The 144,179-nt window shown below is 42.3% G+C and overlaps 1 protein-coding gene across 1 annotated transcript; it reads right to left on the bottom strand.

The window, feature by feature from the left end:
• Nucleotides 1-3,322: 3,322 nt before the first annotated feature.
• LOC120927021 (bile acid receptor-like) lies at nt 3,323-108,087 on the bottom strand. Its single transcript, XM_040337419.1, has 11 exons — nt 107,774-108,087; nt 48,576-48,705; nt 39,574-39,936; nt 32,487-32,627; nt 30,304-30,443; nt 27,761-27,865; nt 22,321-22,420; nt 12,906-13,034; nt 9,967-10,083; nt 7,841-7,954; nt 3,323-3,698 (listed from the first exon to the last, which is right to left on the bottom strand). The coding sequence occupies exons 2-11, from the start codon at nt 48,667-48,669 to the stop codon at nt 3,460-3,462; spliced, it is 1,542 nt and encodes a 513-aa protein (XP_040193353.1). The 5' UTR covers nt 48,670-48,705; nt 107,774-108,087; the 3' UTR covers nt 3,323-3,459.
• Between the last annotated feature and the right edge of the window lie 36,092 nt (nt 108,088-144,179).

Consider the following 144,179-nt stretch of genomic DNA (forward strand, 5'->3'; position numbering starts at 1 on the left):
AACCACTATCACTGAAATATGCTCCTATACAAGAAGCACCGCAGGCATAAGTAATAAGAAAAATAAGCTGCTATGATTTAGAGATTTAAGTAAACATTATAAATAGAAACAGCAATATTAGGCATTAACGCAAAGTAATAAGATACATTATTTTTACAATAATCTGAACACATTCACATACTGTATGCAAGTAAAAAATGAAAATAAAAATACAAACAATGGATCCCTATAAGGGTTTTTTTCCACTGAGTTTTGACAAAAACTGCATTTTTTATCACTGCTATGATACTATCTTTTCTTCACTGGGAACAGTCTATTTCAATAGTCATATACTACATAGATGGGTTTTATCTCTACTTTAATTGCAATATCTTTTTTTTTGCTTCTTTTTCAAATCTCTTAACATCATATTTTGCAGTCTATAAACATTAACAATGATGCAAGTAAGATGTAATGGCTATAATTGTATGCCTTTTCTTTTAGGAATACTGCCTTCCTAAATACTTAGGGCTCATGCACACATGAAATGTTTATAGCTGCTGTTAGGGGCATTTGATGTAACGAAAAATTGCAAAAGGCGTTTTTACATTATAGAGAGTGTTTTCAATAAAAAAATACCCAAAAACGCTAGCGTGGGTAAACGTTAATGTAAAAACGTGGCTAAACGCAAAAAAAAAACAGTTTTTAGCGATCCTGTAGCGCTGTTTTTTTTTAAATGTCCTGTGTGCATGAGCCCATATTGATATGCACTGTAACTATATGCAAATGGTTGTTTACCAGTTTACCATAACCAGGGCTGCTGTTAGAAATCATGGGGCCCCGTACAGACTACCTGACGGGGCCCCCTTTAATCCCGCCCTCAACCCCACCCCAGGCCCCTCCCCCCACCTCTGCAGATTTCTCACCGTTTACATATGCACACACAATCATTATGGCTTATCAGTACAGGGGGACAGAGACGGTTTAATTTTTTTTTTTTCAATTTTATTTTATTAACAAAAAATGTTTTCACTGTGTCTTTCATTTTTTTTTGTATCTCTTTTATTGCTATCAGAAGTAATGAACAACATCTCTAGTTATAGCATGGGGCAGTGATAGGTCCCCTTTATGGAGAGATCTGGCGTCTATTAGACCCCATATCTATCCTCTGGCCTCCAAAGCATCTGATCAAACCCAGATCGGTTTGATCAGTTGCTTGTTCAAGTCGGTAATTGCTCCTGGTTTCTGACAGCACACAGTGGGCCAGATTCAGGAACATCAGCGGATCTTTGGTCCGGCGCAGTGCATCTTTTTTACACTGCGCCGGAGCAGCGCAGAGAGGCATGCTAGTGATTCAGGAAACTTTTTTCCTGTCTCTTGCCCCGGCGTGGCGGATTTTACACGGCGTAAGGCGGCGTAGCTCGGCGTAAGGCGGGGTAGAATAAAATGGGTGGCTCCCTATGCTAATGAAGCGGGGAGCGTGGCGCAGGGGTCACGCCGGGGCGCATCTTAGACCGCACATGCTCAGTGACATCCAGGGGTAAATGCCCCAATCTGCACATGCTCAGAACTGCGCCCCGGCGTGATCCCTGAGCTCCGCCGACCTACTACCAAAGCCCAGTCCATGAATCAGCCCAGACTTCCGCCCTGCAGGTGCAAATGTACTGAAGCTTTTTTTTCCAAGCTAGGTGGTTTGCATTGTGGTGGGGCAGTTATGGCTGATGAGGAATCCTCAGGTGGGCGGATGACCAATTTCAGCCCAGAGGAGAGGGCTGTAATTATTGAGGGCCTCTCCCAACATGGGGACCGCCTCTATGTGTTGTCCAGCAAGTGTTGTTGCTCAGGTCGTTTGTAACGCTGCTGCTTTAGCTGCTCTCCAGCTGACCTCTGCAAGTTTGGTGTAAAGTTACCCCTGCTTTATAAAGGGTAACTTTCCCCTGCAAACCAGAGTTACACGCACCGGGAGTAGCCTGCGCCGGCAATTCGTAATTTGCTGAATCGGACCAACTCCCTCATTTGCATATTTAAAATAGAAAAACCAGGGCCGCGCTAGTTCAGACCAGCGTAAATGGGCGCCCACGCCGCACCGGCGTGGAAAGGTCCAAACGAAAAAAAAAAATCTACGTTACGGCGTAATATTGTTTGCTGAATACGGCGCGGAGATACGCCGGCGCACATTGGCATTTACGCCGCGCATCTCAGTCTACACCGGCGGAAATTGTTCCTGAATCTACCCCACTGTGTCCCAGGAACTTGATGCTGCTGCTCACAGGACCCGATTGCATTGGAGAGCCCAGCAAAGGTGGTGGCGTGATGGTGGTGGAACCCCCTTCCACTGACTATAAAAGTAATCTAAGGGGCTTTTTAACCACTAAGATTACTTTTTACTTTGTGCAGAATCGCTGGGGCTAAAAAATTATATCTTGATCATCGCTGTAGCGATGATCAAGATATCACCCTTACAATCCAGCAATGTACCAGTACGTCGCTGGACAGGAAGTGGTTAAAGGGGGGTGGTTGGGGGGCACATGTTTACTGCCCCCCCCCCCCAAATGCAAGTGTAAAGCAACATCTTCACCAGCATTATGAAAATCACACAGGCAGCACAGTCAGCATGTGTTCTGTCATGGATCTGTCAGTGTCAAATGGCTTTTGGGTTCTGACTTTGGCTGTACTGTGGGTTACAAACATTAACCCAGTACAGCCATAACAAAGTAAGCACCCAACAGCAATCTGACACTGTGACAGATCCATTACAGAGCACATGCTGACTATGCTGCCTGTGTATCATAATTCTAAATAAACATACTGTAACATGCCATGCTGTGTGTAAGCCATACACAGTGAGGAGTCTATCCTCTGTGCTCCACTCACTGTGTGCTCTGCAGCCATGGTGCCCAGGTTCTTGCTCCCTTGTCAGCCTCATCTCAGTCTCGGCACTCTGCAGTGCTCTGCACATGAGGAGTTGAGGACAGGAGGCGGAGTGCAGCATCGTATCACTCCACCAGGGAAGGCAGTGAGCAGCAGTGGCCGGGACTAATTAAAAAGCAGAGTAATGTGCGGTACAGTGTTATGTACATCCGCCCGAAAAACAAGAAATAGTCCCACCACTGCGCTCACATCCTGGGCCCCTCTGATGACCTGATGGGGCCCAAGAATATGTAATTACAGCCCCTTCCCTTAGCAAGTAGTAGCGGGGGAAGGAGGTGAAGTTTAGAAAGCTGTATTCTTTTTAAGACAGAAATTAACTGTAAAGTTGTCCGGGCCCCCCTGTGGAGCTGCTGGGGTCCGGGCCCAGTACAACAGGGCTGCCTGTACTGCCCTATCAGCGGCCCTGACCATAACCCATTTATCTTAAAAAATGTCACATCATTTTTCAAAAACATATTTGCCTTAAAATGCCCAACGGTTTAACAAATAGATTTACATAAATTAACAACAATATGTACTAAGTCTAATAGTAAATTTTGAATTTGGAGTTCATTGTAGGTCCCAGCCTCCATTAATTAGTGAGGTAAGTTTATTGTCTCTCATTTTCCATGAAATCAGCACTTCTGAGTGGTTGTGATTAAGGGTCCTTAGTTCAGTTAGACGGCCAGTCAAGCGTGCAAAATGCTGAGGATCTTCAGGATGATACATTTTGGAATACTTGTGTAAAATTGCTAGTAGGGGCTCTTGCAGTTTATCAACACAAATTTTGTTTTTTAGGAATGGACGATCTATAAAAAAAAGTAATAGTGATGACAGGAAATTGTGATTGTAAAATATTGATGACAGGAAAAATTCAGCCATTTAAAATAAATGATAAGTGAATAAGCAGAGTTGAATCTTTGTCAGGTTGCTGTTGTACCACATCACTAGTATATGCAGGATTAGACAACAACCTTCCCATTTCATACACAAGCAGCAAGAAAGACACCTGAAAGAGGAAGTAAACCTGTTTTTGTTTTTCTTGCAAAAAAAAAACCTGCAAGAGAAAGGCATAATGAGCTACTATGCATAGCATTCTAGCGCATTATGTGGCACTTATCTGAGAACAAAGCCCCCAAAACACTCCTCGTTCCCCTCTGCCGCCATGTTGCCTACGAGTCTCTTCCGTGTATCGCGCATCCGGCCAGTCACAGCGCCGGAGCGGCGATACACGGAAGAGACTCGTAGGCAACATGCATGCTCGCGGGACCAGCACGATCCCGTGCAGGACCGGCATAATCCTGGCACTATCCCATTCAAGACCCGGCCCACTCAGAGCGCCTGCGCCGTTGTCTACGGCGCGCATGCGCCATAGACATCGGTGCAGTCTTTTCTGCAAATATCTCCCTAACCGTGTAGGTTAAGGAGATATTTCTTGCACCTACAGGTAAGCCTTAATCTAGACTTACCTGTAGGTGCAAATTGTCAGAGTGGGTTTACAACCACTTTAATTTTAGGGGAGTCATAACATCTGTCAGGTATTTATTGAGGACTGGCATAATTTTAATCAGGTTGGTAAAGCAGTAAGTGTTTTAGGAGTTAATCCTATAGTCTAAGGCAGACCATAGATGATGCAATTCTTGAAGGAAATAAAATTGCTCGATTCACCCATCAGTGAAGTCAGTGTTGATAGGGGAATCAGTCCTGCAGAGGTATATTATTCTCCTGGTGGGGGGCGCAGGGAGCCATCACTGCCGGGAGAACACAGTAATAATTGCTAGCAGCTATAGCCATTGGCAATAATCGCAAGTTAAAATTTGATGAATCGACTTGGGTACAATCAACCTGCCTATAGCTGCTTCGAATCTCGGCTTAAAGTGATACTAAAGTCTTGTTTGTTTTGTTTAAAAATAACTTACCTGCCTTGTGCAGTGGTTTTGCACAGAGCAGCCCAGATCCTCCTCTTCTCGGGTCCCTTGCCAGCGCTCGTGGCCCCTCCCTCCTGCCAAGTGCCCCCACAGAAGCTGCTATGGAGGCACTCGAGCCACTGCTCTGTATTTCTATTCAGACATGGAGCCGTAGTTTAGCCCCACCCCTTCTCTCTCCTCATTGGCTCACTGATTTTGATTGTCAGCCAATGGCGCCCGTTGTGTGTCTCAGTCAATCAGGAGCGAGGGTGCAACATCGCTGGATTGAGATGGGGCTCAGGTAAGAATTAGTAGGGCTGAGGGGGGCTGCTGCACACAGAAGGTTTTTTGACCTTGAATTACAATCAATGTAAAGTGCCCTTTGTGCTGACTGGCTGCAGTTTTAGTTTAACTCCTCTGTCCTCTGATCCCCTGCAGCCATAATCTTCCTTGTCAAGAGTGCTGATTATTGCTGCCTATTTTGCCCCCCCCCCCCCCCCCACATTCATAGAATGTGTACTATAGCTTCCACGAATAAAAAGCACTCAATAAAATAAGGACAAGCAGATGAATGAAAGGTCCTCCTCCTCCGTTCATAGATTGTTTTTCATTCATTAGCTACAGGACAGCATTTATAAATGGAGAGGTGGAAAAGGTTGACAAAGTCAGAACTTTTGATGAGTGCAAATGGGGGGTGGCCAGAGGACTGAAGATTTTAAGTCAAACCAAAGTGAGAGATATTTTGCACCGATAATTTAAAACGCATGCACTGTGCTAATTAAAGAAAAATAAAGAGGGAATTTACTAAAACTGGAGCTGAAAAAACCTGGAGCAGCTGGACATAGTAACCTTTTAGCACCAGTCTGTTCCATTGGTATTAAACCCAAAAGCAAACATTTATTATATTGCAGCTTACCAATTCTTAGATGTGATAGCTACATTTGTTTTCTTTATTTTATTTTCACCTGGTGATCCTGCCAGTAAGTCTGTTGTTCTTCACAAGTTCTCTTGCAAATGTAGCAGTTTCGAGTGTTGAAACAATTAAGCAGGAGTGCTTACAATGATCAACTTTTGTTTTATTCATGTATCCCAAAAGAAAAAAAAACATTTGCTGTAACTGCTTGTGTAAATGCAGTGTAAGCTGGAGTTTGGCTTCAGCTTGTTAGTCTAAATCTGCTAGTACATTTAAGACTCCCCTCCCCCCAGACTGACAATGCTGCTGTCCAAATGTGCCCCTTCATCCAGAGTGGGGGCACTCTAATACAGGAGGTGTTACTAGTCAGATCACCAGGTGAAAACACAGGGGGGAAAAGCCTAAAAATGCAAATGTAGCCACCAAACCTAAGGATTGGTAAGCTGCAATATATTACATTTTAGGTTTAATACCACTTTATGCTTTGAAAAATGAATGTTATAAGTGAATTTGTTGCCATGCACAACTGCTCCAGATTCTGGCTGCTCTAGTCTTAATAAATTGATCTGCTAGGCTTTAATATTTAGCAGTGATAGTATACAGTGCCTTGAAAAATTATTTATACCCCTTGAAATTTTCCACATTTTGTCATGTTACAACGAAAAATTCAAATGTATTTTATTGAGATTTTATGTGATCAATTTTTTTTTTGTAAATATCTGAAAAGTGTGGCGTGCATTTGTATTCAGCCCCTTTTACTCTGATACCCCTAACTAAAATCTAGTTGAACCAATTGTCTTTGTAAGTCACCTAATTACACCTTTTTTTTAAAGAACATTAGTGAACAAACAGCATTATGAAGGCCAAGAAACACACCAGACAGGTCAGGGATAAAGTTGTGGAGATGTTTAAAGCAGGGATAGGTTGTAAAACAATATCCAAAGCTTTGAACATAGCACTGATTAATCCATCATCTGAAAATGGAAAGAGTATGCAACAACTGCAAACCTACCAAGATATGGCCATCCACCTAAACTGACAGGTGGGGCAAAGAGAGAGTTAATGAAAGAAGCAGCCAAAAGGCCCATGGTAACTCTGGAGGAGCTGCAAAGATCCACAACTCAGGTGGGAGAATCGGTCCACAGGACAACTATTACACCATAAATCTGCCCTTTATGGAAGAGTGGCAAGAAGAAAGCCTTTGTTGAAAGAAAGTCATAAGAAGTCCCATTTGCACTGTGTGAGAAGCCATGTGGGGGACACAGCAAATGTGGAAGAAAGTGCTGTGATCAGATGAGACCAAAATTGAACTTTTTGGCCTAAAAGCAAAAGGCTATTTGTGGCAGAAAACTAACACCGCACATCACCCTGAACACACCATCCCCACCGTGAAACATGGTGGTGGCAGCATCATGTTGTGGGGATTCTTTTCTTTAGCAGGGACAGGGAAGCTGGTCAGAATTGATGGGAAGATGGATGGATCCAAATACAGGGCAAACTTAGAACCAAAAGTCTGCAAACGACTTGAGACTGGGGCAGAGCTTCACCTTCCAGCAGGACAACGACCCTAAGCATACAGTCAGAACTACAATGAAATGGTTTGGATCAAAACATATTTATGTTTTAGAATGGCCCAGTCACAGTGCAGACCTAAATCCAATTGAGAATCTGTGGCAAGACTTGAAAATTGGTGTTCAAAGACGCTCTCCATCCAAACTGACAGAGCTTGAGCTATTTTGCAAAGAAGAATGGACAAAAATGTCGCTCTCTAGATGTGCAAAGCTGGTAGAGACATCCCCAAAAAGTCTTGCAGCTGTAATTGTAGTAAAAGGGGGTTCTACAAAGTATTGACTCAGGAGGGCTGAAGACAAATGCACCCCACACTTTTCACATATTTATTTGTAAAAAAAAAATTAAAAACATTTGAAAAACATTCCTTCCACTTCACAATTATGGGCCACTTTGTGTTGGTCTTAAAATCCCAATAAAATACATTTATGTTTTTGGCTTTAACATGACAAAATGTGGACAATTTTAAGGGGTATGAACACTTTTTCTAGGCACTGTACACACACATACACAATTATTATTTTTTTTGCTCATTATAAAATAAGGATTTTTTTTTGTGTACCTGAAAAGAACACTGTTATTGCAAAAAGTAAAGCATATTCCGTTTCAGTCACGTTAAGAGAGCCCATGCTTCTGAAAAAATTAAACAATGGGGTAATAAATTCATCTGTAATATCTGGAAAAAATAAAAAAAACAATATGACACATAGATTAACACATTTTAGCTAAGAAAAAAATCTTTACATACAGTATAAATGTGTTACAATTTTAATTTTACTTGTATTACCTATCTTCCTTATTTTCCTCTGGAAGCAGTTTTTTGTTTTTTTTTGCTAATGTGAAATTCCCTCTCCATTTGGTTAGCGCAATACTGATACACCGTGATTGAACATGAAACAAAAACTTCTAACAATTAAATGTAGTTTTTCGGGTTGTAAAAAATGATCGTGTGTGGGCTAAAACGATGTTAAAAACCTGCGCATGCTCAGAAGGAAGTTATGAGACGGGAGCGCTCATTCTGGTAAAACTACCGTTCATAATGGAGTAAGCACATTCATCACGCTGTAACAGACAAAAAAGCGCGAATCGTCTTTTACTAACACAGAATCAGCTAAAGCAGCCCAAAGGCGAATGGAACTTCACCTTTATAGTGCCGTCGTACGCGTTGTACGTCACCACGCTTTGCTAGAGCATTTTTTAAAAACGATGGTGTGTGGGCAACGTCGTTTTAATGATGAAGTTGGAAAAACTTATTTTTTTCACATGCTGAAAAACAATGTTTTTTTTTTTCATGCTGAAAAATGATCGTGTGTACGCGGCATAAGTTTGAAAGGAATTGCTGGTACATTTAAAAGCTAGGTTTGAACTGAAAAATTGGACTGTGCTGCATCTGAGGTCTGATTTTTTTTTTTTTTTTACTATCTAAAACTGAACTGAACACCAGGTGTGATCTTTTTTGTATATTGTTTCATCTTGGACCAATGTAAGCAGCGGCGGTCAATCGTTCCCCGCACTTACCCCATCTAGGTTGCGGCGGGCCTCTGCATCTCCTCCTTCCTTGGCATCACAGCAGCTTGGCTTATAGCGAATATTAATTCGCTATTGTCATACAATTGGATGGGCTCCGGGGGCAGTGCCCTGAGCCCACCCTTTTTTGAAGCCAATTAGAGCTTCAGGCTCTAATCACGTGCTTCTAGAAAAAAAAACTCCCATTGGAATCCATGCGTCCGGCTCCTTGCATGTAAATTAGGGCCCAGGCGCATTGATTAGGGGGGCAATGCCCCATATGGACGGGCCGCCGCTGAAAGTTAGTATGCATATCTTATACCTGAGGGGCCGCTGGGAAAGCTGGCAATCATTGTAGTAGTTGGCGCTACCACAGTGATAGTTGCTATCTTCTGGGACCTGTGACGGTTAGATTCTCCTCTGCACACTGACCACAAGGGTTTGCTTGCTCAGCACTGTAGCCATTCACAGAATGCCTTTAATTTAGTTTTAAGAATCCAAAGCATTCTTAGAGTGGATGAGAACACCTTGTAATCATTAAAAAATACAAGATGTTCTATGAATAATGGCATTACCAGACAAGTGACCCCTTGACCCAGAAGGCTGCAACTATCACTGCAGTTGCACCGACTACTACAGTAATTGCCAGCTTCCCCAAAGGACACTCGGGTATGAGATATGCATACTTACGCATAACTCCCAACTGTTCCTGACTTGGAGCAATGTCCCTCTGTCCCTCTTTCCCCCTCTTTGTCCTGCACTTTGATCTGATCTATATAGTTGTATATAAAATGCACGTTTTATCTTTCAAAAAGTGTTTCCCAGTGCTAAACCTTTCTTGCAAATTCTAAATTGCTGCATTTGTACATTTTAAAAGCCAATATAAAGGAATAGTAATGGTAAAAAAAAGCCCCCCTTAATTCTCCTTTAAGGGGGTGTGGCAGGGGGGCATGCCACATGCCTACATAAGTTTTGGTAGGTGTCCCTCATTCCCATCTCAAAATGTTGGGAGGTATGCTTACATTGGTACACATTGGACCTATATAAATTTGCAATAAATATCATACCCTGAGTTCAGTCTTAAAGAGTGGGAGAGGGGAACCCACATAGAGTTTTATGTCTTAAGGTAGACCTGCACGAACACACGCATTAAATTAAATAGTAAAATAACAAATATCATACCTGGGTTATACTGTGGAATATTTTGGTGAGGAGGTGTTTCTATAGAATACAGGGGACATCTGTCAAAATCCTGAATATGGTAATATTCGGTTGAATGGCTTTGGTATCTGAGAAGACCTGGAAGAAAAGTTGTACTTATAATTAGTCTCTCATATGGGTCTAATGTGTTAAATTCTTTAGAACCTTTTTTTTGTGAAAGATAACATGTATTATACTGTATTCATATTTTATTAATAAACATGGTTTGGTATTCTATTGAATTAAATGGTTTTGATTAAGCCGTTGACACAGAAAGTTAGGTCAGGCCCTTTAAAGAAATACTCATAGCACAAGTATTCGTTCCGGGGTAGGCTACTGTTCAGTAGTGGGAACAGCTGCAGTCATTGAACTCTCTTCATGATGACAATTTTAAATGCATTGAAACAAACTATAGTTTTTATATTTAAAACACCCATGCATATAACCACATTCCTTGACAAGGTAGCTAATCTAGCCCGTGGGCCTACTTTGGACATGGTTAATAAACTAGACGTATGTATTTAGCACAACACTTTGATGCTAAACCACAAGAGATTAACCACTTACCAACCGCTGCACGCCGATATACGTCGGCAGAATGACACGGGCAGGCAAATGAGCGTACCTGTACTTCCCTTTAAATTTGCCGCCCAGCGGGAACAAGCGTGCCCGCCACGAGCCTCGTGAGTGTGCCTGCGGATCCCGGGAACTCGATGTGCCACGGGCACCCGCGATTGTTGGATGACAAAGGCAGAACAGGGAGATGCCTTTGTAAACAAGGCAGTGCCCTGTTCTGCTTAGTGAACTGTCAGGGATTTACTGTTCCCTGTGATCGGGAACATTGATCGCTGATGTTTCACTGATAGCTCCTCCCCCTAACAGCTAGAATCACTCACTAGAACACCCTTAACCCCTTCAGCGCTACCTAGTGGTTAACCTCTTCATTGCCAGTGTAATTTTTACAGTAATCGGTGCATTTTTGTAGCACTGTTCGCTGTATGAATGACAATGGTCCCAAAAATGTGTCAAAAGTGTCCGATGTGTCAGTCACGGTAAAAATCGCAAATCGCTGCCATTACTAGTAAAAAAATAATAATAATAAAAATGCCATAAAACTACCCCCTATTTTGTAGACGCTGTAACTTTTGCGCAAACCAATCAATATACGCTTATTGCGATTTTTTTTTTTTTTTTACCAAAAATATGTAGAACAATACATATCGGCCTAAACTAAGAAAAAAAATGTTTTTAGAAAAAAAAAAAAACTGGGAATATTTATTATAGCAAAAAGTACAAAATATTGCTTTTTTTTTTTAATTGTCGCTCTATTTTTGTTTATAGCGCAAAAATAAAAACCGCAAGGGTTGATCTAACTCCATAAAAAAAAACATTTGTGACAAGTGATAAATGCCAAAAATGTCCATTGACTAAATAAGTCCTTCAAATGTAATGCTGCGTACACACGATCAGAATTTCCAACAACAAATGTTCGATGTGAGTGGAAAACCCAACTGTGTGTATGCTCCATCGGACATTTGCTGTCGGAATTTCCAACAACAAATGTTTCAGAGCTGGTTCTCAAACTTTTTCCGACAACAAGGTTGTTGTCGGAAATTCCGATCGTTTTGTAGCCAATTCCGATGCACAAAATTCCACACATGCTCTGAATGAAGTACGAGACAGAAGCGCTCGGTCTGGTAAAACTAGCGTTCGTAAAAATAGCATTCGTCACGCTGTTACGGACTGAAAAGCACGAGGCTGAAAAGCGTGAATCGTCTCTCACCAAACTTCTACTAACACGACTGGTATTGAACTTCCCTTTAATAGTACGTCTTCTACGTCACCGCGTTCTTGCCGTTTGGAAATTCCGACAACATTTGTGCAATCGTGTGTATACAAGACAAGTTTGAGACAACATCTGTCAAAAAGATCCACGGTTTTGTTGTCGGAATTTCTGATCGTCTGTACGCGGCATAACAGTGAGGAATCAATGAAGATTCAAAACAAGTTGAGAGCAGACCTACCCGTATATACTCAAGTATAAGCCAACCCGAATATAAGCCGAGGCACCTAATTTTACCACAAAAAACTGGGAAAACGTATTGACTCGAGTATAAGCCTAGGGTATCCATCTGCATGCCTCATTGTGCCTTACTGTGTCCATGCCTCACTGTGTCCATGCCTCACTATGCCCATGACTAGACTGATGTTTAACATGGGAGTCTATGGAAGGGGTGCCCGGCTTTGAAAAATCGGCGCAGTGGGGCTACATGTGTGCCAAGTTTAGGGTCCAGGAGACCCCAAAGTCCGGGAGATCAGGAGCAAGAAGGTGACTCGAGTATAAGCCGAGGGGGGCATTTTCAGCACAAAAAAATGTGCTGAAAATCTCGGCTTATACTCCCAGTATATACAGTAATTTAGTTTATCCACCACACCACGTGCAAACAGTGACTTCACTCCCCTCTGGCTATCCACTCAACAAATTAAGTTGCCTTGCACTTTCATGCTCGGCAAATGAGCATCAACCCACACAGGGTTAAATCATCCATTGAGCTCCCATTTATAATGTTGATCCCATGGAAAGATACACATATAAAGAAACAAATGCTCCGATATACACAAATACCTCAAATCTGAGTTAATACAGCAGGATAATAGAGATAACTGGCGTGGTGCTAATATTTAAAGGGGTTGTACACCCTTATGTTTTTTTACCTTAATGCATCCTATGCATTAAGATGAAAAACCTTCTGCCATGCAGCAGCCTCCCAGAACCCCATTTTACTTAGCTGGACCTGTTCTTTCAACTAGCATGCTATTTAATCCAACTTGGCTGATTTTTTTTGTCCACTGCTCTGTTAGAATAAAAGGAAGAATTCAGTGGTATAAAACACCTGTTTTAGATTTTCCTTCCTACTTACCATCATTATTTTGTAGTAAACCTCCTGCAATTTGCAGGTTATATATTTGTGCTGAACGTAAAAAAGTTGCTTCAACTGTGGAGCCTTTCAGAAGAGCAATCTGATCATCATGATCCAGTAACTCAAAACCTGCAAGAAACAAATATATAGATATATCAGACTGGCAGACTTACTTAAAGGATCACTAAAGTTAAAAAAAAATGTTTTAAATAACAAACATGTTATACTTACCTCCACTGTGCAGCTCGTTTTGCACAGAGTGGCCCCGAACCTGGTCTTCTGGGTTCCCTCGGCGGCTGTCTCGGCTCCCCCCCCGCAAGGACTTAACACCTTCATGCGAGCGAACTTGCATGGTGTTGAGTTCTTGCAGGTGCGCTCCTGTGATACAGCCGGCGGCCATAGCTGCCGACTGTATCACTCGGCCCCACCCCCCCGGCGCTCCGCGTCATTGGATGTGATTGACAGCAGCGCGAGCCAATGGCTGCGCTGCTTTCTATGGACCAATAAACGAGCCGGGAAGAGGGCCGAGAAGCCTGCGCAATCACGGTGTGGGACTTTCGGGCGGTCAGGTAAGTGAAGGGGGGTTCGGGGGGGCCTCTAATCTAAGATGTTTTTTCACCTTAATGCATAGAATGCATGAAAAAACTTTTACCTTTACAACCCCTTTAAAATGGTTGTAAACTCAGAAAAAAAAACCCTGCAAGACAAAGACATAATGAGCTAGTATGCATCGCATGCTAGCTCATTTTTAAATACTTACCTTAGATCAACGCTGTTGAAGCGGTCCCCGTACACGGCTATGGCCGGCGACATGTCTCCCGGAGTTATTTTTGGGTTGAATGAATGCAGGAGCTGCCAGTCACGGCACGGGTAATGAAAAAACGTCACGACGGGCTGTTTCTTCTGTGCACATGCACTGATGACATTGGCGCAAACATATACCGTGAATGTCTCCTAAACTCTGCAAGTTTAGGAGATATTCAAGGTGCATATGGGCTTACCTGTAGGTAAAAGTGGTGTAACTAGGTCATGGAGCTGGAGGAGGAAATCAATGGACTATGAGACTATGACTATGGACTATGAGTGTGGTGATGTAATCTCACGTGTGCTTCATTGAGAACTACAAGTCTCTCTGACTCTCGGATCTGTGAATGGATGACTGTGTATGTCACCCATCCTATATTAAAAAAATACAGATTACTGCAGGTGAATAACCCTGTGATTTAGGTAAGGGGGTAGGGGGGTAACTATGTGTGTGTAATTACATACATATGGCCAGATTCAGGTACAAATGCGGCGGCGTAACGTATCGTCTTTACGTTACACCGCCGCAAGTTTTCCTCGTAAGTGCTTGATTCACAAAGCACTTGAGTATAAACTTGCGGCGGAGTAACGTAAAGACGTCAGGCGAAAGCCTGCCTAATTCAAATGGGGCGTGTACCATTTAAATTAGGCGCGCTCCCGCACCGAACGTTCTGCGCATGCTACGTTAGTAAATTTCCCGACGTGCTTTACGCAAAATTACGGTTCCCCAGATGTGCTTGTGAATGGCGACGTGCGTAACGTACTTACGCCGTACTTAAGCCAAAAAAAATGAAAATTCGACGCGGGAACGACGGCCATACTTTAACATGGCTGGTGTAAAGTTAAGCCATGAAAAAAATAGCTTAACTTTGCAACGGGAAAAAACGACGTAACGCACGCGAGTAGCTTTGTGGATTGCCGTAAAAGCTAATTTGCATACCCGACGCTGGAAAACAACGCGAACTCCACCCAGCGGCGGCCGAAGTATTGCAGCCTAAGATCCGAAGGCGTACGAAGCCGTAAGCTTGTCGGATCTTAGCCATAAGCCGTCGTATCTTGTTTGTGAATCACAAATTAAGATACGACGCGGCAAATTTTAAAATACGCCGGAGTATCAGTAGATACTCCGGCGTATCTCTTTTGTGAATCTGGCCCTTTGTTACATAGTTAGGCTGAAAAAAGACACAAGTCCATACAGTTCAACCAAGGGAAAAAAACAAAACAAAAAACATACAATCCCATATACACAATCCTTCACCCACAGTTGGTCCAACGGAAGAAAAAAAATCCCTGCAAAGCATGATCCAATTTAATCCAGCAGGGGAAAAACTTTCTGATCCCCCGAGAAGCAATCAGCAATAGTCCCTGGATCAACTTTTACCTAATGATATATTTATATGTACATTTAGGAAATATATAGGCCTTTTTTAAAGAAAGCTACTGAGCTAGCCAGAACCAGCTCTTGAGGGAGTCTAGTCTAATAATATTCTGCTGCTTAAGCCCAGGGGACATTCAGTACATGCATACAAAGCATAGACAAACTGTGGCTGTTTTAGGTGAAGTGTACCATAGCAATGATGATCATACCTGAATAGACCCTATCCATAAATTAAATACATTGCAGCCATATGCCCCTGGGCCTCTACTACTGATTTGCAGCAACATATAACAGTGGGATATGAAATGGCCGTTATTGAGTAAAAACCTTTCTAAAATTTTTATCTGCAGTGTGTGGCAGGGAACAGTAGAGGAGAAATTTCTGTATCTCAACATCTGTGTTTGGTACTCCCATTTTCTGGATGTTCTCCAAAATGTGTTCTCCTCATCAGAAACATATACTTTCTTTCATGCTGTGAACAAGGCTGTATGCCGAAACGCGTCAGTTGTTTTTAATCTTGACCTTCATTTAGCAAATAAAGATTTTTATGGGATTCTGGAGTTGCTGGCTACATCTTTCTTGGATATACATTCTCTGTACAGATGGATCTTAACTTATCATGTCTACCACACCAGGACCCCAGAGGGAACTGACATGAAAGCAGGTTAAAAACCTATGTCAATTGTTATAATTTTCCATAAATGGTGACTGCTAATCCTTCCTCCCCATTCCCATAGCAGAAAAAAAGGATCTCAGTTGGGCCAAGCATTGTGTTCCCAGTGCTCAATTGCTGTTTGTGAGGCACACCTAGAGGTACATTGCAAGTCTTTAGTGGCAAAGCATAATACCTATTAAAAGAATATGTAAAACCAAGGCACCCATTGAATGGGCCATGTTATCTGGAACACTGAGATTTATTTGCCAACAGTACAGAAAACACTATATATAGTAACTAAAGATCAAATTACAATTTAAGAAGGTGACAAATAGGAATGAGCTTCGTGTTCGAGTCAAACCCATGTTCGACTCGAACATCGTATGTTCGATCGTTCGTCTAATAACGAAGGTTATGGGCCGTTCGTGCCAAATTCAAGTGGTGTGTCATGGCCCATAATTCACTGCGGCATCGCAGTGCATTGCTGGCTGATAATTGGCCAAGCATGCACTATGACCCGCATGCTTGGCCAATCGCAGCTTGCAAAAACGGAGAGCCATAATTGGCCAAAGCCAGGGTGGCTTTGGCCAATTATGGCTCAGGGGGTTTAGTACACGCCCCACACTATAAAAGGCCGCCAGCAGGTCGGCCTTGTGTAGTGTGGTGCGGAGGTTAAGAGAGAGAGTGTAATCTTCCCTTTGCTCAATGGCATCAGTCACTCCTTCCCTAGCCCCACCATGTCCTCCTGAGGAGTCCCCCGAACTGTTTAACCACAGTGTTGGGTACATGCTGCATGAGGATGCACAGCGTTTTGAAGGCTCCGATGATGGTACACAGCTAGAGGAAGGCAGTAACGTGAGCCCAGAGAGAGGGGGTGCCCAAGAAGGACAGCAATCTGGCAGTCATGTTCCCCCAGCTGCAACATACTGCCATGTTTTCTACAGTGATGAGGAGGGAGGGGATGACTCTACGTGGGTGCCTGATAGGAGGGAGGAGGAGGCACAGGCACATCTCCAACGAGGCAGGATGCCCTCCAGGGGCCAGCTTAAGGGCAGCACACACCGACTGCATCACAACGCAGAGCTACGCATGTGCAGGGCGCTGCTGTCTCTCAGCGTTATTCCAAAAGTTCTTTGGTGTGGGCCTTTTTTGAGACGAGTGCATCAGATTGCACTGCTGCTATTTGTAACATATTTCTCAAGCGTATCTCGCGTGGCCAAAACATCACCCGCTTGGGCACCACATGCTTGACCAGACATATGTCGACCTGCCATGCAGTTCGTTGGCAAGCGTACCTCAAAGACCCACACCAAAGAACAAAGCGGACCTCCCCTTGCTCCTCATCAGCTGGGATCTCCAACCCCACTATACCCTTAGTCCTCTCTGAAGCCTGCACTGATAGGACTGAAGGTGTAGAATTAGGTGTGTCACAGCCAAGTACTTGCGGGCAATCTACTATCGGTACACCGATGGCAGATTGTACCAGGCAAATTTCCCTGCCCCAGCTGCTGCAGCGCGGAAAGAAATGCTCTCCCAGCCATCCACATGCCCATCGGTTGAATGCTAGCTTGGCTAAATTGCTAGCACTTCAACTGCTGCCTTTTCAGTTGGTAGATTCTGCCCCCTTCCGTGAGTTCGTGGAATGTGTATTTTACCGCTGACTCATGGTCCAGCAGGCATGGACACTGACGTTACCTATCTTTCACGGCACATTGGGTGACTCTGCTGGCAACTGGGAAGGACGCATGACAAGGTACAGTAGTGTTGGAGGTTGTTCCGCCACCACGCCTCCAAAATGCTACTACTGGTTGTGACACACCTCTCTCCTCCACCCCCTCCTCTTCTTCTTCCTCTGTGGCCTCTTCCTGTGCTGATGTGTCCTCGGAACCAGCGGTGCTCCGAAGGCGTTCAAGGGGCTACGCAGGAATGCAGGCAAAGCGATGCCATGCGGTGCTTGGGGGACAGGAGCCACGCTGGGCCAGAGGTTCTGTCAGCTCTGCAGGGGCAGGCTCAGAGGTGGTTGACGCCACGCCAGCTTAAGCCAGGAATGGTGGTTTGCGACAATGGCACCAACCTCCTCTCTGCCCTGCAACAGGGACAACTGACACATGTGCCCTGTTTTGCTCATGTCCTTAACTTGGTGGTGCAGCGGTTCTTGGGCAGGTACCCGGGCTTACAGGATGTCCTGAAGCAGGCCAGGAAACTCTGTGTGCATTTCCAACGGTCATATAATGCCAGTGCTCGGCTGGCAGACCTCCAAAAGGAATACAACCTGCCCAAGAACCGCCTAATCTGTGTCATGCCTACCAGGTGGAACTCTACGTTGGCCATGCTGCAGCGGCTGCACACGCAGCAGATGGACATCAATGAGTATCTGTGCCAATATGGCAGCAGGACAGGGTCAGGGGAGCTTTTTTTTTTTTCCACGCCAGTAGGCCATGATAAGGGATGCATGCACTGTCCTGTCACCATTTGAGGAGGCCACTAGGATGGTGAGCAGTGGCAGTGCATGCATCAGTGAGACTGTCCCTCTTATTCACCTGTTGGAGCACACGCTGCGTGGAATAATGGGCAGGGCCCTTGAGGCAGAACAGAGGGAGGAAGAGGAGGACTTCCTTACCTCTCAAGGCCCCCTTTATCCAGACAGTGTTCCTGCTTGCCCGCCTATCACACAGGAAGAGGAGCAGGAGGATTGTGTCACCATGGAGGTGGAGCCTAGCACTCAGCATCAGCAGCAGTCTTCAAGGGATCAATTACAGTCCCAAGGAACCCATGGACTTGTACGTGGCTGGGACGAGGTGGCTGCGGATCATGTCGTCCTCAGTGACCCAGAGGACTCCGCACCGAATGCCTCAGCAAACCTACGTTGTATGGCCTCCCTGATCCTGCAAAGCCTGCGTAAGGATCCTCATATTCGTGCTATCAAGGAGAGGGATCATTACTGGCTGGCAACCCTCCTTGATCCACGTTACAAGAGTAAGGTTGCGGACCTTATCTTGCCGGCACAAAGGGAGCAGAAGATGAACCATTTTCGGGAGGCCTTGCAGAAAGGTCTGTGCAATGCGTTCCCAGATACTGGAAGGTTACAAAATCCTGGTCCTGGACAACTTGTTGCTGAGGCTTCGGTCAGTCACAGAAGGAGCGGTGGAGAAGGTGGCCGTCTGAGCGATGCCTCCAGACAATTTTTTAGTCCGCAGCCCCAAGGTATGATCGGTTCCAGCAACCATCGCCAGTGTCTGTTTTACATGGTGCCGGACTACCTAGGGGCAAGATCAGACTTGGACACCTTTCCCACCGAAAATCCTCTGGCTTACTGGGTCTTGAGGATGGATCACTGGCCAGAGCTTGCACAGTACGCAATTGAGCTACTGGCTTGTCCTGCATCCATCGTTCTCTCAAAACGCACATTCAGTGCTGCTGGAGGCTTTGTGACCGATCACAGGGTGCGCCTCTCCTTCGACTCGGTCGATCGACTGACCTTCATAAAAATGAACCAGGCTTGGATCACCACCAGCTACCAAGCACCTGATGCTGATGTAACTGAATACATTTTTTTGAAATGTCAGATCCCTTCAAGACTGCCTATGCTGATGCTGAGTGACTATCCTGTTATGCTGAGTGACTATCCTTTTCCTCCTCAATGACCATGCTGATAGCTTGTAAGAACATTTTTGGTTCTGGGCACCAGCACCAGTGCCTAAGGCCCCGTGCACACGGACGGACAATCCGCTGAAAACGGTCCGCCGGACCGTTTTCAGCGGACATGTCCGCCCGGAGATTTCTGTCTGATGGTTGTACACACCATCAGACAGAAATCCGCGCGTAAACAATACGCGGGGCGTGGCCGCGCCGTCGCGGCGACGTGGGCAGCCTTGAGGTTCAAAGCTTCCACCCATGCGTCGAATCAGTACGACGCATGCGAGGGATGGCGGTCGGTCGGACGTTTCCGGTGAGTCTGTACAGACGACCCAACACGTCCGACGGACAGGTTTCCAGCAGACAGATTTCTTAGCATGCTAAGAAATTTTTGTCCGCTGGAAACTGTCCGATCCGCCGGACAATTGTCCAGTCGGGCCTACACACGACCGGATCTGTCCGCTGAAACTGTCCGTCGGACAAATATCAGAGGACAGATCCGGTCGTGTGTACGGGGCCTCAGGCCCAATTTTTCTGCCCCTGTTTAACAGGGGTGTGTAATTACAATTTTTGATGCAATACTTTGCAGTGGGCTCATTCCTGTGCTCCAACTAGAGTATCTGTGAGGGGTTGCAGTGTTGTGGCACCAGCACCAGTGCCTAAGGCCCAATTTTTCTGCCCCTGTTTAACAGGGGTGTGTAATTACAATTTTTGATGCAATACTTTGCAGCGGGCTCATTCCTGCGCTCCAACTAGAGTATCTGTGAGGGGTTGCAGTGTTGTGGCACCAGCACCACCACCACCACCAACAGAGACCCAATTTTTTTGCCCCTGTTCAACAGGGGCATGTGATTACAATTCTTGGTCTAATATTTCACAGCAGGGCCCATTCCTGTGCCCACCAAGAGTAATTGTGAGGGCTTACAGAGTTGTGGCACCAGCACCACCACCACCACCACCAACAAAGGCCCAATTGTTTTTCCCCTGTTCAACAATGGCATGTAATTACAGTTCTTGATATAATAGTTCACACGACTAACTGACAAGACTAACTGTGAGGGCTTACAGTGTTGTGGCAACACCAACACCTAGGGCCCAAATTTATGCAGAGTATATACGGCAGGCCCCTACTTTCAAACATCCAACTAAGGCCCCGTACACACGACCAAACATGTATGCTGAAACTGGTCCGCGGGCCAGTTTCAGCAGACATGTTTGGTCGTGTGTGGGCGCGAGCGGGCCGAATTCCAGCAAACATTTGCCCGCCGGGCCTTTTCCCAGTGGACAAATATTCCTGGACGTGTTTTAAAACCGTCCGCTGGAATCCTGCCCGCTCGGACATGTACGGTCGTCAGTACAGACCTACCGTACATGTCCAGGCGCCCGCCGTCCCTCGCATGCGTCGAATGACTTCGACGCATGCGTGGAAGCCTTTAAATGGCAGGCCCGCCCACGTCTCCGCGTCATCGTCGCGGCGACGACGCGGACACGCCCCGCGTATTGTTTACGCGCGGACTTCTGTATGATGGTGTGTACAACCATCGTACAGAAGCCTTCTGGCAGACATGTACGGTGAAAACGGTCTGACGGACCGCTTTCACCGTACATGTTTGTTCGTGAGTACCCGTCCTTACAAACGACTCCTACTTGCAAACGGAAGGAGACAACAGGAAGTGAGAGGAAATATACCCCTAGGAAGGGAAATTATCTTCTATAAGAGGTGTCTCCTGTCCACTGATGCTTTATCACCAATCCTTGTTTCACTAAAAAACCCACATTTTCGGAAAAAAAAACATTTGTCATTGGGACAGAAAGTGAATTGCAATCTTCTGAACAGATGCACACAGACAGCAAAACAGATGTTAAAGGGGTGATAACCCTTCTCTATGTTCTCAGAAAAGCTTAAAATTTTTTTTATGGCTGGAGCTATACTTTAAAAAAGTACCAGTTCACAATTACAAACAGATTCTACTTAACAACAAACCTACAGTCCCTGTCTTGTTTTTACCGCCTATATACTGCTGTTCGAAGTATATAGGGCCAAAGGGGCTTGTTATGACCTGGGGGGAGTTGGGGAAAACCCATGCTATTTTTCTCAATGATTTTCATCCATATTGCAGGGACCAGACATTACATTTAAGTCGCAAGCAGTTTTAAATTACTTTTTTCTTATAGTAATCTCATTTTGTGCAGGGACAGTTCTAAACACGTGCCACTTCACAGACATACTATAGACACCCAGCAGGTATGATATTTAAAGGAATTTTTTATTTATTTTTTTCACTTTAAGCATCATTAAAATCACTGCTCCAGAAAACAGGACCGTTTTTAAAACTTTTTTTTCCATTGATACATGTTCCCTGGGGCAAGACCTGGGTTCTCAAACCCGTTTTCCGACAATAACTTGCATATTAGGCTTTAAAATGAGCACTTTTGAATTCGAACGTTCCAGTCTCATAGACGTCAATGGGGTTCTAAATGTTCGCGTGAACGTTTGGTCCGTTCGAAGGTTCTGGTGCGAACCGAACGGGGGGTGTTCGGCTCATCCCTAGTGACAAACAGTGTGATCCTCCCTCAATCAGTTGCCTCAATGCAATAATTAGTTTAGGACGTTAGGTTATCCCCAATTAACTAGCATTTATAACATTGAAAGAGCTTGTTATCTCTCATGGAGATTTTCATGCTTGTTATAAAATATCCCCTGACATGGCTGATATTTCACTGGCATTCATAACATAGAGTACAATTGAAAAAAAATGGCAAAGATCTTGCTTTTGGCTTTAGATAAAATGCAAAAAATATTGAAATTGACAAAAATTAATTTAAAAAGCAATCTTTAGATAACAGATGCATATAGAGCATGGTGGTATTAGTGACCAATGCCATATACATTACAAAAAATGTGTCAACCAATTGCAACTGTGTTCCATAAATTAACACACCTGGTAATTTTTTCGTAAATTCCACAAGCATTTGTACATGCATCACCGCTGCTTCTGATATGTGGTAAAATATCTCTTCTGGGTTTGCTGATTCTTCTAGCTGAGCCAAAACCAACAAAAAGACAAACAAAAGTAGATGTCAGAATTGTTTAAGTACATTTAAAATGAACAAACAAAATGATAATTCCGACTACTACCAAAAAGAAAAATTGCGTAGGGTAATTGTGTTTGATGCCTGCTTCCCCCATTATTCTCTGTGGCTCCTCCACCAACCTCATCACTACAGCATATAGTGTGTGTAGGTAGTAGTTGTATGAGGACAGCAGTCAGTCACTAGTTTATGAATGTTTATCTGACTTTAGACAATCCCTGGTGGGGGAGGCCCAAAATGGTATGGCTAAGGTTCCATGTACACGGGACGCTTTTACAACTGCTCCTAAATTAGCATGAAACATGACAGATAGTAACCCACGTTTTAAACGTCCGTTTTACCGTGTTTACATGCCGCGTTTTGCTGCGTTTGCATTTAGAAGCGTTTCAATACAAAAATATATATATATTTTTTTCAATAGCCAAAAATGAAAAATGCATATAAGCGAAATGCTGCTAAACGTGGGTTACCACGTTTAGCTTCGTTTAGTCGCGTTTGGCATCTGAAACGTGGAAATCTTTTGCGTCTGAACCCATTTTTTGCTTTCAAAGAAACGCTGTTAAACGCAACTGCCTAAAAACAGCAATAAACGAGACTGTGTACATGGTCACATAGAAAAACATTGAATGAGTTCAGGGGCAGTTGAAAAAAGCATCCAACTGCCTCTGAACGTTTAGCAGCATCCCTTGTACATGGGGCCTAAGGAGAAGATAGATTGTAAATGTTTAAGAGGGTCTGATCAGAGCTCTTCTGTATTGGGATCCCTCGAGTATCAGGGTTGGAAACCACTGAACAGGTTAAGGTAACCTGTATATTTCCAGCAGGGTTATCACTATACTTTATTAAAACTTTGGCCAGTATTGACCAACAGCAGAAGCAAATACAAAGAATATTTTGCACTGTAGGCAGTAACAGTTTAAAGGAGCTTCTTGGCTTTTTTGGCTGTACTTATGGATCACAGGAGTACAGGAGCCCACTGTTGGCTGATGTGACAGAGCTGGTAAGGCTCTGAAAATATTCACTCAGATGCCTGGACCGGTAGCTGGCTCAGCCTCTCAGCAAGCCGCTGGGAAACTAAGCCAATCACTCCTGCCCCTTCCCCAGCCCAGCACTCCAGGGGCAGAGCAGAGAGTCAGTAAAAGACAGTGACCAGCTCTCTGCACCCCGAAGACCGAAAACTAAGCAAAGCGATCTGCTGGGTTTGATTGCTTAGTTCTCTTAGAGCCACCATGGGACAGATGCAGCATCGGATTGATGCTGCATCCACGTAGGAGAGTATATATATATATATATAATATATATATATATATATATATATATATATATATATATATATATATAATATATATATATATTTTTTTTACTTAAACCCATACTTCTTTTTTAAGTGCACTGAAAATTAACTTTCAAACAGTAACCATTATGGTATTTGGTGCTTTTTCTTTTTAATTTAAATGTTTGCATACATTTTTAACAGTTTTCTGTCTGTCTTTACCAAAATACACACATATACAGTATATATATATATGTGTGTGTGTGTGTGTGTGTGTGTAGATGTACAGTATGTGTGTGTATACACTGTCTTGCAATCCTTTGAGACAATGAACCACATAAGCTAGCTTTGAATCTCCTGCTTTTAGGCAGGTGCAGTCTACTTTCTCCACTGCAGATGGTGCTCTTCTGCAGTGACACTGCAATTGAAGAGGACATGAAGGGAAACACAGTTCCTCTAAGGTTTCCTGTGTCGCTGGGGAAGCACCCGATTGGATGCTGATGCCCCATGTGACTCCAGCAGCCATCTTGGGTCAGGCAGAGCCTACTTAGTGCCCTGGCTCCCAGGTGCTTTTTGGGAGTTGGTAGAGTAGGAACAGGTACCCCATCTGTTAGGGACAGTTCTAGCGAAAGGTAAAGGTTCCTGATGAGGAGAGAAAGTGTAGGGTGGGAACTCCTTTGGACATCTACCCGTTTGGGCCACTGGACAGCCAGTCCGCAATCTGCTGTCTTAACAAAGGCTGTCCACACAGTTGATACCTGTCATCTTCGCATAGTTGGCGGCATCCCCCTGGGTTGTTGTGAACTGTTGTTGCTTTAATTTAATACAACGTTTCCATTGCACCTGTCTGTGTGAGTTACTGCCACCACACTGTGTCCATTACTTTGAATTGTACTACCTACTTTGGGCCATTCGTTTTTAACAAACCACAAAAATGGTCCTGCCTAACACCTGCTACATGTATGTGTGGCAACAGTAATGTTACCAAACCTGACTCACTACTAGAAATAACTAGAAGTTGCTCAGACTCGCCCTCTAATACTTTATCTACATACTGTTCTGCTCTCAGCTTTTTCTAATCTCATTACATGGTGTATTTGACATCTTCTGTGCGACATGCTTGTTTAATACTGCATTTGTTGTTAGAATATGTGTTTCAAAATCTGTCCTAGGTTTTATGCTCCTGTGACATACTGTGCTCCAGTAATGATCTGTTCTGTTGCATTACTACAAAACCCTTGTGCAATACAGTGCCTTGAAAAAAGTATTAATACCTCTTGAAATTTGGAATAAACAGTGCTCTGTGAGATGTTCAAAGCTTGGAATATTTTTTTTATAACCTAACCCTGCTTTAAACTTCTCCACAACTATGTCCCTGACCTGTCTGGTGTGTTCTTTGGACTTCATGAAGCTGTTTGTTCACTAAGATTCTCTAACAAACCTCTGGAGGCTTCTCAGAACAGCTGTATTTATACTGAGATTAAATTACACACAGGTGGACTCTATTTACTCTATTTACGTGACTTCTAGGGGCAATTGGTTCCACTAGATTTTAGTTAGGCGTATCAGAGTAAAAGGGGCTGAATACAAATGCACGCCACACTTTTCACATATTTATTTGTAAAAAAAAATGAATATCATTTATCATTTTCCCTCCACCTCAAACTGATGTGCCACTTTGTGTTGGTCTATCACATAAAATCCCAATAAAATACAATTACGTTTTTGGTTGTAACATGACAAAATGTGGAAAATTTCAAGGGGTATAAATAATTTTCAAGGCACTGGATATTTTCTGTACCATAACTCTTACTGATTTGTATGTGATGTGGAATGCTTTTTTATGAATGTGATTTATAATGTGGAACAGAGGATTGATATTTGGATCCCTGGTAGATTTATAACCAGCGACTAACTATTTATTGTGAAGCAATCTATTGTTCTTTTGAAGAAGTGAACAGTGTTTCTAGAAGAGCATCAGAACAGCATTTTCATTGTTTGAATACACACGTGTAATTTTAATGCATTTGTGAACATATGCAGTACATATGCAGTATGTAAAATGTTTTACTGCTAGGTTGACATACTGTTCTTAGTAATGTCTTGCCTCTGTATTAACTATGTTAATTGGAGTAACAGGAAGTAATGTATAATTCAGAATAAATTGTGTGTTTATACTGTATGTACTTTTTAATGACTAAAAAATATGTTTTCATTTAAACTCAAGGCCAATACATAATGGTTTTACCTGTTAAAAGATTTTTAATTCTTATCAACCAGTCTTGTAATGCAAGCACCCCTCTATACACTATCTTGTATACTACTAGGGGTCGACCGCTATTGTTTTTTCAGGGCCGATACTTTTTTTTGGCTGCCTTTCAGGTCGATAGATGATATCAGGTGCCAATATTTTGTACATCACTGTCACCTGCCACCAGATGCAGCATGTCACTTGCCACTCAGATGCAGCATGTCACTTGCCACTGTCACCTGCCACCCAGATGCAGCGTGTCACCTGCCACCCATATACAGCTTGTCGCTACTTACACTACTTCTGGCAGCCTCTCCCGTCTGAGCGGTTAAACTTCCACATGTGAGTGGGTGGTGATATATGATGTAACTATCTCTCTGCTCGCCCATGGCTGCAGCTCTGTCAAGCGCAGCCTTCGCGGCCCTGCTGTAGGGGCGGAACAGCAGTAATGCGAGGCGGGCAGTGAGAGATGATGTCATCTCTCTTCTGCCCGCCACACCACTGACAGAGGTTGGCAGAGACTGCAGTGAGTACCGGGGGGGTGGGATAGTGGGAGGAGGTCCGACCAATATCTGCAATATCGGTATGTTTCTGACCGATACTGATAATTTTAAAAAATTTGAATATCAGCCCTCGATAATCAGTTGACCCCTATATACTACTATATACTATTCTGCAATTGAGTAAAACTTCCTGGCCTTGGCTTTGCCCTTTGATTGGACAGTGAAGAAACAGCAGTACACTAATGATTTAATCATTCTCCGTTTTGTATAGCATTGCTCTCCCTATTCTGAGCTCCTAATTGTAGGCAATTACAGAAGGCTGATATCAAAGGAGGATAAGGTATGTTTGCTGAGTGGTTTAAGTGATAGCTTTCCATATCTACCCAGAGCTCAACTATTCATTATAAGAATATATTTACAAATGTCAGGGGCAATGTTAAAGTAGTTATAAACTCTTACATATACCCAGTGAAGTGACTGACCCAAGGTAATACCCAAAGAGGAAACAAGTACAAGTACATAAGGTGTACCTCTTTATCTGCAGTTTTCTCTTCTCTACCGCCATACAGTACAAAGTCCAGAATGTTAAAGCATGTCTGAGCTTTCAAAAATCAGGTGGCATGAGGCTGAAGTTACATTCTGCAGATTTCAGTGAAGAGAGCTGAGAGCTGATTGGAGGGAAGGAGCATACCTCCCCTGCACACAGCACACAGAAACAAAGCTGAGGCTGTTAATCACAGGCTGTGTGTTGGAGCTCCCTCCTCATCACCTTTTTTACCTCTTTGTTTCAGGAAAACTTGTCAGAAGTGACTCATATAGATAGAAGAGGAACAAGGCAGCAGACAGAAATTACACTTATGCCCTGTACACACAAGCAGAATTTCCGTCAGTAAAAGTTGGATGCTCTCAAACTTTTGCTGGCAGAAATTCCGACAGCAAAAATATGATGGAGCATACACACGGTCAGAATTTCTGATGAAAAGCTCACATCAGACTTTTGCTGGCAGAAATTACGCTCGTGTGTATGGGGCATTAGTGCTCTGAACTGAGAATAGTACACACTATAGAAGGATATGCTTTGTTTATATTATATTTTAAAGGTTTACAACCACTTTAGGAAATTAAGCCAGCATTAAATCTGAACCCCTAAATTGAAATAACTAAGTACTATTATAGGTAAAAGGTATAGATTAGCAATTGTATAGATGACCTTTGAGGTTGCATGTACTTTTTGACTTTGTAATATCACAACAAATACTTACAAATAACTTGTGATCATCCAGCGGGATTCCACATTTTTGGTATGCGGCTACTATATGATCAATCAGCTTACAGTCCTCAGCAGTCAGTTCCAAACGAGGTATAACCTGTTGAATGTACAATATTTGTAAATATCTGTGCATGCCCAGTGAAAATTAACCTTTATAGACAGTATAAGCCCTCATTCACACGAGGCAGACTCTGTCGCTACGGAGTCCGCCAGCTCAGCGGGAGATCTCTCCGCTGATCTCCGCTGAGCCGGCGGATGACAGGTCCCTCTCTGCTTACTGAGCAGGGAGGGGCTTGTCCAGGACTGTTGTCTTCTATGGAGATCCGATCTGCCATGGATAGATGGCGACGTATTGCCATACGTCTGATTTTCTCGGATCAGGTCAGATGTCAGCGGACATGTCACCACTGACATCCGACGCCCCACAGGCTTGCATGGAGCGACCGTTCAGGTCCGTTAGCAAAACTAACAGTCCAACCGTGTAAAAGGGGCCTTAGAGCTTGTAAATACTTTTTTATTTCAGAAATATTCCCGAATTGACAAACTTAAAGCTCAGCACTACTAACATTAATCCCATTTTCCATACACAGTATTCTGTAGATGCTATCTGTATTATGTCTTGACCCTGTAAAATTAATTCTTAATCTGCATACAGTATTTTCCGGCATATAAGACGACCTTTTGGATGCAAAAAAATGCATCCAAAGTCGGGGGTCGTCTTATACGCCGATGACAGTCTCCGTGACTCCGTCAGGCTGCGGGCATCCATGATTCAAAAGCCACGCCTCCTCCTGAGACTGTTCCGTGATAGGCGTAACACAAATTTTCCCAGCAGGGCCTCTGTTCCGCCTATCACGGATACCTTCTCATCCTCGGACGAGAGGACATCCGTGATAGGCGGAACACTGAACAGAGTCCCTGCTGGGAAAATTTGTGTTCCGCCTATCACGGAACAGTCTGAGGAGAAGGCGCGGCTTTTGAATCATGGATGCCCGCAGCCTGGAAGCCAGAATCTGCAAAAAAATAGGATAGGGAGATCGTCTTGGCCGGCACAGTGGGGGCAAGTGATGGCACAGTGGAGGCAAGTGATGGCACAGTGGGTGCAAGTGATGGCACAGTGGAGGCATGTAATGTAATGGCACAGTGGAGGCATGTAATGTAATGTAATGGCACAGTGAGGCATGTAATGTAATGTAATGGCACAGTGAGGCATGTAATGGCACAGTGAGATTTGAAAACAGCCTGTTTCTGTCAGCGGTTGTATTTGTCAGTGGTTGTTCCGGCTACCCCTCAGCTTCCAGAAAGACTAGTAGGAAGGGGGTAGTCTTATATGGCGAGTATATCCCAAAACCAACATTTTTCCTGGAAAATTAGGGGGGTCGTCTTATACGCCAGCAAATACGGTACTTTACTTTCATACCAATACATTTTTCTTTGTTAAAGGAAAGAATTGCAGTGGAACCCCTTGCACTACAAGGGTTAAATGCTTGTTATTTCTATGGGCATAAGCAGCTATACTGACCTTATCCCTTTCTCCTGCAATTTTCTTTTGTGCTGTACGATCAGTCCCCCAAATCCACTTCTCTCCACTACACGCCAGTCACAGGCATTTTGTAGTAATTAATTTCAATGCAGGATTAGCAGTCCTACATTGTACATGAGGACATTGAGGGCCCACCCACACCAAGGAGCCGAGTGCTAGTTGATGGGGAGAGAAATATGGTAAACTGTGACTGTCTATCCCTCTACCCCTAGACAAAATGAGCATGTAACCATTGCAGAGCAGGGGAGCCCCACTGCTTAAAGTTTAGTTTTAAGAAGAATACTGTACATTGACACATGTTCTTTTGTAGTGTAAAGCCTCTCTCCATCCTTGAAAGATCATTAGAATGGATAATCTGTGTCTTATTCTAAATTTAGCTTTCTGTATGCATACTTTATTTTGACCATAACTATTTATTTATTTATTACAGTTGCTTATATAGCGCTGTCAATTTATGCAGCGTTTTACATATATATATTGTACATTCACATTAGTCCCTACCCTACAAGCTAAGGTCCCTTACTCATATTCATGCATACAGAAATAAGGGCCAATTTAGAAAAGAGCCAATTAAGTACCCCAAGGAAACCCGCGCAGGCACAAGGAGAACATGCAAACTCCAGGCAGGTAGTGCCATGGATGGGATTTGAAACGACTATAAATAATGTTTTAAACATTTTTATTTTTTTAGTCATGTTGATAGGGAAATTGGATATTTCATTTTGCGCACTGAAGAAACGTCTCACTCTTGACATTTCTTCAGTAGCTGTGCTGTGACCGGCGGCCGGACCAGTGTACGGGGACCACTGCAACAGCTTTGATCTAAGGTAAGTATTTCATAATGAATGTATGCAATGCATACTAGCTCATTATGCCTTTGTCTGGCAGGTTGTTGTTTTTTTGAGAGTTAACAACCACTTTAAAGTTGATAAAAGGCCTATGGTGCAGTGGTGCATATCCTCTGGATCTGTCAACATGAAACTGGCTCTTACTTTTGCTGGTTTTGTAGTTGATGTTACTTGTCTGTTATCACATCCATCATCTTCCACTTTCACATTACGAAAAACTGAATTGTTTTGTTTACAGTTTTTTCGTAACCTTTTTGATTTGCATTGCACTTCGGTCAACAAACCTATCATAAAACACAAAGACATATCAGGTATAATTAATTATATTTATTAAGTTAAAAATACAGAGTGTCAAATATAATTCCATTATTTTCTTGTAAATGACATACAGTAGTTCTATGGTGCAGAATTGTTTTGTGATGGTATGCATTATAGACAGTTTTTTGGGGGGTTTGGGGAATGTATGGTACACCAAATGAGCAAACAAACTACAAATGTTGTATGAAAAAAAACAAAAAAAAGCAAGTGGCTTAACCACTTCCTTGTCATTATATTTAAAAAAAAAACAGATGAGGAGCCGGACATCATATATTTATGGAGTGAAATTTATAAACGTTACTCCAAAAATAGCCCTTGGATGGCTGTTTCATCTTTTAATGAAGGTGTATCAAGCCGTCTGGTTGGCTCAGTTCAAAAGCACAGTATACATGGCTGCTCCAAATAGCTCTGCACCCTCTGATAGCTGTAATTGTTAATAGAAGAGATCAATCGCTGTGAACACAGCAGTAAGAATCATTTTTTAACTGTTTCACCCCCCTTCTGTCCTGCTTTTGTAAACTTCAGCTTGCCTTTCTATGTGACAAAAACGTATATATGATTAATGTGGTCACATACTTACATGAACAAGCTTTCTGCTCTATACTGGACCACTTGATTTTTAATAAATAAATTCTGTGGATTATGTATGGACTCCAGCGTTGACTTTTTCAAGTACAAAGTTGCTTGAACGAGTTTTTGTCAGATAAGCTGTGGTCATCAACCCTGTCCTCAGGGCCCACTAACAGGCCAGGTTTGCAAGATAACTGAAATGCATCACAGGTGATATAATTTGCTGCTCAGTGATTGCAGTATTCTAGTCTGCATCTCCCCAAGGTAATACATAAAACCTGGCCTGTTAGTGGGCCCTGCGGACAGGGTTGATGACCCTTTTTTTGTGATACAGCACTGCTTTGCTTTAACTGACAATTGCGCGTTTGTGCGACACTACCAAATAAAATGTATATTTTTTCACACAAATAGAGCTTTCTATTGGTGGCATTTGATCACCTCTGCGGTTTTCATTTTTTTGCACCTCAAACAAAAAAAGACAGACAATATATATATTTTTTACTTTCAGCTAAAACATGCCCAATTAAAAAAGAATGTAAAAAAAAAACGAATTTCTTAGGCCAATATGTATTCTGCTACATCATTTTGGTAAAAAAAATCCCAATAAGCGTATATTCACTGGTTTGCGCAAAAGTTATAGTGTCTACAAACTATGGGATTTGTTTAATGGAATGTTTATTTTTTTTAACTAGTTATGGCGGTGATCAGTGATTTTTGGCAGGACTGCGACATTGCGGCAGACAAATCAGACACCTAACTGACACTTTTTGTGGACCAGTGACATTATTGCAGTGATCAGTGCTTAAAAAAAAAACACTGTTACTGTACTAATGACACTGGCAGGGAAGGAGGTAAAATCAAGGGCAATCAAAGGGTTAAGTGTGTCCCTAGGGGGTGCTTTCTAACTGTGGGGGGAGTGCTTCAACTGGGGAAAAACAGAGATCCGTGCTTAGCAGGAACACAAGATCTCAATTTTTATTTAATGTGACAAAAGTTGTAGAGGAGGAGGGGATGAGGCAGAAAAACAGATGTAGCGCCTGGTTACTTTTCAGAACTGGTGCTATTAAAATTTAGAGGGAGGTCAAAGAGTTAAGTGACTCTGACCATTGTTAATTAGTTCAAATTTGGAGCTTATGTCCCAGCTTGGCTGTGCTGTGGGTTCATGCTGTTGTTCCTGGGGTGCAGAAGTGGAGTCAAGGACTGGATACTTTTCCCCAGCAGCCTATCAGGAGGAGGCTTCCTCGCTGTGGATGCTGGGGAGGGGTATTTATGGGGCAGACGCCATCTTCCTGGGTCTTCTCCTCGTGTGGCGCCCACCTTCAGGGTAGCCATTCCACTTCGCCCCGGCAAATGGCTGCTGTTTTTCTGCCTACCTTTGTATTAGCAGAATTAATATTAGCATAGATACATTTAATGCGTTAATGTTATGTTTAACTTACATTCTGCGAGCATACCAACTGCCTTGCACTTCTTCAATCGACACTCTTGACATTTTCTCCTCATGTACATGTCCATTTCACAATGTCCACCATTCTTACATCGGTATACAGCATTTTTGGTAATGCTACGACGGAAAAAACCTAAAATAGTTAAATATTTTATTAGTGTTCAAAAAATACCAAAATTGTGTTTTCACAATGCAAAATGTAAGAGTATATATAAAGCAAACATAGACAAAACACCCCTATGATGTACAGAAAGGAAGATGTGTATTTAAGTTCAACTTGGTTTCCTCTGGGCCTTTACAGCCTTCTTTTATCAATGCCACCAATAAGAACTATATTGATGAATACACTTCATAATTTGTTGGTTCTATGTAGTTCAGTCTGAAATGAATTTGATTTATTTTGGTCAACATACTAAAACAAACTGCAAGTGGAATAGCAAAGTCACTGGCGTTCAGTTTGAACATCTATTCTTCATATTTGATTTAATAGATTTATTTTATCAAAATTTCAATATTATTTTAAATGTATTTTTCCTAATTAGGGGGCACCTTTAAAAAGACATTCACTGCACATTCAAGAGAGACATTTGGGTTGATTAACTAAAACTGGAGAGTGCAAAACCCGGTGCAGCTGTGCATGACAGCCAATCAGCTTCTATATTCAACTATTTAAATTAAAGCGGTGCTCCGGTCATAATTTTTTATTTATTTTTGGCAATCTGAACATCATTACACAGGCTATTCTTACAAACAGATACATTTTTGAAGATTGTTTCATAAATGTGTGGAAAAACTTACTGTATATCTCCTTTGCGCTCTTATGGCCATTTCCATGTTCACTGTGGGCAGGTGATGCCCACTTCACTTTTTTTCCTGTTTTTCCCAAGAGAGGTGCATGCTGGTCAACCAGCATGCACCTCTCAATCTCGCGCATGCGCAGTCTAATGGCGCTCCTGATAATATAAAGTTTATTTTTAGGGTGGACCTCCGCTTTAAGCTTTGACAATAAAACCTGGAAGCTGATTGGTTTCTCCTTGCAGAGCTGCAACAAATTTTGCAATCTCCAGTTTTAGTAAATCAAATGCTTTGTTCCCAAGTATAGAGCACACTAGAGCACATTACCTAGTCAAATATGCATAAACGTTTGTCTGGTTAGGTAAAATTTGCCAACAGAAAGACGCTTACTGTAACATATGCCTTATTCGTAATCCAGCAAACATCACATTTCATTGTACATTTACCACACATTAACTAGAGATTTTATTTTGCACTTACACCAGGCTGAGGTAGTGGACCTTTGCCAAAAGGTGATACCCTGTGAAGACCCTGCATCTATAGTACATACTGCATGCCTTTACAGCTTTGGTGCTTGAAAGGTTAACTTATTTAATTCATGTTTTAGTTTAATGTTTCTCCCCCTTAGTGATGCTACCAGCTCAGCACATAAAGAATGAGAACTGGTATTCCTATTCCCATGCTAATGTATTTTGTATGTTATCAAATATCAGCTAACGACAGCAATATTACAGGAAACCCCAGGAACACACATCTCTTGAGTTCCCTGTTGCCTTTTTTTCCAGCTAGAACCCCCTTCTCCAGTTCTAGCTGAGGTGTTTGGAAGGTGAAGATCTTGCCTATACATTAAAGATTCTGGTCATGAGAGCACTGAAGAACAGAATTACCAAGCCCACATGCCTGGTTGGTCTGGTTCATGCTTAACCTGTGTAACACCACAGGTTTGGCACTCAAGAAACCAATAGCCAGAACCTAAAGGTAAACAATTCCATTGCCAGTAAAAAATATGCAAATCTATTCATATAATTAAACATTAAGCAGTCATAAAAGTAACATCTGACTAGTTGGCCCTTATTGTTTGTCTAGTCTATGCTTCTTCATAGGTTACCAAAGAGATAAAGGAGCTCAAGGACTCAAGGGAAGTCATATGAGGGCCATTATATTAATGGCATAGGTAATGGCACTTGGTTCAACTAGAGCGAACAGTGTAGTGAATCGTGAGCTGTGGTAGCTGAAACACATTGACCAGCACTTACTGTAGGAGCTTTTTGAATTCCCTAGCTTATGCAGGAGGTCATGTATAAGAAATGTTGAAAAACCCTGTAATCTATTGTATGTCTGCCATTGTTGGACCAGCTCATTACATTCAATCTGGGTGGGACAAATTTCCGTTTTTCACCTGTAGGCCGGGTACACACGATCGGTCCATCCGATGAGAATGGTCTGATGGACCGTTTTCATCGGTCCAAACTGATCGTGTGTGGGCCCCATCTGTTAGTTAACCTTCGGTCAAAAAAATAGAAACTTTCTTTAAAATTGAACCGATGGACGCCTAACCGATAGGTCAAAACCGATCGTTAGTATGCAAAAGCATTGGTTAAAAACCCGCGCATGCTCAGAATAAAGTTGACGCATGCTTGGAAGCATTGAACTTCGTTTTTTTCAGCACGTCGTTGTGTTTTACGTCACCGCGTTCTGACACGATCGGTTAATTAATCGATGGTGTGTAGGCGCGATGGACCATCAGTCAGCTTTATCGGTTAACCGATGACAACGGTCCTTCGGACCGTTCTCATCGGATGGACTGATCGTGTACACGAGGCCTAACAGTAAAACAAAAATTGCAAATGTTGTTTAAAAGTCTATCTTCTCAAAACCGTTTAGTTCCCATGGGTTTTGAATGTTTCCTCATGCTCTACGAAAGGTTTGTCATATTGAAATATTTTATTAAAAACTATATTCAAACAGAATTTTGTGTCCAAAATGTTTTAACAGCATAATCGACATCATTGCTTCAGGTAATTGTAAAGCTACGAGTGGCACGTGCCCTATTTTGTTAATGCAGAAGGACTCAAGAGGTAAGGACAATGCTCATGCAGAATTTGTTATATAAAAAATATATTTCAAATTGTATTAACAGAGCAGAGTCCCTCCAGTATCATAGTTTTATTACAAGTTGGTTCTGCTTGTAGGTTTGTTTCCTCCAAAGTGATATTAACTTTTGAAATGAAATCACCCTATGGACAGAGTAGTCTTAAATTGGCATATCGTTTTAAATTGACTTTAAAGTGGTTGTAAACTGCTGGACATTTTTTTTATTTTTACCCTGCAAGGTAAAGCTGTAATGTGCCCGTATGCATTGCATAAGAGCATATTATGTTAAACTTACCTTAAAATTAAGCCCTCCTGCACCGAGATATCAGAGCTGGAGGCCACTTACATCTTCATCCGTCTTACTTCTGGGTTCAAGGATTCCAACTCTGTGACTGTCCGGAGCCCCAATGACGTCACTCCCGTGCATGCATGCAGGAGCCACTGTTTACAGCACAGGGCTCTGAAGGAATGGTACTGGTGGCCGTTCCCTCAGAGCGTATGCGCCAGTGATGTCACTGGCTGCATGTACAGTAAATATCTACTAAATATCTACTAAATATCTACTAAACAGCACACGTTTAGGAGATATTTACACTACCTATAAGTAAGCCTTATTATAGGCTTACCTATAGGTAAGAGTCAGTGATGGAAGTTAACTTTCACTTTAAGTAAGAGACAAAATTAAATTCCAAATTTAGCTAATATTTTTAAGCAATTAAAGCATTTTTATTTTCATTTGGATAAAAGGAATAAATAAATGCTTATCTTTGTAATAATATTGAGGGGGAAGAGGAGCGAAAAATTGACTTTGTAGGCACTTTTGGGTGGTGCCTCTGTCTATAGCGCTCCTCATTTGAACAAAATACCATTCTATGTGTTCCAAGCTCCCGATGAAGCGGATAAGCTCCGCAAAACTAGTAGAGCCAATTGTGGAACATTGTACATGGTTAAAGGGTTGAACCAAGAGTGGACCAGTGCGAACCGAAGTTCTTCAGTGATCCATACCAACAGATTCACTCTGCACGGCCCACTGCCTTTGGTTCTAATTATCCGACACATGTTTTATCAATCAAATTTATTTATTATTTTGTCAATACTGTCAATGTGATTATCAATTAAAATTTTGTATTTTTATATAAAAAGTGCCTACAAATCAATTTTTTCGCTCCTCTTCCCCCTCAATATATTTTCAGGATGCGGCACTATGTTACTTAAAGCGGTGGTTCCCCCTTAAAAACAACTTTTTTTTATTCCACTGGCCCCCCACATTACAATCGAATTAAGGCTCTTATTTTTTTTTTGCTGCTGTACATACCTTGATACAGCATCTTCACCCGTGCATCCGGGTTGCGAGTCCCGCGGGAGTGGGCGTTCCTCGCTGGTGATTGACGTTTTGCCCAAAAACGAGCTCTCCCCCCGTCGCGTAAGCCGCGTCACGATTGGCGAAAGGAGCCAAACGGCGATGCGCATGCGCAGTATAGCGCCGACTCGCCGTTCGGCTCCTTTCGCCAACCGTGACGTGGCTTACGCGACAGGGGGAGCTCGTTTTTGGGCAAAACGTCAATCACCAGCGTGTGAGGAACGCCCACTCCCGCGGGACTCGCAACCCGGATGCACGGGTGAAGATGCTGTATCAAGGTATGTACAGCAGCAAAAAAAAAATAAGAGCCTTAATTCGATTGTAATGTGGGGGGCCAGTGGAATAAAAAAAAGTTGTTTTTAAGGGGGAACCACCGCTTTAAGGATGACTGATTGCCATCCAAGGGCAAAGCAATCAAACCTTTACATATCTTTGTAATAACATCAACAGTGTAATATGGTTTGGCCTGTTACAGGAAGAGATAAAATAACAGAACTACTGCCAGGCTCAATGGGTAATAAAACTCTGATATTGGTTGAACTCTTAAAAAAAATGTTGTGTTATTGCTGGTGATAGACTACATCATATACAGGTGATACTCGAAAAAATAGAATATCGTGCAAAAGTTCATTTATTTCACTAATGCAACTTAAAAGGTGAAACTAATATATGAGATAGACTCATTACATGCAAAGCAAGATAGTTCAAGCCGTTATTTGTCATAATTGTGATGATTATGGCTTACAGCTCATGAAAACCCCAAATCCACAATCTCAGAAAATTTGAATATTACATGCAATCAATAAAACAAGGATTGTACATAGAACAATATCAGACCTCTGAAAAGTATAAGCATGCATATGTACTCAGTGCTTGGTTTGGGCCCCTTTTGCAGCAATTACTATCTCAATGCGACATGGCATGGAATCTATCAGCCTGTGGCACTGCTGAGGTGTTATGAAAGACCAGGATGCTTCAATAGCGGCCTTCAGCTCTTCTGCATTGTTCGGTCTCATGTCTCTCATCTTTCTCTAGGCAATGCCCCATAGATTCTCTATGGGGTTCATTTCAGGCGAGTTTGCTGGCCAATCAAGCACAGTAACCCCATGGTCATTGGACCACGTTTTGGTGCTTTTGGCAGTGTGGGCAGGTGCCAAGTCCTGCTGGAAAATGAAGTCAGTATCCCCATAGAGCTCGTCTGCGGAAGGAAGCATGAAGTGCTCCAAAACCTCCTGGTAGACGACTGCGTTGACCCCGGACCTAATGAAGCACAGTGGACCAACACCAGTAGATGACATGGATCCCCAAATGAACACAGACTGTGGAAACTTCACACTGGACTTCAAGCATCTTGCAGTGTGTGCCTCTCCATTCTTCCTCCATAATCTGGGTCCTTGGTTTCCAAATGAGATGCAAAATTTGCTCTTATCAGAAAAGAGGACTTTGGACCACTGGGCACCAGACCAGGTCTGTTTTTCTTTAGCCCAGGTAAGACGCTTCTGACGTTGTTTGTTGTTCAGGAGTGGCTTGACAAGAGGAATACGACATTTGAAGCCCATGTCCAGGATCCGTCTGTGGGTGGTGGCCCTTGATGCACTGATTCCAGCCTCAGTCCACTCCTTGTGAAAGGCCCAAACACTTTTGAATGGTCTTTTCCTGACAATCGTCTCCAGGCTGCGGTCATTCCTGCTGCTTGTGCACCTTTTTCTTCCACATAACTTTCTATTAATGTGCTTTTGATACAGCACTTTGGGAACATCCAACTTCTTATGCAGGGTGTCAATGATGGTTTTCTGCACAACTACCAGCTCAGCAGTCTTTCCCATGATTGTGATTCCTACTGAACCAGACTTAGAGACAATTTAAAGGCTCAGGAACCCTTTGCAGGTGTTATGGCTTAATTAGCTGATTAGAGTGGGACACGTTGAGCCTAGAATATTGCACCTTTTCACAATATTCAAATTTTTTGAGATTGTGGATTTGGGGTTTTCATGAGCTGTAAGCCATAATCAGTACAATTATGACAAATCACGGCTTGAAATATCTTGCTTTGCATGTAATGATGCAGAGAAAAGTGTAACCATAGGCCTCCAGTACACCACTCAGCGCCAAAAAGGGACGTAAATGGTTAAATTGCAGCACCAAAAAATGGGGACCCTGCGGTCTTCCAAAAAGAAAGTAGATAAAAACAACACAGTTCTTTATAGCTCTAACAGCCACAAAGAAGGATAATGATACAGCAGCTGTTTAAAACAAACAAAATATGGAACAATAGTCGAAATGACAAAAAATCAGATACATCTGTCTCAGTCAGAGATTATAAACAGCGTTAATGTTGAGTGACAGTATTAGGTGACCAACACCACCATAAAAGTTTTTGACAGAAAAACCACGCAGAGTGTTTCAGATAGTGTCCAAATGGAGATCCTGAAGTAATAGCAGTGTGCACCTCCCACCGAAATCCTTAGATCCACCACAAGTGAACACACTCCCCATAGGGGTTCAAACTCACTAAAACAAATAAATAAAAGGCCTTTCAGCAAAGCAGTATTCGTCAAGGATGAAACAATGCAGGCTGCATCAGTCAAGGGGATGAATGCTAGTGATGGGCCTCAGATAAAATAAACAAACAGAGAAGAGCGCTCATAGCGTAATCTTGTTTATTAAAAAGAAGAAACCCCAAATGTATTTGCATGTAATGAGTCTATCTCATATATTAGTTTCACTTTTTGCACGATATTCAAATTTTTTCGAGTATCACCTGTATGTCATTTTTATTCCCAATTAATTTATTACATTTTTACTTCCTAAAAATCAACCATTTGCTTACCTTTACATCCTTCACAGGTAAGTGCGTTGTAGTGATAACCCGATGCCTTATCTCCACATACCACGCAAAGTTCTTCATGCCCTTTCATCCGGATAGTAGAATGGCTAATCCTGGGCCTCTTCATTGTAGAGTACATATCTTCTACGCTATGAGTCATGTTGGATGGAGGTTTACTATAATCACAGGTGCTCAGGACATACTGGCCTTCCCCATATGTATTTTCCAGGCTGTATGTACTGTAATGGCACTGGGAAGATGGGGATTGCAACACAGGTGAATAAGGCATGTTTGTATACTGACAATATGGAGTCGCCTGGTAGTCTGAATCCGGGAGTTGATAATTAATGTGCTCTGGCAGAACATCTGTAAAAAAATAAACATAGAGAAGCTTGACAATGCAATACTTTTGTTGCTGATCAGCCTCAGCATAGCTTAAATGAAATTCCAATGTACAACTTTCTGTCATTCACTTCAAGGGAAATGGATGTTTGTCTTCAAGCTTTCACTTTTAGCCAGTATTGGTTCATCTATCCATGATGGTTTATTAGCACTATAAGTAAAATTAGTGAGAATAAAAGCTATGATGGTCTTGACCATTTTCTCAACTCCAGTCCTCAAGGCACCCCAACAGGCCATGTTTTCAGGATTTCCATTATTTTGCACAGGTGATTTGATCAGTTTAACTGCCTTAGGCCCTGTACACACGGGCAAGAATCTTGTCAGGAAAAAAACATTGTTTTCCCTGACGAGATTCTTGGCAAGAATCTCTTGCCGCCCGAGTGTACACACTGAACTTTCAAAAGAACCGCGGTTCTCTTGAAAGGAAAGAACACAGTGACATCATCACGTACGACAAGCATGCGCTCGTCACATTCGATGCCGTCGCTGCCATCTTGCTTCACCCTACCTATGCCGTGGAAGCTACCGCGCATGCGTCAAAGTCATTTTGAGCATGCACGACAGGTAAGTATACACACTCTCGGGTTTCTCGTCGGGAAACAGGCCATCAAGAATCTCAACGAGAAAAAAGAGAACCGGTTCTCTTTTTTTCTCGTCGAGATTTTGGACAGATTTCCTGGCGAAAAACCTGAATGCCTCCTACACACGAACGGTTATCTTGGCAAGAAGCAGTTTTCTTGCTGGTTTTTGCCGAGAAAACTGGTCGTGTGTACAAGGCTTTAGTAATTACCACAGCCGTCTCATCTGAGGGAAATCCTAAAAACATGACCTGTTGGGGCGCCTTGAGGACTGGAGTTGAGAAAAACTGGTCTAGACCAATGTTTCTCAACCTTTTTTCAGCCATGGCACCCTTTCAAAATTCTGCACAATCTCAAAGAACCTCATTCTAAAACATAAAAAAAACTAAACTACTAGTTTTACATAACACAGCAACAAATACACATGTAGGACACTCAACATAAGAGGTGATTTATTCTTACAAAACAAACACACCTTTGCACACTGATACTGACTAGTATTCTAATGTTTCTCTTCTTCCTCAATTTCTTTCCCTCACTCAGCTAATGTGACCCTAGTGCTTACGGAGAGGGGCGTGGAGGGAAAAAAAGAATGCTATACAGGTACTCAAAGTCCTTTTTATCAACAGGTGATGTCATTGGTTTTTAGGACACTGGTGGTTAGAAGGTTGTAATGATGCACAATGGAAACCTGTGGCTTTGCATAACTAAAAGGCAGGCATGATTTACCCATTGGCTTTTATACAGTTTTTGGACAATTGTTAGGCATTTTGCCAAGGCACCCCCAAAGAAACCTGAAGGCACCTTGGTGTCCTGGGTTTTTACCCAGGACACATGGACTCTTTAACTGGACTCATTTTAATTTTGAATTTTGAATCCTTTGCCATGGTTTGAATGATTTTAATACATCCTTTATATGGTCCAAGGATTGACTCACCCTTAGCAATATCACCGCCTACATTTGGGAGTGCCTTGGCGCGACAAATAATATTGTTGTTTTACCCTGGTTGAAAAAGGCTGCTCTAGTCTTTAACCACTTCCATACAGGGCACTTATACACCTTCCCGCCCAGACCAATTTTTAGCTTTCAGCGCTGTTGCACTTTGAATGACAATTGCGCGGTCATGCTACACTGTACCCAAACTAAATTTTTATAATTTTGTTCCCACAAATGGAGCTTTCTTTTGGTGGTATTTGATCACCTCTGAGATTTTTATTTTCTGCAAAAAAAAAAAAATGACAGTAAATTTTGAAAAAAAAAATATTTTTTTGTTTTAGTTATAAAACATTGTAAATAAGTAAGTTTTTTCCTTCACGGATGGGCACTGATGGTACTGCACTGAAGGGCACTGATAAGGCAGCACTGATGGGCACCGATGAGGTGGCACTGATGTGGTGGAATTGATGGGCACTGATAATGGACACTAATATGCGGCACTGATAGGCGGCACGGATGGGCACTGATAGGCGACACGGATGGGCACGGATAGGCGGCATGGATGGGCACGGATAGGCGACACAGATGGGCACAGATAGGCGGCATGGATGGGCACTGATAGGCAGCATGGATGGGCACTGATAGGTGGCACGGATGGGCATAGATGGGCATTGATAGGTGGCACTAACCTACTAATGTATGTGTTGTACTAATGGATGCCAATCAGTGCCAAACAATAATGCCTACCAATCAGTGATGCCCATTGTGGGCACTGATTGGCATCTATTGTGGGCACTGATTGGCATCCATTATTTGTGATTGTCATCCCTGGTGGTCCAGGGTGGCATACCTGTGGTGGGCATCCCTGGTGGTCTAGTGGCATCCCTGGTGGTTCAGTGTGGGCATCCTCGGGGGGGCTGTGCTGATAATTGATCCCCCCCTGTCAGAGGAGCAGCCGATCGTCTCTCCTCTACTCGCGTCTGACAGACGCAAGTGAGGAAAAGCCGATTACCGGCTTTTTCTGTTTACATCGTGATCAGCCGTGATTGGACACGGCTGATCATGTGGTAAAGTGTCTTTACCTAGATCGGTGTTCCGGGTTGCCAGACTGACACCCTGCAACAACGATCGCTGCAATGCGTGCCTCCGGGGGCACGCAGCGGCTCAATATCCTGAGGACGTCATATGACGTCTACTCAGGATATTGAAACCACTTTGCCGATGTCTTTTTGCATAAGGCGGGCGGCAAGTGGTTAAACATTCCTAAAGATCCTCCAAACTAACACAACGATCTATTCTTGTCAATATACACAAATAAAACCATGTAATTTTCTCTTTTCATTGGTTTGATGAAAAGAGAAATATCTGATTAAAAACCCCCAGAAAAGGCTGAACTCTAGTCAAACAACTAAATAGGTTGATGAAATACATGATAGCTGATTTGTATTTCTTTCCATGAAGTCCTCCATCAAGGTTAAAGATCGTGTACCCCAATCCATTTTCTGTATTAAAGTAATACTAAAGTCTTGTTTTTTGTGCTTAAAAATAACAAACATTTTATACTTACCTGTTCTGTGCAGTGGTTTTGCACAGAACGGCCCTGATCCTGCTCTTTTCAGGTCCCTCTTTGATGCTCCTGGCCCCTCCCTCCTCCCGAACCACTGCCGTGGTTTAGCCCCGCCCCCTCTCTCCTCATTGGCTCACTGACTTTGGTTGACAATCCCTCCCTCCTCAGCCAATGAAGAGGGAGAGTCCCAGACAGCTGAGTCTCTCCTGCAACATTGCTGGATGGAGATGGGCTTATGTAAGTATTGGGGGGGCTGGGGGAGCTGCTGCACACAGAAGTTTTATTATCCTAATGCATAGAATGCATTAGGATTAAAAAAAACTTCTGCCTTTAGAACCCCCTTTAACCACTTCAATACAGGACATTTTCACCCCCTTCCTGCCCAGGCCAATTTTTAGTTTTCAGCAATGTCGCACTTTGAATGACAATTGCACAGTCATGCAAAACTGTACTCAAACAAAAAAAGAGCGCCATTTTTTACTTTTTGCTATAATAAATATCCCAATTTAAAAAAATAAATTTCCTCAGTTTAGGCCGATATGTATTCTTCTACATATTTTTGGTAAAAAAAATCGCAATATGCGTATATTGATTGGTTTGCTTGCGCAAAATTTATATCGTCTACAAAATAGGGTAAAGATTTATGTCATTTTTATTATTTTATTTTATTTTTTATTTTAATAGTAATGGCGGCCATCTGCGATTTTTATCGTGACTGTGGCGGACAGATCGGACACTTTTGACACTATTTTGGGACCATTCACATTTATACAGCAATCAGTGCTATACAAATGCACTGATTACTGTATAAATGTGACTGGCAGGGAAGGGGTTAACACTAGGGGACGATCAAGGGGTTAAGTGTGTTACCTAGGGAGTGATTCTAACTGTGGGAGAAGGGGACTCACAAGGGGAGGAGACCGATCGGTGTTCCTCTGTAGTGGGAACACACCATCAGTCTCCTCTCACCTGATAGGACGTGGATCTGTGTGTTTACACACACCGATCCATGTACCTGGCTCTGTTAATGGTAATCGCGGGTGCCCGGCAGACATCACGGCGGCTTGGCTCCCGGGCAACATGCCGCCTGCGCATCCCCTAGGCGGCCGGGAAGCCTAGGACGTCATATGACACCCACCCAGGATGGGAGATCCCTCCCGCGGACGTCATATGACTATACGTGGGTAGAGAAGTGGTTAAGGTAAAACTACTATCCGTCCTAGCCCCCCTGTCCCTAAACAATTGCCTGGCTCCTGTCGAACACCAGCCATGTCCCCAGCTCCAGCACCATTCCCTTCACTTCAGGAGAAACTGAATGGTTTAACAGCACTGTGGCCCAGATTCTCAAAAGAGATACGACGGCGCATCTCCAGATACGCCGTTGTATCTCTGCCTAGCGCCGTTGTATCTATGCGACTGATTCTTAGAATCAGTTATGCATAGATATCCCTTAGATCCGACAGGTGTAAGTCTATTACGCTGTCGGATCTTAACTGCAATTTTTTTTTTTTGCCCGCTAGGTACCGCTTCCGTCGATTTCTCAGTCGAGTATGCAAATTAGCTAGATACGCGAATTCCCGAACGTACGCGCGGCCGACGCAGTAAAGTTACAACGTTTACGTTAGGCTTTTCCCGGCGTAAAGTTGCCCCTGGGTCTATGAGGCGCAGTCAATGTTAAGTATGGCCATCGTTCCCGCGTCGAAAATTTAAAAATTTACGCTGTTTGCGTAAGTCGTCCGTGAATGGTGCTGGACGTAATTTACGTCCACGTCATAACCAATGACAATCCTTGCGACGTCATTTAGAGCAATGCACGCCGGGATATTTTAGGGACGGCGCATGCGCAGTTCGTTCGGCGCGGGGATGCGCTTCATTTAAATGAAACACGCCCCCTACCCGCTGAATTTGAATTCCGCCAGGTGTTTTACGCTACACCGCCGCAACTTTACAGGCAAGTGCTTTGTGAATAAAGCACTTGCCTGAAAAACTTGCGGTGGCGTAACGTAAAACAGATACGTTACGCCCGCCCAAATTTACACCCATCTACGTGAATCTGCCCCTGTGTGTGCACAGAAATCACCCTATTCTGTCAGATGCATAAGAGGGTGCTTTCTGTGCAGTATCATTTAAAAAACATTAGACTGTAGTATCACCAAATCACGTACCTGTGCGTCATTTGGCTTTATGTGGTTGTACCAGAGTGATGACCGGTACCGTTTTTTAGAGCAGACAGTCGATTACAAGCAGCGGTAGGGGATGCCCCCCTCTTGCTGCCTTCCGCCACTCACTCTGGCTTTCACTTCTGGTTTACTCGGGAACCAACGGCGCTAGTTTTCAAAATTGGAAAGTATTCAAAAATGCTGATCTTGGTGTTTTGAGTGCTTTCAAGTGCAGAGGGGGGAATTGAGGTCTTATGGACCCCGATTCTCTTCCTAAAGAGTACCTGTCCTGTTGTCACAGGGATGTTTACCTTCATTGTGACAGCAATAAAAGTGATCAAAAATAAATATATTAAAGGGACAGTGTAAAAATAAAAATAAATTATAAATAAGAAAAACAATATGTAATGCGCCCTATCCCTCCGTGCTTGTGTGCAGAATCGCAGTGGTGCACTTTTTTGTAAACAGTGTTCAAACAACACATGTGAGGTATCGCCATGATCATTAGAGAGACAGAGCAATAATTATATTGCATGACCTCCCCTGTAACCCCAATTAAAACATTGCCTAAGGAGAGTTTTAAGTACCATAGTTGGTTGCCATTTCACAAGCGAGCACAATTTTAAAGCATGAGATGTTAGTTATCTATTTACCCGGCGTAACATCATGTTTTACATTATACAAAAACATTGGGCTAACTTTACTGCTTTGTTTTTTCCTGATTGGCCGGGAGGAGAAACAGGAGGACATTAGCGAATATTTGCAAATGTCACACAACTGGGCTGGCTCGGAGCACAGTGCACTGCACCCAGAGCCCACCCTTTTTGAAGCCGTCGTCTCTAATCGCATGCTTCTAATAAAAAGAAATTGGAATCCATGTGGCCAGCGCCCTACATGTAGATTAGGGGCCAGACACATGGATTAGGGGGGCAGTGCCCCTGCGCTCCTAATGGATGGGCTGCCACTGGCCGCTGCTCTAGGGCACAGTGCTGGATCAAGACCAGGCCTAGGTAAGTATTTGGGGGGGAGCTGCACATAAAAGGTTGTTATACTTTTATGTAGAGAATGCAGGTAAAAAAAAAAGAACCTTTAAAAACCACTTTAATTATTATCCTCTGTGGGCAGAGACCTGCCCTGTTGAACATTTACAATATATCCATTGTGAACAGAATAAAGAAAACATTTAGTAAATAAAGCATGTAGCGGTTTCTATCTGAAAATGATGGTGCTTCGGTGGCTTCAATTGTTTAAGTTATTGGCCCAAAACAAAGATGGAAGTCAGGAGATCTAACCCGACTCTGACTGATCATGCTCTGGGTCAGTCAGTGAGAAAGTAATAAATCCATAGGTGGCCAGGCACCTAACTTTTTGGGTCAGTAAGTGTAACCCCCATATTTCTGTTAATACAGGTTTCCTTAACTGCATAGCTCAAATGTGCAGTCCCATATGTGTATATATTTGTTACCAAAGATCCCAAACTGTAACTACAAAGTTGAACAAGATGTGTGCAGGCTGCATCTCAGCAGATTTTGGCTATGTGTGCAATAGATTATGACATGCATAACTATTTTATCTATTTCAGTTTAAAAATGTATTTGAGCTCATCAAATATAAACAGCTATATTGAAGTTTGAGCTAATAAATGTTACTATATGGTATACAAAATGTATTTGTATATTACTGTATGTGATTAATTTTAATTATGGCAACTTTTTTGTTATTTTGAGTCACAGGCAGCCATGTTGCCATATAATTTCAAGGAAATATTTCTCATGAAACCGTAATGCTTTTTTACTTCAACATGAACTTTATACATGGAACATGATTTCTTCCAGACCGCAGAAGCATGTTTTTTTTTTAATCTGTCTTAAAAATGCATTTTCAGTTTGACATGGATAACGCATGAATACTCACATTCCAAAGCAAGAAGCAAATGCTCCAAAATGTAAGCAGTTTGAAATGAAGCTTGTTACATTAAACACACTTAGGCTTTCCTTCATTCATTCTCCTTTTTGGATAAAAGTTTTTTATAAAATGAATAAAATCTGCCCATAGTAAGCACCCCTGTCTGTGTTTAATGGTTTATCTCAACCAGTTCTTTAAAGCAGAATTAAACCCACCAATGTATCTGTTTCTATTATTATTATTATTATTATACACGATTTATATAGCGCCAACAGTTTACGCAACGCTTTACAATGTATAGGGGGACAGCACAATTACAGTATAGTTCAATACAGAAGGTACAGGAGGGCCCTGCTCGTAGAGCATACATTCTAAAGGGAGGGGGTGGTGGTGCAGAAGGTAATAGCTGCAGAGAATGATTTGATGGGGGTGACTCGGGGACAGTTGTTAGGTGGGTGTGGGATAGGCTTCCCTGAATAAATGAGTTTTCAGGGATCTCCTAAATGTGGACAGGGTAGGGGCTGATCGGACATACCGGGGGAAGGGAGTTCCAGAGTATGGGAGAGTCTCTGGAGAAGTCCTGAAGGCGAGTGTGGGAGGAGGTATATGTCATTCTGGCCTAGGCCTAGGCGAGAATGGCGACTGGTTGGGTTTGGAGAATATATATATATATATATATATATATATATTTCACAGGTCAGGACTCTGTGCAGGCCCATCAAGTTCCTCCACCCCAAACTCACTTATCCATGTCTTTATGGACCTTGCTTTGTGAACTGATGCACAGTCATGTTGGAACAGGAAGGGGCCATCCCCAAACTTTTCCCACAAAGTTAGGAGCATGAAATTGTCCAAAATGTCTTGGTATGCTGATGTCTTAAGAGTTCTCTTCACTGGAACTAAGTGGCCAACCCCAAGCCCTGAAAAACAACCCCACACCATAATCCCCCCTCCACCAAATGATTGGACCTCACAAATGCGCTTCTGGAAGAATGGTCTTTATAGCTGCAAAGGGTGGGCCAAATCAATATTGAACCCTACAAACTAAGACTGGGATGCCATTAAAGTTAATGTGCGTGTAAAGGCAGGCGTCCCAATACATTTTCCAATATAATATATAAATAAATATATAAATATATATATATATATATATATATATATATATATATATATATATATATATATATATATATATATATATATATATATATATATATATATATATAAAACAAGCCAGAAAAAAACCTTGTTTAGACAGCAGAGCCAACAAGCTTAACATAAAACACTACTTCCAATGAGCATTGGGGAGCAGTCAGCACACATTGAAATTGTGTACGTAAATCTTTGTTTTAGGCACAAAAGAGCTAATTTGGTCAAAATATTAAATTATAATAAATAATCAAAAATAATTGGAATCATATTTGGCAGCCTGGCAATTGCCTCTGGTTTTGACTCACCATAGTAAGGCAGCGGCTCAGCAAGACAGTATGCATCAGAAACTGTTACATAACTGTTTGCCATGGTCTGGTCCGATCCTTCCCACTGTCTCATTAACTCGTGTTAGTTAAGCTGCGCTGAGGAGAAATCCTGAAAATAAAAAGACAAAAGTCTAGTTTAACTATCAAATTCAGAATTATGCACAAACGTATCATTATGGTGTTTTTCTATTTAAAATGTTTATCACTCTCATTATTTTGTTGTGCATTTCTAACTTTAACAATCTTGGTGCAATCAACTTTACATTTACCAAAACTATGTATTATAAGCCCCCCCAATTTTTAACTAATGTATCCATTCAAACTGCTTATATATTTCAAATTGACCAGGCTAGGCATGAGAGAAAATCCAGCCTAATGTGGTCAGTTTTTTGGCTGTTTTAAGCACTGCTTACCTTTTGTCCAATGGTCAGACTTGTGCTGGCAAGTCTCAACCCTGGGGTGCCATCTGAGTTCTGGGGTGCTGTTGCAAATGCCCAAAAATTGCCCCAAATTTTTCATTTTGGTGGGTGAACCAAGCATGCATTTTTTGTAACATAAAGCCACAGGTTTTTATTGTGCAGCATTTCATCCTTGGACTCTTTGAAGGCTAGCTGTCGGTGACATATAAACCAATTAGGTCAATGGTTGCTAAGGAGCATGTTGGGCACTTGCATAGTACGCACTCCAAAGACCCACATTTCCTCTCCCCAGGGATGACTCAGCGTGATTTAATGGAAATGTTATTTCATCTTTTGTGAGCATCAGTCTGGAAAACCACTAGTGGCATCTGCCTGCAATTCAGCTTTAACATTTGCTTTGCTTTCCTTAAGTATGAAGCCAAGGAAAGGTTGCCTAATTTATAATGCTGTGTTAAGGCAATACACATTTTTACATCACTACTAAGCACACTTTTTAAATTCTATAATTCCATATTCAATACATTTTACATACACTAAGGAAAGTACACTAAGGAAAGTAAAGCAAATGTTAAAGCTGAATTGCAGGCAGATATAAAAGACATACATTAATGCAGTTAATAAATCATTAAATGTATTTTCAGAGAGTGTCTACGATGCCCCCGCACCTCTGGCAACATGCGGTACTGCATACACCCGCACCCCCGCACCTCTGGCCACGTACAGTACTGCATAGACCAGCAGTGGCTGTGGAACGGATTATCTGAGTTTCCATTAATTCCTATGGGGAAACTCGCTTTGATATACGAGTGTATTGGATTACAAGCATGCTTCTGGAACGAATTATGCTCGTAACTCAAGGTATTGCAGTATTAGCACGATTGGTAACATATTCACAGGTAGTGAATAGTACAAATTCTAATAACATTGCTCCCATTTAGGCCTTATGCACACTGTGCACTTAAAGGATCACTAAAGGAACATTTTTATTTAGCTAAATAGCTTCCTTTACCTTACTGCAGTACTGGTTTCATGTCCTCATTGCTCGTTTTTGCTTTGATGTTGCTGTAAAACTGCTCTGATCTCCATACTTCCTGGTTGTCTGTTTCCTTATAACCATAGTACTGGGAGCTTTTCACGATGGTCTAAGCTGTTATTACTGTGTGTCTAAAACTTAACAGAACCAATTAGATTCATTTTAAAAACAAAACACTGCCCTGGATTTGTTTGTTTTTGTTCTGTGTGTCTCTCTAGTTCACAGGAACATGAAACCAGTTTACAAGTGAAACTAACCTGCAGGCACATTATATGATTGATTTTTATCTATTTTTAAAAGGAATCAGTTAACTTTTATGTCTCTATACCCTGTAAACAGTCATTTCAGCAAAAACGTTTTTTTTCCTTTAGTGACCCTTTAACCCCGATGCATGAGACCCCACTACCATGTTATTACCACTTGGTGCACCATCCAACCTCAGCAGCATTCAGCCTCTCATAGTGTTTTACAGGCTGCCAGCAGTGAGGCTGGACAGTGCGCCAAAGGCTTTCCCCCCCACATCTAAATACCAATAAACATAAATGTCAGCCAGATTGTGTATACTTTCTTTTTTTTTTTTTACATCATCTCTTAGTGATTTATTGCTGGCTGCATTGAGCCAGCAACAGGTCACCACATCAGTGATCTATTGTTATAGAGAGTGGCAGGACAGCTGCATCAGCTCTGTCCTTGCTTCCAGACTGAAAGGAAGCACTGAAAAGTAATAAGGTTTTATCTATCTTATCCTAACAGGATAGTAGGACATACACTTGAGTGTGTATACAGTACAGACCAAAAGTTTGGACACACCTTCTCATTCAAAGAGTTTTCTTTATTTTCATGACTATGAAAATTGTAGATTCACACTGAAGGCATCAAAACTATGAATTAACACATGTGGAATTATACATAACAAAAAAGTGTGTAACAACTGAAAATATATTTCATATTCTAGGTTCTTCAAAGTAGCCACCTTTTGCAGCAGACACATCTCTAGAACTGTTAAGAGGAGACTGTGTTAATCAGGCCTTCATGGTAGAATATCTGCTAGGAAACCACTGCTAAAGAAAGACAACAAGCAGAAGAGACTTGTTTTGGGCTAAAGAACACAAGGAATGGACGGATGAACTCTACATGCCTGGTTCCCACCGTGAAGCATGGAGGAGGAGGTGTGATGGTGTGGGGGTGCTTTGCTGGTGACACTGTTGGGGATTTAATCAAAATTGAAGGCATACTGAACCAGCATGGCTACCAAAGCATCTTGCAGCGACATGCTATTCCATCCGGTTTGCGTTTAGTTGGACCATCATTTATTTTTCAACAGGACAATGACCCCAAACACACCTCCAGGCTGTGTAAGGGCTATTTGACCAAGAAGGAGAGTGATGGGGTGCTGCGCCAGGTGACTACCTCTTGAAGCTCATCAAGAGAATGCCAAGAGTGGGCAAAGCAGTAATCAAAGCAAAAGGTGGCTACTTTGAAGAACCTAGAATATGAAATATATTTTCAGTTGTTTCACACTTTTTTGTTATGTATAATTTCCACATGTGTTAATTCATAGTTTTGATGCCTTCAGTGTGAATTCACAATTTTCATAGTCATGAAAATAAAGAAAACTCTTTGAATGAGAAGGTGTGTCCAAACTTTTGGTCTGTATTGTATGTGTGTGTATCTAGAAACAAACAAAAATGTCCAATCTGAAGCACCTTGTAGACTTATTATAGGAGTTAAAATCCCATAAGATTAGTCATAAGATTTAAACTCTCTTAATAAATCTACAAGGTGCTGCAGATTGGACTTTTTTGTTTTTCTATACATTGGAGTTTGGGTTATCTCCGTTGTCTGCTTTGCCCCTGAAGGATCTGTTTTTTTGCTGGGTGTGTGCCGCCCTGACCAGCTTATACACTATATATATATATATATATATATATATATATATATATATATATACACAGTGGCCCAGATTCAAGAAGCTATTGCGCCCACGCAACCATAGGTTGCGCGGCGCAATAGCTGTTTTGCTCCCGCATAGCGAATGCCCCTGATTCAGGAACATCGCTACGCGGACTGCAGCCTAGGATATGACAGGCATAAGCCTCCTTATGCCTTCATATCTTAGGCTGCATTCTTGCGTTGGCCGCTAGGGGGCGTGGCCATTGTGATCGGCGTATAGTATGCAAATAGCATACTATCACCGATTCACAAAACTTGCCCGGGCCCAGCGCACGCCAGGTACGGAGTTTCCGTACGGCGGCTTTAGCGTAAGGCTGCCCCTTCTCATAGTAGGGGCAGCCAATGCTAAAGTATAGCCGCCCTTCCTGCTCGTGAAATTTGAATTTCACGTCGTTTACGTAAGTGATTCGTGAATGGCGCTGGACGCCGTTCACGTTCACTTAGAAGCAAATGACGTCCTTGCGACGTCATTTGCCGCAATGCACGTCGGGAAAGTTTCCCGACGGAGCATGCGCTGTTCGCTCGGCGTGGGAGCGCGCCTAATTTAAATGATTCCCGCCCCCGGCGGGATCATTTACATTAGGCGCCCTTACGCAGGGCAAATTAGCATAGCCCACGCAAATATTGCGCGGCTCTACCTGAATCTGGGCCCTTATATATAATTATCTTTTACAATATTTTGGCTCTTGCATATGAGTTTTACGGTCACTTTTTTGTTTTTACTAGCATTTGTGTATCAGCCTGACGAAGGGGGATACCTTTTAACCCCTGAAAGGTGTTGGCTATTTTGCATTGTTCTGCTGAACAACACTGACATTAAAAATGTTTGGATTCTCAACTTATCTTTTTGGCGTTTATATAAGTATCTTTGAAACTTGAGGCTCTATTTTTAAAGGGGCACCCTGTTTGTGTGACCTCACTGGGTGGTTATTATAGAATGTGGTCTTCCTTTATAAGAATACATTATTCCAATAATTTCTATTACAGCATTACCACAAATATTTTATAGTGACACACATCAGCTCAAGCAGAAGCTGTAAATCATGTCCAGCTTTAGGTAAGTTGCTACACCAAGAACCCAGTGAGGTTACAATCTGAGGTCTACATTGCTATTTGACTTTTGCCTAGGAAAACAGGGGGTGTCATTTCCAAGCCAATGTTTTAATTGTATCCTTTAAGACTATTTAGGAGTCTTCAGAAGCTAATGACTGCGGATTGTTGTTGCTGCCTTCTGTGGGGGCTGTTGATGTTCATTAAAAATACAGTTTTGCAATTATATTAGGAGCCTGTAAAGATCTTCCAGATCTTAAGCCAAAGACACATTTTTGTATGCATGCCAAGAAGATTTGGAATTCTGGCTTGAGAAATAGAAGAATGGAGGAAGTGGTAATGTGTTTAAAAAGAAAACACAATGTCATGTTTCAGATTTTTGTAAAACCCCCTTTCTCCCTGCATTAACCTTTTGTTACTGTTAAAGAAGTCAAATGCAGTATACAAATACAAAGATCATATGTAATATTATTCATAAAAGTTGATAAGTTAAGTGAATCTTCATTAAAGAAATGGGTAATAGATTTGCAAAGAATGTTTTCTCAACCCTGGGGTGCCATTTGAGGTCTTCTGGGGTGCTGTTGCAAATGCACAAAAATTGCCCCAAATTTGTCATTTTGGTAGGTGAACCAAGCATGCATTTGTTTGTAACAAGAAGCCACAGGTTTTTATTGTGCAGCATTACAACCTTGGACTCCTTGAAGGCTAGCTGTCGGTGACATATAAACCAATTAGGTCAATGGTTGCTAAGGAGCATGTTGGGCACTTGCATAGTATGCACTCCAAAGACCCACATTTCCTCTCCCCAGGGATGTCTCTGCTCCATCAGCGTGATCCAATGGAAATGTTATTTCATCTTTTGTGAGCATCAGTCTGAAAAAACACTAGTGGCAGTAAAATGTATTGAATATGATAATATAGAATTTAAAAAGTGTGCTTAGTAGTGATGTAAAAATGTGTATTGACTTAATGCAGCATTATAAATTAGGCAACCTTTCCTTGGCTTCATACCTAAGGAAAGTAAAGCAAATGCTAAAGCTGAATTGCAGGCAGATATAAAAGACACAAATTAATGCAGTTAATATACAGTTAATGCAGTTAATTTACATTTTTTACATGTCCTAAATGTATATATGTATATTTAAGCGCAGCAAGTGTTCTTAAATAAGTTACTAAACTTGACTTTTTATCAACCTTTATATATATATATATATATATATATATATATATATATATATATATATATAGCAGCACACTGATGCTCAGAGGTAGAGGCAAAACTTGGAAGCTCATCAGGTGAGCTGCATGCAAATGTGTTAAAAAGAAACATGTTGGTGGAAGGAGAGGCGAGAAGTCAGTAGACTTTGATTAAAGAATATGACTATATATTTTAACTGTAAGAAAAAATGTTTAATGTTATACCATATACCTTAAAAAAAATATTTAATATAATAAAGTAAACTGTTAATGACTGATATATATATTTTAATTATGCCCTAGACCAGTGTTTCTCAATTCCAGTCCTCAGGCCCCCCCAACAGGTCAGGTTTTCAGGATTTCCCTCAGATGAAAAGGCTGTGGTGATTACTAAGGCAGTGAAACTGATCAAATCACCTGTGCAAAATAATGGAAATCCTGAAAACCTGACCTGTTGGGGGGGCCTGAGGACTGGAATTGAGAAACACTGCCCTAGACAAATGTGATGTGGTAATTTTACTATTCTTGTAGACATTGGTGTGCAGAGCCTATTGCATTAGGGTGTGCACCTCAGAGCACAAACACACATGCATGTAAATCAGTAGAGCAGTGGGGGGTGTCAGTAGAGCAAAGATTGGTGTCAGTAGGGCAGTGGACGGTGTCAGTAGTTTTTTATTTTTATTATTTTTAGCAATATTTTTTTACAATTTTTTAGGAGCCTGTTATGGGGCTTTGGTGAAATATTAACGGTCTAAACAGACCCCTGATGTCTCACTTTTAAGAAAAAACTGAGGACAGAGATTCCCCAGTCCCTCTCTCTGCAGTCTGCAGAAAACATAGTTTACTATGCTTCAGTTAAGAATGAAGACAGGAGCGATCAGTACAGGTTACTCAGTGTGTTCATTCAGAAAAGGAAGGAGCCGGTTAAAGAAATATTTGCCAGGAGGGAAGCTGGCACCACTGCAGGGAGAAGAGAGGAAGCACGCCTATGCTTATAGCCAATCTGTGTTCTGCCCATTGTGTTCTGAGATGCTCAAACCTGCCATAATTCTTGCCCAAACAGCAGTGCATGTGCATTACTCCAATCCTTTCCTCTATTTAGAGTAGAAAGGATCAGCCTAGGAATCAGAGGGATGGTGAAAAATATCTCTGATGAAAATGACTGTCTCCAGCACAAGGGGGTGCTCACTATCCTACAGGAAGATCTTTTTTTTTTCAATTGTTTTTATTTATATCAAAGGAACTGGTCCGCAAGGACTTCAAACAGTAAAAATAAAACAGTAAGAACAAATAATCAGCAAAGTTACACATGCACATACATGGATACAGTAAACATAGAGATATTATTACATGTAGCGTTGAGTCACACCGCCAAAAAGCCAATATAGTGAAGGTTCATAGCCTCGCGGGCCCAGCCTCCTCTTATTTTCCAGTTTTCTTTAAAGAGTGGAAATCGACTAAGAAATAGGGGGGCAGCTGAGGCCCGGAGGAAAAGTCAGAAAGGAGAAGAGCTAAAAGGATCAGGGGGGAGGGGGGGCGGAGAGTCAGGGGGGGAGAGGGGGGGGGTTTGCAGACATGGGAGTTTGGGTGTTTGTCTTGTAGAGCAGTTTTATCCTAGTTCACATCCCTATGAACCGGGTTTGCGTGAATCCGGCAGCGGTGTACCTGGTGCTATCAGTTTGGCGTATCTATCTCCCTGAGGCGTTGGCCCTCCACTGAGTACCTAATTATGTTCCAGGGTTGCCAGGTGTCTTTGTAGGTCTCTTGTCGCTTCTGGCCTGTGAAAATCAGGTCTTCCAGTCGGCCGATTTCATCGACTTTCTGGAGCCAAGAGGCTATGGACGGAGGGTCTGGCGACTTCCAGTTAAGTGGTATGCAATGTTTGGCTGTGTCCAAAAGGTGACAGATGATTGACTTCTTATAAACTTGTGTCGGTATGTCAGTTGCATGCAGAAGGAAGAAAGCATGGGTCGTCCGGGATCGTGCGGTCCGTGAACTGTTGTGCAATCCTACGGACTTCCTCCCAGAACCCCCTAACCCAGGAAGATCTTTTAACTAGCTGGAAAATCTTAACATGAAAGTATTTGATTTAGTAGATCATAGTATGCCAGATATGGCAAACCTTGGCACCCCAGATGTTTTGGAACTACATTTCCCATGATGCTCAACTACACTGCAGAGTGTATGAGGATCATATGAAATGTAGTTTCAAAATATCTGGGATGCCAAGGTTTGCCATCACAGTAGTAGGCCATAAAGATGAAAGCAATTCACAAAAACAAGAGCATTACTTTTAATTATCAGCCCACCTATGCCCATCCTCGATTGCGTTTACCTCTTCTGAAAGTCAGCGTATCTGCATACTAGAACAATCAGGTGTGAATATCTACAAAGAGCAAAGAACAGTGCATACTTTTGCTACACATTATTATATAAATGTGTAATATTCTTAATAGATTTCTGTAGATGTAGCAAGCAAGGGGTTAATATTCTAGGGAGTTAGGGACACAAGGTGGACCAAATGGCATTTATCTTCCCTTATGTTTATGTATGCAAGCATTCATATCTAAGCCCCTGAGAATGTTTATATACAACTCATACATTGTTTTTTAAGTATGAGAAACGCTCTGGCTATGGACAGCTCCAATTAGTTAAATGAACGGCCGGCTATTTGTATTAATTACCAGCATTTATATGCAGCACAATGCGCATCATTTTTAACCCCATGTTGTTTGTCTTTCTATTTCTTTGAGCTTTAGAGTCACTTTGAACAACAAGGAATGTTTTGCTACTATGAACATCTTCACTAATCAGATGACCTGGGTAATGAATTCTCTTGCCTCCCACTAACTGGCTGTTTTATGGATCTTTATTAGATTATCCCTAAGGGTATAAAAAGAAGTTGAGGTTAGTTGTGATGTTTTTAGAGGCAGCAGAATTAAAGTCACATTTCCACGAAAAAGAGATTTTTTTTTTTTAAAAGAATGTGCTTCTACTGAAAGCAGATGAAGTTAAAAAACAATGTCATAGGCAATAAATAAAATCAGGTTAAGTAAGATGAACTGATGGTAAGGATGGATTGTGGGGGGTCTTTTTCACAAAAAATGTGAGACAGCAGCTTTTAAATATAATCATTTCCTTTTAGAGGTCACCTAAATTCATCTTAATAATTTAACAAATTGTAATCAAATTTGTAAATGTTAATTTCTGTGTGCTGTTTCATTCCTTTGCTATAAGCATAAATCACTTCTGACAAGATGTCCTGACACCCAGAGAAAAAAGGTGACAGGGGATGGATCTCCAGCTGATTGAAAGCCTCAGCTCTGTTCCTGTGTGATGTGTGAAGGGGAGGGGGGTGTCCCTTCCCTCCAATCATCTCTCAGAGCTCTCCTTATTAGGCACTGCAGAGTATAACTACAGCTCTCTGTCCCATTTTTTCTGATGGTTCAGACAAGCTTTATAAATTCTGCACTTTTAACAGATGTAGAGAAGAGAGGACTGCAGATAAACAGACACAACTTATGTAGGAGGTTTTGTTTAATCTCTGTATCACATGAGGATAGTTACTTTACTGGATATATGTAAGGGTTTACAACCACTTTAATACAGAAAATACGAAGTATTCCTCTTCGGTATTAAAAAGCCTTGCCTGCTACTTAAATGTGTGTTTTTTATGTCTACCTACAGTTCAGCTTTGAGAAACAAAGCAATAGCTCAAGATACCATTGTCTTTTTTCACTGATATCATAAAAAAAAATATGTCTGCATATCCCATTAGGACTACATGAACTACCTATAGTCTGATGTTTTAAGTCCTAAATATCAATTTTTGGAACAAGGCAAATGTCCCTTCTTTAGGTCTAGTACATAGCACGGTATCCAATGTTTCATTTAGCTGAAAGAAGTGTTCATGTTGTAATTTTTAGCGTTCTTCCTGTAAATTAGTGCATTATATTTTTAACACTAAGTATTATTACAGAAACAGAGCAAATGTGTGTTCTTTTCCCTGATATGGGTAGCACAAATATATTTTTAAAAATAATCCTGCGTATTCAATTTCTTGTTTTATAATTTTTTGCTGATTGGTGTAGATGTCGTACACAGGATCAGTTTTCCCATTGGGAAAACTGGCAGGAGAGCTTTTGGCTGGGTAAACCGGACGTGTGTATGCTTCCTTGTAGTTTTCCCATCAGGAAAACAGACGGGAATCCCGGCGGGAAAATAGAGAACCTGCTCTCTATTTTCCCATCGACATTCCCGGCGGCTTTTTTTCCGCCAGATTTGCTAATACTCTATGAGAAACACTGCAAGGCAGTGCCCATGGAGCATACACAGGGCCGGGATTCCTGGCCAAAGCTCCATGGCATTTTTCTTGCCGGGATCTCGGCTTTCCCCCACGGTTTTCACGGCAGACTTTTTACCGCCGTATAAACCAAGTGTGTGTACTAAAGGCAGATTTTTTTTTTTAAATAACAAACATGTTATACTGACCTCCACTGTGCAGCTCGTTTTGCACAGAGTGGCCCCGAATCCTGTCTTCTGGGGTCCCTCGGTGGTTGTCTCGGCTCCTCCTTGCAAAAGCTTTCTACCTTCATGCAAGCGAGCTCGCATGGTGGAAAGATTATGCGAGCGCGCTCCCGTGGTACAGCGGCGGCCATAGCCACCAACTGTATCACTGGGCCCCGCCCCCCAGCGCGCCGCGTCATCCGCTGTGATTGACAGCAGCGCCAGCCAATGGCTGCGCTGCTATCAATCCGCCCAGCCTAGCCAATCAACAGCCAGGCTGGGAACTGAACAGGATGACAAGCACGCGCCCGGAACTTTCAGTGAGGTAAGTAAAACGGGGGCTGGGGGGGGGGGGGGCGGTGCTGTTAGATGTTTTTTTACCTTAATGCATAGGATGCATTAAGGTAAAAAAACTTTTACCTTTACAACCCCTTTAAGAGTCTGGAAACAAGTCCTTTGCACATTTGATATTGATGCCTGTAAAATTGAATATGTCTAGGGGTGTACCCAGGATGTGTCATATGTCTAAATATTTGGTATTGAAAAATGTTGTTCCCATATCAGAAAGGCGGTGCATAAGAGCACCTTTTACTCCAAATTTTGACATTTTGCTGAACATGCAGAGAAAGATTTTTTCCTATTTTAATGTGGAAAACACAACAAGCCTAAACTAGTGGGAGAGATGCTAGTGTTTTGGTGTTTGTCACACCTAAGCACTTTTTTTATTTTATATTAATGCTATACATTCCAATTTCTTCTAACAAAAACCTAATTCCACCATGGCTAAGTTAAAATAAAACAAAAAAATTATTTAGGAAAAGTTGGAATAAAGGTTTAGTCCGCTAAGCAAAATATGTTTTTCCCTAATAATCTTACATATTAGGTGACAATATCCCAATAAATTTTGAGCCACGACAAAGGGAGGTAGGATGGGAAGATGACAGTACAGGAAAGAAAAAGGAGGGGTTGGTTGTAGGGGGTGACAAGTCCCATGGCGACACTTGGTTAGCCCCTTGTCCCCAGCAGTAGGGAGCATTAAAGTGGATCTGTTGCTTAGACCTGCAAGGAAAAGTGCAAATTCACCCTAAGCTGTAACAAATGTATGGATGGAGTCCTATTGTATAAAACAAGAACAGTTCAAACTAGTGTTTGCTTAGAAAAAGATATAAGGGTTGATTTACTAATGACATATTGGCTGTTCACGATGTACAAAATGTTCCCCTTGCACGGGAATTTGTTTCTTAGCTTAGTAAATTAGGTAAAGCTTTGCTGACTAATATCATCAAGTCACATGCAAGCAAAGATAAAATACTATTTTTTAATTAAATTTCCTTGCATGTGGTTGAGTATGCTTTGCAAACTATATTTTCACCACATTCACTAAGCTCAGGGAATTTTCCTAGCAAATTCATCAGTCTAATTGCCCTTAGTAAATCAATCCCATATAATTATGTGAAGTATTGCCTTTAACAATATGCATATAACATTCATAAAAAAGAAATCTGAAAGGTCCAGTTGTGGTGTAAGGCTGCATTCACACCTCGGCGTATATACGCCTGAAGCGCGATGCTCGTGACGCTGGAGGGGCGAATTTCCATTGATGTCTATGAGATGGTTCACATCTCACGCCGAACGCCGAAACGCCTTACGCCTGCATTGGCATCGGGCATAGACATCAATGGAAATTATTTGTTAAAAAAAAAAAAAAAGTAAACAAATTGCAGCAAAATACGCCGCGTACGCGGCGTTACAATGTGAATGCAGCCTTTGTAGCTGGATAGAGGAAGTACACAGTGTAGAGTATGACTACTCAATGAGCACAAAAAACACACAAAGTGCTGATATATAACTGTACAGCTATTTCAGATTTTAAATAAAATTGAATACAATAAACTGTAATTAAACAGTTTCTTTGTTAAAAACTGTATTGGAGTCAGCCTATAAAAGAAGCTTACCTTTCCAGCAGGTGGTGTGTTCAATTTTTACTTTCTTAAAGAGTTTTGGGAGCCACCTTAACCCCCATCCCCGGATGCTGCCAGCTCCATAGTCATTACAGTGCCCATCGAGGACAACGTGCAATCCAATACACCCAAAAGTGCTGGAGACTTCTAGAGCACCCAGAGCTCTTTAACCTCCCTGGCGGTATGATTCTGTCTGGAATTACGTACCAAAAGCGGTACATTTATTTTGCAAGGAAATTGGTGTTTTATACTGTAGGCCTGTAATTTTTAGAAATAACTCACTTAAATCTGACCAAGCAAGAGTCTTGTAGGCATCCCGGGTATGATTTTTTTTTTTTAAAACAAAATTATAAATTATAATATAATAAATAATTATAAATAATTATAACAAATAATAATATAATTATAATAAAAATTATTCAATAATGTAATCAACTCAAAATCACTGAAATTTGCAGTTGCAGAATTGTCGCTGTCATTATTTTATTTTTTTTATGACGAATTTCCCCGCAAATCGCTATCGCACAATTCTGCAAGTGATTATAATTTATTATCGCTGTTTTCTAGCTGATCTAAAACCATTTTTGACATAAAGGGACACTTTTGGACAATCTACAGTTTGCAGGCAGAAATGACATTTTTTATTATATAAAAGTACATGCAGGACACTGGGCAGACCACTAGGGACAAGGGGGGTGTGTATTTTTTACATACAGTACTGTAATCTATAAGATTACAGTATACTGTATGTAATGTGTTTGTTTACTTTTTTGAATTTGGCGCCGTTCTCCGTCCCCGTGCGTCGTAACGTCGCAGGGAACGGAGATCGGCGTCACACGGGGACTGTGAATCGAGCGAGGAGGTCCCGCTCGCTCACACAGCGGGTGGCATCGCTGGATCCAGGGACAAGGTGAGTAAACCAAGCCTGTGGATCCAGCGAAAGGTAAGCCCGTCCAGCCCGAGCGCGACTCGGGTTTGCCGATCCTAACATGTAAAACCAACCCCGAGTCGCGCTCGGGTTTACCGTCAGGGGGGTTAAGAGGGAATATATTTAACAGACTTCTTTTATTGGCTGGCTCTCAAGATTTAAACAAAGTGACATTGTAACGTTTATTACAAATCCTTCTTAGAAAACAGTAGCTCTATTTCAGATATTTCAGAATTTTGATCAACTATCTTGAGCAACTGAGAACATATTCCTATTTCTGTTTAAATATTTTTTATAGGTTATAAAAAAAGAGAACAACAACAGTGATGCCTACACAAAGGCTAGAACGTCTGATTCTTATTTATTTTCTGAATAATTAATCCAGAGTACATTAGTTGCATTTTACAATCACCTGAAATCTAAAATGGACATACACTTGAAAACCTAACATAAAGAGATGACAAACTTGTCAAAGTCAGTCTATGACAAAATGCGATGGGAGGTGGAGCAAAGCACACCAACAACAGGAGCGGTAAGAGACGCAAGTGTCATACCAAGCGCAGCTCTGTGGTAGCAGAGATAAATAAACTGGCTTACATTAGACTGTATTACACTATTAGAGCACCCCATTTTTACTCCATTTGTGGGGAATGGCATATTACATAAGAAATGCCATAAGTTATGAAGAGTGGAGAAGAAGATATTAAAAAATGTAATCAGATTGTCCTAAAATCAGAGGGTTTTGGAATAAGATCTTTAATCTCATCAGAAAAGTTACAGGTGTTCCAGTGGAAAAGAACCCACAAGTAGCACTACTTGGGACAAGGATCCCTCAAGCCTCTAAACAAATGCAAAAATTGATAACCTTTATGCTTTTAGGCGCAAAAACCACCCTGGCAGGGACTTGGAAACAACCGAGAGTCTCCATTATGGCAGCCAAAAAGAAGATTTCTTGGGTAATGACTCAGGAGAAAATGGTTAGTTCCATTCTAAACACATCTCAGCTATTTGAGGCAATATGGGAGCCTTGGGCCAAATATGTGGGGGTTTCCCTACTTCCGGGTATCACGACGACACCCACAAACTTATGATATTTCAGCTGGCAATCACCTTATCTCTATCCTTCTTCTTTTTTCCTTTTCCTATTCTGCTCTTTTCCTCTGATTCTCTTATCTTCAGTGCTTCTTTTTGTTTCTCGGTTCAACTCTCAGGTATGCTATCAATCAAAATTACTGTGAAGAAATACATAGAATAAAGGGATTCTGCAACGATGTTCATTGTTTTGCTTGAGAATACGTACTATGTATGCGGTATCAATAGGGATTTCCCGGGTTTTACTGAGCCTATGGAGTCCACCGCTAATAACTTCACTCATGGACACCTGCACGACTCTGGAACTTTCAGGTTTTTCCAGGGATGCGTGGCCAGTTCTGTTAAGTACGTGGCTCCAATAGCACTTGAGGCTTACGTTTTCCTTTTTTTCTTTTTTTTTTTTTTCTTTTTTTCTTTTCCGGCACAGTATGTCTCCATCAGGGGTGTCGGAAATAGACATTTAGGTTGAGTGATTGGCTCAATACTACGATTTTATTTTTCCTACCATTACAGAATGGTTCACTCAGGGTTGGATAGGATAACTTATTTAATGATGGGTGAGAGTCAAGGTATTATTGCTATTTATTTATCTTTTTTTATATTTATTTTTGGTTAATCAATGCCTCTATTTATCCTATGCTATGTTATCTATTTCAAATGAAATGTATGTATTTCTTCTTGCTCCAGATTGTTCCGGAGAAACTAAATTGTACAATGATGATCTTTAATAAACTTCTTTTAAAACCAAAAAAAAAAAAAATGTAATCAGAAGAGCATGCCAGAAAAAGAAGAAACTTTATTCTGTGCTCCAACAAGGTCCCTCCAGCTGTAAATTTGATCCCCCACAGCCTCCTTTCTAAGCCGCTCACGTTCGCAGTTGCACATTCACTCTCTCATCGTGCAAGGAAGGATTAAGGAGTTGTAATAGGTGACGCTGAAGTAGCACCCAGAGTCCACATCTTCTGGGAGAAGATGGCAGCACCGGAGCTGGCCAGAGCAGGAGATAGGGCAAGTAATACCTGTTCCTCTACCCCTGGACATAATGTGCATTTATTTTCCAATTTCTGGAGTTGGGCTTTAAACAACAAAGAGGACTTTCATTTAGTTTTTCTTACACAATTATACTGTTAGAAAGTTGCACCTTTACATCTGTTTGCTTTTGCATCATCTTTGTTTTAAAGATTAACCATGTGTGTTCTACAGTGGGTAAAAATGCTATACTATTTATATAAAATGTATACTTATTTTAAAGTCTGTCTTTATACACCTAGCATCGACAGGTTCAATAGAAACCCACTAACATTCGCCCTGTGTGTATGGCAACCGGTCCAACAGAAGCTAGCCTATTGAAGGGGCATGACCGAAAAAAAGGTCTGCCGATCGGCACCCGGTCAGCACTCTCAGCCAATGACAGTGACTCCTTCCGAGCTCTTGCGTTATTTTTTTTTGTTCAGTCCCCTGGGTTGAATGAAAAAAAAATGATAGCGTATACCAGGCTTTAGCTTAATTATAAACAAGTAAACTTGTAAATGCAAAAAATGCGAGGCAGTGGGGGCATCAGTCAAGTTTATCATTGCCTTATCTGGTATTGTAAATATAATGATTTACTGAAGATCAATACAAGTTTAACTTTATCTATGTAAGGAAAGTAGAAGTAGAACTAACCAAACCATTGCACAAACCACAGTTAGGAAGAGGAAACACAAGGCAGATACCTGACAGATAGTAAAAACATAGAGTGACAGATTTCTGGTTTCTGAGTCTGTCTGTAGGCTCAATCTAGAAACCTAAACATACAAGGATTGATCTACCAAAGTAAATATGGGCTGTTCACTTTACAAGTGAAGTTGCCCTTTGCAAAGGAACTTACCCCAGAGCTTACTGAATGTGGTAACATTTCACGCTGAGAAGATTTTTGTGTCAGCTAAGAGCGGCATTGCAAGTTATTGCAATGCCGCGCTTAGCTGACACAAAGATCTCCTCACCGGTTGCAGTGAAGGGAGGAGGTGCCTATGCACCATTCAGGGGTGTAGACACATCAACAGAGAAAGGAAGGAACACAGCTCACTGACCCAGTGCATGAATATGTGAATGAGTGTGACCTCAGCCAGTGCTGCTCCAGCCACCCGTGTTCCTTCCCTTCTCTGTTGGTAATATTTGTACTTTGCAAAAAATCCCTAATCGCATACAAAGAAAATAAAAATAAAAAAGCTTCACCTCATTCACTAAGCTCTGGGGCAAATTCCCTTGTAAAGTGCAACTTCCCTTGCAAAGTAAACAGCCTTTTTACCTTTAGGCCCTGTTCACACTAGTGCGATCTTTCCTGCTTCTGTCATCGTTCCGCAATGTACAACGATGGAAATCACATTATTCTCCATGGTGCCCATTCATATCAATGCAACATGGTGCAGTGTGATTTTTGAAATAGGTGCAGGTGCTACTTTTAGTGCAGCATAGTGTGTTTTTTGGCCTCATAGACTCCAATAGGAACTCATGAAAAGCACATAAAAAACTTGTGCACATGCGTTTTTTATACGTTTTTGGCAGGGTTTTGTGTTTAACAACCAGTCTCCTTCTCTTGCATAAAAACACACGAAGCATGAAAACACATAAAAAAAGTACTACAAAAACACGATAAAAAATGCATGATTATGCAGCAGTGTGAACCTAGGTTTAGTAAATCAAGCCCTGTATCGTGTAAAGAAATTGCTTATGTACTTACTGTTTATTATACAGTATAATGTTGTATATTTTCCATTCATTTGCAAAAAAAATCAGTATAGTTTTTAACATGTAACCATCAATTGCTTGTATTATAAAAAAACTGAATTAAAAAATACATATTTACACTGCTTTTAGAAGGATGTATTAATGTATAATTTGAGATCCGTAACGTCATCTGTGGTCGAGTGTGCCTAACCTAACTCTATTAGTCCAAGATTATTCTACATAGAGAGGAAAGATTCGATAGAGAGAAAAGATTTGACATTATAGAGTCAGTGTTGGGGTACACCATTGGACATGAACGATGAAGATTCGACGAAGCAGCGAAAAACATACAAATGTTGAATCTGAAGGCTTATGGTTTCTGTCAAAAGTTCTAAGAAGATTCGACAAGCAGCTATACTGTACGATACCGCAATCGTACATTTCCGGTCAAATTCTCGGCCCATAGGCTATAGAAGAATTCGAATGTTGGTTGACTAGTAATAATAATTTATAAATATAATTATTACTAGTGTCATGCAACATTAGAATTCTTCTATAGCTTGTAGGTGGAACATTTGTCCGAAAATGTACAATTGCGGCATCGTACAAAAAGTAGCTGATCCGTCAAATCTTCTTAGGACATTCGACGGGCACCAAAGGTTTCAATGACAGATTCAACCTTAATTAATTCAGATTTTCGGACAAATGTATTTTTTTAACAAAAGAAAATAAATAAAAACAAATTTCGGGAGTAACTAAATAAATAAATTTTTCGGACGAAAACTAAATTCTGAAACAAAATATTACAGTGTGCACATGTCTAGTATATACATTAAAGTTTATCTAAAGCCTCAATTTTTTCACAGGGATAACTAGGAAATTTAATACAAATTTGCATGTTAAATGTCTTAAAATAAATGTAATTAACGTTTTTTTAATAATACTATAAATACAGTTGGGAAGCAGGATTTCCCCGACACTCTGTTAGAAAGTGCTGGAGGAGGTGGGAGAGAATAAGCATTTCTCTAAGGATCATTAGAGCAATATGGGTCGAACTAAGCATGACTATTCACTAATATTAATATTGACAGGGCCAGCATTTAAACAACTACAACGGCAGCTAGGTAACAATGCTGCATTGATTTCACTACAGAAGATAGAATGTTGTAATCATATCAAAGGAAATGCCTAAATAATAGTTCTATTGGCAGGATCAACAAAGGTATTTACAAAAGGTTCCAGAGGCTACCCCAAAAAATAGAGATCTCAGTGTTATTCGTGCAGGCAGTCTACATGACATATGTGACTTTATAGTCATAGTTATGCTTTTAAAGCAATTCAATTATGTACTGGTATTGGGTTAATACCAAAAAAGTTAGCAGTAAACATGACAGCCCCAGTTCATGGATCTTGGGAAAACAACTGAAGCCCTGTACACACGGACCAGAATCTCGTCAGGAAAAAACGTTGTTTTTCTTGACGAGATTCTTGGCAAGAATCTCTTGCCGCCCGAGTGTACAGACACTCCTTTCAAAAGAACCACGGTTCTTTTGAAAGGCAAAAACGCGGTGACATCATCGCGTACGACGAGCATGCGCTCGTCACATTCGATGCCGTCGTTGCCATCTTGCTGCACCCTACCTATGCCTCGGGCCTCGTACACATGACCGTTTTCCTCGACAGAATCCATCAAGAAACTTGGTGGCAGAGCCTTTTTGCCGAGGAAAACGGTCGTGTGTATGTTTTCTGTCGAGAAAACTGTTGTGGAGCTCGACGAGAAAAAAAGAGAACAAGTTCTCTTTTTCCTCGTCCGGGAGTCTCAATTTCCTCGTCGTGTTTCTCGTCGGGCTGGTTTACGACGAGAAACCCGTTCGTGTGTATGCTTAGAAACCCACGCATGCTCAGAATAAAGTATGAGACGGGAGCGCAACTTCGGTAAAAGTAGCGTTCGTAATGGAGATAGCACATTCGTCACGCTGTAACAGACTGAAAAGCGCAAATCGTCTCTCACCAAACCTTTACTTAACACGCAGTAACATGAGATTAGAAAAAGCAGCCCCAAGGATGGCGCCAGTGGAATCAAACTCCCCCTTTATAGTGCCGTTGTACGTGTTGTACGTCACCGCGTTTGAGAACGACGAGATTTTGTCTTGACAGTGTGTACGCAAAGAAAGCTTGTCAAGATTCTCGACAAGCCTAACAAGGAACTCGTTGAGGAAAACGATGTTTCATTTACGACGAGTTCCTCGGTCATGTGTACGAGGCCTAAGAAGCTACCGCGCATGCGTCAAAGTAATTTCGAGCATGCGCGGGTTTCCACGGCGACAGGTAAGTATACACACTCTCGAGAATCACAACGAGAAAATAGAGAGCAGGTTCTCTATTTTTCTCGTCAAGATTTTAGGCAGTTTTCCTGACGAGAAACCTTAAAGCCTCGTACACACGCTCAGTTTACTCAGCAAGAAAGCTCTGCCAGCAGTTTTCTTGCTGGTTTTTGCCGAGTAAACCGAGCGTGTGTGTACGAGGCTTTAGCAATGGCATTGTCATATTTCTACTGACCGTTTCCCTATAATAACATTTTTTTTTACCTTAACTTGCTATAGACTGTGGTTTGAAAGTAAAAAAAAAAAGTCTTATGTTTATGTCAAAGCATTGTTTAATACTTATGTTAGTATAGGCTAGTTCTATAATTAAAAAAGGAAAAAATATTGCGCTCATCTGAAAATAAAAAACAAAAAACAAAAATAAGCTGCTACACAACAATGTGACAAAGATTATAACAGTGATAGGAATAAAAATGTAGCGATGAGTGATTGAGAAGAGACAATGATGTCTCACTAGATGAATATAAAATCAGTGAATCAGTGATAATATAAACCAAACAACCAAAAATGTGAAATAACTGTGCTAATAAGTCCACATGTATAAAGAAAGAAAATGTCCATAAATGGATAAGGTGAATCAACCGTGAATAACATGTGGCCACGTAAATCATCATGGGAAACAAAGATCCTTCCTTCAAATTAATAGTTAAATTGCGCTTACCAGAACCAATGGATCTACCTGTCAGCGACAGCAGATCGTATAGGCGTGGGAAATCTCAAGGCTCGAGCTGGGCCGTTCTCTTATATATCGATGGCGTGGTTGCTGACATACTACGAGATCTCTTTCTTCTCCTATACCCTTAAAGTTCACACAGGTCGCTCCACCATTCCAGAATTGTATACTTCTTGTTTTTTGGAGCAGTTCCAGTGTGCCCTCCAATCCCTCCAAGGGTTGTTTTTCATCCTCGACCACTTTGAGTAATCGCTTAGAACAGGGTGTTCACCCTGGGAGCTCCGGTTAGTTTCATCCATCCAGGACATCATCCATCCATGGTCTTTTGCTAAGGATTGTTTGGGTTTTGTTGATCTGGTTTGTGGTTCTAACAGCACGGAGTCTCCAATCAAGTTGAGGCGATTTGCCTTGAGATTTCCCACGCCTATACGATCTGCTTTTGCTGACAGGTAGATCCATTGGTTCTGGTAAGCGCAATTCAACTACTAATTTGAAGGAAGGCTCTTTGTTTCCCATAATGATTTACGTGGCCACATGTTGAATTCTTCACGGTTGATCCACCTTATCCATTTATGGACATTTTCTTTCTTTATACATGTGGACTTACTAGCACAGTTATTTCAAATTTTTGGTTGTTTGGTTTATATTATCGCTGATTTACTGATTTTATATCCATCTAGTGAGACATCATTATTTGTTCTATAATTGTGCGTAGGTATTCATTTTCAGTCTAATCTTTACAAAAGCGAGCAATTGCTAATATGATTGGAATGCATATATTTCTATAATAAGAAAACTTACATTTACAGTTACATCTTTGTATATGTAAAGGCAATCACGTTTCTATTTGACTGGGTTGTTGTTGTTTTTTTTTTTTTTTTTTTATAATTACTGTAATTTACCTTCTGTTTAATTTAATTTAGTTAATTTAGAGTTGGCTGTAAACTATTCTGACACAAATCCAAAGACATTCTAATATCTAAATGATAATACATTTTGAAATTCTTAAATAAACAAACTGATTGAACATAATATAATGTCAAATGAAGTTTTACCAGAAGCACATTCTGTACTGTGGGTGGGTATCAAGAAAAGATAAGACCTGAAACTTGCCAAATATTCATCCATGGAAGCTATGTGGATAGTTTGAAATAATAACATGTAAGTTCAGAAGTACTACTGTGTGCTGCATCTGCTGATATTTAATATAAAAGATTAAAGGTCATGTGTAGTTTTGTCACATAGATAGATAGATAGATAGATAGATAGATAGATAGATAGATAGATAGATAGATAGATACTGTGGGCCAGATCCACGAAGCGCGGCGCTTCTCTCCGTCCGGCATAGTGTATCTCAGATACACTACGCCGCCGTAACTTACTTTTTTGTATCCTCAAAGATTTTCCGCCGTAAGTTACAGAGGCGTAGTGTAACTTAGGCGGCGTAAGGGCGTGCAATTCAAATGTATGTGATGGGGGCGTGTTTTATGTTAATTTGTCGTGACCCAACATAAATGACGTTTTTTTAACGGCGCAGGCGCCGTCCGTGGGGGTATCCCAGTGCGCATGCTCGAAATTAAACCGGAACAAGCAAATGCTTACGACGGTGACGTCATTCTACGCAAAGCCCTATTCGTGAACGACTTACGCAAACGACGTAACATTTTAAAAATTTGACGCGGGAACGACGGCCATACTTAACATGGGATACGCCTCATATAGCAGGGGTAACTATACGCCGGAAAAAGCCGAACGCAAACGACGTAAAAAAATGCGCCGGACGAACGTTCGTAGATCACAGTAACTAGCTAATTTGCATACTCGACGCGGAATTTCGACGGAAACGCCACCTAGCGGCCAGCGTAAATATGCACCTACGATCCGACGGCATACTAAGACGTACACCTGTCGGATCGAGCCCAGATTCCGTTGTATCTTGTTTTGTCGATACAAAACAGAGATACGAAGGGGGAACTTTGAAATTACGCGGCGTATCCATAGATACGCCGGCGTAATTCGTTTGAGGATCTGGCCCAGTGTTTCCCCAAAAATAAGACTGGGTCTTATATTAATTTTGGTTACAAAAAACACAGGGCTTATTTTCAGGGGATGTCTTATTTATATACAGTATGCCTGCCAGCTCAGGAGTCAGTATTGTGAAGTTATCCCAGAATTACACAAGGAGACACATTGCACATTATATAATCTTTTTACAGAACGGATTACATGATTTTACAAGGACTTTAACAAGGGCTTATTTTTGGGGTAGGGCTTAACTTGCAGCCATCCCAGAAACTCATGCTAGGTTTTATTTTTGGGTGGGGCTGTTTTGGGGGAAACGGTAGACAGATACAATAGTACTTCTGCGCTAAGGTATGCCACCAATCCTCTTGGTAAAATTCCCCCTAGGCTCCAGCACACAAGCTAGGTCATGGTCTTCTAGGAACCACTTAGCCTTGCCAAGGAAGAGGGGACACCCTCAAAATGCGTTAGCATCTGCAGAACTCTGGGACACCTGCTTGGCCTTTCAGGAGGAATGGTATCAATTCTGGTCACTCTGTTGGAAATTTGTTATGGCCTTTATGTTCTGCAATGCTTGCAAATAAACCCTAAATAAATTGTGTCTCGATTAATGCGTAAGGCCCCGTACACACGACCGAGTTTCTCGGCAGAATTCAGCCAGAAACTCGGTTCAGAGCTGAATTCTGCCGAGAAACCCGGCCGTGTGTACACTTTCGGCCGAGGAAGCCGACGAGGACCTCGGCGAGGAAATAGAGAACATGTTCTCTATTTCCTCGTTGTTCTATGGGAGAACTCGGCCCGCCGAGCTCCTCGGCGGCTCCAGGACTGAACACCCCGAGGAACTCGATGTGTTTGGCACGTCGAGTTCCTCGGCCGTGTGTACGGGGCCTTAGGCTAGTGTGTAAGAATGCTTTCAGAAATAGAAATGTTAATAGTTTATTTTAATCATTTAACAGAATGGAAACCAGTGGGACCCAGGTACACCCATCTACTGTCCATAAAAGTCTGGCCACAAGTGGTCTTCATGGAAGAATTGCGGGCAAAATGCCATACTTTTGACATAGAAACAAGCCTAGTGACTCAACTTTGCATAAAAACAAAAGTACTGGGGTGCAGAAAAATGGCAGCAGGTGCTCTGGACCGATGAGTCAAAATTGTATTCCCCTTGAGCAAATGGACCAGTAGAGAAATACCCCCAAATATTGTTTTCTATATTGGAATAAAGCAGTTAAGGTGACCAGAGGCATCCTGAGGAGGTGGATGAGACCCTCTAAAGGGAAAGGTGCATGGTGACCTTAAGGCGATTTAGTTTGCATTTGCAGTGCTATACAAGTTCTCACTCACTCACCTATTTTTACACAATAGGTATACATATTGATGTGAGCACAGTGTGTTGGTGGTGGTACTCACTGAACATTTTACACATTCTAGAAGAGTAGAAGAAAAAGTTTTGCACTGAATGCACTATATGTTTTAAAAAAAATATTATATTTTGTCCAGAGAGAAGTGCAGTGTATTAATGGTGGTGGAAGTCACTTCATATTTTATATGTGAAGGAATATAAGAAAACACAGCACATACTATACCTGTATTTACTGAGGACTTGTTTTATTGAACTGGTTTGTAGCTTAATATTCAGTTGCTGTTTTTGGCCGTAAATGAATTTAGAGTACAAATAGGAACTGTAATTATTAGCACTTTACTTCATTGTTGCTCGGCACTATTTTTGTTATGTTGCCTATCAGTGGATGTGGGAAAGCACATTACAGTGTGATTTTGTATAATCACAAAATGTTTTGTATATATTTTTTTCTTTATTTAGGGTTGCAGAGAACTTTAATGCACAGGAGAGTATCTTAAAGAGCTGGTATTGATTAAAATGGCCCTGTCATTTACTGTAAATGTAAGACCTCTGCCAATAATATAGCCATTGAGTTTTAGCAGTTTTGCTGCCAATTGCAAACAAAATGGTTATAATATAGAGCCAGGCTAGGATGTTTTGGTAGTTTGATATATTACCTGGTCATTAAAGTACTTCTGGAAAGCCGGGTGAATATCTTAATTTGGATGTTAAGAGAAACTCCTTAGGAAATCAAAACTCCTTCCAGCATTTTATTAGTCATACACATGAAATTTAAAAAATGTGTATTTGAAAGTCAAAGGGCAATATTGGCCCCCATGCTAACAGGCATTTGGGAAGTACACATGCCTGTCCAGCCAGGGCCGATCCTAGACGGGGTGCACAGGGTGCACTGCACCCAGGCGCCTGAGGGGAGAGGGCGCCAAAGTGTCCGGAGCACTGTTGTGCTTTGCCGCAGCAGCTGCATGGACATGGATATTACGATCACCCTCGGCGCTCGCTCTGACCTGCACCCGGCGCCAGCCAATAGACATCGTGCCGCCCACGACTTCCCTCCCCCTAAGTTTACAACTACAGCACCGTCCTCACGGCCAGGGGCGGGAGGGGTCATGGGAGGAGCATCGAGAGCTGCTTACGAGAGGAGCCAAGCCAGCGCCGCCGCCAAGTTCAGACAGCAGCACAGTGTCAGACTGTCGGTGTAGAATTTCTCAACTTTTCAAGTAAGAAAGCACTTTACAGCATAAAATCACACTCATAGTTAATAATCTTCAGACTGCAGTCAGGTGGCTGCTGCCATACGGAAGGCAGCCACCTGACTGCAGTCTGAAGATTATTAACTATGAGTGTGATTTTTTTTAATATGCAGCATGGCAGGGGGGTTAATGTCCTGCACTGGAATAAGTGTCACTGTTGAAACAGTAAAAATATCAAGCACAGAGTGAATTCACAGGAGAAATATATTTATATTGGGCACAGACCTATCTTCAGATACCATCCTCTCTCTCAGCCGTCCTCTCTCTCTCCTAGCCGTCCTCTCTCTCTCTCTCAGCCGTCCTCTCTCTCTCTCCTAGCCGTCCTCTCTCTCTCAGCCGTCCTCTCTCTCTCTCCTAGCCGTCCTCTCTCTCTCTCTCTCTCTCTCTCAGCCGTCCTCTCTCTCTCTCAGCCGTCCTCTCTCTCTCTCTCCCCTAGCCGTTCTCTCTCTCTCTCAGCCGTCCTCTCTCTCTCTCTCAGCCGTCCTCTCTCTCTCTCAGCCGTCCTCTCTCTTTCTCCTAGCCGTCCCCTCTCTCTCTCTCAGCCGTCCCCTCTCTCTCTCTCTCAGCCGTTCTCTCTCTCTCTCTCTCTCAGCCGTCCTCTCTCTCTCTCTCAGCCATCCTCTCTCTCTCTCTCTCTCCTAGCCGTCCTCTCTCTCTCTCTCCTAGCCGTCCCCTCTCTCTCTCTCCTAGCCGTCCTCTCTCTCTCTCTCAGCGGTCCCCTCTCTCTCTCTCTCTCTCAGCCGTCCTCTCTCTCTCAGCCGTCCCCCCTCTCTCTCTCTCAGCCGTCCTCTCTCTCTCTCCTAGCCGTCCTCTCTCTCTCTCCCTCTCTCTCAGCCGTCCTCTCTCTCTCTCAGCTGTATTCTCTCTCTCCTCTCTCTCACTCAGCCGTCATCTCTCTCTCAGCCGTCCTCTCTCTCTCTCTCAGCCGTCCTCTCTCTCTCTCTCAGCCGTCCTCTCTCTCTCTCTCTCTCAGCCGTCCTCTCTCTCTCTACACTCTCTCTCACACTCTCTCTCAGCCGTCCTCTCTCTCTCTCTCAGCCGTCCTCTCTCTCTCTCTCAGCCGTCCTCTCTCTCTCAGCCATCCTCTCTCTCTCTCAGCCATCCTCTCTCTCTCAGCCGTCCTCTCTCTCTCTCAGCCGTCCTCTCTCTCTCTCAGCCCCACATCTCTCTCAGATCCACTTTCTGACCACTACAATTTCTGCCAGTCCCACATCTATCTCAGCCCCCCTCTCTCTCAGCCCAACCTCTCTCACTCAGCCCCCCTCCCTGTCCAATACCCTCTCTATGAGCCCCCCTCTCTCTCTCTCAACCCCACTCTCTGTCCACTACCCTCTCTCTGAGCCCCCTCTCTGTCCACCTTCTCTCTTAGCCCCACATCTCTCTCAGCCCCCCTCTCTCTCAGATCCACCTTCTGACCACTACCCTTTCTCTCAGCCCAACCTCTGTCACTCAGCCCCCCTCTCTGTCCACTACCCTCTCTGAGCCCCTCTCTCTCTCTCAGCCCCCTCTCTGTCCACTACTCTCTCTCTCTCTCTCTCAGCCTTACCTCTCTCTCTCTCTCTCTCTCTCTGCCTCACCCCTCTCTCTTTCTCTCTCTCAGCCTCACCTCTCTCTCACTCTCTCAGCCCCACCTCTCTCTCTCTAATCCCCACCCCCTCTTTCTCATCCCAACCCCCTCTCTCTCATCCCCACCCCCCTCTCTCTCTCATCCCCCCCTCTCTCTCTCAGCCCCACCGTTCTCTCTCTCAGCCCCACCGCTCTCTCTCTCAGCCCCACCGCTCTCTCTCTCAGCCCCACCGCTCTCTCGCTCTCTCAGCCCCACCGCTCTTTCTCTCTTTCTCTCTCTCAGCCACACCTCTCTCTCTCTCTCAGCCCCACCTCTATCACTCAACCCCCTTAGGGGAGCATCTCTGTGTTTGAATTGTTGCCATAGGAACATTTGTAAAGGGGTAGGAGTTAGTAAGGTGACCACTCCCTTGTAGGGGCGCCAGAAATATTTCTGCACCCAGGCGCATGTGACCCTAGGATCGGCCCTGTGTCCAGCACTAATACATATCACTCAAATACACAGCAGGTCTGACCCTTATAACCAGCTGCCCATATAAACCCAAAAATCAGTGCATCAGTGGCTGACTTGAACAGCTAAATTCATTATCTTGCATTGCATTGATGTGCATTTTGCTTTTCTTCACTGTAGGAGCTAAAATACTTTCCTTTCTGTAACGCGTTGCAGTGTGTTTCAGCAGGCTTCAATGCATTGTAGTGCAATGCACTGGGCTTAAGACAACATGGCCCATTTTCAAATTAGATGATTTTATGTGTAACACAATTCCTAGCATTTGAAACTTTGTGAAACAAAATAGGAGAGATAAAGAGGTCACAAGCAAATGTTGTTTGGCACAAAGATGTATAGATTTCTCAGTTCTTGTTCATGACATTATAAAGGTGTGTGCCCTATCTAAGAGTCTTGGAGTTATTTACAATAAATATGAGGGAGCTGCATTTTTTGCATATTCCCCGATTTTTGCTGCAAATTATGGTACATTATTTTGATACAAACTCCTAACTGTTTCAAACGATGAAATATGAAACACTCAGCAAATCAATGAACTATTACTTTGCTGCTTTCTTATCACAGGAATCCAAGCCACGGCAATTAGGAAGTCATAAATCCACAGAAAGATGTTTTATTTAGACTAATGTTCCATTGCTAAACATTAATATTGTCTATATTATAGTATTACAATGTTTTTAGCATGCAAATAAATTGATTTAACAAAGTAATCAAAAGCTTAATATTTTGTATAACTGTCTTACTACATGTAGCCTAACCAGTAAATGAGCCAGTCGCGGCTCGTCCATTAGGGGCGTCCAAGCACCGTCCCCTCTATCCCACCACATCCTAATTAATGCCATAGGATCCACATGCCGATACCCCTATTCATGCCTCCGGCCCTTTTAAGGACACTGGGCGCATGAATTATAGCAGCGGGGGTGTTTTTTTGAAGCACCAATTATGCTATGAGCCCACCCAGGTGTTACAACAGGGAATTAATATTTGCTGTTGCAACACTGATCCTCCCGGTCAATCGGGAAGTGGGTCTGATACCCGTCACCAGATTGGCTGAAAGGACAGGCGATCCTATTGGACGCCTAAGAGAAGGGGAGGAGACCATGGCGGAAGCGAGAAAGAGAAGTCTCTGATCCCCACCGCTGCCCGATGTACCCACAATGCCCCAATCCCTGCTGCTGCCCGATGCGCCCACTGATGCCAGATCCCTGCTGCTGCCCGATGTGCCTGCCGATGCCCGATCCCTGTCGATGCCTGATGTGCCCCCCACCTAGATGGGGCAAGTGCTGGTGGACTGGCAGACAGCGGTGGGGGGGTTTTAAGGTGCCACTACTGAAATGAGCAGAGACAATCTTATGCAATTTGTTCTAATTGTTTCTACAGCATTTTTCTTTAAGAAAAAAATTGGAATAGTTGGAAGTAGAAGAACTTCTGTTTGTTTTTGTTTTTTTTTTATTAATAATAATATTAATAATGTCTTGCACTTTTACAAAATAAAAATATACTCACTTTAGCCTAGGTCTACACTAGTGCGACTGCAAAATCATGCAATTTTTATGCATATTTTTTATGCATTTTCATGCTTCATTCGTTTTGGGGCTTTTTTGTAAAAGGAGGAGAAACAAATTGCCAAAAAGACATGTAATGTAATTTTTATCAAGTTTATGGGGCCATTAATGTACTATGATGCACCTGCACCTTTTTTAAAGATTGGACTGCATCATGTTCCATTGATGTGGACAGGCACCATAGAGAATGATGTGATATCCACTGTTATGCAGAAATTGTGCAAGTGTAATTAGGGACTTATCCTTGTCATTGCCTCCTTGTCATTGCCCCAATAGATTTATCGCTTCAACATCCAACTTTTGAGTTAAATAATCCAACTCCCTTGCTGTAAGCACAGGCATTTATCTAGGGTTGCATCATCACGTAGCCTAGGCTCACGGGACTACTGAACTGAGTGGCACTTAGCCTAGGTGAAGGACCACCCACCACTGTCAAGGATAAATAGAGAGAAGTGATAATGTCATAGAACCAGCCTGAAGACTGCTGGAAAATATATGTATAGGGTGCAATTTAGAAAATTGATCCAAGGGGGTCTTTAGAATGAAGGGGCAGGTAGGTGGTAGGGGAACTGTAATTTTGCTTTAAAACTTCACAATAACATCACAGATTGCTTAGGTAACTGTATTGTAGGATATCATGGAGAACTGTTATTGGAATGGTGATTTATATGTATAGATGTATACAGTATGTATTATTCCCTAAATGTAATGAAAATCTAATAACTGCCTAAATGGTTTATATCTGTTATATTAAATAGTCATATTTTACAAAACCAGTGTAGCTGGCGGAGAAGCTGGAATGTGAACTGGAAAATATTGATAATGGTAGCATTTCAGCTTAGACTCCAGCGATGATGTAATAACCAATGATCCTTGGTGCACAGGTCATGATGCATGTATAAATGTACAGTAAGTGTTTTTAAACTATTTGGATTTTAATGAACTGTGGGATTGTCATATTTTTTCTCTTGCATAATATCTGGGAAAACCAGGAGACCTACATCAAAAAGTAGGTCAGAGTGTGTATTTAACCACTAAAGAAGAAAAAGCATGAACAGACCTTTTGGACATAAGAGGTCCCATGAAGAAGGTAAGAGCACATTTTGGGTGCACTAGGAGATAAATGACCGACCATCTATTTTTGGAGTGGAAATCACAGATGAAATAAAACACATAAGATATTTAATATTGATGGACTGTATATACTGAGAATGCAATGGTTGGGGATCTATGTTTTTACACAGGCTGGCACTATTTGCACTTTGTGAAGTGAAGTGTTCCCAGGATTAAGCATAAATTACCTTTCTATATCTTATATATGTATAAGTGGAATGATTCATACAAAGTGTAAAAATTTGATGTAGATTATAGTATTTAAAGTGATACAGGGGTTTTTAGCATCACACTAGTTTTTTGGGTAAGTTGGTATTAGTGCTGCTTCTGTACTAGTAGTTAATTAATATGTAAGCAGATAAATATATACCGTATTTATTCGAGTATAACGCGCACACGTGTATATCGCGCACCCCTAATTTTCGATTAAAAATCGGTATAAAATCATTGTAATTGCCAAAAATCATTTATTGACAATGTATTGACCCCTGTATATCCAGCCATGTCCCCTGTATATCCAGCCATGTCCCCTGTATAACCAGCCATGTCCCGTATGTCCAGCCATGTCCCCTGTATGTCCAGCCATGTCCCCTGTATAACCAGCCATGTCCCCGTATGTCCAGCCATGTCCCCTGTATGTCCAGCCATGTCCCCTGTATAACCAGCCATGTCCCCGTATGTCCAGCCATGTACTGTTAATCACCGCGGCGCGGGAACATTACAGACAGCGTTCGTTTGAACAGCTGTTTTCCCTGCCATGCATAGACACTCCCCCTTGCTCGCAATTGGACAGATCCGTCCAAGGGGGAGTGTCTACGCGCGGCGGGGAAAACATCTATTCAAACGAAAGCTGTCTGTAATGTTCCCCGCGCCGCGGTGATTAACGTTGTAGCGGCGTTGGTGGCTTAGGTGGTGGCGGCGGTGGCGGTGGCGGCGGGGGGGGGGGGGCAAGGTGATACAAAAGGCTAGGTTTAAAGTGGAACGCCACTGCCACCCCACCCCAGTCCTCGTGTATAACGCGCACCCAAACGTTGATTTTTTTGGGGGTATAAAATGTTGCGCGTTATACTCGAATAAATACGGTACATTCTTTTAAAAGCACTGTCTGCATCCATGTACACAAATTTCTACAGAATCCTAAAGTGCAGAAACAACAAGCATACCAAAATCCTTATTGAATTTACTTTCATATTATATTTTGCCATTGCAAAGTGCAGTATTCTCAAATACTGATTGCCACTTTATGTTAAGGTATACAACATCTACCCATCAGGGCTTTCACTCACAAAATCTATCTCCTTTCTAGCAGCAAAAAAATAATTGTTACATATCCTTTAAGCATTTAAGCATTTTTCATGATTTATTTAATCAGGTCTCTGTCTTTATTGTTTATTAACAGTATATCTTCCCAGCCTATATTAAATATCAGAAAAACTTATCTAACTGATGCCTGGATAGTTAAAGTCACCCATAGTAAGAACTATATTTCAGCTTTCTGTCTTATTAATTTGTGTATTTTAATTTAGCATGGTCATTTATGTAAGGTTGCTTATAGAAAAAACTCAATAGGGTTGATTTACTAAAACTGGAAAGTGCAAAATTTGGTGCAGCTGTGTGATTGGTAGCCAATCAGTTATACTGTACCTTCACCTTGTTCAATTAAGCTTTGACAAAAAATATCTGAAAGAAAGAAAATTGATATACATAGTCCTTTTATGAAAACACAGAGACTTTTTTGTAAAAAAGTGACAGGTGCTCTTCAATGATGTATGCCTTTGTGCTGGTGCACTCACCAGAATTATTCACCCCTCAAAGGGGTATTTCGCATTCACAGTGTTTGCCACTGTGCAGCACTTTCCAGGGCCACGTCTTTAGAGACCTCTCCTTGCCTTTCTCTTTTAAATAATCCTCAGTTTTATCCACACGCAGAGAAAAAATTTCCCCATAGCATAATATAATTTGCCAACATTTTTATTGAGTGTATACAGTTGAAAACATACTTACATCATCTCTGTATGTTTAAAATGTTTAAAAACCAGAAAGCCGGGACGATTTGTGTTCCACGGCTTAAAACCAGAAGTGATGTAAAAATGCTAGAAGCTCATTCCTACACGTTTCGTCACAAAACAGATGACGTCTTGATGACGAAATGAATAAGGCGGAGCTTCTAGCGACTTTGGGTCACTTCAGGTTTTAAGCCGTGGAATGCGAGTCATCCTGGCTTCCTGGTTTTTAAACGTTTTAAACATACAGAGATGATGTGAGTATGTTTTCAACTGTATACACTCAATGCTTCAATCTATCACAAACTGTACCCGTAAACAGGCATGTTACAAACAAACAAGCACCGCCAGGTTCCCCTGACATCTATACCAAAATAATTTACTATTGTCACTTAAAAGTTCATAAAAAGTCTAATAGAGCAACACTTGAAAGCAAGAACATTCTGTGTAATTATTGGGCCACCTATGGCTACTCTGAAAGCAAAACTAAACTGAACAAAAATTGCTAGCAGGTAGACTTTGTAAGTCTGTGGCAAAAAAAAACCTGCTTTAACTGCTCTTTACCACCACCCTTTGGTCAACTTCTGCTATTGTTGGTTTATTTTAACATTGGTTCTGAGCATGCGTATTTGTACTTCGGACTAAAGTCCGATGGATTTCTGTACACACGGCAGGACTTTACACTGTAGGACTTTTGTTGCCGAAAAGTTTGTCTGTTTGCAGAGCGAACTTTTGTCCGATGAAAACCGAAATTTAGAAGTTTGTTGTGAAAAAATCAGATCGTGTGTATGGGGCTTTAGTTTAGCTTGCATGCACAAGAGTTAAATCATTAGTGTCAAATGGCCAAAGAGAGCAATCGCTAGAGAAGATGGTTGCAAGGAGCACAGACCTGTCAGTGCTGGAGGACGCCAAACTAATGGGTAAGTCTGCTAAAAGGTGTAAGTATTCTTAATTATGTTTAAATCAATGCAATGCACACCCTAGTGCCCAACCTGATGATCTTTGACACTTATTGTGCTATTTCAGGGCCCTTGAAGACCTTAGCCTGTGATTTTCTTATCTAAGTGCATACTCAGGAATGTGAAAGAAAAATATTATGAAAGAATTTGCTCCGCCCAGCTATGGGGACAGGGCAGACTACAGTTTAAATGACAGTTATGTTTTAATTTTTTTTTTTTTAATATTATTAGCTAAAAGGCTAGTCGCAGTTGTTAATAAGGCACGAGCTAGCCCCTATATAACGATTTTAAAGCTGCGTAGGAGAAGCAGACAGCCGCAGATCAACAGAGAAGAAGGAACATCCCAACCCTCCGTCACATCATGGAGGCCCTTATTATGTGGTTTGGTCCCTTTCTCATGAAAAGGGACAGTTATAGAGATATTGAACATGCCATAATATTAATATTAAAGTTAGAGTTAAAGTGATACGTTTATGGTACAAAAGTAGATGAGTTTGGTGTTATATAAATTGGACATGTTTTTTTTAAGTTGGTAAATAAATATAATACTAATAATAAAGGGCCCCGGCCATTCAAATCCATTGTTAAAGTTTTGAATAAAATGTTTAAAATATTATTGTATTAGTTTATTATTGGATTATTATTGTAAATGTATTTGTTCTGCATACTGTCCCATATATAAATTGTTACTTTTTAAACAAATTCTTAGTGGCTACCTAGAACTCTCTTTTATGAAACAAATAATAAAGCTTCATTGTTGGTAGAGTCAAAACACATTTAATTTCTCATTGCAATGCAGGCATCAACTCTCATGCATCCAGGCTCTGCTCCTTTAAGGCAGCGTACACACGGTCGTTCCAAACCGATGAGAATGGTCAGACGGGCCGTTTCCATCGGTTCACCACTGAAGTGGCCTGATGGTCTGATGTGCGTACACACCATCAGTTCAAAATCCAATCAGGTCAGAACATGGTGATGTAAAACACACGACATGCTGAAAAAAACGAAGTTCAATGCTTCCAAGCATGCGTCGACTTGATTCTGAGCATGCGCGGGTTTTGAGCTGATGCTTTTCTGTACTAACCATCGGTTTGGACCGATCGGTCAGCGGTCCATCGGTTCGATTTTAATGCATGTTTTAAAATTTTGGACCGAAGGATAACGGACCGATGGGCCATACACACGGTTGGTTTGGACCGATGAAACTGAACTTCGGTCCATTCTCATCGGTTTGGGACGACCGTGTGTACGCGGCCTATAAGAACACCATGTATGGCCACACTGTTGGCCCTAAAAGAGTCGCATGTGCTACAATAATATAATGCTCCGTGTTCCGCTAAATGTATGCTTATCAGATAAATAAAACCTTTAACATTTATTATATCTGCAATTCATTTCAACAGAACGTCACTGCAGCAAAAAGATAACTCAATTTAAACATTGAGGACAATATAAATTTGAACCAGTAAAATCACCAATCAACTTGATCTTTTACTAGACTTAAACGGCAAGTACTTTGTACTGTGTAATATTTACAATTCCTACACAGCAAAGTAAGGCAAGGGAGTGTGTGGAGGCAGTGCAGAAAAGTGATGGATTTTTTGGCATCCTGTTATCTTTAACAGCAAATATTTGTTTGAAACATAAGCAAGTTAGTGAATCACAGCACTGTTATCTTGCTGATCAGCTCGACAAGTTGAGTACAAAGTCTAGATGAATTTAAAACTAAATGGAATTTTTCACTTTCCTAATCCACTTCCTTGACAAGAACTTCCCAGTTTACTGACTTATTCAAAAAGATAATAATGTATATGGGAAATACATTTAGGCAGAGTCATTTCAAATAAGCGTAAGCTTATGCCTCTAACTATGATGTTTATTGGATGGAATAAACAACAGTGGTCACCTAAGTATAAATACTTAGGTCGCATACACACGATCAGTCCATCCGATGAGAACGGTTCAAAGGAGCGTTGTCATCGGTTAACTGATGAAGCTGACTGATGGTCTGATGTGCCTACACACCATAGGTTAAATAACCGATCGTGTCAGAACGCGGTGACGTAAAACACAACGACGTGCTGAAAAAAACGAAGTTCAATGCTTCCAAGCATGCGTCGACTTGATTCTGAGCATGCGCGGGTTTTTAACCAATGCTTTTGCATACTAACGATCGGTTTTGACCTATCGGTTAGGCGTCCATCGGTTAAATTTTAAAGCAAGTTCTAATTTTTTTTGACCGAAGTTTAACTGACCGATGGGGCCCACACGCGATCGGTTTGGACCGATGAAACGGTCCTTCAGTCCGTTTTCATCGGTTTTGACCGATCGTGTGTACGCGGCCTTAGACTGAGTGTTGTATTGAAATGTATTGAAAATTCTAAATTCTTAAGATTATTTTGTACATTTCCCTAACTAGTGTCGAAGAGGAAAGGGAAAACCTAATCTTTGACATCAAACATCAAAACATATATCCCCATATGGAGATTTGCTCTTTATTCCTGTTCTGATAAGAACTGTAGAATTTTAGACTCCACTCCTTACTTTCAGAATGGATTCTCCTCAGGGCCGTAGATCATTTTTTGTTCTGGGGGGGTTCAGCAGCAGGTACTAAGTAAAAGTATTTTTAATTAAAATGAATTAGGCCAAAATTATAAAGACTGAAAAAAGGAACAACTATATGTGTTGCCCCTAGTAAGCAATCACATCCTTAAAGTGGTTGTAAACCCATTTTGAAAAAAAAAAAAAAATACCACCTGCCAGACAAAGGCATAATGAGCTAACTAAAAAATAAATACCAATTTTACGTAACATCTTTTGATTTTCAAATACTTATCTCGCTGCTAAAAAAAAACCTTGAGGGATCTTCCATTAAAAAGTATGCATAGCATATTAGCTCATTATGTAATACTCACCTGAGATCGAAGCCCTTGCTGCGGTGCCCGTACACAGCATCGGCCGGCAACATCACTCCAAGGGGTTACTACCGCATATCGCGGCTCCGGCGCTGTGATTGGCCTGACCTGCGATGACGTCACTCCCGCGCATGCGCGTGGGAGCCGCCGGTGACGGCACACTCACTGAAGCAACGGCACATACTTGCCATTGCTTCAGTTTGCTTCAGTCCGCATGTGCCGATGCACCACATTGCACCAAAGTAGTGCAGGCACCTTTTCTTGAAAACCAACCATGCGATCTGGTTCAGACAAACTGCATTTGTGACCATCTTTTGGGGAGTTGTTAACTTTGAATTGACAGCTGCAGCATATAAAAAACACAGTGTAATTGCAATGCGGCATTGGCAGACATGTTGTGGTGTCAACTGCTGAATCAGTAAGCCGGTGGGCACCACAACAAGCTTGCCAGTGCCTAGCTGAACTGTTGGTAACACAAGCAATAGAAAACTCAGCTTAGCCTACTGTCAACTGTCAGGCAATGCAAAATTTTGCCCAGCCAGCCTCAATCACATACTTTGCCAGTTGACACACAGAATCACAGGCAGTCTCTCACTGACTCACGATTACCTAGTATGAGCCCAGGTTCACACTGGGTGCGATTTCATTCGATTTGAGATGCGATTTCACATGTGAAATCGCATCTCAAATGCCTCCAATTGTCGGCAATGGCGCCGTCCTAATCGGTGCGACGCCGCATCTGCGGCGCTGCACCGATTTCAAAAAGTAGTTCTTGTACTACTTTTTGCGATTTCGGGCCGCGATTTACATAGACATCTGTGCAGAAACCTGCACAGATGTCTCTTAAATCGCGGCCGAAATCGGGACTGCCGGCGGGAGTGAAATCGTGCGAGTTCAGCTGAACTCGCACGGCTTCACTCCCGCAGCCCAGTGTGAACCAGGGCTCAACAGCAGAATGCCAGCAGCAGCACAGCAGTCTGAGCAGTGGTAAGTCTGAGGACACTCTTTGAGACTCTGTGAGACTAGGTCAGAAGAAAAAGAGGGACATGACTGGACAGGACAGCAGCAATTCATGCATGTGGGAGGCTGGTAGCTACACAGCACTTTGCAAGCACTCTACACTCCAGGGCCCAAACAAAGATCCTCTCCCAATCCAAAGTGGGAGTGGCACTGCAAGCCAATGGGAATACATGGTGTGCAGTGGGCAGGACTACACGCACCGCCGACTCCCACTGTGCTGCCTGGTGATATATCTGTCAGCCTTTAGCCTAAACCCAATAGACCGGCCTGGCGGTGTACCACAACATGCATGCGGTTATGCCTAATGATCTATTACACTTTCTGCAGCGGCATTATTACACTCTGTGTGACACTGACTGTGGTGCTGCCTGTCGCTGGTGACAGGTGCAGCTGCAGAGTAGGGACACCATGCATTTCATTTTGGCCCTGGGGGGGGGGGGGGGTTGAACACCCCTGACTCCCCCTTATCTACTCTCCTGATTCTCCTTGTAGTTTTGCCTGTTTACTTTAATTAGATATTTAGCTGATGACTGCCATGTCCAGAATATAAAGTATATGTATAGCCAATTTTTTTTTGTTTTTGTTTTGGATAAAGTGAGGAATCGATATGTGGATAGGACTTCTGTCAGGTTTTTCTAGTGTTGTAAAGATTCTCGTCGAAAACCAGCCCGGCGAGGAACACGACAAGGAAATTGAGACTCCCGACGAGGAAAAAGTGAACTTGTTCTTTTTTTTTCTCGTTGAGTTCCTCGACAGTTTTCTCGATGAAAAACATACACACGATCGTTTTCCTCGGCAAAAAAGCTCTGCCACCAAGTTTCTTGATAGATTCTGTCGAGGAAAACGGTCGTGTGTACGAGGCCTCAAGCCCTAAGTATGTCTGGCCAGCAATCCCACTGAAACTAATATCATGCGGTCTTGACTTACCTAGAACACCTCTGCTAAGGCACATGCTGTATTTATGCCATATTGTATACCTCTTGATATAAGCATTGGCAACCCATCAAATCCACAAGATAGTCATATCTTTATAATATGCCTCTACATTTCCTATACCCAGTTGAAAGTTTTTCATGATGTGCATGCCTTAAGTTGATGCACCTGCACAAGGCCCACATAACATTCTACATACAGGTCAATTTAAGCTGCCCACCCCAACATCTTTGGCCATTCTTTCAAGATTTCCCCTTAAGAGGACACCAACATCCAGCCAAGGGCGGATCCAGAGTCTAGTCTCGGGAGGGGCACTGCCAGAAAATAAGGTGTTGCTTACAGAACTCAATTAGGTGTCCGGTGTGTCCGCTGCAATGTTGCAGTACCGCTAAAAAATCAATGATCGCCGCCATTACTAGTAAAAAATATTTAAATATAAATGCCATAAATCTATCCCATAGTTTGTAGACGATTGTCAGGGACTGCAGACATGGTACAAGAGATAGTCAGAGAATGCAGACATGGTACAAGAGATGGTCAGAGACTGCAGACATGGTACAAGAGATGGTCAGAGACTGCAGACATGGTACAATAGATGGTCAGAGACTGCAGACATGGTACAAGAGATAGTCAGAGAATGCAGACATGGTACAAGAGATGGTCAGAGACTGCAGACATGGTACAAGAGATGGTCAGAGACTGCAGACATGGTACAAGAGATGGTCAGAGACTGCAGACATGGTACAAGAGATGGTCAGAGACTGCAGACATGGTACAAGAGATGGTCAGAGACTGCAGACATGGTACAAGAGATGGTCAGAGACTGCAGACGTGGTACAGGAGATGGTCAGAGACTGCAGACGTGGTACAAGGGATGGTCAGAGACTGCAGACGTGGTACAAGAGATGGTCAGAGACTGCAGGCATGGTACAATGGATGGTCAGAGACTGCAGACATGGTATAAGAGATGGTCAGAGACTGCAGACGTGGTACAAGGGGTGGTCAGAGACTGCAGACGTGGTACAAGAGATGGTCAGAGACTGCAGGCATGGTACAAGGGATGGTCAGAGACTGCAGACATGGTATAAGAGATGGTCATAGACTGCAGGCATGGTACAAGAGATGGTCAGAGACTGCAGACATGGTACAGGAGATGGTCAGAGACTGCAGACGTGGTACAAGGGATGGTCAGAGACTGCAGACGTGGTACAGGAGATGGTCAGAGACTGCAGACGTGGTACAGGAGATGGTCAGAGACTGTAGACGTGGTACAAGGGATGGTCAGAGACTGCAGATGTGGTACAAGAGATGGTCAGAGACTGCAGACGTGGTACAGGAGATGGTCAGAGACTGCAGACGTGGTACAGGAGATGGTCAGAGACTGCAGACGTGGTACAAGGGATGGTCAGAGACTGCAGACGTGGTACAAGGGATGGTCAGAGACTGCAGACGTGGTACAAGAAATGGTCAGAGACTGCAGACGTGGTATAAGAGATGGTCAGAGACTGCAGGCATGGTACAAGGGATGGTCAGAGACTGCAGACGTGGTGGGATGGTCAGAGACTGCAGACGTGGTATAAGAGATGGTCAGAGACTGCAGGCATGGTACAAGGGATGGTCAGAGACTGCAGACGTGGTATAAGAGATGGTCAGAGACTGCAGGCATGGTACAAGGGATGGTCAGAGACTGAACACATGGTACAAGAGATCAATGCAGCCTCATCAGTGCCCACCATTGCAGCTTCACTGTGCATATGAATGCAGCCCCACCTTTGTGTATAAATTCAGTCCCACTTTTGTATATCAATGCAGACCCACATTTGTATATCAATGCAGACCCACTTTTGTATATCAATGCAGACCCACTTTTGTATATCAATGCATACCCACTTTTGTATATCAATGCAGCCCCACTTTTGTATATAAATGCAGCCCCACTTTTGTCTATGAATGCAGCCCCACTTTTGTCTATGAATGCAGCCCCACTTTTGTCTATGAATGCAGTCCCACTTTTGTATATGAATGCAGTCCCACTTTTGTATATGAATGCAGTCCCACTTTTGTATATACATGCAGTCCCACTTCTGTATATGAATGCAGCCCCACTTTTGTATGTGTATGAAGCCTCACTGTGCATGGCACTCACCATGGCATTGCCTCGATCACACACAGCAGGTATCTCCTCTCCCGACGTGTGTCATGAAACAAACAGGAGCTGTAGGTCTGGGTTCGGCTCTAGCAAAGTCCCACCCTAGACGGTCTTGTGTGATAGACAAAACACTGATTCAATCAGTGTTCCATCTCCATCTACTATCACACAAGCAGGTCTAGCACAGGCAGCACAGCCGAACACAGACCCAGCTCTTACACACAGCCAGAGATGCCCGATGTCATACACGCAGGAGAGAGGGGAGTGCTGCAGTCAGCTACAGCTTAAAGCAGCCTACCAGCCCTGGTGATGAGAGAGGGAGAGAGAGTTAGAGACTCGGCAGCGGGAGCTGCAGGCACCGCAAAGCAGTTTAAAAGCCAATGTGACATGATTGCCTCGGGGGGGGGAGCAATTTCCATGTTGCCCCCCCCCCGGATCCGCCGTTGCCACAAAGCAGTTTTAAAAAAATAGTAAAAAAAAAAAAAAAAATTTTTTTTTTTTTTTTTTGAAAGCCAATGTGACATGATTGCCTCGGGGGGGGGGGGGAATTGCCCTGTTGCCCCCCCCCTGGATCCGCCGTTGCATCCAGCACAACTTTACCAATAATCAGCTGTGTAGACCCCTCCACATGTTACTCCAAACTTCCCTGGTGACAGTAATAAATGTAGATACCCCTTTTACATGCTTATGATTACCAGCTAAAAAGGGATACATATGATTTGTATGACAAGGGTGACATATAACATTCCTGGTCACCCTGAGTATACATGAGCAATTCCTCGAGTATGACTAGGTAGAATTTACTGTTTATTTTCTTGATGAGATCGTATTACATTTCCTATTTCTTCAGCACTCTTGGTCTTACGAATCATTGCATAATCTTGACTAGAGTACTGAAATACATGTCACTTCTATGGGAACCCAAAAGTCCTTACCCGTCTCCCACAGGATCAAAGACAAATTAGTAAACTATTACTGACCCCCGGGTAGGAGACGCTGTTACCCCCATGTATACGCAGAGTGCGAAAGTTTGCCCTCTGTGTCATATACTCAGCTGGACACATTTCAATTCACAGAGAATATGTTAATATGTTAATATGGTTCACATATGGTTGTTATTTAAATTGTTCGACTCTCTTAGTCACTCCAGACTTTGCCTTCCCTTTTCCACCCTACTCCCATTCTCACACACTTTACCTCCCAATGAGCAGGGAGGACACATGGCACAAATCTTGTTTTGCAACCTATACAGTTGACACAACTGCCCCTTAGGCCAGAATGTCAACCTTAAAACTACTCTCCCTTAATGTTAATGGTTTAATTCACTAAATAAACAAACCCTTGTATTTTCCACTTGCATTCCCTCCATGCATATCCATGCCTTCATAAAACATGTTTCTCCTAAACATCTGTACCTAAATATCTTTATCCCCAAGTATGTGTTGCAAACAAGTGGAAAAAACATAGGGGAGGGTAACTAACTGGCTTCCAAAAATCTTCTCATTTGTTTTGCCAATACAAAAGAAAGTACCCTTCAGCAAGATACAGTATCTTTGATCACCTGGCCTATTTCATGCCTTAGAAGTCACAATGGTGACTTATTGCTTACCTAATTCCAGTCCAATACCCTTTCTTATTTACCTACTCCAAACTGTAAAAGTGTGACACGCATAACACTTCATTTATTGTTAAACACTTAGAAGAACAAATCAGCCAGTTAACCCAATATTAACACCTCACTCAGATCATTGTCAGCTCAACGCTTCCTGGTAGACAGAAAAAATGGAATTTAATCCCACTTTATCAGTCTACACCTTTTACTCTCCTTCACATAATATCAAGGTCAAGAATTATCACATTCTTGTACCCTATACCACAAAAATCACCACTAAAGGCTATTCCTGATCAGACCACGGTGCCATAATTCTCACCATAGCATTGTTACAGCCCACAAATACTAACCCTTTGTGGTCTCAAAATGAAGTGTTTCCCTCAAACCCCACATCTCATTCAATTTTTTTCTGCCACATGCAAGAATATATAATACTTAACCACTTACCTTAGGTGGTATCCCTATAACTTTATGAGCATCTCACAAATCAGTAATGCATCCGGTTAGCCCCACCACAGATAAGGTAAAGATGAGCTCATCCCCAGCAATTGGAAACTATCTTCTATCAAAGAACAGATGCTTTTAAACATCACCACATCCCGGGAAAAAAAAACGAAAAGCCAAAATCTAAATGCAGCTGGTTCAGGAGGAACCGGCTGAATTTTGATCCATCTATGGCCTGGCTGGTTGTACTGAAATCGATCCATTTATCAACTTCAGTACAACCAGCATGTTATATTTTTTTTCCGCACAATTGCTGCCTACGGCTATAGCCACTAGCAGCTACGAGTAAGCATCACATGACGTGAAACATGTCAGCCACTTTTTTCCTGTGGTTCACCTCATTTTGACTGCATCGCTTTGGTTGTTTTTTGGATTTTATTTGTACAATAAAGACATTGTTTTAAGGAGTGCGGCAGTCCAGGATTTTCTTCTATCCAATGCACCTGTGCATAGCCAGCACCTTTTTGGTTTAGTGGGACGGAAGCAAAGCCAAGGGATCAGCAGTTTTTAGAGCGGTATCATTTCTCACTATAGCCACTAGCAGTGATCATTGTATTGACCATCATTGGAGCCTTCCCCTCCGGCAGAACACAATAGTGTGAATCAAGCAATTTTCTTTCCTACAACTTGTGGTTGTCAATTTGGGGAGAGGGCAGCGTTAGAGGAACAAAGCCACCACGTCTAAGAACTGGTAAGCTGCAATATATAAAATGTTGTGTACTCAAGTTTAATACTGCTTTAACACCTTCCTGCCTGGCCTATTGTAAAATGACAGCCAGGCGAGAGCACTGCTGTTCTGGGAGAATGTCATATGACATCCTCCCAGGATCATGTCTCACACAAGTCCCCTTGCTAAATTTTGCTGTAATTCTCCTAGCAACTGGACCCAGTATTGGTATGGGCTCTCCAAAACATCAGGTAAGCTTTGTATCAACCAGACAAACTTATGATCATGTCCTCAGAACCCCCCTATTTATAGAATCCTCCATGAAAATCCAGGAATCCCTTTAATGCTCCCCTCCTTAGATTTAAGAAATGCAATTGATTCACTTTTATGGAAATATCCTTTTCATATGAAAGATGTGGTTTTGGCCCCAAGTTCCAAACCTGGGTGTCTGTCTTAAACCTTGCCCTAAGAGCATTTGTCAAATATTCAAATTATTTAAGTTTGGCATTGGTAGGTGGGCAAGACAGGGATGCCTCCTGTTCCCCAGCTTTTGCGTAGGCTCACCTAATTAGGCTTAGCGTATTTGCTAGCAATGTAATTTTGTTTGTATAGCACTCTCCTTTGTGCTAGGATTGGTTAGATTTAGTGCTGGCTCACTGTATTCAGTGAAGCTTTGTGTTTCGTTTGGTACATTTAGCTTGGCTTACTGAAACCAGTGTGGCTGTTATTATTGTGTTAGGTAAATTTAGTTGTAGTCACTGTAACCACTGTAACCAGTGACTCTAATTAATTTGGAAGGTTCAGTGTTTTCAGCTTCTGCTATTCTGACTTGCTCCCTCTGCCTTTCAGAGAGCTGTAGAATTCGCTGCAACATTGATGTGGATCTATGCAGATGGCAGTATGAATATATATGCAGCCCCGGCCAATCCCAAGAAGCAGGGACCTGAAGGCTGCTGGGAGTCTGCATACATACTCTGGAACAAAAGGTTCTGGGTCTTTTCCTGCAGAGGATCAGTCCAGCCTAGAGGACTTGCTGCCCTCCAGGGCAATGCTGCCATGTGCCTGCTGTTTGTGGGTGACCTGAGGGCCTGGATGTGAAGCTAGAGAGAACTGACTGAGGGGCTGTTATCTGAAGCTCTAGTCTGGACCAATTGGAGAAAAGTGTCACTTGAAAGTTGGAAGGAGGCAGCCAACTGTCCGGGGACATTTTGTGAGTATAATCTGCTGTGAGAGATCTTCGAAACCTTTGGGCTGCTGCCATCCCTGGTGTTTGTGTTAAGAGGACATTGTCTGGTGTCCTGAAGAGCTGTCTATCTGATTCTATGTGAAGGGGGCTTACTCAAAAATAATAACAATGCAATGGTGTTGTTGCTAATTACAAAGGTGTATTCAACCACCTCTCCAAAATCAACAAATCAAAAAGTGCAGCTCAACTACAAACTATATCTGAGAAACTAAGTACAAATAGTGCTTTACAAAAATAAGCATAGAAACATAAAAATGTTCATACATGTGAAATTTTCAAAATATCAAAAGTGCAAAAATAATCAATCAAGCAATTAATACAGTTTCCAAATAAGTGTCCATGTATTTCTTCTTAAAAAAATAAAAATATTTATCCTGCGTGCAACATGCATGCTCCAAATGATATCCTTCACCACGGTGCACCACCACCTCTCAATGCTGCCCCTTACCTCAACAATTCACCTACACAAAGCTAAAGCACCCAGTAATCTGGGTAGAAATCTCCATACAGTTCTTCCAAACAACTTGTATTAAGTGTGAAACCCTTTAATGACAAAGACTCCAATTTCCTTCAGTGCAGGAAAGAGAATAGAGAAACTTTCAAGGGTGTAGTATCACAATGATTTCACTATTTATTAAAATAAATTAAACAATCAAAGTGCACTTGTATCATCCAGTGCACTAGATACATTTGCATAAGAATATCTTTATTTAAAACATTATTGTCCCCTTAAGGATGAACATCCCTGGAGAGAGGCTTGAGATAGCTGAAATCACACTTCCGGGCGTGATGATATCACACGGCCATGCCTCCTGAAGCAGTTTGTCACGTGACCAGTGACTTAACCATAGGTATAGAAGTGTGAGTTCTGCATTTAACTGTTCCACTGTAAAGCCAAGTCCACAGTTTGCTATTAGCAAGGACTTCTGCTTCAGTTTTTCAGAAAGGGAGTTTATTGTCCTCAATCTGTACATAGTTATGTTTTTGGAGTATCCCACTCAATTCCCTCAACCCTATTCCAGTTACTCCAAAAATAAAAAAACACCCCTAGAATGGTTATTGAGTAAAAGAGTGACTTTGAATGTGTGCCTGGCTGCGGGGCAATCCACTGGGAAAAGAACCTAGGCATATTTCCATCGGCTCCTTTGGAAGTAAATGCTACTTGTTGGAGCTCAGTCCAGGATTTTCCCCAAGGAATTCACAGTGGTTGTTACTAGTAACTGAAGGAAACTGGAGAGACTGTCAGGCCTGGTACACACGACCGAGGAACTCGTCGTAAATGAAACATCGTTTTCCTCGACGAGTTCCTTGTTAGGCTTGTTGAAAAACTTGACAAGCTTTCTTTGCATACACACTGTCAAGACAAAATCTTGTCGTTCTCAAACGCAGTGACGTACAACACATACGACGGCAGGGGACATTCGATTTCACTGGCACAACCCTTGGGGCTGCTTTTGCTAATCTCATGTTAAGTAAAACTTTGGTAGGAGACAATTTGCACTTTTCAGTCTGTTGCAGCGTGAAAAATGTGCTATCTCCATTACAAACGCTACTTTTACCGAAGGTGCGCTCTCGTCTCATACTTTATTCTGAGCATGCGTGGGTTTCTAAGCATACACACGAACGTGATTCTCGTCGAAAACCAGCCCGACGAGGAACACAACGAGGAAATTGTGACTCCCGACGAGGAAAAAGAGAACTTGTTCTCTTTTTTTCTCGTTGAGTTCCTCGAAAATTTTCTCGATGAAAAACATAAACACGACCGTTTTCCTCGGCAAAAAAGCTCTGCCACCAAGTTTCTTTATGGATTCTGTCGAGGAAAACGGTCGTGTGTATGAGGCCTCAGTGTTGCAGCCGCTGTTGTATGGATTGAGGAGAGGCAATCAGGAGGTTGGATTGTGGGAAGGCAATGAGTATGTTGCAGAACTGCTATGTTAATCTTGTTTTCAAAATCTTCAGCCATAGAAATTAACTCTAAATTACATGGTACCTAGCAGATTACATCCAATAGAAATAGAGAAGAACAAAATCCCCTTATAGTGGACTTTTAAGGCACAAATTACTTGAAACATATATGTAGTAATTGTAATTTATTCGATATTATCTTTGTAAAAAAGAGAATTGTATAAAAACAAGTACATGATACATAAATAGACTCAAGTTTTTACAATATTCTCAACATCACCATGCTCAATAAATTTATGAAAATTCTTGCACCTGACGCGTTTTGGAAAATATCCGTATTTCCGTCTTCAAGGGTGTAATTAAGCAAGAATAATATGTATTCTAAAAAGTCTCTCTTTATTTGCAGCCTGCCTGCCCATCAATGGAGCCTTACTGTGCCCATCAGTGCAGCCTCATTGTGCCCATGAAATGCAGACACACCTGTGCCCATCATTGCAGCCTCGCTATGCCCATCAATGCAGCCTCACTTTTCTTCATCATTGCAGCCTAACTGTGCCCATGAAATGCAGATTTACCTGTGCCCATCAATACAGCCTCACTGTGCCCATCATTGCAGCCTCCCAAAGCCCAATGGGGGAAGCGCTGCAAGCCAGTGGGAATTTGCAAAAATCGAAACACATGACGTCAGACTGACACAGTTCTATATCACCTGGCAGCATTGAACACAGCGGGAGCAGCTCCCGTAGTCTCTTCCACCGCTAGAGAGTGGTGGGCGGGAATACGGGTGCTTCTCCTGGTGTGCTCAGTGCTGCCTGGCTGGGTGGGCGGGACTATGGGCGCCACTCCAGCTGTGTTCAATGCTGCCTGGCGGTATAGAACTGTGTCAGTCCGAGCCCGACAATCCGAACAGCCTGAGCTTGGTGAGTGCCCAATGATCTATTAACTTTTGCTGCAGTACTACACGCGCTACACTCCGCCACCTGCCTTGTTGCCAAGGTGGGAGAACTATGGTCTTTGCTTTTGTATCCAATGGTTTTCACATCCTAGCAACAAGTCCACTGTGGACATCCATACAGCCAGCTATTAAAGCAGTATTAAACTCAAAACCAAAAATGTTATATATTGCAGCTTACCAATACTTAGATGTGGTGGCTGCATTTGTTTTATTTTTTTAGGCTTTCTTTCCCTCACCTGGTGATCTTGCCAGTAACACACCTCCTGCATTAGAGTGCCTCCACTCTCCATGAAGGAGCACATGGGCACCTTTGGATAGCAGTGTTGTCAGTCTGAGGGGAGGTAGTTGTTAGATGCATTATCAGATTTAAATATGCTAACAAATTGGAGCCACACTCCAGCTAACACTTTATTTCAGTTACAGCAACTTTGTTTTTCCTTTTGTGATAAAGATTTTAAATAAATAAAAGCAGATCATTGTAAGCACCAATGTTAGTGTTAAATGGTTTACCCTCCAACTGTTACATCTGCAGGACAATTTGTTCTGTTGAAAAACAACAGTCTTACTAGCTAGATCACTAGGTGAAAATAAGAGAAAGTAAGCATACAAAGAAATCAAATGCAGTCACCACATCTAATAATTGGTAAGTTGCAATATAATGAATGTTTGCTTTTGGGTTTATTGCCACTTTATGTCTGCAAAACTAATGCTAAAATGGTAATGGCATGTAAAATGAAAGCTGTGTTTTTATCTAGTACTCATTGTCCCTGTTTCCCAAAACTATCAAACACACGTTTGTTTCTTTAAAGCAGAGTTCCACCTAAAAATGGAACTTCCGATTTAAGTTGGCATGTTACATTTGGCATGTAATTTTTTTGGGAGGGGAAGCGGATATTCTCTTTTTAGAGGCATCCAGCTCCCACTTCCTCCCGGGACTCTGCAGTGCCGGAAGGCAGTTCACCTCTTCCCCCTCCCTCTGTGCAATCTTCTGGGACACTTCACAGGTCCCAGAAGATTGCCTGGCCAATAAAAGCACGCAGCGTGGCTCGTACATGCGTAGTGCTTGCCCGGCTTTGAAGCCACAGCCAGGTACCAACAGTCAGAGTGCCGGCCCACTCTAAACTTTGTTGCAGGTTGTAACCATTTCAGATACTCACCTGCCCAGCGGATCCAGTGGTTCTACACCCACTAACCCATGTGACATCCTTTGTTTTCCTGTACATATGCTGCCCAATAAAACACTTAAAGTGGAGTTCCACCCAAAAATGGAACTTCCACTTTTTGGAATCCTCCTCCCCTCCGGTGTCACATTTGGCACCTTTCAGGGGGGAGGAGGGAGCAGATATCTGTGTAATACAGGTATTTGCTTCCACTTCCAGGCATAGATCACCACGGTGATCGCGGTGACCTACGCCACGTCCGGCACCTACACTGTCCTCCCCCACTGTCTTCTGGGAGAAACACAGATCCCAGAAGACAGCAGGGACCAGTGAGGACACGCAGCGTGACTCGCGCATGCGCAGTTGGGAACCAGGAAGTGAAGCCGCAAGGCTTCACTTCATAATTACCTCACCGAGGATGGCGGCGGCAGCAGCCGAGAGCCTGATCGGCTTCGGCTGCCGACATCGTGGGCGTCCTGGAGAGGTAAGTGTCCATTTATTAAAAGTCAGCAGCTGCAGTATTTGTAACTGCTGGTTTTTAATATATTTTTTGTGCCAGAAGGTTTGAGACTTGTCTCTGTGCTGTTTGGTTTATTGTAAGCGGAATACTTTGTGACATTTGCATAGTAATCGCTTTCTTCTGGCGACTCGACCGTGCAGCCCATCTTTCTTCAAGTGCCTCCTTATTGTGCATCTTGAAACAGCCACACCACATGTTTTCAGAGAGACCTGTATTTCACCTGAAGTTATTTGTGGGTTTTTCTTTGCATCCCAAACAAGTTTCCTGATAGTTGTGGCTGAAATTTAAGTAGTGTTTATGGTTGTGGCTAAAACGTTCAATTTTGGTCTCATCACTCCAAATGACTTTGTGCCAGAAGGTTTGAGGCTTGTCTCTGTGCTGTTTGGCATAGTGTAAGTGGGATACTTTGTGGCATTTGCATAGTAATGGCTTTCTTCTGGTGACTCGACCATACAGCCCATTTTTCTTCAAGTGCCTCCTTAGTGTGCATCTTGAAACGGCCACACCACATGTTTTTGAGTCCTGAAGTTATTTGCAGGTTTTTCTTTGCATCCCGAACAATATTCCTGGAAGTTGTGGCTGAAATTTTAGTTGGTATACCTGACAGTGGTTTGGTTTCAACAGAACCCCTAATTTTTCACTTCTTGATTAGAGTTTGAACACTGCTGATTGGCATTCTCAATTCCTTGGATATCTTTTATTATATCCCTTTCCTGATTTATACAGTTCAACTACCTTTTCCCACAGATCCTTTGACAATTATTTTTCTTTCCTCATAACTCAGAATCCAGAAATGTCAGTGCAGCACTGGATGGAGGATGCAAGGGTCTGTCAGGAGTCCAGAAACTCCTTTGCCTTTTATACACACACACTAATTACAAACAAACAGATTACAGGTGAGGATAGTTACCTTTAATAGCCATTCAAACCCCTTTGTGTCAACTTGTGTGCATGTTATCAGGCCAAAATCACCAGGGTATGTAAACTTTTGATCAGGGTCTTTTGGGTTGTTTCTGTTACCATTATGATTTAAAAAGAGTAAACACAGTTGATTAATAATAAATGGTTTCACCCAAACACTAACCATGAGTGAAAGAAATGTTTTTGTGTTATCTTTCATATTCTATGAAAATTGACAAGAAATTATAAATTCTGTAAATTTATGAGCACAACTGTATAATAGTCATAGTAGCTAATTTGTTGATTAATACTTATATTGTTTTTTTGTGCCTTCTTTCTCACAAACTGAAATAACGTGAGAATCAAAGGCCCAATGTGCAAATCTTGGCTTAGTTTGTAACTCAATATCCAGAGATTAAGTTTAAATTACATACTAGCATTTACCAATATAATATCAAGGAATGTAAACACCATTTTTTTTAAATAAACTAAGTAATCCTCCAAAAATCCAGCCATGGAAATGTTGTTTAGAATCAAATACTTATTTTTCTATATTAACATATTTTACATTATTTAACTAATACTCCAAATTGTGATTGCTTAGTAATTGAAATAAACATTCTTCCATCAATGTAAGCAGCTTGTTTACATGTAAAGTAGTGACATATTCTGCATAATATTTATTTGAGACATAAATAACTGTGTCCAATAGTTTACATTTAGTGAAGCCATTATCATTTGTGCTGTCATTTATCAAGCATATATATTACATCACCCTTATTTTGGCTGCAAAATAAAAGACTGAGGGTACTCTAGAAAGAAAGTTACCTAAGATAAATAGAAGGTATTGCTAGGTGTTACATTCTGTGTCAATAATAGTTTCTTAGTTAGGTGGGAATTTAGCTCCAGGTCAGTAAGTTCAAATCCCCAGCTACCGTGATCCTCCTGCCAGACACTACTACAGTAGTACCTTGGATTACGAGCATAATCCGTTCCAGAAGAATGCTTGTAATCCAAAGCACTCGTATATCAAAACGGGTTTCCCCAATGGAAACCCAATGGAAACTCAGATAATTAGCTCCAGTGTCACTACTAGTGTATGCAGTACTGTGTGTGGCCAGAGGTGGGGGGCGCCGAAAAAAAATCTGAAAAATGTGGTGTGCATCTGTATTCAGCCCCCTTTACTCTGATTCCCCTAACTAAAATCTAGTGGGACCAATTGCATTCAGAAGTCACCTAATTAACAAATTGAGTCCACCGGTGTGTAATTTAATCTCAGTATAAATACAGCTGTTCTGTGAAGCCCTCAGAGTTTTTTTTAGAGAACCTTAGTGAAGAAACAGCATCATGAAGGCAAAGGCACACACCAGACAGGTCAGGGATAATGTTGTAGAGAAGTTGAAAGCAGGTTAGGTTATAAAAAAGCTTTGAACATCTCACAGAGCACTGTTCAATCTATCATTTGAAAATGGAAAGAGTATGGCACAACTGCAAACCTATCAAGACATGGCCGTCCACCTAAACTGACAGGCCGGGCAAGCAGAGCATTAATCAGTGAAGCAGCCAAGAGGCCCATGGTAACTCTGGAGGAGCTGTAGAGAACCACAGCTTAGGTGGGAGAATCTGTCCACAGGACAATTAGTCATGCACTCCACAAATCTGGCCTTTATGGAAGAGTGGCAAGAAGAAAGTCATTGGTGAAAGAAAGCCATAAGAAGTCCTTTTTGTACTTTGCAAGAAGCCACCTGGAGGACAGAGCAAACATGTGAAAGAAGTTGCTCTGGTCAAATGAGACCAAAATTGTACTTTTTGTCCTAAAAGCAAAACGCTATGTGTTGCGAGAAAACTAACACTGCACATCACCCTGAACACACCACCCCCACTGTGAAACATGGTGGTGGCATCGTCATGTTGTGGGGATGCTTTTGTTCTGCAGGGACAGGGAAGCTGGTCAGAGTTGATGGGAAGATGGATGGAGCCAAATACAGGGCAATCTTAGAAGAAAACCTGTTAGAGTCTGCAAGAGACTTAAAACTGGGGCAGAGTTTTACCTTGCAGCAGGACAATGACCCTAAACATACAGCCAGAGCTACAATGGAATGGTTATAACTCAAAGCAAATTCATGTGTTAGAATGGCGCAGGCAAAGTCCAGACCTAAATCCAATTGAGAATCTGTTGCAAGACTTGAAAATTACTGTTCACAGACGCTCTCCATCCAATCTGGCAGTGCTTGAGCTATTTTGCAAAGAAGAATCTGCAAACTTTCTACTCACTAGATGTGCAAAGCTGGTAGAGACATCCCCAAAAAACTTACAGCTGTAATAGCAGTGAAAGGTGGTTCCACAAAGTATTGGCTAAATACAAATGCAGGCCACACTTTTCACATATTTATTTGTAAATAAATTTAAAAACCATTCATCATTTTCTTTCCAGTTTACAATTATGTGCCACTTTGTGTTTGTCTATCTTAAAACCGCAATAAAATACATATTGCAATCAAATCCATCAATGGTTATCTACATCATATATACAGTATATTCCATTAACGTTTTGAATATCAGCCTGAAAAACCTGAACATATTTCCACTCATAGGCCTCATACACACGACCGAGGAACTCGTCGGAAAAGACACATCGTTTTCCTCGACGAGTTCCTTGTTAGGCTTGTTGAAAAACTTGACAAGCTTTCTTTGCATACACACTGTGAAGACAAAATCTCGTCGTTCTCAAACGCGGTGACGTACAACACATACGATGGCAGGGGAAGTTCGATTCCACTGGCACAACCCTTGGGGCTGCTTTTGCTAATCTCATGTTACTGCGTGTTAAGTAAAAGTTTGGGAAGAGACGATTTGCACTTTTCAGTCTGTTACAGCGTGAAAAATGTGTTATCTCCATTACAAACGCTACTTTTACCGAAGGTGCGCTCCCGTCTCATACGTTATTCTGAGCATGTGCGGGTTTCTTAGCATACACACGCTCGCGTTTCTCGTCGAAAACCAGCCCGACAAGGAACACGGCGAGGAAATTGAGACTCCCGACGAGGAAAGAGAACTTGTTCTCTTTTTTCCTCATCGAGTTCCTCGACAGTTTCCTCGATGAAAAACGTACACACGACTGTTTTCCTCGGCAAAAAAGCTCTCCCACCTCTTGATGGATTCTATCAAGGAAACCGGTCGTGTGTACGAGGCCATAGAGAATCTTCATCGGAAGGTAAACAGTATATTCTGAAAACAAAATACACATAAGTACCAACAGCAATACCGAAGACAGGTCCAAATAAAAAGTGACCCCTAAATTTACTTACACAAAACCAAATGATGCAAAAAAATTATTACTTGGTACCTAAAAAGTCCCATTCCACATTCTTCGATCATAAAAACCAAAAGCTCTTCAAATAACGTGTACCAAATTCAATAATATCATACCAGTCCCATGAATTCAATTAAAACAAGCATAATCAAAAGTGCTTAATATGAAGATTTTGAAAATCTTGCCAGGAATCCCGGCCGTGTGTACAGGGCTTGAGGTCTCTAGAACTGGACATAGTTTTCTAAATGAGGTCTAACTAAAGATATAGGGGAATTGGAGCCTTCTTCCCAGTGCCGATCCTGACCTCCCTGGGGCCCTAAGCAATGTCACATTAAAGTTGAGAAGCGGGGGAGGTGGTGTTCTGCTGTCGGAAATGACATCTCCCGTACAGCCAGCGAGTTGGGTGGGGGGCCAAAAATGACTTCTGACCAGGTGCCACTAGGCGGGGCCTCTAGTAATTTGAAGGACCCTCCGCAGCTTTGCGGGGGCCCTAAGCTACTTGCATAAGGTACTTGAGCCTATAGGGCGGATCGGCAATGCTTCTTCCTCCCGCTGGTGACCCCTCAAGTAATGCATCCTAGAATTCTAATAACTTTTCGCATTGCATGGACACACTGTTTGCTTATTTTTCAATCATATAAAATAAGTACTTCCAACTCTTTTTCCTTTGTGGTGCTGGCCAACACTGTACCCCCATGTTGTACTCTGTCAAGGGATTCTTTTTCCCTAGCTACATTATTTTACATTTAGAAACATTGAATTTCAGTTTCCACTGATTTGACCGATATTCCAGCAATGCCAAATCATGTTCCACACACCTCCAGAGATATCAACCCTATTGCACACCTTTGTGTCATCAGCAAAAAGACAGACCTTACCTACCAACTTTTTAGTTATACTGTATCACTAACATATATATTAAATAGAACAGGACCCAGTACAGAGCCTTGTGGTACACCACTAGTGACTGCTCTCTGTTCTCTGAATGAACCTTATTTAGAATCACACTCTGATTCCTAGTCCTAGCTTTGCAGTTTTTTTTACATCATTATTGTGGAACTGTATCGAATTCTTTGCTGAAATCAAGATGTGCTATGTCCACAGCGTCACCCTGGTCCAAAACTTTAGTGATATAGTCAAAAAATATAATCAGATTAGTCTGAGATGATCTGCCCTCAGTAAAGCAATGTTGCTTTGGGTCCAGCAAGTTGTGTGTTTTTAAGTGATCAATGATTACTTTCCAGTAATGATTCCATTAACCATTTGGAAGTATTACCCCCTTTCATGACCAGGCCATTTTTTTTTGCTATATGGCACTGCGTTACTTTAACTGAAAATTGCGCGGTCATGCAACGCTGTCCATAAATACATTTTTTGACACTTTTTGTCCCACAAATAGAGCTTTCTTTTGGTGTTATTTGATCACCGCTGGGTTTTTCATTTTTTTCGCTAAAAACAAAAAAAGAGCGACATTTTGCAAAAACAAACATCATTTTTTACTTTCTGCTATAAAACATATCCAATAAAAAAATTGTAAAAATCAAATGTCTTCAAAAATGTAGGCCAGTATGTATTCTGCTACATATTTTTGGTAAATAAAATCCCAATAAGCGTATATTTATTGGTTTGAGCAAAAGTTATAGCTTCTTCAAACTACAGTATATATACTGTAATTTTTGTACACTAGCGACTTATAGCGAGACGGTGGCGGAAATTGGACACTAACTTACATTGTGACACCTTGTGGGAATCAGTGACACTAATACAGGGATCAGTGCTAAAAATATGCACTATAACTGTACTAAGGACCTAATGACACTGGCTGGGAAGGGGTTAAACATCAAGGGTGATCAAAGGGTTAAATGTGCGCCTAACCAGTGTTTTTTTGTGCTTCTTTTACTAAGGGATGTGATGGATTTTATTCCCTTTGCATTGAAACAAAAACCACCACACCCTTGCTCACAGTGAGGCCCCGTACACACGACCAGTTTCCTCGGCAGAATTCAGCTTCCGACCGAGTTTCTGGCTGAATTCTGCCGAGGAAACTGGTCGTGTGTACACTTTCGGCCGAGGAAGCCGACGAGGAGCTCGGCGAGAAAATAGAGAACATGTTCTCTATTTCCTCGTTGTTCTATGGGAGCTCTCGTCCCGCCGAGCTCCTCGGCGGCTTCAGTGCTGAACTGGCCGAGGAACTCGATGTGTTTGGCACGTCGAGTTCCTCGGCCGTGTGTACGAGGCCTCATTGTTTACATATGTAGAGCTCCATCCTGTGTCTCCCCTGATCAGCAGGTGCCATAAATGGATCGAAATTTGACAGCTCCAGCAGGGACCGGACAAATTTCAATCCATGTATGGGCTTGCTGGTTGTGCACAAGTTGATTTATCAATCGACTTTTGTGCAACCAGGTTGTCATTTTTATTTCTGAACAATCAGTGCCGCCAGATCTTGGGTGGCAGAATACAATAGCTGAGCGGGAGATATTCCCCCATCCACATTGTATCTGCGGATGGTGGAATCAGTACATTTTTTTGTTCAACCCCCTGGTTAAAAAAAAATGTTATCTTGTATGGTCTACCTAAGGGGGTGCAGCAGCAGAGTGACAATACTGCAGTGATTTTACAGCAAAAGAAAGAGTGTTGTTATCCTATCAATGAAAGTGACTATTCAATGTTACTTCCAGAACGAACAGGTATTTACAAAACGTTGTAGGTAACTAGACCCTTCAGGGCCCCGGTGCAAGAAATCATGAAGGCCCCCTCTGACCCCCAGCCATGGCCCTACTGACATCAATGGAGGAATGCCAGGGCCTGATCGCAAGTGCAACCTTTGCAACCCTGGTAGTTTCGCTACTTTTGTTTGTACTTTTTTTTCTTTTTTTTACCACTTTACTTTCTTTTTTGTACAATTTTACTTTTTAAATGTCTTTTAGGAGCCCTGTTGGAAGGTTGTGGTGGAATATCAGGGGTCTAAACAAACCCCTGATGTTTCACCTTTGAGACAGAGAAAGGAGATTGAGGACACAGCCCTCAATCTCCATCTCTGCAGCCTGAGCTGCACAGAATAAATGGATAGGAATTGCTCTGTAAAGTGCTTCCCGTTCATTCACAAACTGAAACAGAGTAAACACACTTTCAGTTATGAATGGACAGAGTCAGTGATCAGTACTGATCACTAACTTTGTCCATTCAGAAAAGGAAGGGGCCGGTAAATGACATATTTACCGAACCTTTCTTTGCTCTTCAACCTGACACATCCCCTGCAGCAGCCAGCGGAAGAATGGAGGGGGGAAGCCAGCAGCACACTACTTAAAGTCAAACTTCCACAAAAATGGTATTAAAATACTTAAGAGCATGTCACCCTTACATCCATTAAAAATTAAAGTGGAACAATGGGAAAAAATAAATATGACATATGATGCAGTCAGTAGCTAGCAGTAACACATAGCATTTTTGGTTTCCAGTTGAATTCCAGGTTTACTATTGGACTTTGAAGGCTAAATTCACTTTTTCCAGAAAATAGCCTATGCAGTCAGAGGACCTCATTAGGTATGAAAAAACTGTATAAGGCCTCGTACATACGACCAAGGAACTTGACGGGCGAAACACATAGTTTTGCTCGTCGAGTTCCTTGTTAGGATGTCGAGGAACTCGACGTGCTAATTTTCTCCATTCCCGTCGAGGAAAAAGAGAACATGCTCTCTTTTTGGCTCGACGAGTTCCTCGACAGTTTCCTCGTCGAAAAATGTACACACGACCGGTTCCCTCGGCAAAAAAAACCCCCTGGTTTTTGCCGAGAAACTCGGTCGTGTGTACGAGGCCTAAAATGTAAAATTTAAATCAGTTTTTTGTCATACTTGAAGGCTATTTGTGTGGCTTTCAGGGGGTTTCAAATAGCCTACAGTTATTACAATAACATAAATTTATTTTTTACAGAATTGCAATTTTTTTTTAAATAACTACTGGGGTCCCTTGACTGCATGTGCTATTTTCTGGAAAAGGTGATCTTAGCCTTTAAGTAAACATCAAATTAAAGCTTAACTCCAGCTGATATGTTTAAAGCAGTTACAGCAACAGATTTAAACCATATAAAGGAAAGATAACCCCTGTCAGTGTTAGATGGTCTGTGGTAGCAACTCTATAAACTTCAGTTTTGCTGGACAGCTTTTTTTCGCAATATAGGTGTAGAGGAAAGTATAAATAAAGGCATGTAAAATGAGAAAAATATATATATTTCACATTTTGTATATTACTATTACAGATGTTAATCCAGTATAGTTACCAATATATATATATATATATATATATATATATATATATATATATATATATATATATATATATATATATATATATATATATATATATATATATATATATATATATATATATATATATATATATATATATATATATATATATTTGCTATATAGTGTTCTTTTAAATGTCATCAACTATATTACAAGCATGTAAGCCTAAAATGTAACCTGCTCATTGGCAATAAAACAACAAAACTTTATGAGAGGAAATTAGTGCCTCAATTATGCCATTTGGTAAAAAGTAAGTACGTAGTCCCTAAGCTTGCTCAATAAGTAGTCAGTAAGTGTACTTAGCAAAAACACATTCTATGGTTGACTTTGATAATGTTCTTTATGTGATAAGCACTTTTAATTTTCAGTTAATTGAAAGTAATATAAGAACATAATTAAAAGATAAAAGATAATGGTAAAATGAAGAACCAAAAAAACATAAGTTACTTTTTGGCATCTAAAATGTTAGGAGTTACAATTATGATTAAAACAGAATATATTACAGAAATAACAAATATGATAAACAGCTTTTAGCTTCAGATTAGATTCGATTAGATAGTAAATAATGTGTGATCTAGGTGTAAACCTCCAAAACCACTACCATCTCAGTGGTCATGTATAGTACATATGGATGCTAAGCATACTGAGAAGACACTTGCATAGACAACAGGACAAACTAAGCAAAATACTAAAGGCAGACTCCAGGTAAATTGTTAAATACATAGTTGAAATACATACATGATAACTAGCTTACCTGCAAAAGATTACAATTTCTGTCAAACTAATCTAGTAATGATAGCATTCAGTAAAATAAATGTAATAAATAATTTTTTTTTTTTTTTTTTTTAAGGGGATTCATTTACAGTTTTCTCTGCCTTTGCAAAAGGATTGGACAGAAGGGTTACAGGGGTTGAAACTAATTATTAAGCTACTGGGGGTGCTTACAACGCTCAGCTTTTATTCGTATGGTTTAAACCTTATTTCCAAAAGAAAATGAAACACGTTGCTGTAACTTAAAAAGTGGTAGCTTTACATGTGCTTGTTACCTATGGTATGTATGTAAAGCCCATTTATTACACCACTGTTCACAAGGTGACGACCTTCTGATTTCATAGTGTGATGTGGTTTGTCTCAACCCCGGTAACTGCCTCTTTTGGTGGAAAGTATGACATGTTACAAGAAGTGGAAAATCAACAAATCTACAGTCAGGATCAATCAGTAAAAAACAGGTTACACAGGGGACTAATGCCGCGTACACACGATCGGGCTTGTGCCCGGCCAAATCACATCGGAATTCCGACAGAATTCCCTCGGAAAAAAATAGAACATGTTATATATCTAAACTCCGATGAAAAAACTCAGATGGGGCTACACATGATCGGAAAATCCGATGGAAAAAGTCCATTTGATTTTTTTCATCGGAAATTCCAATCGTGTGTACGGGGCATCAATCTAGCTACTTGCTGATCATTTTTTTTTTTTATAAATATGCTGCATTCATTGGCATTTTTTAATATCTCCCTGGATTTCAGCTTTAAGAGGACATCCCTAGTTTTAGTACTATATGACTTTTTTTCTCATTTGCAAATCAGATTTCTCTTCTGAGATTGAAATCATGCATAAAAAAACAATACCACATTTGTCATAACCCGATGGGACCAAGCAAAATGTCTGTCTACTTTCAGGTTTAGTTTAGCAATCTTTTAGTTCACTTGCCCATCCAAAATATTAAACTTGAGTAGTGTCCAACCTAAAAAAGCACCATTTCATTTATTACATCGTGTTTTCAATCTGCTAAACAATAAATAATAGAAAATATTTTTTAGAATGTGTTAAGTATTATTTAAGATCGTGTTTTAGGCTATAGCATAAACATCTGTTAAAAATATATTTAGGACCTTCAATATGCATGAGTTAAAGTACCTGACTAAAAATCCAGGGTCACTTATGTATGTTGCTGGTCTTTATATAATTGTTGTATTATTTAAAAGATCCTAGTGTTCTAGGGATCCTCACAGCTACATGAACACACAACTCCTTTAGCCATGTATTGGGAATAAACACTTTAAAATCATACATCATACTAACAGCTGCAACACCCACTTCAGGACAACTACAACATGTAAGATTGTAACAATTAGTCATTGGAAACAGTAAAAAGATAACTAAGGTGCTACCACATACCACATGAATTACTACCAGTGGTTGCTCCATTTATTTCCACCTTGAAATAAACGTAAAGACGAACTCTAAAGGCCTGCAACAACTTTTGTGACATGTATATAGCTAAATTAAAATATATGTATATTATAAAAATGTCCTTAATTATTAATAATAATAATAATAATAATAATAATAATAATAATAATAATAATAATAATATAAAGGCCCAGAAAATATTATCTATGCTTACTAATAGTTAACTGATAAATGAATAAATCAAGCTTATGCATTTAGGTTATTTTTTAATACAAATGGTTCTATATATTATATTTGTTGCAAAAATTATGAAAAATTATGTATTACATTAAAATTACAGTAAAAGTAAATACTATGAAAAAAGAAGTAGACTTGTTACACCAATAAAACATATTTTAAATATAAAAACATGAAAACAGTTACAAACGTAAATCGAACATATACTAAAAATAAAACTACACTCAATAAATAATCAGCAGTTTTAGGACATGTAAATGTGAAATAAAGGAATGTTTATTGGAATAGGCTAAAAAATAATAATAAAAAAAAAGAATATACATAGACTTTTTGTACTTGTAATTGCGCTATAACTTTATACATAGAATGCACTGTACTTACATACAGTTTGGATGAGCACTGCTATCTCCAGATGTAGGCACCACTTCAAGCTGGAAAGCCTAATTAAGCCTGATGTCTTTTTCGTGGCTATTTATCAGTCTCTGTGCATATACTAAGGCTCCAGACATTCTGCAAAGTCCACAGCTTCATCAGCCCTCTCTATAATCTCACACACCAACTTCCCACACAGCCCTCCCTCTGGGTCACTGCAAGGGCAGCGAAACAGACATAAATCAAATAAAAAGTGGATCATTGGGGACAGAGGCTACAGGGACCCAAACGTCACACATTCCCATAGTCCTCTTGCTTGGAGTGAAGAAATAGTTATGCTCTTTTGCCCAATTGTTACAAAACTTTTACCTACTTAACAAGACAGTAGCAATTTATGTGGCATGGGAATGGTTAAATGATTACATGCTGCAGTTTTTTTTATATGTGCGTAATATATACTTTATCTTTATACACTATATATATATATATATGTATATACACAAAAACACTTTTTTGTAAGAAGTGATGATGTCATGTGTTGATATATATATATATATATATATATATATATATATATATATATATATATATATATATATATATATATATATATATATAATAAAGGCCATTTCCAGCCAGATTTAAAAAAAAGAAATACTCTTTGATTAACTTTTTGATGTCATTGTGCCACCACAGCCCAGAGCGCCTTATAGAGGAGGCTGTGGGAAATGGTTGCACAGATTTCCTAAATAGCTTCCTTTACCTTAGTGCAGTCCTCCTTCACTTACCTCATCCTTCCATTTTGCTTTTAAATTTCCTTATTTCTTCTGAGAAATTCTCACTTCCTGTTCTTCTGTCTGTAACTACACACAGTAATGCAAGGCTTTCTCCCTGGTGTGGAGTGTCGTCCTCGCCCCCTTCCTTGGACTACAGGAGAGTCAGGACGCCTACTAACACACAGCTCATTTCTCTATCTGCAACGTAGAGAGCATCCTGACTCTCCTGTAGCCCAAGGGAGGGGACGAGCACTCCACACCAGGGAGAAAGCCTTGCATCACTGTGTGGAGTTACAGACAGACGAACAGGAAGTGAGAATTTCTCAAAAGAAATAAGGACATTTAAAAGCAAAATCGAAGGATGAAGTAAGTGAAGGAGGACTGCACTAAGGTAAAGGAAGCTATTTAGGGGGAAAAAATGTTACCTTTACAAACCCTTTAAACCCTATAACCTTTTACAACATTAGCCTAGATGTATCTATTAAGATATGTGTAAAAATAGTTCTAATGTTACCAAATCACCAAGTCTAACTTTTTGACAAAAAATGGATTCCAATATTGGCCTGTTCATACAGGGACTAATCTTAATTTTCTTCATTTTTTAAAGCATAAAAACGTGTTTTGTATATTAACGCTCGACTTTTTACTGTCTTTTGGAGAGTTAGGCTGCATTCACACCTGAGCGTAGCATTTTGCAGCATTTTTTTTACCGCGATTTGCAGCGACAAAATGCAGTGTTTTTTACCGTGATTTGCCACGACAAAACGCAGCGTTTTTTACCGCAATTTTGTACAGGTCTAGGGTCACCAATGTAAAACGCCCAAATGCCCAAATTCGAGCGACAAAAAAGGGTCCAGAACTTGTTTGGGCTTCAGGCGTTTGGCGTCAGGCGTTTTGTAGTGGAGATGTGAACCATCTCCATAGAGAATAAAGTATTTTTTCCCCTCTAGCGTTTTGGGGCGTCGTGCTTCAGGCGACAAAACACTCAGGTGTGAATGCAGCCTTAGAGGATACGATTTTCCAATTCCACCCAACTGTAGTGGCCATATCAAGGTCAAATGAGGATGTAATAATATTATGGATTATCCATGATGTAAAATAAATAATTGGTCAATCTAGCGGCAATAAATGTATGCGTTAGTTATGTCGGTGTGGGATGGAGTAGAGACAGAAAATACTACAATTGAATTCCTCTCTGGCAATGCTGCCAAGTGTTTCAACTCACCATTAATGCTCAAGTTCCAGTGTTAGGTGGATCTTCAGTATGTTGGAAAACCTATTACCCTTGTAAACATTGGGACAGGTGTCTGAATGAAGTTTACATTTGTTAATAAAAATAATAATAATAATAATATTAATAACAATATAAAGCAGAGCTTTAGGCAATGTTTTTTTTTTTTTTTGGATAGCGTAAGGGAGGGTTATAACAGTTTTTTTTACCATCTGTGTCCCATTGGGGAAATTTTCTTTCACTTCCTGTCCCAAAGCCAAAACATGAAGTGATAGTAAATCCATTCAAAAGTTAGGGAATCTCCAGTTGTCACCAGGGCCACAAATATCCATTGGAAGATTTCCCCTTTTTGAAGGGACAACCAAAAATTTGGGATTTTCTTTTTCTTTTAATGATAGCGGAAAACATGTCAAATAGAGAGGATGAATCTCCCTAATGGGGGCACAGAAAGCTATAAAAACTGACAGGTGTTCTAATTCCTCTCCACTCTGTACCCCTACCGATTCACCAAAAAAAGTCTCAAAAATAAAGACAGGAGGCAGTTTTTGACAATTCCTGTATAATTTTTTTTTTAAGTACCCTTCAATGTAGATCCATTGTCAATAACGATGCCCACTGCACCACTGGACCTGAAAAATGTTCTGCCCGTTCCATAGGGTCACCTTATAATTCCTCCTCTCCAGAGGGACTTCCTGACCAACAAGGTTGACTGGAAGCATTACTGTATGTTCCCTACCTTCACAAGGACCTTGCCCCTTTGCTAGTACATGTTTAGAAAAGTGCCCCCCAAACAGTTAAATGCCCCACTTAGAATGTCCGGCCCCGTACAGGTAAATCACTTGTGAATAAACAGAATAAGGAAATGGTTCACCGCTATCACCGCCGTCCTCCCTTCCACCGCTGACCAACCCGGACGTATCAACACAGCGCTGCTCAGCACGCGTGTGGCCCCTAGTTTGGGAGGACGGCGTGATAGCGGTGAACCCTTTCCTTATTCTGTTTATTCACAAGTGATTTACCTGTACGGGCATTCTAAGTGGGGCATTTAACTGTTTGGGGGGCACTTTTCTAAACAGAATTATACTATTGCAGTACTTTTTGTTTTCTTATATGTGCCTCTACTGAGATTAAGCCTCACAACCTTTTTGGAAGAAGGATGTTGTTTTGACATAGGAGAAGCGATTTAAAGCTTTAATTACCTTATTTGTGGTAAGTCTGAACCCCGGTGGGGAAGCGGGACCCACTTTTTGGTGGAATCATTGGATTGGTGTAGGGTGCTCTAACATCTTTTCTCTGATCACCTGTCACAACATTTCATCCTCTCTTACTTCTGGGTTTAATTCTGGAGCTGGACCTCATCCAGTCATATAGCGCTGTTTTATCATCTGAACCCCAGTTCTTTGATTTTGATACTTTGTCTTTATATCTGCTTTTTAAATGGTCTTTTCCATTTAATTTTAAATAGCTGCTGTTAGGTTAATACCAACTTTAATCTGTAGGTATTTTCCTTGTTTATTTTCTCTGTTTTTTTTAGATATACATCCTATATTCTACTTCGGGAATAGTTGATACATTGTTTCTAGGCGCCGGGAAGTGCATTGCAGGCCCTTACTTATGCACCTCTCTTCTACAATATATGAAATATGTCAACAATTGAATAATGACAATTCCTATGTGATATAATATATGTGATACCAATAATAAAATTGGTGCAACGTGAATTCAATAATCAAATGGTAGAAATAAGAATAAGAGAACTGTAGAACTGTGTTACAATACTACTGAAGAAAACAACAAATAGTGGTGAATAAAGTGCTAAATAACAAATAATAGTCCATCAAAACTTCAATCCGTTCATCCTTATAGGTGCAAACTCCAAATTTGAAGTATAGAAATCCACCTTCACCAGCCGAAAAAAATACACCCAAAGTGCTCAAATGTTGGATGGCAGCTTACCAGATGAAGTTGACCCTTTTTGTAAAAAAAAGAGGTCAAATGAGCTTTGAGCAGGGTCCACCTGCTAAATGTATCGATCTCTACACCTCAGACATAAAATCCCAGAGGGCTCCCATACGGATATGTAAAAACAAAAGTAATGCTGCGATAGTTTAATAACGTTTAATATAAAAATATAGGTACATAGAAAGCGGCCAGATAGCTCCTTACTTGTAAAAGCCCGAACCCGGCACTGAGGCTTGTCAGCATATCAAAGGTGGATAGATGTCCCTGGAAAGCAATGTGCTGGCGTGCGTTCCACCTCTCTCACCTAGTGTATTTTTTTTGGCTGGTGAAGGTGGATTTCTATACTTCAAATTTGGACTTTGCACCTATAAGGATGAACGGATTGATGTTTTGATGGACTTTTATTTGTTATTCAGCACTTTATTCACCACTATTTGTTGTTTTCTTCAGTAGTATTGTAACACAGTTCTCTTATTCTTATGTCTACCATTTGATTATTGAATTCACGTTGCACCAATTTTATTATTGGTATCACATATATAATTTCACATAGGAATTGTCATTATTCAATTGTTGACCTATTTCGTATATTGTCATTGCTCACTTAATATTGCATAGGGGATTAGGTGTGTTGTTAATTAATATAATTAATGTAGTGAGTTTATACACATTTTTTATTTAGTAGTTCTAGCGCCCCCACCCTCACAAAACATAATTATTATTTAATCAGTCACTGACTATTTTTTTGGGGAGCAGCTTACTTTATCATATACTAGCTGAATACCCGGCGTTGCCCGGTCTTCCTATCTTAACCTTTTGGGGAGGAAAATCATAGTAATATAAATATACCCATCTTTTATATAAGGGTGTAGGTAAGGGTTAATTTAACTGTCATATATTTTTATTTGGCATATAAGTAATATGTGTACCAGGTATTATTGAAATATCTCCAGGCGTACAGAAGTTATGTGGGAACATACATTTCCCATTGATTTGCATGGGACTTTAAACAAAAACCTCGACCCTCACAAATGGGGGTAGTTAAGGGATAAATTAACTATCCTATAGTTTAAGTGGACATATAAGTAACATGTGACCAAGTGTTATCGAAATATCTACAGCCGTTTGGAAGTTATGAAGTAACATGTATTTCCCATAGAGTTGAATGGGACTTTAAAGGAAAACCCCGACCATGGCAAATGGGGGTGGGTAAGGGTTAAACCACCTATCCTATGTTTGTTGCTGACATATAAGTAACATGTGTGCCAAGTTTCATGTTAATATCTTTAGCCGTTTGGACGTGATGCTGGAACATACATACATACATACACACACACACACACACATTGAGTTTTATATATATAGATTAAATTAAATTTGGTGTGAGTTACTTTTTTTTTCCCACAATTTGACACATGCTCGGAATCATTGTAGTTAATTTTTCTCGGCTCGGCGTAGTGTTGTACGTCACCGCATTCTTGATGTTCGGAATTTCCCAGCAACATTTGTGCGACCGTGTGTATGCAAGACAAGTTTGAGCCAACCTCTGTCGGAAAAAATCCACGGTTTTGTTGTCGGAAATTCTGATTGTGTGTAGGCGGCATAAGTCAGAGGTGGGGCCATCAAGGTTAGTCCTCTTTAAGGTTCCACAGTCCTCAGATGTGATTATGGGACTTAAGTTTATCATGAAGTAGGGGTACCTCTCATGCACCCTATTCCCTTTTTAAAGAAGAACTCCAGCTTATGCATTGTGCACACCTACTTTAGCTGTATACAGCAGTTTTCTGTGTCTGCGATGTCACTCCTCCTCCTGGCTCAATTTCTACGTTTTCTGACTTCCTGTTTGCTTGCTTTGCCTGTCCTGTGTGGCAGTAGGAACTACTGTCAAGGTAAAATGGACAGTTTGCTGGACACAGGGTATGCACATTTGTGAGGTGTAAGACTACAGAGTGTAGATGTGGACTGGAGAAGACTGCTTTTGCAGCTTTCTCCAGGCGTTGGTATTTCGTTATGGGGCTCTGTAGTTTGGAGATTCCATAGTGTCTTGGGTAGGATGGGATCTCCAACCCTGTATCCAGACTTTGTTGATTACCAGCAGGGTGTGTGCTCAGGTGTGAACAGCCCTTATATTGAGTGTATGGGAAGACCTCATGGCTCCCAGTTGGAGACGGCTCCATACCAAGAGACAGGAGGTCTTCAGGAGTCAGAGAGGCTGTAGGAGTCAGCCAGAACGTTTGTGACTGCAAGAGGCAGAGCTGTGGACGCTAAAGGGAAGCTGTCTACGTTGAGGAGTCCTGTGGTCTGGGTGACCAGGATAAAGTGCAGAAGTACTGCTACAGAGAGCCAGGTGGGCTAGCATTTTCTGTTCTGTGTATTTGACGGAGTAGAACCCCTGTGTGGGAAACCTTTGTTTGGACTTTTATTTTGCCTTTTTAAAAAAAATGGGCTACCATGCCCTAAAATATAGTTCCTGACTGGCTTGAATCACTGGAAAAATGCATCTACCACGAGAGCTAACAATCCCCCATCCCACACCTGATACTACACGTCCTATGATCCCTTGAGTCTCTGTAGTTTTAGGGTGGGCTATGGGAGTCACTTGTAGCAGCTGTGGGAGCTGATGTGGGCGGGTTTAAGGGTTACTATGGATGTTTCTGGGTCTTCGTGTGGGTGGTGATTGGGGGGAGGAATGGAATTGTGTTATGCCCACCCACACTTCATTCATCTCTGCAGTTAGGAGGGAACAAGCAGGAAGTGGAACTTTGGTCAGAAAATGAAAATGATTCTAAAATAATTAACATGTCATACTTCCCTGCTCTGTGTAATGGTTTTGCAGAGAGCAGCCTAAATCTTCCTCTTCTCCTACTACTGCTTGCTAAGTGGGCACTCATGCATGCTTGCATCCAGGGGCGGACTGACCATTCGGTCCGTCGGGCACTGCCCGAGGGCCCGTGGTGGGGGGGGCCCGGGCTGGCTCAGTCCGCCCATGGAGGTGCCTGCAGCAGCGTCAGCTTCTACACAATGAAAAAAACCCAGAGAAAGCAGTGCCTTGGATCCCTCTAGCTAGGTTGATGTGGCTGCGCTGTTGTATGAGAGGCTTGTGAGGTGTGAGCTGGAGATGGATGGAGCCGTGCGGGGATTTACAGTGACAGGCGCTCCGGCCACCTCTCCCCCCTGTGGAATTCAGCTGAGGGGGCGGGGCCGTAAGTCACTGCCGCGGAGGACTGTCTGTGAAGGAGCTGCTGGACTCGGAGGCAGAGTGAATTGCACAGCCACAGGCATGGCATCCACACAGACCTGCCTGTGCAGAAGCAGGTCAGTGTCATAATGAAAGCACCGTCTGTGTCTCATCTGTGTTATAAGAGCAATGCTGATTGTTACTTGTCTTTACCTTCTTTCCCTGTGCTGTGTCTGTGCTTATTTACCAGGTAGCAGGTCAGGTGCTATTCACTAGTGCACATGATGAGCCATCCATCCTGGCCAGCTCATCCCTCCTGAGCCTCTCATACAACAGCCACGTCATCCTAGCTAGCAGGATTTAATGGTTCAAGACACTGCTTTCTCGGGGGTACAGACTCGTTTTTTTTTTTTATTGTGTATGATAAGCTGCCACTGCTCCGGGCACCTCCAGGTTTCGGACTGAGCCGGGCCCTCCCACCACGGGGCCCTCAGGCAGTGCCCAACTGACCGAATGGTCAGTCCGCCCCTGCACACTGATATCTGGTACACTGAATGCCACTCAGTGTATAGATATCAGTGTTATATATAGGGAATAGCACTTAGACCTGATTTACATTGAAGCAATATACCATGCGATTTGACATGTCAAATCGCATGGTAATAGCACTACCCGAATCGGTGCGATGCCCCATTTCTGGCGCAGCACCGATTCCCAAAAGTAGTTTCTGTATAACCTTTGGCGACTTCTTGGTGCAATTTCCATAGACATCTGTGTATGGAATCCGCACAGACGTCTCTGAAATCACCCGCCAAATTCACACTGACATGCGGGTATGAAATCGTGCGAGTTTAGCTGAACTGTCTCACACAATTTCATTCCCGCTGTCAGTGTGAACCTGGACTAAGGCCTGATTCACATCTATGGCATTTTTTGTGCTTTTTGCATTTTGTAGATTTGCACAACAGTCCATTTAACATGGTTTCCTATGGAACACGTTCTGTAGTGCAAATCTGCAAAATGCAAAAAGCACTAAAAATGCATACTGTAGGTGTGAATCCAGCCTAAGTGAGTGTTATTCCCTATATATATTCCTTACATTGGTGATCAGTGAGAAGAATGTTCCTTACATTGGTGATGAGTGGGAAGAATGTTCCTTACATTGGTGATCAGTGAGAAGAATGTCCCTTACATTGGTGATCAGTGAGAAGAATGTCCCTTACATTGGTGATCAGTGAGAAGAATGTTCCTTACATTGGTGATCAGTGGGAAGAATAGTCCTTACATTGGTGATGAGTGGGAAGAATGTTCCTTACATTGGTGATCAGTGAGAAGAATGCTCCTTACATTGGTGATCAGTGAGAAGAATGTCCCTTACATTGGTGATCAGTGAGAAGAATGTTCCTTACATTGGTGATCAGTGAGAAGAATGTTCCTTACATTGGTGATCAGTGGGAAGAATGTTCCTTACATTGGTGATCAGTGAGAAGAATGTTCCTTACATTGGTGATCAGTGGGAAGAATGTTCCTTACATTGGTGATCAGTGAGAAGAATGTCCCTTACATTGGTGATCAGTGAGAAGAATGTCCCTTACATTGGTGATCAGTGAGAAGAATGTTCCTTACATTGGTGATCAGTGGGAAGAATGTTCCTTACATTGGTGATGAGTGGGAAGAATGTTCCTTACATTGGTGATCAGTGAGAAGAATGTTCTTTACATTGGTGATCAGTGGGAAGAATGTCCCTTACATTGGTGATCAGTGGGAAGAATGTCCCTTACATTGGTGATCAGTGGGAAGAATGTTCCTTACATTGGTGATCAGTGGGAAGAATGTTCTTTACATTGGTGATCAGTGGGAAGAATGTCCCTTACATTGGTGATCAGTGGGAAGAATGTTCTTTACATTGGTGATCAGTGGGAAGAATGTTCCTTACATTGGTGATCAGTGAGAAGAATGTCCCTTACATTGGTGATCAGTGGGAAGAATGTTCCTTACATTGGTGATCAGTGGGAAGAATGTCCCTTACATTGGTGATCAGTGAGAAGAATGTTCCTTACATTGGTGATCAGTGAGAAGAATGTCCCTTACATTGGTGATCAGTGAGAAGAATGTCCCTTACATTGGTGATCAGTGAGAAGAATGTCCCTTACATTGGTGATCAGTGAGAAGAATGTCCCTTACATTGGTGATCAGTGAGAAGAATGTCCCTTACATTGGTGATCAGTGAGAAGAATGTTCCTTACATTGGTGATCAGTGGGAAGAATGCTCCTTACATTGGTGATCAGTGAGAAGAATGTCCCTTACATTGGTGATCAGTGAGAAGAATGTCCCTTACATTGGTGATCAGTGGGAAGAAGGAGGAGGACACACCCAAGGAGCTCTCTGAGAGATCCAACCTTTTTTCAAGCCTGGGCCTTGCCTGCTAGCTTGGCCCAGGAATAATGCCTGATCCTGGGGGAGGCCCTGGGACGGATGCCCCTGATGATACGGGGCCTAGTGAGGAGGAGGAGGTGGTGCAGGATCTGACTGTGGGTCCAGGCCCTGGTGAGAATACGGATGTATTCAGACAAAAGGTAATTGATCGTTTTCGGGCGATCGGAAGAGCGGAGGAGAAACTTAAAAGTTTGAAAGCTGAACATAAAAACTTCAAAACCAAGTACTTCCAGGCCTGGAGTAAGAACCGTTCAGCCATGAAGCCTGAGCTACAAGAGATGGAGGAGAAAGTGAAGGTACAATCTTTATTATTGGAGAAGTTAAAAGATAAAAGTGGAGCTTTTTCAGAAAAATTTAAAAATGAGAAGAGATTTGCCAGCCAGACCTCTGTGGATCAGCGGCAGTCGCAGGTTACAGATAACCCGGGTCCATCTGCCTCTGCGCCTCTCCCCCCATGTCAGGCTGGGGAATCGCCAGCGGCAACCAGCCAGGGGATTGAGGGTCAACATGGCACCTTACGTTTCATCCAGCAGATGGAGTCACCCCTAAGGGCAGACAGGTCTGCTGGTGAGGCATCAGAAGTCGCTGTGGAGTCGCAGAGGGGTCGCAGACCGGCAGTGGTGGAGAAATCCCAGTGTACTGTGCAGCCGCTTTCCAACATGTCTGCCCCTCCAGCTGCAGTGAGTGGTGTCCCGGCTAAAGTGGACGGTGTCCCGGCTAAAGTGAGTGGTGTTTCTGCTGTGGAGAAATCCTCTGCAGACATGAAGGGAAAACCCCTGGCAGAGGTGTCACCATCCCACCAGAGCAGTATAGATGGATCTACATCATGTGCCCTGCAAATGGATTCTGTTGTGACTGCTGGGATCTGTGGTTCTACAACCAAGATGGCTGCCAGCTCCAAAGAGCCAGTTTCAGCCTCACCTGGGCTGACTGATGCAGGTGGGGGAGGGGAGCAGCACAGTGCAGCATGTGGAGTGGAAGCAGCGATGGAAGCCTCACCTGGTGCTGGATTAGAACAACCTTCACCCTGCTCAGTTGACAATCCTGCCCTGATGGAGAAGAATCTGCCTGGAGGTGAAGTATGTGTGGATACCGCTGTGAATGTGGACACGGCAGGAATTATTAATGTGCCAGGAAATAATGACCGTAACAGTATTGATGAAGCAATGGATGTGGTGGGTGGTGGTGAAGGGGTTAACAATGACATTTTTCCTCCTGCTCAGCAGAGGAAAGACTTAGCTGTGCAATCATCTGCCAAACGCACAACTGGACCCTCTGCAGGGAGGTTTGTGAACAACGGCAGCTATGCAGCAGTTTTGGGGAATCGCACCAAGGAGGGTGGGGGGAATGGTGCAAATGTTGGTGGTCACAATTTGGGGGGGTTTAGTGGGGGGATGGTTGGTGGGTATAAGCGGAGAAATGTGGTCCAGTTGAAGTGGGAGGGGGAGGGGACCCCACCAGTAAGGGGGAGGGTGGCAGAGTTGATCCTGGAAATGGGGTTCAAAGTCGCTGACATTTTTGCTTTGATTTGTCCCGTTGGGAGTTGGGAATTTGATTTATCCTTTGTAAAGCCTGAGGGTCTGGATTTATTTTGGGAACGTTTTAGGGGGCGCAGGGACCTTCCGCAGTGGAATGGTTGGATGCCAAAGGTGGTTTCCAGGCAGCCTCTAATAAAATCAGTGACGATCCTCGTGCGTAATGAATCCATCCCAGAGGCTGATTTGGTAGTATGGTTACGCCGATATGGTGAGGTCCTTGCTCCACTGCGGAAGGTCCTTGATCAGCATGGGATATGGACAGGGGCCTGGACAGTGTCACTAAAATTGGGGGTACAGGGAAATGTTGTTCAACATCTGCCCTGTTCAGCCTTTCTGGGGAGGGACAGGCTGACCATTTTTTACCAGGGTCAGCCTAAGGTGTGCAATAAATGTGGTGACAAGGGCCATTTTGCCTCCACCTGCACCCGCAAGAAATGCTCTTTGTGCCAGGAGCTCGGCCATTTGGCTAAAGACTGTACTGACATTCGGTGCAATTTGTGCCAAAAACTTGGTCACCCCTACAGTCAATGCCCGGAGGCATTACATAACCTGCCAGGGTTGGAGGCTGAGCTGCAGAGGCTGGATAAGGAGGATGAGGCCACTGAAACTCTTGTTGTCCCTCCTGTATCTGTGACACCTGTTTCTGTTCCCCCTAGTGATGTGGTCCCTGAGTCTGTCCCTTCTGTGTCTGTGACATCTGTTTCTGTTCCCCCTAGTGATGTGGTCCCTGAGTCTGTTCCTTCTGTGTCTGTGACATCTGTTTCTGTTCCCCCTAGAGATGTGGTCCCTAAATCTGTCCCTCCTGTGCCTAACCCATCTATTCGTAGATCCTCCAGACTGGCAGAGGCTGCTGGGGGGGCAGGTTTAGCGGATCTTCCCACTCAGCCTCCAGTGCCTGCCCCTCGGCAGCGCAAGCGTGGTCAGGGGAATGTGGGGGTGCTGGATGGGGGTGGGGCTGATGGAGGGGTGTCCATACCCCATGTCTCACATTCAGTTGATGGGGATTCAGATGAGGAGGGGTGGGAGACGATCAGGAGGAAGAAAAAAAAGAAGAGAAAGGCTAGAAAACCAGTCGTCTCTTCCTCAGAGTCGGATCCAAGAGGGGTTCCCCTTGGTAACACCTTTTCTGTGTTGTCGGGTGATGAGATGTCTTTGTCTTCTCCCTTATCATCTATGGATGAGGGGGAGTCACGTAGTTTGAAGAGAGCGGTTTCTGGTGATGAGAGTGTGGTGAAGGTCAAGAAACGACTACCCCAATCATCCTGATGGCAGTTCCCCCTCCGATAAAGGTGGCGACCATTAATGTCGCCAGCATTAAATCTGCAAGAGCTCGTGATATGGCCTTATTTTTGCTCAGCGAGTTTGATGCCGAGATTTTATTTTTGCAAGAGACCTGGCTCCATACTTTGGCCGATGTCCATCTGGCAAAAAGGGAGTGGAGATGCGGTCCCTCCTTTTGGTCTCTTGCGGCTGAGCCCTGCAGCGGAGTTGCGGTACTTTTTAAAACCGATATGGTAACGTGCCGGCGGGTAATTGAGGTAGAAATAGGTAGATGCATGGTGTTGGACGTTTCTGTTAGGGGGCATGACCTGCGCCTGATCAATATCTATGGGCCGCAGTCAAGGTGGGGCAGGAAATGCCTCCTCACAGAGATCAAGCCCTTCCTTTTTACGTCCCAGCGGGTTGTCTTTGGAGGTGACTTTAACACCATCATTAGGCCTGAAGACAGGAGAGGCTCCATAGGCAGGCTGGGATACGATAGCGTTTTTCTTAGAGATATGGTGAGACAAGCAGGCCTGGTAGATGTGCATATTAAGCACTGCCCTGGCAGCACGGGATTCACATTTCAGAGAGGGAATAGTCAGAGTAGGATAGATAGGTTTTTTTTAAAGGAGAACTCTGCTTTCTCGGCTCCTGAGTTGAGGGCGGTGGAGTTCTCTGACCACTGTATGCTGTCTGTGACTCTGAATGCCTCGGACACTCCACCCAGGGGAAGGGGTACCTGGAAACTGAATTCGGCTCTCCTGGAAGATGTAGAGGTAAGACAATCCTTTGAGGATTTTTTTCAGGCACAGGTTTCTATTCTGGACTTTTGCAGCAGTAAGTCAGAGTGGTGGGAGCTTGTGAAACAAAGGGCAATTGGACTTTTCAAGGCCATAGGTAAGAAGAAGCAGCTTGGTATGTACATTGCCTACCAGCATTTGCGGAGGAAGCTTGATCGTCTTGTCTCGTATGGAGGAGATCCAGGGGAGATCTCTGAGGTGAAGTTTCTTCTTAGGAAGTGTCAATACGACCGGCGTGCCTCCTTGGTTCTGGAGAGGGATTATGGAAAATATCACTCGCCTGATCCTTACCAGAACTGTAAGCAAGGCATAGCAGTTAAGACGGTCATAGGCCTGAGGGATGGTACGGGTTCCCTGGTGAAGTCCAGATCAGGGATCCTGGAGATCTTCAGATCATATTACGCTGACCTTCTGGGGAGAAAGGACCTTTGTCGGGACAAGATGGAAAGCTTTCTGGATTCTACTCCAGGATTGGGAAATGGTACATTGCCTTTGATGGATTTGACAGAACCAATTTCAGCGGATGAGGTAGTTCATGCTATAGACAAGCTGGCTACCAAAAAATCGCCTGGGCCAGATGGGTTGACAGCTGAATTCTACAAGTGTTTTAAGTCCATTCTGGCTCCTTTTTTAGCAGAGGTTTATAACAGCTGTCTAGAAGAGGGTTCGCTCCCTCCCTCCATGAGGCAATCCGCTGTGATTCTTCTGTCAAAAGGTAAAGACCCCTCAATGATTGAGAACTGGCGCCCCATCAGTCTTCTCAATGTTGATAGAAAGATCTTGGCGAAGATTCTTTTTTGGCGCTTGTCGTCAGTGGCAGGCGATTTGTTGTCCAGTCATCAGCACTGCTCAGTCCAAGGTAGAAGCACCTTTTCAGCGATTTTAGCTGTCCGGGAGGCTTTGGAACGATGCAGGGCTGCTGGATGGAGAAAGTACTTGCTGGCACTTGATCAGGCGAAGGCTTTTGATAGAGTCAATCACGAGTACCTGTATTTGCTACTTGGTAGATACGGCCTGCAGGGGAGGTTTATAGATTGGCTGAAGACATTATATAGAGGGGCTGAGAGCTTCCCACTGGTTAATGGTTGGGTTGGACGGCCTTTTGGGGTTGGCTCTGGTGTGCGCCAGGGATGTCCTCTGAGCCCCCTGCTATATGTATTCGCAATTGACCCCTTCATAAAAAGGCTAGAGTGTGGATCGTTGTGCGGGGTGCCTTTGGGCATTGCTGGTGTGCCGCCCTTGAAGGTCGTGGCCTACGCCGATGATGTGTCTGTTATTGTCTCTGGGACGGAGGAGGCGCAGGAGGTGGTCTCTATGATAGAGCAGTACACGGAGGCCTCTGGTTCTAAAGTCAACCATGAAAAGAGTGAAGTTTTCTGGATGGGTGAGGAGGGTGAAAGCTTCGAACTTCCGGATGCCTTCCCAGAGCCCCAGCAGGAAATTAAAGTGTTGGGCATCAAATTTGGTCCTGGTGACTATGGTCATCGAAATTGGGAAAGCAGGTTGGTGTGTGCCAATGCCAAAGTAGCAAGCTGGAAGAAATGGAGGCTTTCCTTGAGGGAGAGGGTTGACTTGATCAAAACGTACCTGGTCCCAATCTTTTTATATGTCAGCTTCGTCTGTATCTTGCCATCATCTCTCTATGCAAGGGTGTACAGCTGTTTTTTCCAACTGTTATGGGGAAATAGGCTGAACCTGATCAAACGCAATGTAACTTACCTGTCTAGGCGGGAGGGTGGCCTAGGAATGGTCAACCCAATAGTTTTCTTTTCTCTGCTCTTTTTAAAGTACAATCTTGGTAACATGCTAGCAGAGAACCCGCCAGGATGGGTGGGTATTTTTCAGTCTTGTTTTAGGCCTTTTCTGCGATGCTGGGAAGATGGCGGGCCAGTGAAAAGTCTGAGAGTCCAACATGGCAAGCTCCCGGCTTATGTTGCCCCGTGTCTGAAAATACTTCGGCAGTGGCAGGTGACAGCGGAGGATATCAAGTCCCTCCCCAGGAAGCTTCTGGAGAAGAGAATTTTGAGCTCGGCTTTCAGTGTGTCACTGGCCTTAAGGGATTGCCCAGGCTCTGTAATGAGGGAGGGATTGCGTTTAATCAATTTAGAAAGAATCCCTCTGAAGTTTAGGGATCAAGCTTGGCTCGCTTTCCATGGAAGGCTCTATGTGAGAGGGAACCTGAAGAATCGCTCTGTAGATGATCGGGACTGTCCTAGAGCGGAGTGTGTTGGTAAAGTGGAGTCTATGGACCACTTTTTGCTGCAGTGTCCCTTTAACATAGAGGTGTATAAAAGGGTGGGGAGGGCTCTAGGCATTCCCTTTTTCTATCGCATGAGTTATGCGGAGTGGGTGTACGGGGCATTCCCGACTTGCTGGGATTTTGATTTCAATACACTTTTTCTAGTTAGTATAGTTGTCCGTTACTTCACATGGAATGCACGGTGCCAGATTACCCTGCGGAAGAAAGTCCTCTCTGTCGAGGTGGTGGTGCACGATATTCTGGGTGAGGTTGGGAAAATTCGGGGTCTTGAGAAGGGCAGGGAACCTCGGGCGGTCTGGAAGAGGGCGTGGAGGAATATCACCTGCCTTTGGTGAGCTGCCCGTCTCTGAGTGAGGAGTTCTTTTCCTTTTCTGTCTCTTTCACTCCCTTAGCTTTTGTTGGTTAGTATCTTTTTGAAGAAGGGCTGCATGCATAATGGGTGCGGGTTTGTTTCTTGACCTTGTAGGTTTGTCTGGTGTAGTGGTGTGAGTTGTAGTAGGATTTATTTCACCAGTGGTTACATAATTTTTGCTTTGCTGTAAAGTCTTTTGTTTGAGAGCAGATTTGCTATATTTATTTTCATTTATGTAAATATGTATATATTTATGTATTTTTTATATATAGTGATTTTATGCTTTTTGTTTGCAAGACTTTTAATAAACAAAATTGGGAAGAATGTTCCTTACATTGGTGATCAGTGGGAAGAATGTTCTTTACATTGGTGATCAGTGGGAAGAATGTCCCTTACATTGGTGATCAGTGGGAAGAATGTCCCTTACATTGGTGATCAGTGAGAAGAATGTCCCTTACATTGGTGATCAGTGAGAAGAATGTCCCTTACATTGGTGATCAGTGGGAAGAATGTTCCTTACATTGGTGATCAGTGGGAAGAATGTTCTTTACATTGGTGATCAGTGGGAAGATTGTCCCTTACATTGGTGATCAGTGAGAAGAATGTTCTTTACATTGGTGATCAGTGGGAAGAATGTTCCTTACATTGGTGATCAGTGGGAAGAATGTTCTTTACATTGGTAGTCAGTGAAAATGATTTAAAGTAAATATAATTATTAAAAAAAAATGTAAAACACACCCATAATCCCTTCACACACTCTATATAAAAAGGGTTATGTAGGATGAGCATATGTATGTAAGCAATAATGGATACATGTATAGTATCCACCAGAACATCAGAGTGAGAGCAATTCTAGGGCCATAATTCATAGTTAAAGGGGTTGTATGGGTTCAGTTTTTTTTTTTTTTAATAACAAACATGTTATACTTACCTCCACTGTGCAGTTTGTTTTGCACAAAGTGGCCCCGATCGTCATCTTCTGGGGTCCCACGGAGGCTCTCACGGTTCCTCCCCGCAAGAGCTAACCCCCTCTGGGAAGCTCTCTCCCGAGTGGGTTACCTTGCAGGCGCACTCCTGTGTGATACACTTGGCGGCCATACCCGATAAGTGTATGACTCAGCCCCACCCCCTGGCGTGCAACAACATTAATTTGATTGACAGCAGTGAGAGCCAATGGCTGCGCTGCTATCAATCTAACCAATGAAGAGCCGATTGGAAAGCTATGCGGGAATATTGTGCTAATTTATGAAAACCTTAATTTCGAAAATGTACCATTGTTGCACTTTAATGTACATTTTATTTTTCTTTAATTCCTATAATAAACATTTATTTGGAACATAGCATCCAGAAATTCTTTGAATGCATGCAATATGGGCAGTGCAATATGTAGGTAGGATTTGTGTGGATGCAGCTTGAACGTGGGCAGGGACACATGGGCAGAGACACAGGGGGCCCCATGATCTCCTTTTGCCCGGGGGCCCCATGAGCTGTCAGTCCGCCCCTGCTTGCATCACACAACCCACACAGTAAATGCAAGACTTTAATGTGCTTTTCTAAAATGCACAGCAATGCGTGACGCCCTTTCATTTAGGCTGCATTCTCATTTGCACATTTCCGAGCGCATGAAAAAACAAAATCACATTTGCGTTACCATTTTTTCGCACCTGCCTGTTTCCAAATGCATGGCAACCCGAAATAAAAAACGTATGCTTTGCGGTGTGTTTAAAAAATGCGCAGCAGTGTATGTCATGTTTCCGAATGCAACCAGCACATAAAACACACACTTTGCACAATGCAATGCATTCGTGGCAGCCTGCACAAAAACGCACACTTTGCGATGCATTTTAAAAATGCCTGGCAAAGCGCATTACACTTGTGTTACCATTCCTTCGCATTCCTTCGCATTCGCGTGTTTCCGAATTACCATTTGTTTGCATCTGTGTGTGAGCGAATGGCAACCTGCAATAAAAAAAAAAACACCCGTTGCCATGCATTTCAAAAACACGCAGCAATGTGTGTCACATCAGTGTTAACATTTAGGTGGTGTTCTCATTTACACATTTCCAAATGCACAGCAACCAGCAAAGAACATGTACTTAGAAAACAAACCGTACCGCATGTCGCATTTGCGTTACCATTCCTTCCCATCTGTGCATTTCCAAATACACGGCAGTCCACAAGAAAACACACGGCGCGCTTGGGTTACTGTTCATTTGCATCTGTGCATTTCCAAACGCACAGCAACCTTTAAGAAAATGTATGCTTTTCTGTGGGCTTAGAAAAGCGTATGAATGCGCAATGCACTTGCATTGCCATTCATTTGCATCTGCGCGTTTCCAAATGCACAGCAAGCTGCAAGAAAACACATGCTTTGCCATGTGTTTGAAAATGCCATGTGTTACCATTTAGGCTGCATTCACATCTGTGCATTTCCAAACAAGAGTCCACCTGCACAGTGTGCAAGTGTGCTTTGCTGTGCATTTCAAAAACCAGTGAAAATGCATATCATGCTTGTGTTATTGTTGGTTCACATCTTTGCATTTCTATACTCCGTAGGGCAATCTTCAAGAAAAAGCATGCATTTTCTGTGTGATAGTGATAGGTGCGCTGGAAGTCACATGAAATTCAAGTGGTGCTGTGTGTACCAGGGCTATATATTCATCCCTCCCAACAGCAGCACAGCTAACTTTCAGAACAGGCTGTGTATGAAGGCGTTTCCTATTTGATTTTGAATAAAGCTGTGATCTGTCACTTGCCTGACGAAGGGGCTCTGTGAATGAATGAATGAAAAACTTATAGAGCACGGCACATGCGAACTGAATCGCCTCTGGGCGCTTGATGTTTCGTGTCTCACGACATCAAAAGAGCAGAGTTTTGATCCGTCTTCTGAAAGTCAGGTGGTTTTTCTCCAACCGAATGCTGGTTGGTAAAGCGTTCCATAGTCTAGGACCCTGGAAAGCAAACCTTCTTTCTCCTTTGGACTTGTACTTAGTTTTTGGTACCTTGACCAGATTTTGGTCAGTGGATCGCAGAATGCGATTCGAGTTGTGAGTTTCTATCTTGCCGCAAAGATATTGCGGAGCCTTCCCATGGATGCACTTATGTGTCAGACAGAGTGCTTTAAATGCAATTCTGTCTTTTACTGGCAGCCAGTGAAGGGTTCTCAGCGAAGGTGAGATTGATTCCCATTTTTTTTTCCCAGTCACCAGTCTGGCGGCCGTATTCTGAACGACTTGCAGACGGGAGATTTGGTACTTTGGGAGTCCGAGGTACAGGGCGTTAGCATAGTCCAGTCTGGAATTCACGATTGTTCCCACCACGACTGCTACGTCTTCTTTGGGGATAAATGGAATAAGTTTGCGTAGTAGGCGCAACAGATAGTGCGTTCCGCTGACTACTGACCCTATTTGTGCGTCCATTGTCATGAAGGTGTCGAAGATGACCCCGAGACTTTTGACTTTGGAGCTAGGGGTGATGATTTGGCCCAGAATGGGCGGTGGTGTCCAGGTTGTTGCCAGTTCACTCTTTCGGCTGGCGTGAAATATAAGGAGTTCTGTTTTAGTTCTGTGGGGCTCCGAAACTTTGCAGTATGTGTATTACCCTGTGACCATGTAATTAAGGCTTTGGATCCTTCTGAGGAATCCTTGGGGTGCTGATGACATTTCTACCCTTTGGATTGCCTACGGTTTCCAGCCGATGGTTATTACAGCACTCAACATTACTACAGCCATTTTCAGGAAAGTGTGCTTGGAGAATATTACGTTTGGACTTGGGAAGTTTGGACTCTTCCAGTAGGTGTGACTGGGCGTGACTGAATTCCCACCCACCATCAGAGCTGTGAAAGAAGTTATGTGGAAGTTATAGTGGCTATGGCAGAGACTCAGCCTACATCAGACTATACAGAGGGGGTTATTTACGAAAGGAAATCCACTTTGCACTACAAGTGCAAACTACAAGGGCAAATTGCACTTGAAATTGCACTGAAAGTGTACTTGGAAGTGCAGTTGCTGTAAATCTGAAAGGTAGATCTGAAATGAGGGGAAGCTCTGCTGATTTAATCATCCAATCATGTGCAACCTAAAATGCTATTTTTTATTTTCCTTGCATGCCCCACTCGGATCTACCACGACTGCACTTCCAAGTGCACTTTCAGTGCAATTTCAAGTGCAGTTTGCACTTGTGCAAAGTGGATTTGCCTTTAGTAAATAACCCCCAGAGTGTCACATGGTATAAAGGCCAGAACCCAGAATATCAGGAGATCTGCAGACAACAGAGCAACATGGTACAGAGGTATAATCTATTCTGGGACTGATCATACCATTCAGTTCTAGTGAAAATAAAGTTGGAGTTTAGCTTTAAGTCCAGCTGGCTTTATGGTTGGTACCATTTTCATCTTTATGGGATATTATGCTGTGATCATTCTCATATTCTCTGAACATTTAATTTGCAGGCTGGTTGCCTGGCTAGGCAACCTCATTCTTATCATGTAATCTTCCTTCCCTGACTTCTAGGGGTTGGAATTGTAAGGTTGGGCCTTCACATGTAGACTGGCTAGTCTTCTCTTGTGGACCTGTTTTTGTCCAAGGTTCTCTCTGGGGACCTTTGCTTCTGGTGACTCTTAATTTTTTTCTGTTGACCACATCACGTTATTGGTCTATTTCTTCCTTATGAGGTAGTTATGTTGTTCCACCTGTTTTGATGGGTTTTTGGTTTCAAAGCCTCTGGTTGGTCAAGGCTCAGTTCCTCGGGTAGAGTCATTTCCCTTTGACAGTAACCTCTTCTGTCCCAGTCTTGAGCATCAGATTGATCCTCTGTGGCCTTTACTTGGACATTGACAGCAGAGGCTGCTCTCTAATTAGGCAAATTAGGCGGTCACCTAAGGCTTCCCACTCACAGGAGCCTCGCGGCTGCCTAATTTGCCTGTGATCAATCGCTGATGTCACGGCCTAATGAGGGAGCATCCCTGTCCGGTGGCAGCAGGTGTGTGGAGCGGGACAGTAGAGGCCTCTAGGTGGCGGCAGCGGCTGGATCACAGCACCCGGCTCCAGGTGCCATCTGTACAAGGCATGCGGGCAGCATGTCCATGAGGGACCGGCAGCTGAGCTACTCCTTCAGCCTGCCCCGCTCACCTGACCTCTCCGCACCTGCCTCATATTAGGTTCAGCAGTCTGAGCAGGAGGGGCCACTGAAACTATACAGCTGAGCTGCCCCATGACTGCGAATAGGAAGGAGCTCCACCTCCAGTGTCCTTATGCTGCCTGGTCGACCAGAGAGACATGAGTGCCCGTGTAGCCTCTCTGTGTGCCTGAATAGAGGAGTGGTAGGGAGACTGCACATAGTGGAATTGATTTTTCCATTTTCCTCTTCTCCCAAGACACGGGACATTCTTAGAGGGGTTGCCACCTTGCTGGGTCCCATATGTTTTATTAGCTGCATATGTCTGATGGGTGAGGAGGGTGCCCTGGAAGTGGTGCTGATGAACTGTGTGCATCTTTTCAATTTTTATTGCTTGAATTGTTTTCCCATTATGGGCGTGATTGGGGCCTCATGTGTAAGTTTTGCCTAAGGCCTCACAAAGCCTAGAGCTGCCTCTGGTTGACAACCTATCTTGTCTTACGGGGGTATTCATGTCATCTCATTCAGATTTGGGTGTTTGTCCTTCAGGTAGATCTGAGTTGCAGACATTTCCCAGTACCCTCTTAAGGATCTAGTAGGGGCTGATGCCCATCCCTCAGTTGGATTATCTTTGGATATCCTAGCTTTTTCTGTATTACTGGGTCCCCCAATGGACAAAAAATGGGAAAAGGTACTCGGGTACTATGATGGGCTGGTGACGGGTAATTGGGTACTCTAATAGGCTGGTGACAGGTAATCGGGTACTCTGATGGGCTGCTGACAGGTACTCTAAAGCTGGTGACAGGTACTCTGATACTGGAGAGAGGTACTCGGGTACTCTGATGGGCTGGTGATAGGTACTCAGGTGCTCTCATGGGCTGGTGACAGGTAATCGGGAACTCTGATGGGCTGCTGACAGGTACTCTAAAGCTGGTGACAGGTACTCTGATACTGGAGATAGGTACTCGGGTACTCTGATGGGCTGGTGATAGGTACTCAGGTGCTCTCATGGGCTGGTGACAGGTACTCGGGTACTCTGATGGGCTGCTGACAGGTACTCTGATGAGCTAGTGACAGGAACTCGGTTACTCTGATGGCCTGGTGACAGGTACTCTGGGGCTGCTGACAGGTACTCTGATGCTGGTGACAGGTACTCTGGTGGGCTGTTACAGGTGCTCTGATGTGACCAATCACAATAGTACACAATGAAAGGCACGAATCAAAGCCTTTCATTGTGTACAATTGTCATGTGATCTGCTGTGATTGGCCACAGTGATCATGTGGTACTGGCAGTGGGCCGGTACAGTGATCTGTCATCGACTGTGTCTAGTAGACATAGCGGGTGCAGCCCCAGGATAATAGGGCTCCCACTCGGCCGTCATTCTACAATAAGCCGGGTGGGAGGGGGTTAAGATATAACAAAAAGCAAAAAACATATTTCTTTTTTAAAACATATTTATTTTTTAGACTCCTCCCTGCTCCAGCGCTCCTTCTCCTGCCACTGAGGCTCAATCAGACCATCTGACAGTCCTCCTCTACTCCTTAATCCTTCCAGTAGGACATTGATCCCCCATCCAAGCCAGCAATTCCACTTTCAGCTCTCCTTCCTACTACAAATTGTAAAAGGGGTCATTGCGCCAAGCGGGCAGCATGACATCACCATGCAGCACTCGCTGTCAGGGGCTCCCCCCTGCCCGAGCCCGGCCGGTTTCAGAACTGGAATGGACAATTACAGACAGTAAAAAAATCACCAGATTTTTACAAACTGTCCATACATTTACAGACGGTTGGCAACCCTGTTAACATTCCAGGTGAGAGCAAAGAACAAAGAACATGCACCTATGCATATACCCAATTTTCAACTCCCAATTCAGTTGAGATATCTTGGTCTTCCCTAGTGACTGGAGACCAATCAATGGGGTATCACCATGACAGACAATCCTGCAGAACACAAGCAGGCTGGAGGTTCTGTCACAAATTTAAGCTTTACAGTCCGCATATGCAACGGCAGAGCTACTAACTACCAGATACAATTGCAGTATTCTTTTTACATTATTGCTCATTTGCCAGCCTATGTTAAAAAAAACTCAGCAGGGTATTTATTCAGACAGTGTGTAGTGCTCCATAGAGCTGCTGTTTTGTTAAATTTATTTTTTGTACCTGTAAGTAGGGAGGACACAATTGATTGGTTAGGTCTGCTCTGGGTTTTGTAGGTATAGGCTCAATTGCTTCCTTCTGTCTCCCAGGGGATCCTGGGTCATAGGGGGTGGGAGAATCATAACCCCACCCTGCATTTTGGTATCTCCCCAGCCAATCCATGATCAATATTGCAGGTGACCAGTAGGGGGCTGAGAGGGGTATAAATAGGCTGGAACCCAGAAAATAAGTTTCTTGTTCCTAGGGGAGTAAGATGCAGCCTGAGGGCTGTGACATCCCTGGGAGATTTGCCTAGAACACGACACTGTTGCAGGGTCCCAACTACGGTATGGCTGGGGATCTCTGTTCTTTTCTCCTGGAGCATTCTCAGAAAGCCTCTCAAAGATACAGGACACTGGCTGCTGGAGTACTGAAATTGACTGACTCTGCACATGGCTGCCTGGTGATCAGGAGACAGTGAATACCAGCCTTCTGGATTTAAAGACTTTCCTTAGTTCCCCTGGGAGAGCACTAGCTACTACTTTCAGGACTTAACCACTTCAGCCCCGGACCATATTGCTGGTCAATGACCGGGCCACTTTTTGCGATTCGGCACTGCGTCGCTTTAACTGACAATTGCGCACACAGCTCCCGGTTCTCGCTCTGTAACGAGCGATCGCGGGTGCCCGGCGGTGATCGCACCCGCCGGGTACGCACGTCGGGATGTGTTGGGCGAGCAGGGGGCGCGAAGTGACGTAGATCTATGTGACCTCGCGCAGGGGAGCCGACCTGCCGCCGTATAACTGCGGCGGCTGGTCGGCAAGTAGTTAATTCCTTTTGAGGGAGTCCTGTTTGTTACTGTTTAGCTTTACACTTCAAATGGGTGCTTTCAACCTGAAGTCCTAGCGCAGAATAAGAGACCTCATTGTCAAGTTCACAGTTACTGGAGTATCCCTAGGCTCACCCTCACCTAAGTACTACCCAAAAAATAAAAACAACAAAAAAGATGTGCACAGCCTGTTCTCTGACTTGAGTGATTGGGAAATGTTGTGTGACTGGCTGCAGTGTGCCTTTCAGGGATGGGAACATAGGATCAAACTGGCAGACCAATCCAGTCTGTATGCTAAGTGTAACAATAAAATTCTCACCATATGTAGGTCTTTAAAAAAATATTGCTGTTGGTTGTTGCAGGTTGCTGGTCAAAGTGCAAATTTAACCTATTGACGTCAATGGGAGGTAAATTGGAGCAAAGGTGAAATTTACAAAGAAAATAAAACAATTAAAAGAGAAGTATAGATTAGGGGCTTTTTCCTCCATCATACTTACCTAGGTGTATGCAGCATCGGTCCAATGCTGCATCTGTCCCCCGACACCTCTACACCGAGAACCGAGCGATCAAACATCGCCAATGGCTCGGTTCTCAAAGCTCCCCGAGCAGAGGGCTGCTGACTGGACTGACACCAGTTTCCGCCTCTCAGCCAGCCGCTGAAGACCTGAGACTGCCGCTCCCTGCCTCTCCACGCTCACAGAACTTATTAAGGTTTGGCGAAAACAAAACGTTTTTTTTTTCCACATCAGTCATAAACCCTGAGAAACCAAGGTGGCACATATACACTATCCACAATCCAGCCAGCCAGTGCTTCACTTACCCACCCACTCAGCTTAGGCTTCTTGGAGGAAGCACATTTTGCCAACATGCAGTGGACACATGACAGGCCTTCAGCATTCTTTTGCTGGGTCCCTGGCCTGAGGCATTGGATGGCGGGATTCTAGATGGCCTGTGTTCTGCATAAAATGTTAAGTTTGCACACCCAGATATCATCTTGTGACTCTTGCATTGTTCACTTTGTTCCCTCGTCATCCATTGGATCAGCCAATCATCCTCCTCCGGATACAGCCAAGATGGCTGCCTCCTGCACTGGAGACAATCCATAGATGAGCATTGCAAAGCTGTTTCCTCATGGATGGCTACTGCACTTCTGCATTAATATTCAGTTTAATCCTGTCCACATTGTAGAAGGATAATACAGCAGTAACAACGGTAGAAGTACAACTGCAGTTATCAGCTACAGCCCAGGTTAAATACAGAAGACAATAAAAAGTTTTAGTGGGAGATGGCCTTCTGAGTGTATCCATAGTTGAAACTTGTGGCTTAAGTCATCCCTCACATTCCACTCATTTTCTGTTGTGTCTCTGGTAGAGGAAGGAAAGAGAAAACTCCTGAATGGAACACAAAAGCAAAACAATTTATTGACTGAGGTTCTAACTGTTCATTACTGTAACATAAAAAATCTACAGATACACAGAATAAACATTATGCCTTAAACATAAAATCAAAGCTAAATTAAAAGTCCTCAAAAACCAGGTCAATATTTATGTCTTTTTTAAATGTTCACAATATTTTCAAGATTTTTAGGCACATTCTGGGTAGAAGTCCATTGAACGAAACGTCGGAAGTGACGCTAGACACCAGAAGTGACGTCATTACGCATCGAAAGTGCTGTGGTGGCTATCTTAACTGGGTTTTACAGGCATTTTAACAAGCATTCGTTTACATAGTTACATAGTTAGTCAGGTTGAAAAAAAACAAGTCTATCTAGTTCAACCCAAAAAATCAGGTTTGTTTTACAACTTCTGTCTTTCATGAATCCACGCTGTAAGTGTTTTTTTGTACATTAAATATTGGATTTGAACTATACTGCTTCACTATTGCCCTTTGTAAATGTCTTGCATGAGAGAGTCCTAGTATTAAACAATGGAGGACGGGGAAAAGTGCTGATATTACAACTTTACTTATAAAAGGAGCGCTTGCTGAATAGAATTTTGGTAAGGTGCATAGTGTGACCACAAGGTGATAAGTTGGTTGGAGACAATGGGGGTTATTTACCAATAGCACCTTTGCACTACAAGTGCAAACTACAAGTGCAAAGTGCACTTGGAAGTGCAGTCGCTGTAGATCCAAGGGGGACATGCAAGGAAAATAATAAACAGCATTTTAGCTTGCACATGATTGGATGATAAAATCAGCAGAGCTTCCCCTAATTTCAAATCTACCCCTCAGATTGCACTTTCAGTGCAATTTCAAGTGCAAAGTGGATTTGCCTTTCGTAAATAACCCCCAATGTTTTCACAATGGTTAATGATAATGTGAGTGGTATGACACTATTGAACAGTTTATAATTTTTAATTTTTACACTATGTATCCATTTTCACTTTTTGGAGGGTTTAATGTGTAATTCTGGACACAGGAGAGAGGAATCCCCAACAGAGAGGATTGTTTGGTCGAGCAATGATAATCTTACATTTGGTAAGGTATATAGAGTGATTGATGCACCAATACCTGCACAACAGACTCAGTACCAGGCTTACTCACTTTTGTGAGTAGCATGAATTATAATTTGTAGTGATTACGTTATTTTCAGTATTACACTATTTGCTTATACTTCCTTTTTGGGCGCTTCTGGTGCCCATTTGAATAAAGGGGAGAAAGAATTCTTCTGAAGGGGAAAGAAAGACACAGAGGAAAAGCTGCATTGGAGTTTTACGCAAGGATTTGTTTGAGAAATAGGAGGTTAAGGGTACGTATATAAGAAAACATCTTGTGATTCAGTGGAGATTTGATATGACTTTGATGGACGCACATTACAAATGCATTGATAAATATACCAATAGGGTTAGACATACTACACTATATAGTATTTTTCTTTTTTTTGCGATTTTGTGGGGCTCATTCAGCTGCTGCTAAATAAGGAATATATTGGGGTTGTCTCTAGTGCCTAAAAATTGTATATAAACATTATGCCTTACAGAAATTCAAAGTCTCTTGGAAAGAAATATTTAATCGATTTGACTTGATGCGCCTGGGATCGCTGTTTAACCAACACAATTTCTCAAAATGCTAACAAATAGCCCTACATACCAATACTTATATAAGTGCTGAGCACAGCACATTGTACATTTTAAAATCCCTAAGACATTTTCCTTTTAGCCAAGAACGAGGGATGTAACGATCTCTTGAAATCCAGAATCTGTGGGCGTGTTTCTCCTTGATGGCAGCATTTCCTGAGATTTGTTAATGGGTCAAAGGGCTAAAAGGAACTTTTGGCTTTTTAACAGTTAAAGGAAATCATTTTAGCGGCAGCTGGTTTATTTCTTAAGAACTGTCCCATCCCTGCTTGATCCTAGTTCACTCTGTTTACTCCATCTCGGTAATTAGTTCTTATCATGTCTCATTAATGAAACATAAACCACCTAGTTTACTCGCTAATAAGAATCTGATAAATACATGTTTAAACATGCACTTCTGTTTTAAGAAGCTACCTGGGATGAGACAGCCCCAAATAATTAGCTGTAGCTACTGTTAACATTATACAGTATTATATGCAAGAGAATGTTTGCATGGGTTGATCCTAATATTCAGATATGTATATAAGGTCACATTTATACATTTTATTCTGGATGATTTTTAAAGTGAGATGTGCATAACTTGGAATGTTCTTAAATCCCAAAAAAAGCAAAGAAAATAAAGGGCCAGATTCACGTAGAATTGCGGCCGTGTAACGTAACCCGTTTACGTTACACCACTGCAAGTTTTCGGTGTAAGTGCCCGATCCTCAAAGCACTTACCTGTAAACTTGCGGCGGTGTATCGCAAACACGTCCGCCGCAAGCCCGCCCAATTCAAATGGGGCGGGTACCATTTAAATTAGGCGCGCTCCCGCGCCGGACGTACTGCGCATGCTCCGTTCGCAATTTTCCCGACGTGCTTTGCGCGAAATTACGGCGGCGCGACGTGTTTGTGAATTGTGACGTGCGTAACGTACTTACGCCGGGAAAAAACTAATTCAAAAGCGACGCGGAAACGACGGGCATAATTTAACATGGTGGAGTAATTTTACACCATGTTAAAGCACCCCTATATTTGCGACGGGAAACTAAGACTTGCGCCGACGTAACGACGGGAAAAACCTTTGTGGATCGCCGTAACTGCTAATTTGCCTACCCGACGCTGGAATACGACGCAAACTCCACCCAGCGGCGGCCGAGGTACTGCATCCTAAGATCCGACGGTGTAAGTCAATTACACCTGTCGGATCTTAGGGCTATCTATGCGGAACTGATTCTATGAATCAGCCGCATAGATAGAACAAGAGATACGACGGTGTATCAGGAGATACGCCGTTGTATCTGTTCTGTGAATCTGGCCCAAAATTCCTGGGGTGTATCTAAGCTTAACTAGAATTAAATACACTTTAGCTTATTATTTCTTAAGCTGGGTATGCATGTTCAGTTTATTTTCGATCAACCAGCAGGTTGAAGGAAAAAGCTAACAGATTCCTGTGTCAACACAATGATGTGTTATGCAGGCATCTCTCCTGAGGAGCTATTGTATTTTGACAAGAGGGACTTCCCCCTTTCAGAATACACAAATCAGCAATTGCAGTCATTGGCTGCAAGCGCTGATCGAATGCTGTTTTTGCAGCAAGACTGTTCAACAGACGTCAGTCTGTCAGGAAGCTAATACAGCTAGTGTTCATTTTCATGCAGCTAATGCTCATGCACTTGTTCCAGCACACAGATGAGCTCAGGCTAATACCCAGCATGCACGCATGCACTGACATGTAGGCTAATTTAATTTCTGTGTTTAAAGGAGAACCTGGTGTGTGCAATACTGCAAATCACTGGATGTTCTACAGCTTTTCTGTGACCCGTGTTCCTGTTTGCTGACTGGTCTTCCGTTGCTGACCCGGCTTGTTCCTGACCTTGCTGTGTGAATTCTGGATACTGACCTTGGCTTGCCTTTGACTATTCTCTGCCTGATTCCCTGGTACTGACCTCAGCCTGCTCTTGGACTTTGCTCTGCTTGATTCTCTGTTAGTGACTTCAGGTTGCTGATGGACCTTGCTCTGTCTGCTCCCTGTCCACGCTGCTGCCTCACTGTGTATGACCTTGGCTAGCCTTGACTACGTCTCTGTTTGCAGCAATCACCTGACACCTAGCTACTGGCACCCGTGCTTCTTTGAGCCTTGTACCTCTGTCATCACATCCAAGAGTGCTTGGACCACAGCCACAAGAGAAGCCCTCTTGTCAACTCAGCCTCCAACCAAAGTATGTGACACGGTCGTTAGACTGGCTTTTGTTGAACAGACAGCGGTACAAATGTAGCTACATTTTGGTGTGTGGGTACCGGGCTTTAGATGTGGCAGCTGCATTAATTTCTTATTGTTTCTTTCCTATTATTTTTCACCTGGTAACAGTTTTCACCTGCTGTATCATATCTGTGGCAGAACAGTGTTGTCACTCTCAGACAGGAAGTGTGTTAAGAGTACAGAACTCACCCCCAATTCCTCATCTCCATAGTGCAGGGGGAAGTTTTATGTAATTAACAGAGGTGAACTGGGCATCGATAACACGGCTTGAAATAACATTACAAAGTGCAATGGCGCTGTCTAGGTCCAGGGGCCTACATCAATAACCCTACCACGTCAAATACAAGCAAGTACCAGCGTATACCTGCTTACAGATCCTGTAATTGGTTTCTATAAGCAGTCAGAGCTTCCAGGTGGGTGAATAAACCCAATTTTTACAGGTACGGTACTAGTAGCCCATGTGTAAAAATCTAAAAAGATTTTCAGATACATTATAATCTGCTGACCTAAGTCCTGTGTTGCTCTTTTTTTCAGACTGCCTTCATGGGATACTTTAGCACATTTTAAAGCTGTGGTCTTATTTTCTTTCTGACTTAACTATGAGCTCTCTAAGAAGTACATAGACTGTAGATGTATTATAATAAATGTCCTCCAACAGCAGCATTACTTTATCTAAAAACTATATTTTTTAACAGATTGTTTAAAAATACATTGTAATTAGGAGACAAAGAGCTTAGATTATCACTTGGCTGGATGAATGAGATTTGCAGGCAGCACTGGGTGGTGCAATATCCTGCCCAAAGGTGTATGCATAGTTCCTGTATGACATCACTCAGCAGGTAAATAACCTCTTGACACCAATTATTTGTCTTACAGAGCTCCCACTCAGCACCAATGTAAGTGCAGCACTTTTGTAGAAAGCACAAACCACTTAACACCAAATGTTGTATGGGCACTGACTACTAAAAAATAGTGTTAGATAGTGACCACTAAGTGTTCAGGGGTTACCTCAGCATTGACCATTAACGTTTAAAGGGTTACTCCCATCTGACCACCAATGTTTTAAAAGGACGCCTACCACTGACCACCAATGTAAGCAAGCACCTACTCCTAACAATTGCAGACTGTTAGCTATGCTGTACATTACATAGTCCTGACTGCTATACTGTACTCTGTAAATTATGCTGTACATTAAAACGGTGCTCCACTCAAAAACAGAAGCTCCGCATATCTCCCCCCTCCCCTCAGCTGGCACATTTGGCACCTTTTGGGGGGGAAGGGAATGGGGTACCTGGTTTTGACAGGTTCCCCGCTCCCACGCTTCCACTTCCGACTGACTTCGCCACAGTAAACTTATCTGGAGGTTTGGCGACCCTCCTTCTTCCCCCGCTGCCAAGCCATTCACAAAGCGCAGCAAGCATCGCTCATGCGCAGGAGGGAACCAGCTGTCAAGCTGCAAGGCTTCACTGCCGGTTTCCCTTATCCGAGATGGCGACGGCAGCACTCGAGAGCCGATTAAATAATCGGCTCAGGTGAAGTCATCGCTGGATTCATGAATAGGTAAGTGTCGTAATAATTAAAGTCAGCAGCTACAGTATTTGTAGCTCCTGACTTTTAACTTTTTCTGAAGGAGCCTGGAGCTCCTCTTAAAAAAACACTCTTGACCAAAGTGTTCATTGACTCCGCAGATGCTGGTTGCTAAGCAGTCCCAAAATATTTTAAGGAAGTTCTTCAACGTAGGTTCAAAAAAAGTGTTAAGGAAGAACTGTCATTAAAATCTTTTTACTGTTTTATTTTAATTTTTTATGACCTTTTTTTTGTTTCTCCTATTTTTTGGTGGATTGCTCCACACTCCAGCCCCTGAGCCCTAGGGCTCAGACATCCTGTGTTAACCCCCAGCTCTGGTCAGAGAGTTACTGTTGTTCGACAGTTTAGGCCCTAAAACACGCTCCATATTTGTATTTTTATGTCGTGCCTACTGTTATATATTTCTTTTTTGTTGTGTGTCTGGTCTATGTTTTGTTTACCCCAATTTTTGTGGATTGCGCCACACTTTAGCCCCTGAGCTCTAAGGCTCAGGCACCCTGTGCGGACCCCTGGTTGGAGGGTTACTGTTGTCTTTTCATGTGGCTTCAAGGGCAACATTGAAAATATACAAACCCTTTAAAAGCCAAGCTTGGGGATGCCATAAAGCTGTACATAGTGTTTAGGAACATTATAAAAAAAATGTTTTCAAATTAGCTTGACCTACATACTGTACAGCAGTAGCACCCCAGTCTGATTTGCTTCGATTTTAAATTTAAAAAAAATTCTGGTAGATTTAGCAGTGACACATGCTTTTTATTCAAACAGTAATAGGCCCACTTTCACTAGCAGATATAAATTGGCCAGTAGTTTGTTGTAGCTGTCCTTGTTCTCACTCACAATTTCTATCCTGCTCTCACGAAGTCGCAGATGATACAGTAGTGTAGAGTTGGCCAGCAGCAGGATATTTTTAAAGTGGGAACATTTTCCAGAATGTACTAGAGAAAAAGAGTTTAGATAGGTGTTTTACTGCAAGAATTAGGAGACCTAGGATGACATAGCAGAGTAAAATTATCAGCAGGACAATTTTAGATTGCAAGGCTAGGACCAAAGAACACAGCCTGGGACTTTGCTACAAGAATTAAAATACTGAATAGAAAACAGTAACGTAAATCTGGCCTGTAGCAGGACGCTTTTAATCAAGGATAATATGTCAAAATTTACTAAAGACAGGCTGATGTTTTAGAGACTACAGATGGTACAGTAGTTTAAAATTGGCAAGCAGCAGAACAATTTTAATGATGAGGATAGGCCCAAATTTCTACAAAAGGCACAGGTTGGGGTTTTTAACTAGAAGAATTACAACAAATACAACAGGGTAAAATTGGCCAGCAGCAGCACAACTTTAATCATGGATAATAAGCCTAACTGATGTATGCCTAACTTTTATTGTATGTCTGAGAGTAGGGGGGTCGTTGAATGTGAGTGATATAATGTAAGGTGGTTTAGGTGCATGTTGTTTTTGCATTTAGTTTGGTTTCCTTTCAAATGATGCAGTGGTGTGCTGTGAACAAAAGGCAGCTTAAAGAACAGATGGTCAGTATAGTGAATGCTTTGCTTTAAGCACTAAAACTTATAAAAGACCTTATCAAAAATACCCAAAATACAACCCTGCAATAAAAAAACACTTGCAGCAAAAAAAAGCAGTTTACCCTAAAATAAATGCCCTATCAACCTAAAGCAAAAATTGAATATACCCCCAGATTGAATTAAAAACATCAAAATACCACCCCTCAACCAAACGCAATATTACCCATGCACACGTTTCTGAAATGGCTATTTGGTAATACTGGGTGCTGTAATAACCATAGGCTGGAAACTGTAGACAATCCAAGTGAAGAAATGCCATCAGCATACCAAGGACTCCTCAAAAACGGTCCAAAGCTTTATTCCCTTGGTCACATGGTAAACATTAGGCAATTTTTCGGAACAACACAGAGCCCCTTTGTCAGGCAGGTGACCGACTTTCCCCCAATAACAAGAATAAAAAAAGCAGCAATGGCGTTCATTGCTTAAAGAGCTAGCAATTAGAATTAAAGTACCGTTTGCTAACTGACCTTATTCTCTTCCTATGCAGTTTGTTAGTTTTCCCTATAAATTCCTTACAGCTATTTCCAATACACCGACAGCATGGCTGCTCTGTACCCTTCCTTATATAACAAAGGGGCTGGCTTATTCAAAAGCCCCCTCTTTTCAGCCTGCTGGCCATAGTTCAATTGCCATGCAGTGTATTATGTTTAAAAACTAATTATCCCAGGAGAACCTGCAGAAAAATTTGCCAGGACCTCAAATCTTAAACCTGCAGTATTCGCCTTAAACCCATAGTAGCAACAAACCTGAACCTTCTCCCTATTTGTAACTGGTTGCAGTTTTCTTGGTTCTGATATATTGTTCATGTATAAGGCACGCATGCTGTTCTTACCATTTCGTTTTCCAGAACTTAGATAGTGTCAACATGAGCTGCATTCTCCATGAGCTGCATTCTCCACATTACTATATCTTACTTCCTTTAACAATAGTAATTCAAATAAATAAACATCATTTTCTACAGAAATCCCTGAGCACTTTCATGGAAATGTTTAAAATATTGCAGATGACATATGTTAGAAGAAAAATATAACCAAGAAACTATGTAATCTTCTGTAGATTTTTTTTTCACACATATATCAGTAGAGTCCTTACACAGCTTGATCAGATCACTTCTGCATGGGCAGATATTTAGCATCAGCTAGAGAATTTTCCAAATATTTTAGCTTCTCATCTCATTATTCAACACTATACTCAAAAAAATAATCTTTGTAGAAGAAAGAGCTTGGGCTTTCTTAAACTGATACATTTACAGAAGCTTTTAAATCATCACAAGCATTGTGTTTAACATGAGCTATTAGTTTTACAGATAAAATGGTTATAGTAGTACTGTATTATCACTGATGCATCTGCACTGGGAACATTCAGATGCAGCTCTTGAACTTGACCCAAGGTTTCAACTTATCCTTTATTTCTCATGTGTTTAATGGAGTGATGCTATTAAATCATACTAGTTTTACTTTCTCTAACGGATGTTTCCATCCAGAACTTAAAATCTTTTTTCTCCATCTGTTTCTTCAATTTGCTGTGCCAGTGCCACCCCTTCTAGCTATCTCTCCCCCTTGCTTTGTTTTGCTGTATGTATGCCATCTTTTCTCACAGGCTGCATTTGACCTGCTCATCCCCAACCAGGGTTGATTCATCCTTGGCCTGTATCAATTTAAGCCTGTGACTCCTTGCGTGTTTTTTTTTTTCTTGACTGATGCTCTGGATGGCTCTTGCTTAGTTTCTAAGTTGTTTTTCTTCAGTTGCCTGGCTGCTCATGGCATCAGATCCCCTCATCTCCACCTCATCCAAACAGAGAACGCCTTGTAATAATAAAAAAAATACAAGGTGTTTTGTAAATGCTGTCACTGCCAAGTGAGCAAACCCCATGTGTGCAGGGTGGAAGCTACTCATCACTGGACCTGCAAGACTGTGGCTATAACTAAATTAGCACCAACTAATACAGCGATTGTCAGCTTTCCCAGTGGCCACTGAGGCATGATATATGCATACTTACTCTAGCACCCTCTAGCTAGTGTTCTAGGTGTACATAGTTTATTTGTTAGTGTAGGTAAATTGGTTTTGCTGAGAGCCAGGCCAATGCTGAATCTGGGTTTAGTGACTCAGGGGGGCTGGATGACTCATCTGACAGCTTTTCTGGTGCTTCTCCTGGTTTTCTGGAACCTTGGAGAAGGTTCTAGATGTAGTGGGTGGAGGCTACAAGGGGCTGTCATGCATATTTATGAGGACCCTGGCCAATCCCCAGCTTAAAGGGGCTGGAAGGGGGCAGCTCACCCCATAAATAAGTATGAGTCATGCCAGCAGGGGCAGTCGGGTGAAAGATGGAGATGGAGTGCTAAGGAGGCTGTCGGAATCCCTTGCAGGACACCCCCTTGTCTGGGGGGATAACTTTGGGCCTGGGGCTCGGGTGCTGGAAGATTTCCCCTACAACACACAGAGGAAACCCTGGAGGCACGGGAGAAAGTGAGAGGACAACGGGAGCAGGTCAACATGTCCACAAAATCTCCTGAGAGTAAGCCGGGTGGGCTGGTGAGTGTCAGTCTGGAGGACTGTGGAGAGTGTCAGTCTGGAGGACCGTGGGAAGAAGTTATCCTAGTGAAAGGGGCAGCTGCAGCCAGGCAGGTAGGCAGTGCCTGAATAGGTGGTGCTGAGATCAGTGACCAAAGAGGAGCTATACATAGGACTGTATATAGGAGAAGTTGTTTCTGAAGTTTGTTTTAAGTCAAGTGGGTATACCATAATTTACAATCCTTACCCAAGTTCATATCCCTCAATAAAAAAAGAAAAGCAAAGTCACGGACTGTTCTCTGACTCTGGAGTGAATTAGGAATTAGGTGTGCCTGGCTGTGCAGGGTGGGGGTTCCCAATCTACTTCTGGCTCTTTAGGGGACGCGCTACATTACATTGATCCAAGTTGGCCCAGTGGTGTCCATAGAGGTAACATTGAACTCATAAATGTGCAATTGCTTTCTGATCTAATCATTATGAGCTGAACCGTAAAATGAGCATATCTTGGATAATTTTTGCAACAATAAAGATACGGTTGACATAGGTAAAACTGCCCATAACTCCAAGTAGAGTAAAGATGAATAAAGCAGGAGTTAGGCTATCTTGTTCTCATAACAACATACTATGACTTACACCAATCAGAAAACTAAAGGAAAACCTGCTTCATCCTAACATATATTTTACCTGAAAGATTAGTCAATGTACCCTACTCGAAGACATCTAATAATTTAAAAGTTACATGAACATTGACAAGATACTGTACTGTAACCCACTGTATGTGAACCACCTTTTAACTCAGTAGCTTTTTTCCATTCTATAATTTAACTGCAAGATTCCTTCTTCAGCCCCCCCCCCCCCCACAGAGTGGAAAGAACTACCACCTTCAGCAAGCTTTCGCTCTCTACATATCTCCCAGATAAAATGAACCCCTATACCTGCAAAGCATTCCACCATATGAGGAACAACCTTTAAGGAGACCCCTACCTAGCTTCACCTGCCTGCACACTATTTTCATTTAGTTTGAGAACAGAGAATACAGTGGGACTAAGTGCAGCACTGTGGTGGGAGGCACAGCCAGGGAGATCTCAAGTCTATAAAAAAAGGATGAAACCTGTGGGTTGGTCACACAACTAGTATCCATCCAATCATTTCCCATACAGCAGAAAATAAATAATAAGCTTGCTACAGTATGCAGGTCATTAATTGCTCAGACCTGTCATATGGAGGTGTATAACCGACAACGACTCCAGTTATCCAGCTCTCACACCTGCTCTTACAGAGCTAGCAAGAGACCAAATCAGGACGTGGGCAGGCCGCAACGCGTTTCCAAGGCGTCACCTCCTTCTTCAGGCAAAAACGTGAGAGTTGGAGAGCTGCCGGTTATATGCCTCCATATGGCAGGTCTGATCTTATACCCACATCCGTCTTCTCATCTTCTCATTGCTCGTGACGGCTGACTGCTTGATTGTTGATCCACATCCACCCTGTGTGCAGCCTGCAAGATACTTTTATGTAAGTGTATTTGAATAATCCC

The sequence above is a fragment of the Rana temporaria genome, chromosome 2 (genome assembly GCF_905171775.1).
Source record: "Rana temporaria chromosome 2, aRanTem1.1, whole genome shotgun sequence".
NCBI classification, from domain to species: domain Eukaryota; kingdom Metazoa; phylum Chordata; class Amphibia; order Anura; family Ranidae; genus Rana; species Rana temporaria.

Bases quoted from the DNA above. Each gene is read 5' to 3' on its own strand.
- LOC120927021 (XM_040337419.1), bottom strand. From the start codon at position 48,669: ATGAGACAGTGGGAAGGATCGGACCAGACCATGGCAAACAGTTATGTA. The intron at 13,035-22,320 runs GTGTGTTAATTT...TGTTTCTTGCAG, and splicing joins ATTTACGAAAAAATTACCAG to GTTTTGAGTTACTGGATCAT. The intron at 7,955-9,966 runs GTATGATATTTG...TATTTTTTCCAG, and splicing joins TATTCCACAGTATAACCCAG to ATATTACAGATGAATTTATT.